Source organism: Chrysoperla carnea, chromosome 2, assembly GCF_905475395.1.
Source record: "Chrysoperla carnea chromosome 2, inChrCarn1.1, whole genome shotgun sequence".
NCBI lineage: Eukaryota > Metazoa > Arthropoda > Insecta > Neuroptera > Chrysopidae > Chrysoperla > Chrysoperla carnea.
Window position 1 is genome coordinate 66,098,772 of NC_058338.1, and position 117,474 is coordinate 66,216,245.

General features: G+C 29.1%; 9 protein-coding genes across 10 annotated transcripts; 4 read left to right on the forward strand and 5 right to left on the reverse strand.

The window, feature by feature from the left end:
• Positions 1-1,698: 1,698 nt before the first annotated feature.
• Positions 1,699-36,315, reverse strand: LOC123292487 (guanine nucleotide-releasing factor 2). The gene is made up of 16 exons (XM_044873190.1): positions 36,144-36,315; positions 26,411-26,688; positions 25,849-26,154; positions 24,475-24,749; positions 23,225-23,556; positions 21,072-21,389; positions 19,773-20,063; positions 18,775-18,921; positions 15,348-15,717; positions 13,986-14,422; positions 13,872-13,886; positions 12,283-12,457; positions 4,192-4,560; positions 3,798-4,076; positions 3,596-3,727; positions 1,699-1,935 (listed from the first exon to the last, which is right to left on the reverse strand). Exons 1-16 carry the CDS (start codon positions 36,181-36,183, stop codon positions 1,800-1,802), a joined length of 3,900 nt encoding a protein of 1,299 aa, XP_044729125.1. The 5' UTR covers positions 36,184-36,315; the 3' UTR covers positions 1,699-1,799.
• A 92-nt stretch (positions 36,316-36,407) lies between these two features.
• On the forward strand, positions 36,408-37,448 carry LOC123292488 (leucine-rich repeat-containing protein 57-like). The gene is made up of 2 exons (XM_044873191.1): positions 36,408-36,513; positions 36,627-37,448. The coding sequence occupies exon 2, from the start codon at positions 36,732-36,734 to the stop codon at positions 37,446-37,448; it is 717 nt and encodes a 238-aa protein (XP_044729126.1). The 5' UTR covers positions 36,408-36,513; positions 36,627-36,731.
• A 6,916-nt stretch (positions 37,449-44,364) lies between these two features.
• LOC123292095 (high affinity copper uptake protein 1) lies at positions 44,365-68,837 on the reverse strand. The gene is made up of 5 exons (XM_044872625.1): positions 68,653-68,837; positions 48,271-48,444; positions 48,045-48,172; positions 46,555-46,653; positions 44,365-44,949 (listed from the first exon to the last, which is right to left on the reverse strand). The coding sequence occupies exons 2-5, from the start codon at positions 48,442-48,444 to the stop codon at positions 44,748-44,750; spliced, it is 603 nt and encodes a 200-aa protein (XP_044728560.1). The 5' UTR covers positions 68,653-68,837; the 3' UTR covers positions 44,365-44,747.
• A 1,281-nt stretch (positions 68,838-70,118) lies between these two features.
• LOC123293759 (anaphase-promoting complex subunit 15) lies at positions 70,119-71,375 on the reverse strand. 2 transcript variants are annotated; one of them, XM_044874663.1, is made up of 4 exons: positions 71,212-71,375; positions 70,944-71,003; positions 70,748-70,879; positions 70,119-70,148 (listed from the first exon to the last, which is right to left on the reverse strand). In XM_044874663.1, the coding sequence occupies exons 1-4, from the start codon at positions 71,332-71,334 to the stop codon at positions 70,137-70,139; spliced, it is 327 nt and encodes a 108-aa protein (XP_044730598.1). In that variant the 5' UTR covers positions 71,335-71,375; the 3' UTR covers positions 70,119-70,136. The 2 variants fall into 2 exon arrangements, with proteins under 2 accessions (XP_044730598.1, XP_044730599.1); XM_044874664.1 differs by having other exon boundaries at positions 70,944-70,999; positions 71,208-71,375.
• A 1,739-nt stretch (positions 71,376-73,114) lies between these two features.
• Positions 73,115-77,942, reverse strand: LOC123292847. The gene is made up of 5 exons (XM_044873559.1): positions 77,808-77,942; positions 77,509-77,641; positions 74,456-74,677; positions 73,868-73,989; positions 73,115-73,322 (listed from the first exon to the last, which is right to left on the reverse strand). Exons 1-5 carry the CDS (start codon positions 77,940-77,942, stop codon positions 73,161-73,163), a joined length of 774 nt encoding a protein of 257 aa, XP_044729494.1. The 3' UTR covers positions 73,115-73,160.
• A 1,487-nt stretch (positions 77,943-79,429) lies between these two features.
• LOC123292848 lies at positions 79,430-81,909 on the forward strand. The gene is made up of 3 exons (XM_044873560.1): positions 79,430-79,465; positions 80,325-80,492; positions 81,760-81,909. Exons 1-3 carry the CDS (start codon positions 79,430-79,432, stop codon positions 81,907-81,909), a joined length of 354 nt encoding a protein of 117 aa, XP_044729495.1.
• A 4,010-nt stretch (positions 81,910-85,919) lies between these two features.
• On the forward strand, positions 85,920-95,859 carry LOC123293297 (nose resistant to fluoxetine protein 6-like). Its single transcript, XM_044874071.1, has 11 exons — positions 85,920-86,366; positions 87,498-88,403; positions 89,425-89,669; positions 89,841-90,067; positions 91,173-91,443; positions 91,507-91,667; positions 92,304-92,472; positions 92,604-92,797; positions 93,964-94,096; positions 94,157-94,489; positions 95,550-95,859. Exons 1-11 carry the CDS (start codon positions 86,075-86,077, stop codon positions 95,835-95,837), a joined length of 3,219 nt encoding a protein of 1,072 aa, XP_044730006.1. The 5' UTR covers positions 85,920-86,074; the 3' UTR covers positions 95,838-95,859.
• Positions 95,860-96,744: 885 nt separating this feature from the next.
• Positions 96,745-102,254, forward strand: LOC123292116 (probable nucleoporin Nup54). The gene is made up of 8 exons (XM_044872670.1): positions 96,745-96,877; positions 96,938-97,321; positions 97,383-97,607; positions 97,800-98,103; positions 99,142-99,443; positions 99,611-99,867; positions 100,164-100,283; positions 101,990-102,254. Exons 1-8 carry the CDS (start codon positions 96,805-96,807, stop codon positions 102,227-102,229), a joined length of 1,905 nt encoding a protein of 634 aa, XP_044728605.1. The 5' UTR covers positions 96,745-96,804; the 3' UTR covers positions 102,230-102,254.
• Positions 102,255-104,778: 2,524 nt separating this feature from the next.
• LOC123291603 (zinc finger protein GLI2-like) lies at positions 104,779-108,224 on the reverse strand. Its single transcript, XM_044871942.1, has 3 exons — positions 107,919-108,224; positions 106,240-106,490; positions 104,779-106,142 (listed from the first exon to the last, which is right to left on the reverse strand). The coding sequence occupies exons 1-3, from the start codon at positions 108,105-108,107 to the stop codon at positions 105,410-105,412; spliced, it is 1,173 nt and encodes a 390-aa protein (XP_044727877.1). The 5' UTR covers positions 108,108-108,224; the 3' UTR covers positions 104,779-105,409.
• Positions 108,225-117,474: the final 9,250 nt, after the last annotated feature.

A 117,474-nucleotide genomic window follows, 5' to 3' on the forward strand; every position in this document is an offset into this window, starting at 1 on the left:
AAGAACTGGTGTTTCTTAAGGCTTCTAATAAAATTACAAGTTCATATGCACATAGATTCGAAAACTCTAGGTTAGGGAGATATAAAATTACTTGAAGATGATGTCTTCGTACAATATTGTAAAAATGTTTTGGACTATATGTACGGTAATATACATGCCTTGTAGTCAAATAATGTGTTATTTTTTACTCCAAGGTACAACGAGACGTATTCTCGTAATGAATATTGTGTATTAAGTCTAATATAAATATCTCGCTTCAACTATCAATATTCTATCTATAGTATTTTCTGTTCAACAATAAAATTTATTAACTTTGAGTTATTATATCTCAATAATGAAACGGTAAATAATTTTGGTTTCTTTTTTTAATCCAGAACAAATACATCAATGTTCAGTTAGTTTTTTTCTAGAATTAAAAAGCTTGTTAAAAACACAACCTCTTATATACTTTCCATGTTAAATATCCGAACTTTAATTAACTTTATCTCGAGTTAAAAACGGTTAATCGATTTCAAATTTTTATTATATTTAGATTATAATATGCTTAATAAGTGTAAAAAAAAGAAGTAGAATTAGTAGAATTTTCTGACCCTAAGCCCATAGCGAGATAACAACCTAAATATTTATAATGCTAAAATTAAACATTAACCAAAAACTTTTAAAATTTCAAAAATTGTTAGAAAGTGACATCGTTCTGCCTCCAGGTATCTTGTGAGCCTACTTTTAATATGTTTTTGAGGACTTTTGTCACTGGCTACAGTATAAAAAGGAAAACAAATTTATCGAAAATTAATTATTTGACAGACATGATAGATAGTCAAATTTCTTACAATGCTGTCGCTATATGACAAATTTTTTTACGAATCATTTAAGACGAACTGTCTACGCCATACATGTTAATAAATTTTAATTATTGTATTAAAAGCAATTTATATCAACTGCTCATAAGCAAGAAAATTGTTTATATTCACCACTAGTTGTTATTCTTTGACATCTCCTTTCAGAAATTTATCTTCTATTCACTACTGAAATTTTGTTTATCCAAGCTTTAGACATTTTACAAAAATCGCAGACGATTACCCTTTTAAAAGAGACTTACAATCAATATAATATTAGTGTATACTTTATTATTTTCTATAACTTCTATCCTTGAATTTATGTCTTTTACCATTTGCTAAAAAATTATTAGATCAAAATTGATACGGTTTCTTTGGGTTATATAACTTTTATAGGGTTAATTTTCGTGTATTTATATTACGCCTCTTCTCTTTTTATATGTTCAAGATTTGAAGGCTAACATACTATTTAACAAAAAAAAAAAAACTACCCCGCCTTTCCAGCAATGGTATTTCGTTTACCATTTTAAACAGATTTAATTCATTGCCTTTTCCATAATTTCTCACAGAAAACTTTGCAAAATTTTTTAATTACACACAATTTTCGATAAATTACGCTTAATAAGTAACTTGTATGCTAAGAAAATTATTTGGAACAAAAATATCCAAACCAATAATTAAAATAATTGAAAATAAAAAACATTTAAAATACTTACAATCTTTGTGTAAGTAAAATTAAAAAATTATTATCTAAATAGAACAGTTTTATAAAAAATAAAATAAAATATTTTAGTTAAAAATTGTGCTAAAAATTAGAAATATTGTCATTAATTATAAAATATTAATTATAAAACTGCTCTATACATATATCTTTGAACAAAGTTTTTAGTTTCTTTAGTTCAAATTATCATCTTTGAACGAAATAAAAATTTGTTTGTTTATTTATTTAACTTTTTTTCCTATTTATGTTGTAGGTGGTTTTCGACCGCCACGTGGTTTTATTGATTCAGATATTTGCCACATTCGATCTTCACACATAAAATCATCGAAATTATTAAAAAACATAATTATTCGTTCTTGTTTTTTAAACGGATATGCTCTGAAACAAATAAATTTTAATTTAGATATGAAAATATATTTAAAATATTTTTATTGAAAAAATGTCTAGATACTGAAGTATCAATATTTGAATTGTTATTAACCACATTATGTAACTAACACACAAGTAATATTTTGCTCAGAAGTGATGATTGTATTTTTAGATATTTGGCCTTAATAAAGAAGTTTTAGAATTTTTTTTTGTCACAAGTTCATATTATATAAATGATAGAATAATTCATCTAAAGTATATTTAAATAATAAAGTAATTGTTTTAAAATTAATAATTATATTTTTTTTATTAATTATTTATAAAATATAGTTATGTTTTTGAATAAAAAAAAACGACTTAACGGCGTATTTACACCCGTTGAGGTTGTGATCCAATCGAAATCACGCTTAATTCACAGAATTTATATCCTCTTCAACACATCTCTGCTTTTTTTACGATCTTTGGGAATTTAAATAAACATCGGACAAGACTTTATTATATAATAAAATTGATATATTATTCCTGTAATATTTTTATTGAATAATAGTTTTTCTCAAGAGTGTGAGTCTTCTCGAATTTTCCCGGATATGTGGCTTATACCAATCCTAAGAACACCTTAAGCTCTAGCCTTGTGCCTAGTTTAATCGAAATCGTTTGAGCCGTTTTTGAGAAAAAAAAAAGAAGTTTTTCCCAATGATGTGGGCCTTCTCGAATTTTCCTTAAGGTCTAGCCTTGTGCCCGGTTTAATCGAAATCGTTAGAGCCGTTTTTGAGAAAACCCCAAAAATCCTGTTTTGGTCTAGAGGGAAGTACCCTTAAAAAAAGGCCTAGGGAAAAAATGAAAAATCGTCTGGAATTATGACCAAACTGAATCTATGTGCCGAGTTTGAGATAAATCGGTTGAAAATTTAAGGCTCCAGCTTGGTAACAGACATACCGATATACTGACATACCGAGGGACGCAATATTTTTTAAAAACCACTTTTTTGGAATCAGGGACCCTCAAAACGTGTATTTCCGTCGAAACCCCGATATCGACTTTTTTTTCGATCACAATACTTTATTATATTTATAATATAATAAAGTAAAAAATACATTCAATTAACACAATATAATTTAAATCAATATAATTAATGTTGATTTAGTGTTGTAGAGGATTTAAATTGTGTTATACGGAAACGGCTTTTGAGAGACAAACCATTTATCATTATTCATATTATTTTATCATTTCTAAGTGCGTCATGAAAGCGATGTGTTGACGTCACTGTCGTTTGAATTTATAGATTAGAAAAGCCATTTTCAATTGTAAAATATACATGAAAAATCAATTTTAAAAAGTTTTTTTTTTAATTTTTCTTAGTAATTTTTAGTAAATTTTAAACTTTAGTTAAAAAAAAAGGTAAAAAACCACAAATTCTCTATTAAAGGATACTATTTGATCGTCTTAAAAAATTGAAGTAATGACAATGATAACAATTATGCAGTAATCTAAGCTAAAATTACCACTTTATGATTATCTACATTGAGTCAATCGAGTACATAAAACAAAAATTAAAATACTAGCGGTTTTATCGAAAAAAACTACTAACGGAAACGGAAAAACAAATATTGATGGTTGAACGAAAATTCTGACAGATTAATACAAACGTCTATATAAATAATAAACTCACCCTTTTTTAAATCGTTTCATATTATCAACAATATTAAATTGTTGCCAACGTTTAGAAAAATTAATATTACCATCTGGTAATAAATCGCTATTACCAATGTGAACAAATGTTAAATCTTGTAAAATTAAACCGCTGTAAACGAAAAAAATTAAATTAATAACCAGAAGTAAAGGGATTTGAACAGAAAGATTTCATTACTTACATGTATGGTATACATGGTGGATTAGTTTCAGAGAGAGCTTGTCGATAAGCGCGAAAACTGGATGAACTGTCAATTAATGCACAATATTCTTTTAAACCTTCTGTAATATGTTTCTGCCATTCTAGACGACGTATTGGAGCTGAATCTAATGCACTTAACAATGCTAAATATGAATTGAAATTATTCATTTTCCGTAAATATTTCATGATTTTTATAAATTTTACTACATAACGTTCCCGTTCTTTTGCTTCATTCTGTTCTAGTATTCGAGTACGTGCCCTGAAAATAAAATAATATATATGAACAACTATTTCTATTAATAAATTGTAAGATGGCAACTGATTAGGAATTTTTTCGAATATAGATATTGAATTTATTCTATTACAATACTTACCAATAAGACATTTTATTAAAATGTTCCGTAAAACAAGTTAAATTTGGACTACGTTCTTCTTTTTGTTCTTGGGCCCATATTAAAACTTCCGGTATTTCAATGCGTAAGAATAGATCAGCATCTAACAATGTCATTTGTTCAGCAATTTGTTCTGATTTAAAATCTAAGAGCTGTGATAATGTTGTACGTGTTGTTATTGATGTTAAATATTGATTTAAAACAGTTGGTATTTGTAACAATTGACGTGCTGAATGTTTTTCTAAAATTTTTACACGTAACGCTTTTGCCATTACCAAATCCCCATTACATACTAATTGATACACAAATTCCATTAGTGTTTGTAATAATTTATCATCTAAGTCCGATACCCTGTAACAAAAAGAATATTGCTGTTATATACGATTTTATTATATAAGTGTAAGGGAACGTTCAAGGATTACGTAACTTGGCTTAAGAGGCGAAAAAAACGATATTTCAATGAGTATTATTAAGTCTTCTAAAATGCAACAAATATTTAATTCGTAAAGCCACAGGCATACAGCGATATTCAACTTAAGTAAATTCAATGTTCTTTGCCATCTTTTATAAACAAGAATGCGCACTTTGAAAGTTATCGTTGTAATGCGAATATAGCCTAGAGAAACTTGAAAAACAAAACTGAAACTGTAATGGCCATTACATTGCCAGTCTTCAAAAAGTTTGTAAAAAGTTGAAGTTTAGTTTATTCCGACACGAATTCTGTTTTGTTTTTGTTTGTCCGTTTAGTGAAATACCGGCATTATTTTTTAAATACAAAATAATTTGTGAAACCTTGAAAATTGCCACAAATGTTCTGTGAAAAACTAAGATATCGTAATTAAAACGTAATCAATATAAGTTGAGCAAAATTTCTCTTACAGGAGGAGTTTGTTGAGACTAAAACATCTTGAAAATCTGATAGAAACGTTCTTTAATAGTTTAAGATATCGCTGGAAAAAACTAAGTAATATAATCCGAACTGGAGCCTCTCTCCCCGATCGTAAAATGGTTTTTGATTAATATCTTGATAAATAGTCTAATTTTTAGTCAATTATTGACAAAGCTACGTGAATTTCATGTTTGCCCTAATCGTATTGTTGTTCAAATTATTTATCAAAATGGATGATGCCCCAAACTTACTCATCGTAGGGAGGCGCTCCTGCCCAAGTTCCGCAAGTAACATTTTAGTTACGTTTGTGTTAAATTTTAATATCTTAATGTGTTAATGTTTAACATTTTTTGTTTATTGTAGTTTTATTACTGTAACTGGGCTTTTATCTAGTTTTGAACTTTAATTTTTAAAGAGAAGTTAAAAAATTTATAAAAATTATCGTAAGTATGTTTACAAAATATTTGAAAAAGAGCGGTTTAGGACGTTTTAAGATTAGTAGAAATCAAATTTTAGTAAAGTACTTCGTGTTTACCATGTAAAATTTAAAAAAAAATTGCTTTTATTTAAAAAGAAAAAAAAAATAGGAAAATTAATTAATTAATTAAAATTATTATTTACAATTATATAAACAAAAGTTTAAATAAAAGAGGTTTAAATTAAAATATATAATTTTAATATATTTTAGACCATAATTAAATAAAAATAATAATATATTACCTACCCCAAACACATTAAACTTTTGTTTATACATTTTATTATCTAATTTATTATATCAATCATTTTTAATGATCATTGTTCACTAAAAATATTTAATATTTAAAACTACTTCCATATATTAAGAAATGTTCACAAACAGTTAGAAAAAAGCTCGAAATTTTCGTCATTGATTTCTATTGAATAGCAAATTATGTGCAAAAACACTTACAATAATTAATATTACAAAATTAAACCAATTTTAGTCCCAAGTTTGTAACGTTTAGTAATATTGATGCTACACACAAAATTTTGGTATATGTGTTCATGAAATCAACTAATTGGTCTATTTTTGTTTTTCCGCCTGTCCGTAAACACAATAACTCAAAAGCGAAAAGAGATATCAAGCAGAAATTTTTATAGCGAACTCAGGACTTAAAAAGTGAGTTTTCGAGTTTCATAAATGAGCAACATAGATCAATTGGGTCTTAAGTCCGTAAATCTCATCTTGTAAACCATTAGAGATAGAACAGAAGTTTAAATGTAAAAAAATGCCCCTACAATTTTTGTTTGAAACATTTTTTCGTAAATATCATAGTTTTCCCGTGACGGCGCAAATTATCACAAAACTTTGGTGGCCATTGCTTAAAAATTATAAAAGCTAGGGAGTTGAAAATTTGCAGGTAGCTTTAACTAGTGGTCTTAAGAAAGGTTCTGGAAAATTCTAGAAAACCGAAACAAATATTAATAAATAATTAAAACAATAATTGTGTTGGTTTGTAAAACTTTTCTAAAATAATCCAAACACTGACATTCGACACTTTCTAACAAGGTATTTCAACAATTAAATCATCATATCCCAAAAGTTCTGAGAAGCGGCTATACATTTTTTTAGTTTTTTTTTTAGGAATAATTTTTAATTCATAATCATAATTTTCTAACGTGACAAAATTTGCTATTTTAACGTTTACATGCTGCCATAATTTCTGAACCATTTTGTAAATTTTTACCATGTAACATGCATAATAAAGTGACTGTGAAAATAACTTTTGTTCTGTTTTACAACTTGTATTCCAATTTTTATCTATGATAAAATGGAAGTAATATAAATTCAATATGTTATTATCCAACTATTATTTTTAATGGTGAAGACTTTAAGAATTAATTATTTATCACTATAAAACGTCTACGTTTCAAGCTCATATTTTTAGTTTCGCCAACATTCTTTTTTTCAATTTCAGATTAAATTAAGCTGTAATTGAACAAAAACAATGAGAATTTTAAAGAATCCATTGCTATATTACTGTGCAAATGGAATGTATTATATGGGTATGTCTTTTCCAGATGCAAATATAAAAGATGATGATAACGAAAAAGCCGAATTAAAAACGTGTACAATTCAAAAATATACGATCTTTCCAATATCTATTTTCCTGTATTCAGCATTATTATTTTTTGTATTTATCGATTTCTTTATACATTTAGACAGTTTAGACAATATGACATACAATGGAATTGTTTCATTCTTTTTTCTGGTAAGAATTAATAATAATATTAATTATATAGATGAAAATCACATTAGAATCCTTCGTAATTAGTATCAAAGCTTCTGTACCCTAGAATATAGGAGGTATTTTGAAGGAAAGGTACCTCCTTGCAAACGGATTTTATTCAAAGTAATCTGTAACAAAATTCTTTATATTTCTCGGGTTTCTATACGGGTATAATAAACCGTGGGACATCACGGGTTTTTTTAATAATAAATACTTACTTGAAACTTCGTGAGTGGCTTGCTTTTGACGAGTCCATCAAACTAACCTCTACGATTTTTTTTCGAAAAGGCTGCGTTTTCGAATGAGCATGATGACGTCATATTTGAGTTATCGTCCTGAAAAAACGCAGCAGGACACAATGATCACTTGATACCATTAATAATTATTAAACAATAAAATATTTTTTCCGACAAACATACTGCACCGATGATATCACCTCGAACATGCTGTACTTAAGTATTTTTGTTTTTGGATAATTATTATGTACTGTACTTATGTTATCAAGTGGTCATAGTGTCCGACAAATTTACTACTGCGTTTTTTGAAAACGATAACTCAAAAATGACATCATCATGCTCATTTGAAAAAGTAGCCTTTTCGAGAAAAAAAATCGTAGAGGAAAGTTTGGTAGACTCCCCAAAAGGAAGTAATTTAAATGGGCTATTGACGTTTCGACCAAATATCGAAACTTATAATTACTTATCATTTTAATTACTTATAACTTTTAAAGGTCAGTATAACCAAATTTCGAATTATTCGACATAAAAACTGCCAACATTTATTCAATGAAATTTATAAAAAGACAACATATGAAAATCAATTGGATCCAAATGAATTGGAAATTATAAAAAATGGTGTTGCTGATTCAAATCGTGCGAATCGCTATCAATGGTCTCTGTATTGTTCGGCATTCACATCAGCAATTTTACCAAATTTCATAAAAATATTTCTAACTGGTGAAGCGAATTTACCAATGAAAATGTGGTTACCTATTAATATTCAAGAACACTATTTAGAATGCATGATTTTCCAATTGGGTATGTACATATACAGGATGAGCCATTTTAATCTATACACCTAAATATTTCGTTTTGTAGTTAACCTATAAAAAAATAACTTGAACAAAAGTTGCAAATCTTGATAGGGGTCATCATGTTTTTTAGGATTTAAATTGGCCATTAAAGAAACCCGAAGAACTAGGTCCAATCTGATATCAAAACATAATGTCCCCCATTAAACTCGTCAACGCTTGTTTAAGTTAGTTTTCGATTGGTTAACCACAAAACTAGATATTCAGGTGTATAGATTATAAGGTGATAAGATAGAAAATGTCAAAAAGCAAAAAGTGTTTAGAATTGTTCAAAATAAAAAGTCATATGGTTTTCAAATCAAATTTTTGACCAGAATTACAAAATAATCTTTATTTTACGTCAATAAAAAATTTTCGGCAATAATTTTTTATTTATTTTTTTTAAACGCTTATATATAGAAAACGGTGAGGTTTAGTAAAAATTTTCACGAGCCAAAAAAAAAACTTAGAATCATCCCAAGCATTATATCTATTATGGTTTTTAAATTAAATTTTTGTCCGTAATCACAAAATAAACTTTATTTTCGTCAATGACGAGTTTTTGGCGAAATCCGCATTTTTTTCAAATGTTTATATCTCGAAAATGGTGAGGCTAGGTAAAAAGTGATAGAAATCAAAATGCTGAGAATTGTCCACAATATAAAATACTATAGTTTTTTTTTTTAAATGTTAAATAAAGAGAATGTGGTGTCCGGAAGAAGAGTATTTCGGTCCTACCTTTTGGGGGTACTGGGTAAATCGAAAAAGCACAAATTCACATGAATATGACTTTGTTAATTGCACTCAGGTAAACATTTTTCACCGGCTCCGATAAAAATCTATTGGCGAGGAGTCGATTCCTCGATCAAATGCTTCATTTCCTACAGTAAATATAATTTTTTCATTATACTATCACTGAATCTGAATATCTTCTACAAAATTTTCCCAGGAGATTAAGCAAAACCTGGAGTTCTATTCTCTGAATTGCCTTTACTTCTTTAAGTTACTCTTGATGGAGTATGAAGTAACATATTAAATTTGTAGTTGTTGGTGTACCATCTACAGTAATTGCAGGATTGTTTGAAGCATTAGTATTAAATTTGATAATTCATGCTATTATTCAACTCCAACTCATACAATATAAATTTCGAGAAGCACTTTTGGAAAGAAATTATAATGAATCAAAAATGTACGCAAAACTTTACAAATGTATTCAATTACATCAAGATGTTTCCAGGTAAGTTTTACTATTTGTACTTTGAAATTACATACAAAACACTTTAAACTAAATTTATTTAGATACGTCAACGAGTTGAATGAGGTGATCAGCCCCTTAATGTTGCTGGTGTTTTTATTTTATCAAATATTATTTTGCCTCACGGGTTTCCAATTATTATTGGTAAATATTTTTCATAAAATATTTATACAATACTGAAATTATTTAATTGTTCACGTAAAAAATTTCAGATAGACTTTGTAACAATTGATTTTGCATGGATTTCTGTATTTTTAATGTCAAAAGTTTTGGAATTATATATTTTATATTATTATGGAGCAAAATTACATTTTGAGGTAAAGTAAACTCTAGTATTAATAGGAATAGATTTTCAATTTCTGCGTTTGTTGGTTTGATTTTCACAGATTTATGAATTTATATAACATGTTATAGATCAAATCGTGAAATATAATAATCAAATAAAAAACTGAGCCTTTCAAAGATGCACATTTCCCTGCTGCGTTTTTTCAAAACGATAACTCAAATATGACGACATCATGCTCATTTGAAAACGCAGCCTTTTCGAAACAAATCGCAAAAGAAAGTTTATAGACTAGTCAAAAGGAAGCCACTCACGAAATTTCAAATTAGTATTCATAATTTTAAAAAAACCATAATGTCCCAATGTCTATGATTTTTTAAATAATTTTATTGTACTATAAAGTCTAATATTTGGCGTAGTATACACAACCAAATCTAATAACTGCATTTTAAATAAATGATTAATAATAAATTTTTTTTGTTAAAATTTTAACTATAGAGTTTAAAAGTAGCAGACCAAGTTTGGGAAACTGATTGGTATTTATTTCCAGCAAAACATAATAAGAAATTACGCTCCATACTTATGTTTGTTATATTTAGATCACAAAAACCTTTACAAATTAAAGTTGGACCATTTTTTCCAATGTCCATGGCAGCGTATACAAAGGTATTTAATTTGAATATAAACATGTTTGATATATTATCTGAAATTTTTTTTTTTTTTTAAATTGTATTTCAGGTAATCAATACATCGTATTCTTTACTGACATTTCTAAGAAATTTTGTTTGAAATTTTCAAAGTTTTCATTATCATAGAACGTTGATTTTAATAAAAACGGAGCTACATGTAAAATTTATTCAGGATATTACCACCAAGTGTAATTTCTATTTAAAATACCACGTTGCATATAAAACAATAAATATTAAGTTGTGGGATTTTAATGCTAAGAAAGACTCTATCTAGAGATAGAAAAAATAAATATAGGTGTTAGCTCGAATAAATATATAATATTTAACGGAAATGTTGTTTATTTTGTTAAAAAATATACAAAACATTAAAATAATTGTTTTTATTTTAATTTGGGTCACTATGTCGTTTAAGTAAAATACTAGGGGAGCAAATACGGCACAGTACATTGAAATGTGTAATGAATTAGGTATCTTTTTCCTTTTCATTCAATGAAAAAATAAGGCGTCTAACAGGTATGATTAACATTTTTTTATTCGTGTCGCTAACATTTCAGCTTTAAAATCGCATAAGTTAGGTAGAAATGCACAATTATTTGAAAAAGGTAATATTTACGATGCGGCCAATATTTTTTTATGCTGTTAGAAGCTAACTGGCCACTCCTTACACTTCGTTTTACAATAAAAAAATTGAATTTAATAAAATATGTTATGTAGAAAAATAAATTATATAAAGTTACATAAAATGATTATGAAAATTGAACCTTTTCTAATTTATTATATCCTAAAATTTGCTCAAATCATATACCATATCTTTTACCTAATACCACATTTCTATCTCAAAACAACTAGAACACACAAATCCTATCGATTGACGTCGGGTAAGTCTGATTTGCATGCGTAGGTGGCGAAAAAACTTGAAAAAAATGAGCGAAAATAGTCGTTTTTAAATTTGTTTATATTGGTGAAGTTATGAGTAATAGGTTCAAAAACCTTGATGACTTTGACCTACAATTATCGATGAACTTGTATTTTCTTTCTATTAAATGCACTATTGACATATTTTTAAGTCGCATTTTCTCCGAAACCTAACATTTTTCGACAAAAATTGTTAGTTTTTTTTAGAGGATTAGAAACCCGAAGAGTTAGGTCCAATCTGATATCAAAACTAGGTCCAATCTAATGACTGAACATGATGTCCATCATCAAATTTTTTTTTAACTTACGTGTAACTTATATAACTAATAGCTTACGTGTAAGGTGTATACTAACATGAGTTACGCTCATGAACCTACCAAGCAGAGCAGGCCAAGACAGCTGCCTTTTTAGATTCGGACTTAACATTGATCTAATTGATCTCTGATTCAAGACCAAAAATTCATGAATCGTGAGATGTGACAAAATAAATTAAAAACGATGTGGAAAATTTAGCCTTTGTAATGTTTTATTCCACTAAAATTATTTAGATCCTATATTAATTAATAACTCATCTTTATTAAAAGATATCTCAATAGATTTCTATTTTAAATCGCCTAAACAAATAAACTGGAAAAAAGGGTTTTGGGAGTATCCGCTTTTAATGGATATTAATTTATATAAAATTTAAAATCGAATTGGAAACTATAAAAATTGTTCTACTTACGTTAGATCACTAACCACACTAACAAGTAATGAAAAAGATTCTCTTGCTGCACGCTGTTTTTGTATATCCGAATGGCAACTAAACCGTTGATGTCGCTGTTGTAACTTATATACTAATTCCAATGGTGTTAAAAACGTTCGATACGTTGTTAAAAATGCATCTTGGTATTTAAATTCTGTAATCGAACAAAAATATTGATTTTAGTTTCAAAATTTTATTACATAAATGCAATTTCTATTTTATGACAAGTTATAATTTGGCTGGTATTTGATATAATTGGGTAAAAATAAGTTTTTGCAAGCTTCTATTGCCAACCGTATTTATAAAAAAATAATTGAGGGTTGTAACTTTTAATTATAAAATTCATTTAGACAAATAGAAGAAATTAAAAAAATCAGACAGAAGCCAGGAATCGAACTCGAAACTTGTAGGTATCCGTCCCAGACGCTTTTACCATCTCAGCTACTACTATTGTTAGGATGTGATTTATTTTTTCTGTATGAAACTTCTGTGTTCTGTATGAAATTCACGCTTTAATCTTAAAAATTAAATGCATTTTATTTCATCATCTACATTTTTTTATATATTTACATATTACGCCATTATATACAGGATGGACCATTTTAATCTATTATGGCTAATAGCTCGATTTATAGTTAGACAAATAAAAAAATAACCTAAAAAATAATTAAAGAGTTTGATGGGGAACATCATGTTCTGACATCAGATTGGACCTAGTTCTTCGGGTTGCTTTAATAGTCAATGCACGGAACTCTAGGAATTAAAATCGGATAACAACTTTTGTGTTTCTTTACATTATTTCCATATGTAGAAGACTCTGTTGAAGTTCGGTGCATTCTTCACATTCTTAAGTTCATCCTCATAAAAAGCTAACATTTCGCAAATCGATAGCTTTCGGAAATATATGGCAATATTGCATTTAATCGAAAAAAACACTCTAGCTACAGAAAAATGCTTTAGTAAAAATTTTTAAATTTAATAACACAGATAAATGACCTTTATTTTGTTGATAACTTTTGTCTAAAACATTTTTCTAAAGCTAGCGTATTTTCTTTTTGGTTAAATGCAATAATGACATAATTTTAAGTCGCATTTTCTCCGAAAGCTAACGATCCAAAAAAATGTTAGTTTTTTTTAGAATCAACTTTCTAATTTAAAGTGTTATTCTATCTCTTATCTTTTAGGATATGAATTGACACTATTAAAGCAATCCGGAGAACTAGGTCCAATCTTATGTCAGAACATGATGTCCCCCCATCAAACTCTTCAACTTTTGTTTAAGTTATTTTTTTATTAGTTAACTACAGAACAAGCTATTAGCCACAATAGATTAAAATGGCCCACCCTGTATATGACCCCGGACATTATTGAACAAAATTTAAAAAACAAGGAATCCTACAGTATGAGACATATTTCATTAAAATTTTGGCACATAAATTCAGTTACAGGAATTTTTTAATGAATAAAAAAAATTGAAAAGGCATGATTAAAGATTATTCATATAAAGCTATTTTCATGAAATTTTTATGTATATTTTAATATTTAGCATGAAGCAATTTTTTACTCACCACTTTGTTTTTCATCTGCAGCGTAAGAAAAAAATATGAATTATTAATATTGAAAAAATTATTTGATGAAAGCGTGATTTTATATTCAAGCACAAATGCATTTAGCACACTTACCATGTTTATTGCTTTTTGTTGCATACACAATTAATGCGTCTGGATGTCCACCTCGTATATCAGGACCTTCTTCGTCAGGCTTCTTAAATATTAAATATTCAGTCACATCAATTAAATCTAATAAATCAATTGTTTCGGCTTCTTCAAATTTTGTACAATCCGCTATATCAGATTTATCTAAATTATTTTCAACATTTACATTCATTTTTTCTTCTAAGTTTATACAATTTATTGAGACTGGATCGTTTGTATGGGAAAATGGAGATGTATTATTCGATGACGTCAAGGAATTGTTATCCGTTAAGGGAGTTGGTGAAACAGGTGGTGATGTCACCCGAGAATTATTACCGCCGCTACGTTTTTTCGGTGGTAACGCTGGAGGTGTTAACGGTATTGAATCGGGTGTATTAATAGCTGGTGAACACGTAACTGGACGTCTGAAAATTAATTAAATTAGTATTAGCTTAAGCGGACACTTGCTTACATCCTTATATATGAATAGGAACCTCCAGATCCAATTCACATTCATTCTTTAAAAAAAATCATATTGTACAAAGTACCTACTCAAGTGTAAACCAGAAGATAAATAAGATGTGTATTAGATCTTTTAAAGCAGTATTCTGTTCTAGAAATTTGAAGAAATCGATTTTTTTTGCATATTTTTAAAGGTTAAACTTTAAAGATTGCTCTGTACTACGAGCATCTGCTGCTTCAAAAGAAGGCAAAACATCTCGGTTAGCAGAAATAACTTTGCAAGATGTATGGATCTGGGATCGCCGATTAATCTAAAGTGAGTAATATTATTATTCGAGTTACGCTGCCGGAATTGTCTCTCAAACTAAAAACACGGTCTTTCTTGAAACTACATTTTTGGAGGTGGTCAACACATCTCAAGCTCAACTCAACCGATTTCTTTGTTTGGTAAAAATTTTCCTTATAAATCTCTCTATCGTCTGAACCTCGGATTTTAAATAAATTTCAATTTTAAGTATTTTTTTTAATAAAATTCGAAAAGATAAAAAAAAGGAGATAAACAGGAGGTTCAGACGATAACTACATCTTTACTAAGTGAGATTTTTTGATTCAGATCATTTACAAGGGCTGGAACTGTATCAACCAGGGTGCCGTGTTTTTTGTAGCCTCCATTTCAACGGCCTGTAATTCGAAGAATTTTTTATTTTTGTTTTTACTATTTTCATTTTGTATTTTTAAAATGTCAATTAAAATCATATGAAAGAATGGCTACATAAATGTTTTTGATTTTCTTATAATCTTAGTTTGAAAAGATCCTACAATTGAGGCTTCTAGACCAGAATACCCCCTTAAATGCACTATTACTCTGAAAATAATTAGAATACTAACCGTTGATTATTGTTTGTTTGTGATGTAGACAATCGTTGTATAACTACAGTGGGTGAGATCGATGAAGATGATGGGTTAGTAGTTGATTCATTATTATACATTAAATTAAACGAACATGATTGTGCCGTAGACATTGTTGTAGTTATATTTGGTTGTCCTAGTGTTGATGTTGCGGTGGTTGTAATTATTGTAGCATCGCCAAAATCAATATTTTCACGTTGAGTGACAGCACCCGATGAAGTTGATGTATCGTCTTGACTTTGCCATTCCGATTGCATTACATTGTATGTATGCACCGAATGCCGCAATAATTCACCATTACTATTTACAGTATGCGAACAATTACCAAACATTTCCATGTATGCCATTACTGTATTTACAAATTACAATGAAATTAATTTTTGAATTAAAAACAAAAACTAAATTTTTTTTTCCCTTATTTAAAAGCGGCATTAAATTTAATAGTTTGTATTTATTTACTGATGAATAGAGTTTACCCTGAGAGTTTAAAACAATATTTTATTCAAAACGAAGTTAGCTTGTTAGCAACGGAAATAGAATAGTTACGGCTGTTCGAGTTTTAAGGATTGTATTTCAGCAGCGTTATCTGCCCTCGTTAACAGATAATGATCTATCTCTCCTATTTATTGCATAACTCTGATAGAAAGCTTATCCAGGACGATTGAATATTACATAGGCCGAGGTCGCTCAATCTGACAATAAATGGCATGCTGTTTGAGTCTATGGATATAGGAATATTTTAAAATATAGTTACTACATCCGTGTTCGAGTTATACCTAAAGCCTGATTACCTGATTAAAATAGCGGAATAAATGTTATATTTTCAAATAAAGTACGTCTAGCTGAACAGCCAGAAATTCTTCACTATCTGGATAAGTTGTCAAATGTTGAATTGGATGTTTAGAGATTTTGAGTAAATAACATATCAAAATATCGAACAAATTATCTTGTAATTATGTTTTCACTTATTTCAATTAATACAGATATTAAAATTTCCTGTTATACAATTTTGGTAACTCATTTTTCTATGAAAAATAATATTGAGAAGCTTTTTTTATTTTAACAAAATTTCTGTGAAAAATAATCAGTTAGAAATTGCTTAAGGCTTTAATTGTTAATAATATATTTGTATGAAAAAAGCCTAATAAATGAAAGCTGTAAAATAAGCAGATATGAAGCTAAATATTAATTTAATTTGAAAACTCAAAAAACCAAAAAATACAACGAAAAATTATCATTAATTAAAAAAAAAAAAATCACGTTTGATTTATATAACATAAAACTCGAAATGAAATGAACATAGAATTCTTATTAAATCTTTTCATATGTATTATTCTTCTTTTATCCATTTTGTTTAATCCGAAATTATCACGAGAAATGCGTAGTTATTGTATGTAAGTTGGAATAAAGGACTTCCTAAAATGGCTTTAAAAAATTTGACAAATTAGCTACTTGTTTCACACGGATGTTTATATCTGAAAAAAATGCATGCTTGGATGGGTTTTACTATAGCTAAAACACTATTTTCAAAAAAAAATGCTAAATTTTGAAAATAAAAAAATTGCTTTTGAAAAAAATAAAAGCGAATTTATACCAAAAATTATTTTACCATTTAAAAATTTACTATTAATTCTCATAGACTCCTTAATATACGTTTTTTATTTTAAACTTTGAAAAATATATCACTAAAAAAAAAAAAATTAGGATAGTCCTCTCAAAAAAATTGCATACCTTTATTTAATTTTAAAAAGAATAACTTATAGTGCAGGCGGTGGATGGAGTTGAGCGTGCAAAAATATGAGCACCGCATTTTATCAATAGATTCTTGTTCAGAAAAGCTTATAGATTAATATTCCAGATATTTAAGAATTAAAAAATGAAGTAACCTGTAATTACTCTCCAGAACTTTATTAATAGTCTAAGATCCCAATTAGGATCGACCTTCACCCATCTGTTTACCGGATGAAAATTATCTTTTATGAAATATAAAATGTTAACAAATATCCCTGCAATGGGTTGCCTATAAAAATGTGGTCCAGACTACTTTTAGTGAAAATATCAAGAGTAAAATTTTTAGAAATTTTTCACTGACTTGCATATCTTACGAATTTTGATCTACTCGAAAGTAAAAGCCATAAAGAATATGCAGCAGCTATGTTGTTTGCCTTTTTTCGTTTACTATTATCGCATTTATACAAGTTGAAAATAGTAATTACGTGCATCTGTTAATTCATTGACTCGCATATCTAAATAAAGATAATTTTGTTACAATTACGGTGGCATATGATTAGCCACAAAATATTGGTCAAAAATAATGTTTACAAGCTTTACAAGTTTTGATATTTATATTAAAAATGGTCTGGACCATATTTTTTAAGGCAACCCGTTACAGGAATATTTGTTAATATTTTACATTTCATAAAAAATAACTTTCATTCGGTAAACAGATGGGTGAAGGTCGACCCTAATTCGGATCTTGTACTATAAAGGATGTTTAAATATTTTTTTAAGGATTTTGATAAACTCAAAAATCCAGTTTTGAGTCCCGTTTTTCAGCTTTTAAAATGTCCTTTTTGAAGTTTTTCCAAACATTAGACTGTTAATATTTCGAAATTGGGGATCTTTACGAAAAAATCACAAAGAGCTTTTTTGACGTTAAATGTCCTAAAAAAACCTAGGATAGCTTATAATTGGTTAAAACTAAAATGGATATAAAGGTGTCTGTGGAGGTCGAGGGGGGATATACAAGAATTGAATCAATGTGATTTCATTTAATCTGTAAGCTTTTCTGAACAAAAATTAATCGACAAATTATCCCTCATATTTTGCACACTCAACTGCAACCTGTGCTCGCTCTATTATTGTAATATTTTAAGAGAACGTTTATTTATCAAATTAATGGTAACACAAATCAGCCTTAGTTATTATGGCTTCTAGAAAATGGATAATAATGAATCTCAAGAAGTGGCTTAGTTTAGCTTGACGAAAGGTAATTTTATTATTTAAATTGGCCTCATTTAAACATTTTTTTTTTAATAAAAAAATTTAGTTGCACGGTAATCCTGTATTTACCGTATTTAAATAAAGACTTTTGAACAATTCAAAATAAAGATTAAATACAAAAATTAAGAATGGTAAAATGACTTTTGAAAAAACAATTTAAAAAAATTAAAACTATTCTATAAAAAAGCTATTTAAAAAAAATTCATCTAAAAGTGGGCTCACTTACCAGAGTAAGCCACTGATTGAAACACTGAGGAAACAAACACAAAAATAGTTAGAATTATCTACAATTTATACTCCCAATATAATATGTGTATGAAAAATTTAAAACTACATTATTTAAAAAATTATCATTTCCCCCAAAAGATAAAATTAAAAAACCGTTTGATAAAACAATACATACTGTGTTTTTTCTTTGGTGGTAATGGCGGCGGATGATTTTCTGGACTTGCTGTACTGTTAGTGCCAGTACCATCAAGTGTTGCCGTACCACTAATGGAACTTATTGTACTTTGTGATTGATGCATGGCACACGTTACCAAATGTTCACCTGTGACAAGAAACGAAAATGTATTTAGGTGGGAAGGGAGGCTGAAGAGTTATACTAACTAACACTCAATTCAAAAGACACTTTCTTAACATTATTTTCAATTCACATACAAATTGTCAGCTCTTTAAATCAAACGCAAAAGCAGACAAAATAGATTAAGTTCCTTGGTTAATCATTCATCGGAGATCAACTTGCCATTTGTTTGGACGAATATTATTGAAACAGCCATAAATCGTATATATTAAAACATAAGAAATAGAAAAACATACAATTCCAATGATTAAAAATGGATACAAGATTTCGTTACAATTAGATCAGCGAGGTTTATGTTCCATTTGTTATGAGATTTTAACGCTAGGATATCAGAGCCACGTGTAAAAAAAATGCAAACCATACCTGTTAGATTCAGCTGATTTTTTCATTGAATGAAAAGACAAAAGATATCTACTTTATTTGACATTTTAATGTGCTGTACCGTATTTGCTCCCCTAGTCTTTTATAATTTTTTTAATTTAAAGTTAACGCTCTATCTCTTACCTTCTAGAATCTAAATTTACTATAAATGCAACCTGGATATACAACATTGTAAACAACATTTCCGTTAAATATTATATATCTATGCGAACAAACACATAAAGTTCTTTTTCTATCGCTAGATCTTTTAAACATTAAAATCCCATAATGATTATAAAATAAACTACAGATTAGTACAAAATTTACACGTATCAATAATACTAGCTTATAAAAAAGAATTCGATGTACTCCGATGAAAATCGCTATGAAATTAAATTTATATTTTCTGCTTTTGAATAATATGTGTAAAAGAGTATGAATCATATTTAAACATTTACCATGTGTGTCAGATGATGTAACATTATCATACTGTGATGGTCGACGATCCCTTGATATTAATTTAGTACGGGTTTTAACAGGTAATTCAGGTGGTTCAACAGTTGGTGTTGATGATATGTTGTTGATGTCATCTGGTGTATTTAACGAATTATTTAATGTATTACATAATTCACTAATATTTGTTACGGTTGTAGTAGATGTCAATGTTTTTGAAAAACTATGCACACTTGTTTCACGTTTTATCACACCACCTTCACGTATCTCTTCAATACTTTTTTGTTGTTGATGCTCTGTAATCAAACAATTACAGAATAATCTTATTCGTTTGTTTTCGAAAAGGAGGAAACCATTTTTTTTCTTCATCTTTTACCCTTATCATGAATAGGATACTTTTGGTAGTGAAAAATAAATTATGGATAGTAAATTAAAATTTATGTAGAAATATACTTAAATATTTTGATTTTGAGTCATAAAAGCACATTATTGTTTTCTTATATAAAAATTAAAAGTCATAATTTTAAACTGTATATAACGTGACCTAAAACACGAGCCGCCATGATGTGACATCAGTTAGGCAAAAATAACATGCATTAATTACTAATTTGTCGATGGCTTTCATAGTAATCTTAGGTTATGTTACCATCAACTTTATTTATACATATAATCATTACATACACGACTGCTGTTTTTACTAATATTACGTTATCAAAATGGTTGACAGCGTGTTTGCCAGAATTTTAAAATTTAATATTATGAAGAGAAAGCGTATTTGTTTTACGTACGTTTTCAAACATAGTATAATACCCTATTGGATGGAAAAGCATATTTACACAAAAAATCTAACATTCTCGACTTTGATAAAATATGAGAACATCGAAACTACTATAATCGAGACGAGGAACAGGAATATCATTTGACAGTTATTTCAGAACGGCACAAAATTTGACAGGTTATTGTAAAAACCGTGTGGAATTAAAAATTTTCTAAGCTAGGCTAGCAAATTTCCAATCTTTTTTATATGACTCTCAAATACTACACATAATATTAGATAATATTAGTAAAATTTGTTTAAGTGTTAGAGGAGGGGGTTGGGAGGATGCTTTCCTTAAGCAAATTTCCAAAAATGATCGAATTTTAATGTAAAAAAAAACGATATAGTCAAAGTAAAAATTATCTTATATAATTGTTTCCCTAGCTTGATTTTCCTCATGGGTCAAGCTAGTACATAATAATTACATAAATTAATTTAGAATATTTAATTTAGAATTATTTTAGAATAAATTTCAGTATAATTTTACCTGCTTTCATATTCATGTTTTGTATAATACTTTCTGATGTATGCATTTCTGATTTTTGATGTGTACTCGAACTTGAACTTGTTTGTTTATACATATTCCATTTTGAACTATTTGAACTTTGTTGAGAGCTACGTTTCGATGCTGTTGTCGAAAAACTTTGTACCGAACTACGCATTGAACCAAAACCAGATTCAGTGTTTGATAAACGATTGTAATCAATACCGATTCCACTTAAATCATTAATATGATTCGTATCCAATGGAAATGGCCTTGTTATTGACGTATCATTCCATTTCACACAATCTACAGAATCTGTACCTAAAACAAAATAATCAAATATTGCGTTATACTAGTTTTCTGTCGAAAATAACGAATATATTCAGAATAAAGTTTCTCAAGTGATTTAAATATTTATAAAGCAATTTTAGCAATAAACAAACAAACTGTTCTATTAAAATTTTCCTAATTAGGCCATAAGTATCACATACCGGTTTGTATGCAATAATTGATATGCAAGCCTTAAACATACCTCTGTAATTGAAGTCTTTGAATCTAAATTAATGGTTTTGAGCTCCATAGAGCATCAAAAACTTTGACCTACCCCTTGAGTTCGTCGCTTTACGTTTACTTAAAAAGGTTGACCGCATTAATTTATCATACTTTTTTTTAGATTTTTTAGAAAGTAATAAAAATTGAAGCCACATTGGAATATAATGTCAGTAGACGGTAGAATTTTTAGCTAAATACTTCAGATTGATTTGAATAAAAACTTAAAATATTGCGAAAAATAAAAATATCTTTGCCTAAGTTTTTAGAATTTCTAGACTTAATACTATTATACATTACTTTTCCTTTTTAAAGAAATGATCTAAAATGGATCCGGAAAATTGTTAGCGTATTTGGTTTTAAATTATATCTGTGAAACTATACATCCAAATATCTAATCATGAAATGGACCCAATTTTTATATTTTTTGGGTCAAAATTACCTTATGCACTGAATTTTTCCTTTTCCCGGTTTTCTGCAATTTTCTTAAGAGGTCGCCATTTTGAATAAAACGAAAAAATTACAAACATTTTTTTGTTTCAGAATTTGATAAACCTCGGTATATAGAGTAATTTTGGCCCAACAAATACAAAAATAGGGTTCATTTGATGATTGGATGAGCAGAGATATCGACTACAACCCTGTTTGAAAGGTTTTTATTTCAGGGCAATTCTGGAAAAATATTCTAGACACATATAAATAGTCATAAATAGTCTAATAAATAGTCAAATGAGATTATTTTTATGTTTTTCGGCTCCTAATTACCTTAAATCCACAGGCACCTAGACCTAGTTGCATTCACGATTTATTAAAAATTTTCTGTGATACCGACTGAGGAAATTTCTTCGTTTACAATTTTAGACGATATCTTAGAAACAAGAAACTATTAGTCCGATCGGCCAAGGGGCACTATTTTTTAGTTTAAGTTACTCTATAAAATGCTTTAATCTAAATCTGTGGTAAACAAATTTTCCCTACTGATAAAATCAAAAAAATCACAAACAACTTTTTATTTGATAAAATTCGGTATCTAAAGTAATTTTAATCCAAAAAATTCAAAATTCTTATGTGAAAAAATACTCAAATGGATATTTATGTTGTTTAGATTTTTTCATCCTAATTGCCTCCAACTGGTAAGGCTCGATAACTAAGCTATAGGTACTCTAAACCTATAGCATATCCGTTTCTTTTATAATTGAAAATCTGATGTATATTGTAATCGTGAAAGTTTGGATTAATGGATGTTTGTTACTCAATCACGGCGGAACGGTTAAACGAAACTGGATGAAAATTGGCACAGAGATAGATTATAGCCTGGAATAGATAGATTATAGTATAATAAATTTGTCTTAATTTTTCATAGATCATGCTTTTTTGCATAGGTAATTGTAGTTTAGGCTATGGGATAACATATCGTGTTTTTTAATGGCTTTTGTAAAAGTTTTTGAAATAGATTTTTAGCACATTTTTCTCAAGAAGGCTTGATTAATTTACACAGTAACGATAAAAACTCTCGCAATCTCTTTTAATCGCAGGTAGCACCACTCTCTTTTAATAGAGGGACACCTCGCGGGCAGATAGTAATAAATAAAACATAAAAAACATACCTTCATTAATTAAATCGGATATATCACTTTGTAACATATTATTCAAACTACTGTCGTCATGTTTTGGATCCATCAACGCTTTCATTTCCTCTTCGTCCCGTGATTGCATTAATACTGAATCTAAACTACCAGCACTAGCTGATAATAGTGAACTAGAATCTTCAGGTGAACGTGAACGTAATGATGTACGATCAAAACTACATCCTAATAATGAATTATCGAAACTACTACAATCATCTAAATGATTATTGTTGGCACCACGTAAACCACGTTTTTTTGGTGGTATTGGCGGTGGTGTTGCACTATTTGAATCTGGTTCTGATAAGCATATTCTAGAAATAATAATGACTTTTGTTTAATTTACCTTAAAAATTTTAGTTCTACTGGAAAAGTGTCCACAAATTAATTTTTTCAACCACATATTATACATATTTTAAAAGAAAACTCATAAGTAGCAGAGCTCCATCTCGAAGGTCATACTTTTCCCTCATTACATACTTTGAAATTGTATTTTATCTTTTCATGTTTTTGAAAATAAGAAATATCTACATAATAAGGCGGGAAAGAGGGCTGCAAATTTGTCACTGGCAAAAGCAATTTTCTTAACTATAATTCAATTCACATACAAACTTTCAATCTACTAGCTCGATTTAGAGAGACTATAGACATGAGCGTCTTAAAAATTTTTAAAAAGCATGATATTTCGATATATAAAGGGTAACGGAGACGGAGAATAAACAAGTAGTTGTAAATTTTCTAACTAATTTCCATACGTAGATTATGTGGTTAAATATTTTAATTAAATTCAAGGACACGGTTGTATTTGGAATACTAAAGATGTAGAAAAAATTTTAAGGGGTATTTGTAATATTTTCGATTATTGATTTAAAGAAATCGATTTTTATTTGTTTTTAGCTTTTCATCTTCCTAAAACAATTGAGAAAAATTGTGAGAATTTTTATATATGAAAATGCAAGTATCAAAAAGACACATGGAATGGTTGGCATATATTGGCAGTATATGAAAATTCCATTGCAAAATATTCGATAACGAACCAAACTATATTTACTCGGTTTTAAAAAAAATTATCTACATATAGATTAACGGCGTAGATTTTTCTAAAAAGGAGCACAAAACTTCAGTTCTCATAATATTAATGAAGCGCGTAATAATATATATAATGTGAAAAATACACCCCTTATATTTTCTTCATTCGTTTAAAATTTTTCTAAATATTTCAAAATACATACCCATCAGGTAATGGTGGTTTCGGTGGAGGTGGACTAGTATCACGTAAAATGGATTCAGAACTATGGCTATTACGTACTAAATTGACTGGTCCACATGTTTGCTCTAATATTTGTCGTTCACGTGGTGTTAACGGTATATCGGGTAATGAATTTCGTTGTCCAGGTATATCTAATGAATTTTGTGCAGTACTATATTTACGTTGTGAATATGTTGGTTTATGATGTGTATCACGATTTGTTGTTGCCATTTTATTTTGTGATAACTCCACCAAATTCTATGTAAAAATATAATATTTTTTAACAATAAAGATTAATCAATCATTCATAAAGGAACTTTTCTAGGTACGTCAGTATTATAGAGGGTAGAGATAAGCAAGTTAATAGCTGTAAATAGCAAGTGATATAATTGATAAGCTGTAGTAAAAGTTTAAGTTTTAAAATAAGTGCTCAAAGTAATAAAAGATAAAGATCTAACCAAGTTGTTATAAAAGGATAGAGAAGTTCTCATCAAACAGAAAGTAATAAGAGTAGGATAAATATCTTAACAAGTTGTTAGAAAAGTTCGAATCAAACTTCCTGTTGCTACACAAGCTACTTCCGTTTGCTTACCGCAGGACAATTTTCCAATTTGGTTCTCCTTATGTCTACCCTCTATAGCCAGAATCAAGTTTATAATTTTCTTGTCGTACAATAAATTCAACACTGGATTCAGAAAATTTTTTTAACGGAACTTATAAACTTTCTTTTAATACGAATCGGGGACAAAAATTTTTTTCGATTTTCTTAAGAAAGCAACACTTGCAAACAAAGCAAAAATTGAGAAAATAATGAATGCGTTAGTAGTTTTTGAGAAATCGATTGAAAATATTGTACGAAAATTTGTTTCGGAACGGATATTTTTCGAGATATCCGTCAAATAATCTGGATTTTAATATTTTATAGGTCACAATTACTCAAAATAATGTATAAGGAAGAAAATTTGGTTGTTTTTTCGATTCAACGACAAGTACGTAAAAAAAAATTGAAAAAAATGCTCAGGGAAAATAAGCCTCGGATGTGATTTTAGTTCATATATAAAAAATTACTTGTTCAATCGTCAAAGTGACCCTATTTTTGTATATTTTTGATCCAGATTACCATAGAAAATAGATTTTATCCAAATCGGAGATAAAAAATTAGATACTTATGCCTAGCTAATAATAATGCATAATGGCTAGAGGCTACAAGTTTTATTTGTTAATTACTGTCGACTTCATTACTTTTAAGAAGGGGACAATTGCCTCGTATGCCGCTCTCTAGATCTGTGCTAATATTAGTATAGACAATTCCCCTCATAGCATATATTAACTTCCTTATCAAAATTATACTACATACCTGTATTGAATTTTCAAAAAATGTAACAACTTCCGTAACATTTTGACTTTCCAATGCAGTTGTTTTAATACCATGCAATAGGACATCATCACAAAGTTCCAATAATCGCGCCAAACTTATATACACTTGATGAGTAGCGGATGTAAGACAGTTATTTTGATTTTCGGCATCATTAGTTAGCAAACAATGTTTTAAAGCGGTATGTATTGCTGTTACTGTTTCCAGGACAATTGTACCATTTCCGGGCAAAATTTCTAATTTATTTTTTGAAATAACATCACGAAAATGTTTTAACGCCACTTGTACCTACAAATAAAAAAGAATTACTTAAAGAGAATTGAAAAAAATACACTCAAACCAGGACTCGAACCCGAACTTCTTGGATTCATTATTTAGATTACGCTCGCTGTATGTATCATATTAAAAATCATCAATTATAATTGAGAGACCATGATGTAAATAAATATCGTATACATGATTAAAATTAAACAAAAATAAAAGTAATAAAAAGAATTACAGTTCAAAATCCACTTAAAAAACGTTTTTAACTTAATATATTTACCTGTCGAAGTTGTAAATCCAGTTCTTTTGTAGTATTTTTTTCAGAATTTGCTTCGACCTTCTCCGATTTACTGTTAATTGTAACAGCAGGTTTTGATTTGGGACTTTGTGAACGAATGCCCGGGGTTCCACCCGGGCTACGCATTTGTGAGAACTTCTCCAGGATGTCCTCTTTAAATGATCGTGCACGGCGAGCCAATTTGGTGGATCTAAATGACGCCTTATGTCCACTAAAACCATGCCCCGTTTGTGGTGAGGAACCAGTACTTTCACAGTCTCCTAAATAAAATAAAAAATTTGTTTTTTTACAAAACCACAACTTTTGTAATAATATGTGAAAAAAATAATATGTATAAATAGTTGAATTGAACAATAGCAAGGTTTTTTTTTTTTTACATTTAATCGAGTTATTATCTTCGTAATAACTCCATGACAATATCCACCAGTTACACCAATAACTTTTTAATTAGAATACAGTACCGTATGAAAATAAATTTCTTAGGTTTTTCTTAGGTAGTTTATAAACTTCTTTCAATCTTAGTATTAAGATTGTTATAAAATTTTTGATTAGCATGAAACCTTATAGCTTTTTTAAGACTCCTCTTAAATATTCATTGGTGGGAAAAAAAATTTATAAAGAAAATCGATTTTCAGATAGAAGTGTTAAAATTACAATTGAATTTCCAGCACTGCGATTATAGGCTTTACTTGATCGATTTGAAATTTGGATATATTATAGGTATTCATATTCTACCTACCCTGGGTACTTTTATTTTTCGATAATTCTGTTAATTTTCCCAATTTTCACACCCAGGTACAATGGAATAAGAACAATAATACTGAAAATTTTGCAAAATAATTTAGGTTTATGTATTTATCATAGAATTGCACAAATTTACGCTCAAAAAAATTAATAAGAAAAATTTCAACAGTACCAGGGCAGGTAAAAAAATACCCTCTCATTAAAATGTTGAAAGAAAAATTGGAAAATTTTCTCGCTAAGTTTAGGCAAAAAACGTAAGAATTAAATTAAAAATGGCTCCTGTACACTCCCAAGTAGTCGACTCACTGTGAGTGCTCGCAACAATTCATAAGCCTTTCTGTCGGCCAAACGTATTTCTAGTTCTTTAGTTGGAATCAATAAGAAATCTAAATAAATAAATAATAACTAACATTTAAAAAAAACGCTTACCAAACTTAATTTAAAAATATTTAATAAACACAATATTATCCCAAAAATTAAAACAGAAATAATAAAGAATTTGAAATATTCTAATAAATATTATTTAAATTAATTAAAATATTTTAAATGAAACTTATTATCTGTTCCGTCAACATTAAAAATGTATATTCTAACAGCATGCATATTTAACAAGTGAAAACAAACAATTAACTGAGTTAATTGTTGAAATACCCTGTATAAAAAATATTGAATATCAGTGCTTGCATTATTTTTTTTAAATTAGAAGAGTTTAGAAAACCAACACCTTTTATAGCCACCTTTCGCCTGCCATTTATTTGGTTTTCGAAAATTTACGAAAGTATTTTCTAGAACTTTTTTTCGTTTTTCGAGAATGTTTTACAAGATCACTAATTGAAGCTACCTGAAAATTTTTAACACCCTATATTTTATAGTTTTGGAGAAAATGGACACCAAAGTTTTGTTCTAATTTGCGTTTTCACCGATAAACAGTGATGTTTACAAAAAAAAAAATGATTCAAACAAAAATTGTTAATTTTTTTATAAAGAACATTTTTTACATTTAAACTTTTGTTCTATCTCTTATAAGATGGGTCCTACGGTCACAAAACCCAATTGACCTATGCTGCTCATTTACGAGTAACACTTTAACTTACTATTTTTGTTCTGAGTACACTATAAAAATTTCAAATTTATATTTATTTTCGTTTTGGAGTTATCGTGTCCACGAACAGACAGCCGGAGATGGATTAATTAATTTTCTGAACAACTATACCAAAAATTTGCTCGTAGCATCAAAATTTTTGAGAGTTACAAGCTTGGGTCTAAATTTAGTATACCTTGATATATGTTTCATGTATACAGGGTATTAAAATGTTACTGTTTACTACAATAATTTATTATTTTAAATTCTGTTATCACAACGCATACTGAAAAACGATTTACATACTATAATAATGACTGTCAGACGCGTGCTGGTTGGACATTAGACAAGACTGTCTTTTAATATTTAAAATAAAATGTTTATCGAATATAAGAATCTTCAAAATTCACCAAGAATTTGGTATCTGCCATTAGTACGGCGCGATTTTGGAGCTCTACCAGATAGAAAGCGATGATGGACTAAATTACGTCCAAATATCATAAATTCCGAGATTTTTAAAAAAAATTTAGGGGCGTATATCCCCTCTGAATTAATATGAGCACACGGAGATGGGGATGTTTTTGAAAATATAACAACCATCTAAAATGACGTAAAAAGACCTATTTTCAGTGTTAAATTAGATTAGAAATAATGTAGATAGACTTTTAGGCGACGGAGTTTTTTTATTGGAAATTTCCACCTCTTTAAGAATCTTTCTTAAATATTAATATTTTATGAAATATTGGTGAAAAACTAAATAACTTTTTTTTTCATCTTTGTTTATAACTTTTTGCAATTTTTTATGTGCTGAAATACGCTTCTGGCACATTTTTCTAGACATCATTCCGAATTCAACGAGCTATCACACGTAATTTTGCGACCATTATTTCTGTATTTACGGGTAGACTAATACGGGTAGTAGTAAAAGATTCTTTATTTCATATTATAAACTACATTGCAGAATTACAAAATTACATATTTGTTTCTGTCTATGGCGACTTTACCAAATGTTTACTAATACGAGTCAAAAATCAAAGAGATAGAAAATCAAATCAGATATATTCGTTGTGTGCGTAGTCATGGTAGGGACAATAAAATCGATACCAGCGCTTCCAGTGAAAATTTTTGGCTTTAAAGGGGGCTGTTATTACTAATTTGCAGTTCTTTACATGTTAATGTTATAGAAATGTCAAATTAAAATTATTGTAAAACACGAATTAATTAAACTTAATGCATTAAAAATTGTGAAAATAAGAAATCAAATTGCACAAATATTATATTTCAAATGTAAATTATCATAATTATTTATTTAAATTTGTGAGACAATGATATTAAATTTTCAATGTAAGTCTTAAATGCAATCCATACAATTATATATGCATCCATACAATTCTATAATTAAAGTAGTGTATCGTTACCATGGAAACGAATAGTAGTGTATCACGCACGGAGCGATATAGAGGCTTAAAAGCATAGGAAACGCAATAAGTGAATTATTGACCGCTTAAGAAGAGACCACGTGCATGTGTGTGTATTTCATAGAGGTAATATAAGACAGACGAAGACAGCTAAACGCGTACTTTTTTTAGGTCTCTCTCTATAACGATCAACCGTTTAGAGGCCACATTACGATTCTATGTTATTAATTCTATGGTCAAAAGGCAGGGGTGAGAATGTCAATATTTTATTGTATGAGTGGCGGAGACCGAAGTGAATGAGTAATGGCCAATAACTTAAAAAAATTATTTAAATACACACCTGTTCTAATATCAATCCGATCAACTAAGTAAGGAAGAACCGCAGAACGGATTTATTGTGGTTATACAATAATTCAAAAAAATTATTTTATTATTACAATAAATGTATTAAAAATAATCTAAGCTGACGGCATTTGAATATCTGTTGCTAATAGCCTGGATCAGGTATTTATTTTTGCTTGTCCAAAAGAAAACCACAAATAACTTTTTGTTTCAGAATTTGATAAAACTTCGTAAATTGATTAATTTTGACCCGAAAAATACAAAAAACTGGTTCATTGGACAATTGTAAAAGCCTTGTTATGGTACCACCAGAATTCTTATAGGAAATCCCGCATTTTGGAGATTTTTTGAGAACTAATCATCTATACCTAGTCTTTAAATAAACTAACATTGTAATTTTTGACAAAATATCTAACTAGATGCCAGATGGTATAATGTTATCTCACGAAAGAAATTAATATTTAGACAAAACTAATCATAACATCAAATCTAAAATTGCAATTAAAAAACTAATATTCTACAATTAAAATATTAATCCAAATTAGCTCAGTTTATAATTGAGCTACTACTTTCTTGGCCGTAAGGTAATAAACATTTGCACGCTATAAATAAAAACCGCTTAACCACCTAAAGGGAAATACAATAATTTTATTTCAATTTAAAAGTAATATTGTCACCACCAGAATCAGATTAATATTTATCATAAAATAGTTAGGATTCCGTAGTTAATAATACATAAGCAAGCAAAAATAGTTTACTCAACCAGCTAATAAAATATTTTGATAAATTTTACAGTGCTATTGTGACGACTTGGTAATTCTTATTTCTTATTGATTGTCATTGTACTCCTCCTAAGCGGATGGACCGATTTTGATGATATTTTTTGTGCATGTGCAAGTGGATCCGATGATTGTTTAGATTCAATTTGGTCCACCACAACACTTTTTAAAGGTTTCACACCAAAAAAATTAAATTTCATTAAATGGTGGGAGCGCATATAAATAATATATTTCATTATTATTATCACAACTTACTATGTACTATGTATTTTTAATAATATTCAGATATTATTTATTATCATTCAAGTATTGTGAATAGGTATTTATTAAAGCTATATGCAAACACAGCGAGCTCCACTGCCGAAGACTTCAGCCAGGCCTATCTGAAGATCAGACCAAGTCTGAAGATCAGACCGTGGACTGTTCAATAGATAGGAGTAAAATTTTTGTTTAGCGGAATGGGTTTAGTGGGATGGGTTTAGCGGGATAGATTAGGCGAGATGAGTTTAGCGAGCAGGCTAAGCATAGTATAGGTATTAATGAATTGGAGTTACGTTTCCACAGGACAACGACTGACCTGTCCGCTAGTTTTTCATAAATTATAAGAGTTTAAAAAACCAAAACAATTGTGGCGGCCGAAAGGCCGCCATTTATTTGAGTATCGAAAATTTTTGGTGCGAAATTTACAATCGCCAATAGCTCGGAAATTATCGACTTTTTAAAATATGCTTCAATGTCACCTTTTTGCTTAAAAATCATCCCTCTATCAAGGCACAAAACTTTTGATCTAGATGGTGCAATAAGCTTAATCTCAAGTTTTCATTGTAATCGACTCACAATTACTCCCAACACGAATATCTCCAAAAGAGAAAAAGAGGTGATTGAAAGTTTCAACAAATTCTTATAAAATTTGCACTACAATCAATAAGTTGAAAGTGTGGGATTTCATCGGTTACCTGCGTCAAGATATCTGTTTTTCTGTGTGTATAATTAGACTTACAGAAAACATGATAAGACGATAAATTATAGTAAAATATTTTCTCTGCAACTTTGCTTATTATAAATATTTTCACTTTTCTAATACTATCCTATAAATTCCAAAATTTATGTAAAATCGTAATGAAATTGGTAAATATTAGAAAAACGGGTCCACATCATTATTTCGCAAATAAACGTACGCCTAAAACGAGAAACACACGCGATACATACATATATTTTTGAAAAAGTGTATGAAACCCTTGTAAATTCTATCAAGATATTAACTAAAAAATTATTCACATTAAAATTAAAATAAAAAACAATTATTATTAGCACAATTACATTGATTTGAGAACAAGAAATAGTCACGCACTAACTAAAAACTGATTCTAAAAATCGTGCTCTCAACTATCTTATTAATATTATATTACCATCAGACTCAGATGAATTATCTGCTGTATTACAAATCAAAAAATTCTTCCCCATATACAAAAATGGAACGATTTCAAAAGTAAAACAAATCGGAAGAATTAACTTAACATTCTAAATCCAATCAATACTAAATAAATAATTGATATATTTACAAGAATTTATAATTTTATCAAAATAATAGTAAAAATAATTTTTTGAAAAAGTTAGGTTGATATGTACTCTGTAATCTATCAATTAAAATATGTATTATAAAATTTTGTTTTTATTTCGAAAATTTATTGTTTTCATCTCGAAAATCGAAATCGTGATTAAGAAAAAAATAATTTTACCCTAAAAAAAGCGTGGGGTGCTAGATTTCAATTATTGTAAATATTTTATAGACAAATATCGATAAATGTAATGTCATTATAAAATATCTTAAAAAGCACCCCACGCTTTTTACTATAAAGTGATTTTTTTTAATGACTTTTTTTTTTGACCTTATAGAAAATTTTTCTACTTTTTAGCCCAGCTAGTTACAAAAGCGTTGTTTTTAGTTATATGCATGTATTTTCATCGGTCCTTTATAAGTGTGTAAAGTTTCAATTCCATCCGATGTTTTGAAGTGGTTGAAAATCACATTTAAAGATTCCGTTAATTGTGGTTCTTTTATTAGCTTGGTACATAGATACCAAGCTAATAAAAGCGAGCTAAAAATTCGTTGAGTATGGTATATCAAATATATTTATCAAAAGCAAAATTGAAGAAATAAATCCAAATAAATTTTGCTATAATTTACTATTAAATAGAGAATACAATAATTTTCTAATTCAGCAAGTTTTTGATCTGGCTCCCAAATGTCATATTCAACATGACTTGTTTGTGTATATATTGCAAAGATAATACATATCATTTTCAAATATAGGGATGACGTCTTTATTTATTTGGCGCTTAATTATCTACTACAATATGTTCCAAATAAATCTATACAGATTGTGTGCAAAAACATTTCTAGCGGAGAAACATATTATAAAACTATACACATACACACATGCACTTCTTGTGGGGCATGTTTGGGTTGGGTCTGTAAAATAAGCCAATGAGAGAATGTTTGTAAGCAATGCAGTAATGCCAACTCAGTAATTTTACTACTAACTAGTAGTTTTCCTACTAACAAAGTTTTCTAGTGGGATAATAATTTAATAATTTAATATCGTTTATGCTAATTATTGAAAGTTTTGTCTTATTTGCACTGCTGCCTAGTAGTTTTGTTTTCTATCATCTGCTTGCAAAACTGAAGGAAATAATATCCCTTTTTCTCTCCCATTCATTGATGTTCTTTTAGTAATGATTTACAACACAATTTGTACAATAAACCGAATTAAAAAATTGCTTGGCAAGTGAATTTTTTCTGTGAGGATATGTCAAGCACAATATTTATAGCACAAGGCAAGATACAATCAACAGGTGTTGAAAATAAATGTCTCCAAAAACGAATTGTTTTAGAGTAGGAAAGTTTTGCATTTTATCGGTCAGTTTTATAAGCTGTGGCTGTACCACAATGTGCCATAATCTGAGTACTTTCGATAAATGGCCGTTTAGATTTGTTGGCTTTATTTTTTCTATTTTGAGGAGTGTGCCCATGTTTTGGAACACTCTGTATTGTAATATTTGTATTGCAATTAATTATAATTTATTTTGATATCAAAATAATAGAAAATACTATCCCATTTTTATGATTGTTAAGGAAGTTATTATATATGTGATTCATTATTATTAAATATTCGTTTGAGGTGATAAGATGATAAAACTATCAATTTTCAACTATTAAAATATTTATTTATTTGGCTCAAATTTTTTTGTAGGTCTGCAATATCTAACATTATTCGACCTGGACATTATAAATCTTAAAATTGATTCGAGTTTGTTTCGAAAAAAGTTTTTCTTTTAAACCGCAATAATAAAAAGAAAAAGTGAAAACAAACAATTGACTGAGTTAATTGTTGAAATACCATGTATAGACAGTGTTGATTACTCTGTCACATTACACATACATACATGTCACACAAATATAACTGATATACCCATATAATACATAATACATACTATACAATTTGCGCTCTCACGGGTAAACAGTGATGTTTACGAAAAAATGTTTCAAACAAAAGTTTTTATAAGGAACATTTTTTACATTTAAACTTTTGTTCTATCTCTAACGGTTTACAATATGTGCCCTACGGACCCAAGACCCAATTGACCTATGTTGCTACGTTGCTAATTTTCGAACTCGACCTTACTTTTTACGTCCTCTGCACGCTATAAAAATTTTAGCTTGATATCTCTTTTCGTTTTTGAGTAATCGTGATGACAGACGGGCAGGCAGACCGACGACACGCGACAGACAGACAAACAGACAACCGGAAATGGACTAATTAGGTGATTTTATGAATATACCAAAATTTTGTTCATAGCATCAATATTTTTAAGTGTTACAAACTTAAGACCTAAACTTAGTATACCTTGATATATTTCATATACATGGTATAAAAGTTTAGAAACAAGCAAATTAAAGTTAAGTAGGAATTAGTGCTATGTGTCTCTATTTGGATCAGCTGCCTATATACGTTCAAAATTTCGAAATTTTCCTTCAATTATAAACCGAAAAAATAGGCTGTGATAGATCAATCGCCAGTTCACAAAACATTTCTAATAAACGGTTCCGCTGTTCATCGGATGGCGAGACATAATATACCGGGTGAAACAAAATTATTATACGTATACTTCTTTTAACATACAAATAGAAATTTTAGTTTTGAATATCGTACCGATTGTCAGTATTCTGGAAGTGAATCCAATTGTTTTATTTGAAATGGACACTTGCCAAATCTTAAAACCATCTGTTGTAATAATTTTTTAACATAATTGTTTTAAAAATTGATTCGATAATTTTCCAACAATAGATATGGAAATGTTCTTTGCTAGATTTAGAACTATGAAATAAGCAAAAATATTAAAATGGCAAGGATAGATATTTAGAAGGACCTTTTGAAAGAAAAAATTCAAAATCAGAAATTTTTCACATAGTCAAACTAAGTATGCCAAAGGTAAAGCTGCTGCAATAAAGTGACTTCGGCTGTTTTACTTATTTCTCAATTTCAATCTGGAGTCTATTTTTGGAAAAATGATCTTATAAGAATACCACTAACAACTTATAATAATTAATACTAAACTATTTGTTAGAAAACTGGTATTAATTAAAATTTCATTAGTGGAAACCCGCCAATTTTCCAACAATATTTTTTTTTACAATTTATTTAAAAATATTTTTTTTTTTAATCATTTGAAAAATAAAAAAACATTGACAAAAATGCCAAGGTAATATTTTTAAATAAATTAAAATATTTAAATTTCTTTTAAAATCGAAATGCTTAAATCAACTTAAGTCAACAATTATAAATAAATGTAATTCAACTTACGTGCGCTGATTTAATAAAACAAAACTTAAAAACTTTTCGTCAATCACAACAAATTTTATAAACAAACAAAATAAACAAAAATATTTTTGAAAATTTGATTTAATAATAATTTTGTTGATTATTCTAAGTAAAATGAATCATCTTATAAGGTCACAAAATTTGAATAAGAGAGTATTTATTCAGTGTGGATGATTACTCATTACTCATACACAATTAACAGTTCACATAACTAATTAAATAAATATAAAAAACAAACGTCTAAATAACTCCTTATACGACGCTTTAAAAGAAACACAAAAAAAAACAAGAATCTCTCCCTATAAGATATTCTTCTCGATAAAAACATCTGTTTAAAAATAGTTACAACTTCTAAAATTAGCTACATTTTAAGCATAACGAAAAATGTAAATCTTTATAAAGATATTCATACAGAATATTAAATGTTTCGTTTTGATTTTTTTTGTATTTAATAATAGTAGGAATTACCTTGAGCATGATACTTTTCAGATTTGGGCGTTGAAATCATTTTAAAAAACAAAAACTCTTAAATTAACTGCCTCATAACGATGGGTTTATTTAATTCAGTTAAATTGAACTACATTATGTGAAATTTTTATACAAAATTATTTTAATGACTTGTAACATGAAATGTCAATAATATTTTATCCAGACATTTTCAACAGCTATCAAAAAAGGGTACACACATGTCAATCGAATTACTAGTGCTGCACTCTGCAAATGAATATTTCATATACAACCTGTGTAGGGCTTGTGATGAACCCTTTTTAAGTGGTGATTTTGTTACTAGTTTTACTGTACTAACTGTCAAAAATAATTACGAAATAAACATAATATAGTGAGAAAAATTGAAAATAATTTTATTAATCTAGAATAAAAGAAATTTGAATAGTTTTTATTTATTTTCATATGGGCGTGGTGCTGCTCTTGTGATATTTCATCGTCAATCAGCTGTAATGTCAATTTTCTTATAACATCGATCTGAAATTAACTTCAAAGTGTTTACAATAGAGTGCAGTGTGTGTATTAAAATTACAACGGCGGATAATTTAAACAATGGGAAATTCAGGATTAAAACAACATTTTGAAACCTCAAAAAAAACTGGTGTATTAACATTATCTAATGAAAAATTAACTGAATTTCCACCACAGTTAAAACAGTTACATGGAAATTTACGTAGTTTAGATATTTCCAATAATAAATTTATTATTTTACCCGATGAAATCAAAAATTTTAATCAATTAAAGCATTTTAATTTCAGTAATAATAAATTAAAAACTTTGCCCGAAACTATTGGTGATGTGCAAAAATTGGAAACTCTTAATGGTAATTCAAACGTTTTATTTAAATTACCAAAATCCTTATCGAATTTACGAAACTTGAAACAAGTTAGTTTATCTAATAATAATTTTCAAGAATTTCCATTAGTATTTGGTGGATTAAAACATTTGGATTTGTTAGATTTATCACAAAATAAAATAACAACTATTCCAGACGAAGTAAAATTATTGTATGTGATTGAATTAAATGTGAATCAGAACCAAATATCAACGATATCAAAGTCGATTGCCTCAGCACCCCGATTAAAAACATTACGATTAGAAGAAAATTGTTTACCAATTGCAGAAATACACACGGAGATTTTAAAAAATTCAGAAATTTCAACATTGTCATTAGAAGGAAATTTATTTGACACGAAACAATTTATGGAAACTGATGGTTATGAAGATTACATGATTCGGTTTACGGCAGTCAAGAAAAAAATGTTTTAATTTTATCGTAGATTTTTTTTTGTTATTTAAAAAATAGTATAAATTTATTTAGTTTTTAAGATTATTTAAAATAACTTATTTAATAAATATTTTGTATTTTATTATTGTTTCATTATTTTGAGGAAATAATACCAAAGAAATTAGTCCATAGTTTTGAGATTAAACTCGTTAGTTTCAAAATACAGCCATTCTGTTGGGGTGATGAGGGCTTTTCTTTTGAAATTTATTGTTTGGGTATTAAAAATCAACTAACTATTCAAGTAATTAAATACCTACCAAGTATGTATACAAATTTTAAAAAGAATTTTGTAATTATTGCTGTTTAGAAGTATGCTGAATTTAAATACAGTGGAACCTCGATGCACACGAATCTCAAACAAATGCAAAAAATTTAAAGTTTTCGACTTGACACGTACGCCGTCATTGTATTTTACAAACTACGAATTACAGAGTCTGCTTTTGAAATTCGAATTATAGAATATAAATATGCACTCTTAATACCTGACAAAGATAAATAATATTTTGTTCGAGTTACAAAGTCTAAATAATTCGTTATACGGCGTATTTAGGAGTTCAGCGGAATGGAACGGCATTTTTTTTACTAATTGATTGCGATTTAACGAGGTTCCACTGTATTCTAGAAACATTCTAAATATATGTAATAGAAATTAATAGTTCCTATGCCCCATCATCCAGAAAACTTAAGACAGAACAAGACGTGAGAAAATCGAACACGGAAATGTCAGTCGCAGAAAAGGTATATTTTAAATCTTCCGGAACTATTTTTGAAGCCATAAAAGATTGATATTTTTAATAAGAAGAGCGAACTAAAACTAAATTGAAAGATTTTCCTCTAACGAAATTTTAAATTTTTTTCTTTAATTATTTATGTTAATTAAAAGGCGTGAACATGGAATTATATCTAAACGTTTATTTAAAAACTTAATAATGAGTTCTCATAACTATTTATGGTTTTACTTTATTTTTCATAACATATTTAAGAAATACCTTTGTTTAATTACACAAATTTTAAAAGTTTTCCATTTCACAAACAACACATAAATGTTTGTAAATTTTAATACTAGTACTACGAAAAAAACATACGCACAATAATATTTAATAATTAAACGGAAATGAATGTAATTTCCGCTGTGTGTTATTTACATAATGTATAAAAAATGGGGCCTACTTTTTGTATATAAAGATAATAAAGTTAAATTTGTAGAAATTATCAAATTAACGAAAATTGATAAAATTTGAAAATTACTTTTAATAGTTTTTCGATCTTCAACAAAGCGTCAATATGGTTTTATTATGTAAATGAAACCTTACACACGTTTTTTGTACATAAGTGGATTTTATATACAGGATGTAATTACTTATATTACGAAAAAATTTAATACGAAACTCCTTTCACAGAAATGAGAAGAAAAGTTCATATTAATAATTCTCTATTTAAGCTGATTTGGAAAACTGTTATCTGTCTAATAAAATGTGAAATTTTTGCGGGTTATCACTCCCAAAGGACTAATATTTAAAAGGCGTCTGAACTATTGCAAATATTCTTTAGAAAATACTAAATATTTGAAAATTGAGTGTTTAATTTCAATAATCATTTCCGCATAGAGAAAAAACGGAGCGCCATATAGGGCGGCATCGAACCTAAATCCGCCATCAACAATCAACCACATTATCAACTTAAATACTCAATTATTTTTATTTATTTATTTCTAATTTCTATAAAGAGAATTTCACATTAATTTTTTTTTGCAATATAAATAAAAATTAGGTTCAAAATAAGCAACTTGTTTAAAATATTGTCGTTTTTTTATTCAAAAACAATGTTTTTGTGTTTTTATGATTAAAAATATACAATATGTACACTTAATAATTATTATAACATAAAATAATTTTTGTAATCTATCTATGTGACACGAAATTTAATCGTATATTATTTATACGTGTGTATTTTTTAAAGATGTCCCACAAACGATTTACAACTGTATGTTCTACGTTAAGAGATACATTTGACGATCATGTTATAATTTGTAATAAATACCTCAAACACTTCTTTTTTAAAAATTTTTCTGGTCTGACCTATTTTCTTTTATTTCCAAATATATTTAGGAGTGTAACTTATATTACCCTCCTTTTTTTGGTTTGTGGATTAAAAAAATACTATTAAGTACTTTTGATTTTCAAGTTTCTTACAAAAAATGGCTCTCTTAACGTAAAATTATCCAACATAACACCAAATAACTTTAACAGTAACAAAGCTCATGATATAAACTGCTGGTATTTAGTAGATTTTAAAGCTGTGACCAGGCCTGGATTTACATATTGGGCCACATGGGCCATGGCTCAAGGCGAAAAATTTTAAGGGTGGCAAATTGATCAAAACTTCAAAATATTTCGTACATGTTAATTTGATCTTAGGCATGACGAAAAATGTTGAAAAATTTTATAATTTGAATTTCACAAACATATTCTTAGACAAACGTATAATTTTTAAATCAGCATAATTTAAGCATACAGCATCGATTAAAAAGATTTGTGGGTAATTTGTCTCTTATTTTGACATTGCCCAAGGGCGTCGCTTTGTGTAAATCCGGCTCTGGTTGCAGTGGCATATTTTTGCCCTTTCTTCAAAATTTTGTTAACCTAAAATATGAGCTCAGCTAAACACCAGTGGTATTTTTCGTTTTTATAAAACAATTTGTATAATAAAATTATATTCACTTCAAAATTGTAATGTTATTTGAATAAAATTATTTTTTTATATTTCTTTTTATTATTTTTTATTTAAAAAATCGATACCTAAACCTAATAACAATTTATAATTTATCTCTTTCCCGATCTAATTTTTTTATCACCTCTAATAAACGCCCAAAATATTAATAGAAAATAAAAGGCCGATAAGTTACAATTTGAAAATCAATAAGTAAGGAGTAGTTATTAATTTTCTAATTCAGCTCGCTAATTTGTTTGCATAGATATACCTAATCAAAAAAGTACAAAAATTTAGTTTTATTTTGAAATTGAGTACGTTTTCTTTTGGCCATTTAAAACGGCCCGTCACAAAACCAAAGTAAAACAAGTGAAAAGAAACAATTGACTGAGTTAATTGTTGAAATACCATGCATAGTCAGTGTTGATTTCTGTATCACATAACAGATACAAAAATGTATAGACAGTGTTGATGCGCAATCGTTTGTTTTTTTGACGTCACGTAAATAACAAAAGATATTCACTTTTAAATAGACACACACACAACTGATATTCCTATATTAATACATACTATAAAATTTGCACCTAATTAACGCCCTCGTGGGTAAACAGTGATGTTTACAAAAAAATGTTTCAAACAAAAGTTTTTTATTTTTTTATAAAGAACATTTTTTACATTTAAACTTTTGTTCTATCTTTAACGGTTTACAAGATGGGTCCTACGGACCCAAGACCCAATTGACCTATGATGCTCATTTACGAACTTGACCTTACTTTTTACGTTTTTGAGTTATCGTGTCCACAGACGGACGGACGGACGGACGGACAACCGGAAATGGACTAATTAGGTGATTTTATGAACAGCTATGACAAAATTTTTTTCCTAGCATCATTATTTTTAAGCGTTACAAACTTGGGACTAAACTTAATATACTATGTATATTTCATATATGCATGGTATAAAAATACTGTCAATTGATCTGATAATTTTTAAAATACCAAATAGAATTTACTATAAGCCAACGAAAAATAATGATAGGTTTTTCAATTATTCAACTTTAACGATGTGATAATTTTTTCTACAATTTTGTACCATTTACCATTTATGTAAGGTGTTTTGCCTATGTGGATTGATATTTAAAAATGCGAGCATGCTTTGATTCAATGCATTTTTCTTGTTATTTGTTTGCCAAAATAAATACGTGATATTAAGAATATATACTGACCTGTCACAAAATGAGTGTTGCAACTATACGTTTCTACCTTTGAAATTAAATGAATTTATAAACTTCTTTTACAGAAATTTCAGTATATTTTAAAAGTAATCTTAAAATAGCACCTTTTCTGTCAACATCTTAACGGACACAGTGTAAATTACTTTATCGATTTGACTTCTTAAAAATTAGATTTTACTAAATAATAATAGACATATACTGCATGAGAATATATTAAAAAGGCACAAACAACATTATATATCATATATTTGTTCCTAAATACAAGCCATCATGCTGTCCATTACGGTTTTGTCTTTTTCATTTCAAACTAAAATTTTTATAAAGCTTCAATTTAAATAAAAAAATTATTAATTCGATTGAAGTTATTTTACGGCAGTAGAAACCAATATGGATTATATTTTAGGCCATTTACAGGTTAAAAATTATTTCTGTCTTGGTATTCAAATTGCAATGGCTGTTTACATTATGAATAGCCTGAAAATATGCATCTACATCTGGATTAGATGAAATATGAGTACGAAGACGTTTCGAGATAGTGGATACTCAAGAAATTAGTTACTGCATTGAGTAAGTGTTATTACTGAGGCTCTCTTCGTTAACTTAAATGAGTCGTTTGAAATAAATCAAATTAATCATTCGTGACTCGCGGGGTCACGGTCACAATTTGACGCCATCTGACTGAGGCCGAGGTAAATACCTAATTATTAATAAGTTTAATGAATCATATATGTTATGTTTATGTTTCAATGCTTTAGATTTAAAAAAAAAAAAAAAAAAAAAAAAAAATATATATATATATATATATATATATATATATTCAGAAGACAAAGTTCATATAACAGTCATAAATATGCACTCAGCTTTCAAGAATTAGTTTTGAGCTGTTTGTCATCATGATGAAGCAATCGTCGTATCCGACAATATCGAACTGCTTTAAATTTTCGGAATATAGAAATAAAGTACCTAAAAATAATTAATCGTCGGGCTTGTTAATAGGGTTGTCTCATGAAATGTATATCTCGGATACATTTCATGAGACAGACTAACAAGTCGATATAAAGGTCTCATATCTATTTTCAACGTATGTAAAAAGGTATTTAATTAATCATTCTGAAATAGTACAGACGCGTGCAATTTTTGTTCGATGTCTATGTAACCCAAACTAAGCGCATACTACTAACCGATATAATTTTCATTTAATGTTGATGCGCTGATTTGGCACAACAATTATATCAGCTTTTCACCACATTTTAAAGAATGATACATTTTTATTTAATAAACACATATCTATTTTGCTTTTAAAATCAAAAACGTCCAACGAATCGGGCGGGTAACTGCTATTTTTATAAATTATAGCCTATGTGTTATTCTGATGTATGAAGCATATAATTTTAAAGTTTTATTAAAATCTATTCAGTTTAAGAAATCGTCCAGAGAAGCGGCTGGATAACTGCTATCGCGTCATGTCATATAGCCTACAGCCTTCCTCGATAAATGAGCTACCCAACACTAAAAGAATTATTCAATTTGAACCAGTAGTTCCTGAGATTACCACATTCAACCAACCAACCAAACAAAGAAACAAACTTTTAAACTTTATAATATTAGTTAAGATAAGACAGTATGTAATAATCACTTTTGTGATACACAGGCGAGGTTTGTATAGACCAACATACTTTGAATAGTTTTAGTGATAAGCCGATAAGAACATGACAAAATTCAAAACATAATATGTACATATAATAAAATAGTAAGTATTTTTTCCTATCTCAATTTAGTTTTTGTCACGCTTTTAATGACACTTGTTATATAAACGTGAACTGACGATTTATTCAAGATTTTATGAATCCGTTTCGAATATAAGTAATGTATTCAGCGTCAATAAATGCCCCATAATTTGAAAACCGTTTCCAATTTTAGAAACCTTTCTATTTTAATACTGTAATTATTTAAATAAATTTTAGAAACATGAAATTTCCATTTCGATGAGGTAATTGAACTCGAATAGTACCTAAACCCATTCTGTTTAGAAATCGCATAACATTTGTCTGGTCCGGTTAAGCCTAAACCTTATCTTTGCATTTAACATGAGATAAATTTTATCACTTAACTGCCCATCATTAACCTAAAGCAGGATTTAAATTCACGACAGGACGGAGATCAAAAGATGTGACGTTAAATCGACAATATGTATGATTACTGAAATGTTTTCGAATCTTTAAACAAAAATATTAGTGGCTAGGAACGGATTAACCATTAGGCAGAGTAGGCAACTGCCTATGCGGCCCACGTGGAAAAGTCAAAAGAGTAAAAGATATATTTGTACGAGAAGAGCGCGGTGTTGATTTACGAAAAAAAAAATAGGGAGGTAAGACAAATTTTTATGAGAAGGGTTCAAAAAGCTGATTAACGAAAACTAAAAAAAGAAGAGTCCAGATTGATTTACGAAGGATAAAAAAAAGGCGCCGTCTAATTTTCACATTGCATAGGGTTCCCGACATGAATTAATTCGACACTGCACCTCACGTAATCTCACCAAATTAAATCTCATCTTGCGACTGATCATAACTCATAACTCTTGTCAGCATTAATTCGTCTTAGTGCATAAATCTCTCCAAACTCCTTCGGGAATTATTAATCAAATTGGTTTATTCACAATAATTGTTCATTAACCTCTATGAAAATAAAAAATTTGTACTTACAGTAAAAAAAATATCCAAAGTCAGCAAAAATAAAAAACAACAGAAAAAAAAAAAAAAAACGTAACACAAAAGTTAAAAAATAAATTACATATATTTTTTAAATGAAATTTTTCAAATAAATGTTCCCTATTTTAAATAATATTTCAACACTGTACAACATAATTCTGGAACTAGCCCAGAATCGGTATAGTATACATAGATTTGATACTAGAACAGTTTCTTTCTTAGCTCCTTCAAAAAGTAACCATCACAAAGAGAAGAACAAAATAACGTATAATACAAAAGAAAAAATTACAAATACACAAAGTAGTTTACAACAAAAATAAGTATAAAAAAAATCAAAGTGTCTTTTTGATTTGCATGAAGACAACAAATTACTTTTAATACTCAGCTCAAAAAACAAAACAAACAAAACCACCCATTATTTCTTCGTCATCAATATATTGTCCACTGGAATGGAGGTTTTTCTTATCCGATATCATAACCATGTATAAGTGTTTGTGCATGCGTCATTTCTTGTAAAGTTTATCGATAAAATAATATTTTATTAATCATATAAGTTATATATCTTTTTGTCTATATAATAAAAATTCAGTTCGTTTTTCTGTTGGATAATATTATTGTTGCGCTAAGTGTTAATGACAATGTTCTGTAACATCAACAATGACTGATTTTTTCCATCCAAACAGGAAGTAACCAACAGCTGCCCCTATTACAACGGCTGCACATAACCATATATTGTAAGTCATGAAGATTAACATTAGGAAATACGATAACACTATTTGTACCACATGTAATACCGTTTGAAATGCATGGATCCAACTGATCATTGATGGTCTGTAAAAGTAAAGACAAAAATATTTTTTATGATTTCAAAAATTGCGTCTTAGTTTGTAATATTTTTGGCAAAATATTATATTTTATGGATCATTATAAACATGTAATGTAATGCCGCTTTCCCATTAAACGGATAAACAAAAACAAAACTCAAGCTTAAATAATAACTTAACTTTTGGCAAAATTTTTTGAAGACGGGAGTGGTTTGCGACAGCTGAAAAACCGATATTTGATTATTATTATTATTATTATCCAACTTTCGCAAAACATGCCAGTCTTCAAAAAGTTTGCGAAAAGTTAAGTTATAGTTTGAGCTTTGTTCTTGTTTGTCTGTTTAGTGGAAAATCGGCATTATGCTGATAATGCTATCATTAGCATAAGTTGTCTTTCATATATGCACCTTTAGAAATTCTTATGTCTTAGTTAGTGAAACGTCCTCTTTTGTGAGGCCCAGAAAATTTTCTTTGTGTGGACAAGCTTAAAATTGACAACTATTTGCTTTTTTGTCCAAAACCAGATGCTTCTGTTGCCCAACTCTCTGGTTTATCGAGTGTCTGCCCAAATGATTTTACACTTTCAATTTATTTTATATGGATTTAGAGATCGTAAATTGGGAAGTTTTATGAATTACGCCATCTTTTCGATTTCGAAAATATCATTGATCACATTATTTCTATTGGTAAACACAAAATTACTAGAGGACAGACATTACTAGAGGTTAAATTCGACTGTGCTCGCCTAAAAATCACTAGAGGACAGTTGAGAAGGGTAGTGAACTTCCAGCTTAATAATACGGGGATCTCTGATGATCCAACTTGGCCTACATGGAAGCGCTGCAACTTTGGATCCATAAATCTTGGGAAAATAAATCGCGGCGGAGAAGCTGTGTGCTTTCTGCGTGGCGTCAGGTCTCGGCAGAATATATCGGCTATAGCTTTTTTCTGTTAAAAATAGCATCTCTTATCGGGAAATGTCTCGCCTTCGCGGTATGCCTAGAGTAGCGGGTTCGATTCCCGTCGCCACAACAAAAATTAATTTAATTAATAGTTGTGACGGGCTGGTGTGGTGCATAGTATATGCACGAAGAAGGTACACTCAGCCTCTACAAATAATTGAGGAACTGCTAAATGAAATTATCGGCGGAAAAGGTGGTAAAACACATATATGGTATTACAATGGGATCTACAGCCTAAGTGTGTCTTTCGTGGACAGTCAATATAACCTAACCTAACCTACATAAAGCGACAAAAGGTTATATTATTTATGTCGCTACCTCTATTCTGCACCAAATAAATTTTTAAATAATTATCAAACATTCAATTCCAGATTTCTAGATCTCCAATACTAAATTAGATATCGAATAAATTTCATCGAATTCAAACATAATACACAATAAAAAATTCACCCAATGTGTACATAAACATAGTATTATTAATCGTATAATATTATCTAACTCTTCTATATTCGGAAAATTGATGTTTATATAAAAAATATCGCTTTATTTTATTGATATTTTGAACTTGACTCATTTATGATATTTTGATTATAAAAAAAATAGTTTTTGAATCATTATTTCTTAAAATTTAAATAAGAATAAACACTTACTGAGCAATAACTGTGTCATCTGCAACAGCTTTCTTATCAGATGGGAATGTTACTGAACGATATTGTAAGGCATTGTATGTTTTCCAAAATAAATATTCTCTGTAACAAAAATCCGATAAAAATTTATTGCATTCATTAAAGCAAGGAATTTGAGGAATTGAAAAGAATGAAAAATTGTTAAAAATATGTGTAAAAGATACTGAGAGAGTTTCGAATGGGGCGCCAGTGTATAGCTCTATAAAAATTTGCATGGAGTCAAAATCTAACTTTGATATTTGAAACATGGTCGGTCCTACGAGACAAAAAGAGAATGCGCTATGAGCTTGGTAGCGGCTAATACGCCGCGCCCGCCACGTTACATATACTCCAATCCGTTGGACTACATAATATTAATCAAGCACAACTCCAACGTGAGCCGCTCTCATTATGATGTATTTATTTTTGTTAGGTTTTTATTTTTAGATGCGTTATCTAATTCAACTATTTGGTTGACAAAACCAAGATATTTATTAAAATATAAAAAATTTGTAAAAGAGGCAACTATGTCAATGATTCTTACAAAAAAAAGGCTTAATTTAGTATTCAGTAGTTGTTTAATGTACATTCAATTAGACATTTATTTTGTGCCCAGAATATAAAATACGATGTATTATTTTTATATACTTAAATTCTATTTAAGCAGATCTCTGACTGACTGACTGATTTTGTACGTCTTTTTTGTAACCATAGTAATATTTTTAAACTGATGTAAAAACAAGTGACTGAGTTAATTGTTGAAATACCCTGCTTAGACAGGGTCGAATACCAGACCCTGTATTATTTTATAAATTAGAAAAGTTTAAAAAAAGGTGACTTTCTGGTCGGTCTTTCGAAATTTATAAAAAATTTTTCAAACTTGTATAGTTTTGGAGAAAATGGAAACTTATACTACAAACTCAAACTCACTTTTTACGACCTGAAAGCCCTACAAAAATTTCAACTCGATGTCTGTTTTCGTTTTTGAGTAATTGTGTAGACGGATGGACGGACGTATGTGTTACAAACTTGGGGTTACATCAATTAATTATTGCATTATTGTAAAAGAAAATACAACAAAAATTAATTATTAACATAGTTAAAAGTTTTTTAATTATTAAAATCTTCCATTGAAAATTGAAATTAAATAAATCTGCCAGCTACAATTCATGACGATTTGAGGATATATCTTTTAAAAGTTGTGAGTAAATTATACGAAGTTATCAGAAATCTTAGTCGGTAATATAAGTAAAACAAAATGTTTGAATGAAACGAATAGATAATTTTGTGAGTAAAAATAAATATGTATATGTTATAAAAACTTTTTTGGACCTTTTTTTTAAACATTTTTTAACTTTAAACTAAAATATAAAAATTTCGAAACTTGAGAATTTTTTCCTTTCTTCTTTTTACCGATAATTGTAGGGTCAAAAAATTTTTTATTTACAATAAGATACAAGCAAAAGCAAGATTACCTGTAATATTTAAGACCTTCATATAAGGCTGCCATAAAAAATATACCAATCATTGATCCAATAAGTCCACCTTGTGATGTAATTTTCCAACTTTCAAATAATACAGTTTCACAATACCCAGTATGAAACTAAAGAAAATTTAAAGTAAAACATCAAAAATAGTTTCGTAATCCCTGCCCACTTAACACTTTTTGTTTCGAGCTTTTCCGAATAAACTTCGACTTACCCACATCATCATATTATGTCCAGAACATCCATCACCATCTCCACCACTTCCAGGATGTTCATGGAGGCCAACATGGGCATGGGCATGTGAATCATGATCCATATGGTCGTGAACCATCATTGGTGGCGCTGCTGTTGTACTTTCTGACATCATATGATGATGACTGTGGTCCATCTAGAAATTTAAAAAATATGTATTTTTAATAATATTTGGTGAGTGAGGAAAATAAAAAAATCGAACTAAATACTCTTAGATATCTGCCTTTGAAGACATTTTAGTCTACGTAGTTATCTTTGGATTTCTTTAAAAAAAAATCAAGGAAAATTATTATTTAAAGCCAATTTCCAAAATAATAAAATATAAATGTTCCACCAAATTTTATTATCTTAATTTCATCCGGGAAGGGAACGGTTGTATGGACCTTGTTTATGAAATGTTTGAATTTCAAAATATGCGTACGACATAAATAATTTAGAGCTAGACCTAGTAGAAAATTTGCATAGCCGGTGATTTCTTTTTCAAGAGATCTAGAAAATTTTTCCACGCAACAAACTTAAAATTGATGAATATTGAGGACGATATGCAGATTATTAAAAATGAAAAGTTTGCTGTACAGTAGGGCGCCATTCTAAAAATAATTCATTAATATTAGGGAGAAAGACTTGACTGCCGATCAAATGTATAACAAAGTCAAGGAGATATTTCAATTTTAGGCTAATAGGTCGTTTTGTAGTTAACCAATCAAAAAATAATTTGAACAAAAGTTGCAGAGTTTGATGGTGGACATCATGTTTAGAAATCAGATTGGATTTAGTTCTTCGGGTTTCTTTAATAACCATTTTAGATTTTAAACGGTAAGAGATAGAATAACAATTTAAATTAGAAAGTTGATCCTCATAAAAAACTAACATGTTTCATTTAAACCATTTTTCGAAAATCGTTAGTTTTCGGAGGAAATGTGACTTAAAAATATGTCATTATTGCATTTAATCGAACAAAAACACGCTAACTACGGAAAATGCTTTAGTCAAAAAATGTCAAGGGCAATGGAGGACATTCGCCTGTGTCCATGACTTCGACCTACATTTATCAAAAAACTTTAAGCGTATTTTTTTCGATTAAATGCAATAATAACATATTTTTAAGTCGCATTTCCTCCAAAAGCTAACGTTTTTCGAAAAAATGTTTTGGACAAAAATTGTTAGTTTTTTATGAGGTTAAATTTTTGAACTTAAAGTGTTATTCTATCTCTTACCGTTTAGAATCTAAAGAAGCCCGAAGAATTAGGTGTCCCCCATCAAGCTCCGCAACTTTTGCTCAAGTTATTTTTGGATTGTTTAACTACAAAACGAGCTATTAGCCATTATAGATTAAAATGACCCATCCTGTATTGTTTTCTTTAAACCTTTTAAAATTTATACATACTATAATCCGAACACTTCATTAATCCAAACACGGTGAAAATTTGAGTGCTCGGATTATCGAGGCGACGAGGCCCTACTGAATTAGGCAGTTTTAGCTTTTTTGGTAGTGTAGAAACTTCAATTTCTGACCTTAATGTTCTCTTAATCTGTAAATACCTTTGAACACTCTTATGTTATCTTTCGAACAACAATAAAACTTATCAAACAATGAAATAATTTTTTGAATTTTTTGTATAAAGTTTCACTATTTCTATGAAATTTGTTAAACAACTACCTGAAACTAAATTTAACAATTGACTAATCTGTTTTTATTCACCGCGAAAATTAAAAAAAATTTTTGCCCTAGTAACATTGAATTTAATCATTTTTATCAAATCGACACCGCCATTGTATGGATTTGATAATGTTATAGAAAGATAATTATGATAAAATATTTCGTCTAATAAAAATTACACAAATAAATAAACCCAACCACAAGAGAATGTCAATAAAAAAAAAAAAACAAAAACGGATGTGGTTTTTTTATGTAAATATCCTTTACATGCCGTCACAAAATTAATTTTCCAAAAATAAATATTATTGTAGTTTAAAAGTGTTTTTTTTTAACTTGACATTTACTTGAAACTCGAAAAGTAAGTTTTATCGAGGAAAGTACTTCGAACGAAAAATGTTAGTTTCAAAGGCACAACACAGGATATAGGTATTCAATACAGGTATTGAATTCGATATAAGTATTTAGGTTCAAGTAAAACGTCATTCTGATTTATAACTGGCAACAGTAGATGAATACTTTAAATAAGAAAGATGTTCTTTATAAAAACATTAACATTTTTCGTTTGAAACATTTTTTTATAAACCGACTACTTTAGACAGTATTGGATAACAAAAATTTAGCTTTTTGTGGATTTCTTCATTTAATTTGAAAAAAATGATTTTTTTAGAAAAAAAAAACTTTTCTTGGAAAATTTTTCTCGAAGAGTGTCTAGATTTCACAGAAAAAATTAGAAATAATAATTTCGATAGGGTTTTGGTAAAACTTTTCAGTTCGTTTTTGACTAAACTGTACGGTTTGTGGAAAAATGTTTCGAAAAAAAAAGTTAGCTTTTTAATCAACAACAACTTTCTAAAGTGTCTATCTATTATCGGTTGCCAACTTAAAAAAACAACACTCTGTATATGAAATAATTACACTAACTAATTTGTCACTAAAAAAGAATCATTGAAATAGGTAAACGTGGTATTGAGTTATTCGTCCTCTTGTCGCATACTTAATGCAAATTTAAAATTTTTATGGTTTTCGTATTTATGCCGTTGTAAGAATCGGACAAAACCTCCTCTTTTTTGGTTGAAGTCGGTTAAAAAACGAAGAAATATCAAGTGAAATTATTAAGCGTGTTCCGGATCATAAATCAATTGGCATAAGGAAAAACTTTAGTTTACATTTTCTCCAAAACTTTAACAGATAGCGATTTGAAAATTTTCAAGTGGTTTCAAATAGTTAAAAACACGTTTCATAGCATGTAGGTTTCAAAAACAGAAAAAAAAATTTTGTAGAAAATGCTTTGTACTAATGATAGAAAGCTATTTCAATTTTAGATGCTGATAATAAATTTATTCAAATATTTTTGTGGTTCGCTGTACTTTTTTTCATAAAAATAGATACGACAAATTTGATTATCTGAACATTTGATTAATCCAATATTCAAATATGTATAATCTTATCAATAAAAAAAAAAACTATTTAGCAATAACTGCTAATTAACATCTGTTGAAAGGTAAGTATCAGGCTTAAATAACAAAAGCAATGCTATTTTTTTTTCAAAAAAATTTCTTCTATTTACAAATTTTTTTTCTGTGGATAGGTATACTATTTCTCAAATTATTATTGATTAGAAAAAATATTTAGTAATTTTATCATTACTTGGAAATAATTGAAAATCAATAGGGTATTATCGTTAGTCAAAAATAAATTATGAAATTTGAAAAAAGTTAAAATTTATGTAAAAATATATTCAAATATTCTGATTTCGAGTCATAAAAGCACATTTTTCTTTTAAAATATTATAATTAAAAATCGTAATTTTTAAACTTTATATCACGTGACCTAAAACACGGACCAGCCTTGCTGTGATGTCATATCGGTATGGGCCATAGACTATCAATTAGTTCAGTGTAGACAGCTGGGTATAATATATCCATAGATAATAAGTATTTATATTTATTATAATCAAATGTCTATGAATATATTTGTCAAACTTATTTGTGTTATTTCGTATAATGATACCGATATTACGTCATCAAATTGGATTCCCGCGTTTTGACTGTTTAAAATTTAATTTAAGTTTTTGGCAAGAAAGCGTGTGCATTTGTACGAAATAAATTTTTGGTAGTTTTTTATTAGCAAAATCAATATTTTGAAGTACTTTTTCAAAAATCGTAGAATACCCTATTATTTTTAACACATTTTTAATTGAGATATAACAAATTTTTAATGCCATTATTTACCTCTTGTTGTCGTTGTAAATGTTTAATACACATTTTGAAAAACAATTACTTTTTTTTTTTTTTTTTTTTTTTAACTACATGCGTGCTAAAATATGGATCAGTTACCACTAAGCTAAAATTTTGCAATTTATTGGCTTTATATTTGCTATGAGTAGTGGTATCAGTAATAATAAAATTTAATTTGCCATAATCACATGACTTACATAATATATTTTCAATTTAATTAATCTTGAATTAGATTCTTTTCTAAAATCTATACTTGGTTTCTAATGTAATAAAATAATTAATACCGAATTTAATTTGAATTTCTTGTGTTTAATCATAATAGGTCTGGTATGGATGTATCCTGTTTTTATTAGCCCAAGAACTAAATCTATGAAGGAAGTCTATCATGTCTAGGGAAGACAGCTTATCCTGACTAGTCTCTCAGTACGCCCATAGGGGAAGGATACATCAATACGAATATTTTAGTAGGAAAGCGAGGGGCATGGTGTAACAGGGCTTTGTAACTAGGAATTTCAACTTTGTGAACATTTCATTGACTCAATCTTACCGACTTATATAGCATCGCTTGAAACCTTTTATAGCTAGGTTAATTTTGATTATAAATTTGATAAGTATGGCTCAAATTTAATTGGATTACATACTTGATTTATCAAAATTGGATAAAATTTGGATGTGATAGAGAAAAATTAAATTTTTTGGATTCTGATAACGTCATAAAGTTAAAAAATTCGATTTTTTTTTTGATAACACAGGTTAATTTGATCCGATCTTATTGGACTTTTTTTTAAACCCACTAATTTTGGGTCATTCTTTTCAGCTGTGATGTCAGTTTTTCGCTAGCTATCACTTATGTGCTTAATTCCGGGACAAGGCTCTACATTCTTAAAACCTATTAGAAGTAGGTTGATTTTGATCACAAATTTGAAAAGTTTGACCCAAATTTAGTTGGATTACATACTTGGTTTATCAAAATTGGCGAAAATTTGGATGTGATAGAGCAAAATTAAACTTTTTGGATTCTGATGACGTCATAAAGTTAAAAAATTCGATTTTTTTGATAACTCAGACAAATTTGATCCGATCTTATTGGAATTTTTTTTAAACCAACTAATTTTGGGAAAAGAATTCAGCGGTATGTCTAACTATTGCATAATTTGATACTTCTCAGATTTCCTTAATTTCTTACTTATTTTTGAATTTCTCAATTTGTAACCATTTCGTTGATTCATTTAACGAAATCATATTGTGTTACTATTTAAATATATTTTTGAGTTCCTCTTATATTCAAAATGAAAATTACATGAAAGTTAAAAATTTAAACTAAATATAATAATAATTATAGGTTATAAATAAAAATAAAGTTTTTTTTATTTAATTTAAACAAAATGCTTTTAAAAATTATATTAAAATAAATTTTAATTGGTAATTAAAATTGAATTTTCATCACGTTTTTCATTACTGTTAGTTTTTTTTTTAAATAATCCAAACTTAATTAATATAGAAAAATTCGAAATATTTTAATAGATATTATTCTTAATTAAATATAATAAATTGTTAATTTAATTATTTTCTGTTGAAACGTTTAGTCAACTTTTATTATTTTGCTCGCGAGTATCTTGAAAATAATGCAGTTTTCAAAACACAAAATAAGAACGTCGGTCATGAGAAATCAAATAATGATAAAAAGTTATAAATTATGCTTTATAAAAATAAAAAACAAAATAAACAAGTGAAAACAAACAATCGACAGAGTTAATTGTTGAAATATCATGTGTTATGGATCGTGTTTTTTTACGCAATCGTTTTTTTTACGCCATGTAAGTAAAAAGAGGATAGCCACTCTTAGGAGAGAGAGAAACCACCCATAAAAATTGTAAAAGTTCTTATTTTGAAAAATTGAGTTCACCTAATTGGTAATTTCACGTGTTCTATCAATTGAACATAAAATCGATCCCCTGTTCCTAGAGGAAAGGAGGCTTTGGTCAAGGAAAATGTTTTATCTATCTTTACTTACAGTATCTTACTCCAATAAATTAAATTAATAATAACTAATCAAATCAATGGTGTTACCCGGGAAAATTTACTTGAACGATCACCTTTTTTCTAATTATTACTTCCAGGCAGGTAATGTAATACGGCGATTTTGAAAAACTCCAGTTTTACATATTTCCGCTATTTCAAGGCCTTAATACTCGATTAAACCTTTTCAATGTGATGTTTGTGTGTGCGTCTGTACGTATGTTCGTTCGGATTATTTCGCCTCGATTATCTCGCGAACCAATTATGAAATTAACACGTGGGCTTATTCGACGCGTAATCGCGTATTTAAGAACTAAAAGAGTTTTCAGCAGAATTGGTTGAGCCGTTTTTTAATGGTAATAAAAGAACTGGAAAAAAATGGATAAGCAGAATCTGAAAAGTGGAAGAAACTCATCATTTATCTACGGAGATAATAGCATAAGCTGCATGTTCGAAACATGATCTATAAATGTTAACAAGATCTTTTTTTAAGTAATTGGCATTTTTCAACCTCTGGGAAGTTAATCGTGTGTACTACAGGGGTCGCACTCACACGACTTCAGTACTACACCAACTGCCAATTTATTACACCATATATATGAAATATACTAAGGTATACTAAGTTTAGCCCCAAGTTTGTAACGCTTAAAAATATTGAGACTATGAACAAAATTTTGGCATAGGAGTTCATAAAATCACCTAATTACTAAATTTCCGACTGACTTGTCTGTCTATCGTCTGTCTGTGCGTCTGTCATCACGATTACACACGAAGTGAGGTCAAGTTCGTGAATGAGCAACATAGATCAATTAGGTGTTGGGTCCGTAGGACCCATCTTGTAAACCGTTAGAGATAGAAAAAAGTTTAAATATAAAAACTGTTCCTTATAAAAAAAGAAACAACTTTTGTCGGAAACACTTTTTCGTAAACATCACTATTTACCCGTGAGAGCGCAAATTGTATAGTATGTATTATATGGGAATATCAGTTATATGTGTGACATGTATAGGTATATGTGTAATGTGATGTGAGTAACCAACACAGTCTATACATGGTATTTCAACAATTAACTCAGTTAATTGTTTGTTTTCACTTGTTTATATACGATTTTAATTCCATTTTGGTACTATTTTAGATAAATATTTGGTTTATTTATTTTTCACTGTCGTAACTATAATAAGATCATGTGATCTTACTTATTTAGATTATGTACTTCTTTAAAATATAATTTGAAAGTTATTTATGTTTTATATTCTAATAAATTTACTCTATAAATTATACAAAAAATAAAATAATAATAAAAAAATAGTGAAAGTTCTGGGTACATAACAATATAATAATAGGTATTTACAAAAGTATGCCGATTATCAAGGGAAATGTATTATTACTTTACTGTTAATTAAATAAATTTAAAAAATATAACGTAATCATGTTAAATAATGAAGGTAAGACACAAAATAAAAATTTAGTTATGTTCTAATAAATTATTGTTTTACAAAATAAATCAGAGGTCTTTCGATAAAAAACTGTGAATTGCGTTAAAAATATTGGAAAATGACATATTCTTATGATGCATACATATTTTCGTTTCTATTTTCATTACTAGATGGCTAGGCCAGGCCGTTCAAAGTAACTGAAAATAAGCGATTTTATGAGTTTATTCAAAGAAAAAAAAAAAAATCTAAGAAAAGGAAGTTTTTGGCATCTAGTTTAAGACCCTTCTATCGCACAAACTCAGAAGTGCTAGGGTTGCGTTAATTAACGCTTTGTATACATAAAATCCGATTTTTGGTCAATATCTCGGAAACCATCAACTCTATGAAAAATAATTCTTATAAGCGACGTCGATTCCAGCGCGCACCAACGTCCAGGTGAACTCCGAATGTTTTTTACCGTCATATTCGCAATCAGGGACCTAAAAAAGCCCCCAGTAACAAAATTCAGGAATTTTTACACATATATCGAGGACAATGATTGGATAGTTAACGAGAAATATACTAATCGTTCAGTTTACATCTAGGCATACAAATATTACGAGTGTGACAGACAACATGCGGTAAGCAATGCATCTAAGTAAGAGGTATTATTATAGATGTTATATGAAATTGTTAATGTATGTCTTATAACATTTCTTACTTAGATACATTGCTTAACGCATGTACTCTGTCATACTCGCGGTATGCGTATGCCTAGATGTAAACTAAACACTAGGTATATAAAATCGATTGTTTTGAAAACAGCTAAAAATATCGAAATTGTTCACTCTACATTTTTTTTAGGAAAAAAATTTTCCAACAACTTTCATTTGAAAATTTTTTTATAAAATCAATTTTAAAATATTGTTAATTAGCATATAAATATGCATATTTGGACGTTTTTCCCAATTTTTGGAAAAATGGCTGAAGATATCAAAACTTTTGATTCTACAATTTTTTTAGGGAAAAAAATTTCCGACAATTTTTGTTTGAAACTATTTTTCATAAAGTTGATGGTCTCCGAGATATTTTCAAAAAATATATCTTTTTTTTTTTTTTTGTATACATAGCGTTAATTAACGCAATTTTAGCACTTAAGAGACTGCGCGTTAGTAGAGTTTTAAATAAGATGCCCAAAGCTTCCTTTTTTTTAAAGGTTTTTTTGCCTTTGATCAAATTTACTTTTATTATTTTGAGCGGACCATAATATGAAATAATGAAATTCTTAATTAGAATGTCAAAATAAGTTGATATGTTTTTAAAAAAAATATCGAATAAACTAGTGTAGTGAAAATAAAAACGAAAATGTGTATGCGTTTAAGAATGTAAAATAACATTCAAACAAATAACAACAGGAACAAATCAAGAAGAAAAGTCCTTGTTTTTGTTCTGACACACCCTAATTACAAACAATAGTTTTCAAAAAACTTGGTTCCTAGTGGCTGTGTAATTTTATTCCATAGATTGATTATGAAGTATTTGACTTCATTATTAAATAATTTAACTTTTAAGGATGTACGAGCGTCACGCGCAATTTTGGGTAAAAGATTTGTTTTTTTTTTTATATGAAGTTGGACTAAGTGGGAATTGCCCGATTATTTAAATAAAAATGACTTCAAAAGTAGGCATATTTAACATTGGTTTTATGGGAAAATGATGGATGGATGATTTGTTTAAATAGATTTCTCAAAAAATATTCAGTTGAAATTATAAAAAAACTATTTAAATTTAAGGTAAAACCTTAATAAATTATTAGAAAAAAAACTCGTTGTGTCTGATTAAGATGACCCAAAACTAGTCGGAGGAAATTAAAAAAAAAACTATTTAAAGTTAAAACATTAATAAATTATTGAAAATAAAAAAATAAAAACTCTTTGTGCCCTTTCTAATTAAGGATGTATGAGTACTGTAGTGAGGACACAAATTTAAAAAAAAAAATACTTTTTCAATTTTGATGGTATTTTATAAGAAGAAAATTTTTCGATATCTGGAGTACTTTTCAAAATATCGAAAATTTTTTAAAATTATTTAGCTTTCGATATTTCGAAAACCAAGGCCAATATCGAAAAATTTTATTCATATTTTTCGCCTACATTCATGAAGTTATAACACAATTCATCATCGAAGTTGAATATAAGGTACAAATAATTTCAACCACAACTTGCCTTGGCGCTCGTACTACCTTAAGATATATTTTAAAAAGTAAAATATTATCATATAATGTAATAATAATAATAATAAGGACGACGCTAATTATTTGGTTTTCAATAAAATTTGAAAGTATTTTTTATTATTTTTGACGGTCATTTTTAGAATTATTATTATAATTATGATCAGTAAATTTTAATTTAATTCTGAAGATCATTTATATCGTGTACAAATATTGACGTTTCAAAATAAAAAAAACGTAAAAATTCCAACATTTTATTCTTTTCCTGATTCTTATTCATTCAAATTTAATACTCCAATGATGAGGTCAACATTTTAAAATACTAAATTCCAATATTTACTTCTTTATTATTTGGGTAAATTTTTATTTCAAAACTCATTTCAAAACAATTTAGATCCCAAAAAAATTATACAACCAATAAAGGAAAATTTAACGAAAAAGTTTGTAAACTTTATTTTTCAGTCTAGCGGCTAGTAAAATTTTTCTCAGGAAAAACTTTTTAAAACCAAAAATCTTTATGTAATTAATGAAATTTTCAGGTTTGTTTTTTATTCGCACCATGCATGAGTTTTATTTCAGGAGTTTCCATGGTAATGACAGACTATTTTATTAATATATTTGTATGATTTACATTGATTTTAAATATTTTATTATGTTCTAAAGAATTTAAATAAGTAATCATGCTTATTTACATTTAAAAAATATTATTTATGCAATTTCGTATTTTATTTTCACAATTTATAATGCAACAAGTTTAATTAATTGTTATTATTCAATAATTTTTTTACTATACTAATTACGTATAAACAATTAAAAAATAGCCATATTTTAAATAATACGTATGATTTATAAGAGAAATAGGATCGATTCTGTTGTCCTCTCCATCTACTTTGCATACAATGATACAGACTTGCAATATCCATCCATTCAATGTAGAGAATGAAGATTACATAATATATGAGAAATTTATATTTAGTTGAATAAAAAACCGTTTTGGAGTCGTTAGCAGCATTTTAGATCAGTCCTTATCCCGAAAATGGATGGGAAATCCGATCTGGACTCTATTCACATAAATGATTATAATTTTCCCAAAAAAATATTTATGCCCTCACTCTGTCACAATTCCTTCAAAAAATAACGATTTAAAGATTACTATTTTTCTTTCACAATTTGGATCTTGACGTTGACTATCGATAAAAGATGCAAAACCAGAATTTTCACATATTTTATAGCCAGATAAGTATTATTTTTAGCTAAGTATATCACATTCTCGCCCCTTTTTCGAATTGGTTTTAAATTTAAGTTAAGTAACTAACCTAAATGCGATTAATCAAGTACTTTCAGATTTTGGATTGGCATAAATAATCTGTTTATTTCTCTTTATTGAAAATTAACGAAAGTACATATACAGACTGTTCGATTTACATCTAGGCATATAAATATCACGCGTATGACAGTTTACATGCGTTAAGCAATGTATCTAAGTGAGAGGTATTATATACATGTGTTAAAGTTTCGATATGCATTGAGATAGTTGTAAGACGCTTGGAGAGTGGGAATTTCTTAGTTGAATAGATGAAATACAACATATAAGCCACGATACAAGTCACTTTTGCAATTTCATATAACACCTATAATACCTCTTACTTAGATGCATTGCTTAACGTATGTACTTCATACTCGTGATATTTATATGCCTAGAAGTAAATCGAACATTCTGTATATCAACCTAAGTAAAATAGACTACAACTACAGTTTTTTCAGATAAGAAATTGTACTACAAGGAGACAGAACCTAGTTAACCAGTACCATGAAATTGAAAAAACTTGATGACAAAACACAATTTAAATAAAAATGAATAATTCTCAATAATTATAAGATAATTTATTTATTATCGCCGACAAACACAACATTTTATAAATAAAAAATCTTTAATTAATACAAAAAAATTAATTATTCAATAATTATTAATACATTTTTCACACAACTGTGCTAACTTGCAAAAGTATTGCAGATGAATGCACTCTTGAGTTCATCTGTAATACTAAGATTTGCAAAACAATTTTTTATCAATTAAATTAGTAATAAGACACCTGAAGAGCTCTTGAACGAAAAAGTCTAGATAAAGCATCAAACATATTAGATAAAGATTTGGTTTCATCAACCAAAATTTATTTCTAAAATGATTTTTTTCTTCACTAAACTCTTTACAGTTTTAAAGAAAAACAAGTGAAAAAAAATTGTCTGAGTTAATTGTTGAAATATCATGTATAGACAGTGTTGATGACGCAATCGTTTGTTTTTTGAAGTCACGTAAATAAAGAAAGATATCCACTCTTAAATAACAACACACACATAACTGATATTCCCATATTAATACCCACTATAAAATTCGCAACCTAATTCGCGCCTTCGTGGGCAAACAGTGATGTTTACAAAAAATACTTCAAACAAAAGTTTTTTATTTTTTTATAAGGAAAATTTTTTGCATTTAAACTTTCGTAGCATCAATATTTTTAAGCGTTACAAATGGGACTAAACTTAATAAACTACGTATATTTCATATACATGGTATAATAATATATGACTTTTTTTGAATGTTTGTTGAATTTTGTAAAATTTTCTTAATATGTAATTAATTTATCCAATAATATACTCACATTAAATTAATTATCACAAGACAATAAAAGCACTATAGACAACAAAAATATTAATTATAAATTATTTATAGGATATATATTTTCACAATACGCGATCGTAGCACCATTTAATGGAAAAATATTTTACAAAAATGATTTTATATGAATAAAATTTTTTTTTATACTAATCAATAAAATTAATAAATTATTGTATTATTTTACAAATAAAAATAAGCTATCTAATTGATATAAATTTAAAGCTAACACCACTAAATTCCAACTCAGCTAAAATATTAAAATAATCAAATATTTAAGTAACTAGTAAAACAAATAACACATATTTTAAAGTCAAACTGTTTCAATTTTAAAATACCTTTATAATAATCATTTGTTATTAATTTAATAAATATTTTAAGTTTGTTCACAGAAATTTAATGCATATATTGAAAAAGGTGTTATCGCGATCATAATACTCTTTCATGCGCGGATTCAGAGGGGAGAAATCGTGGTAATTGCCCCTCCAAAATGTAAGAAGTAAGTTTTTTAATTATTACCTATATTTAAAAATTAATAACTCAAAAACATAAGAGAAATAAACAAAAACATAAGCGAATAAAATGTATTAAGGCGCTCGTAAAGCCAGGGCAACGTTGCATAAAAGTGATGAGTTTTATGTGTATGTAGTTGGACTAAGTCTAAATCAATCTTGAAAATTTGGGGGGGGGGTTGCCTTATTATTTAAATAAATGACTCCAAAAGTAGGCATATTCTTAGTAGAATTGGCATATTTAACATTGCTCTTATGGGAAAACGATAGATGGATGGTATGTTTTTATAGATTTCTCCAAAACTAGTCTGTAGAAATTTTAAAAATTTTAACTATTCAAATTAAAACCCTAATATATTAATTTAAAACAAAATAAACCCGTTGTGCCCGAATAATTAAGGATGTATAGCACGGTAGTGGAGACACGAATAAAAAAAAATATATTTTTCAATTTGGATGGTGAATTCTGTTATAATTTGACAATATAAGACGAAAAGTAAGAATGCAATTTTTCGATACCTGGAGTAATTTTCAAAATATCAAAAAATGAAAATTTTGTTTAAATATTAAAAATTTTATTCTTATTTTTCGTCTACCTTTATGAAGTTATAACAAAATTCATAATCAAAGTTGAAAATAAGGTACAAATAATTTCAACTACAAGTCTAAACTTGCCTGGCGTTCGTACTACCTTAATATAAGTTATAATTAATAAAAAATTTGAATCCATGCCTCTAATTTGCGGGTTTATAACGGGAATCGGTGAAATGTAAACATCGCATTCTGATATATTCTAGTACACAAGTTAATATTTAGTTTAGTATCTTGATCGTGAGTAGCTACATATCTAGGCCCTTCCCCAGGGCCCCACGATAGACGGGAGCCCCTACCTGCCCTCAAAAAAAGCATTCTTTGCACCCATCGTTTCATTCTACACAATTCAATGACAAAATAATTGATTTCCAATGCGATTTTCAAAGTTTCTAATCCCAATCTAATGAATTATTAGTATTATATTTCTTTTATTGGTTTTATTTAATTTAATTAGATACAATTTAACAAAAAAGCATAAAAAACGAAAAATAATGCATTTATTGTTAACTTTTTTTAACTGTTTGATATGCACCCCACAATATAAATTCAATCTGATAGGTTTAACCAATTTTCATCTATAATAAGAATAATGTGAGGCCTTGAATATTGTAAATTTCAAATTTGCTAAATCTTTGTTTATGAAGCATAATATAATTGTGTTGATAAATTTAATCATTTGTGTTAAAATTTAATTTCTTGAAGGTTTGAGTAAACATTAATGGTATGAATTACAGTAAAGGTAATAAAGTAATAAACTTTAAAATTTCAAATTACATACCTATTGGAGTTTTTAGTCAGTTAAAATGTTTTGTCTTAACATTTTTTAAAATTTCGTAGTACTTTTTATTGATAAAACTTGGTTTTAAAATGTAACATACAGGGTGGGTCTTTTTAATCTATACAAAATAAAAAATCACGTTTTGTAGTTAGCCAATCAAAAGTAACTTTAACAAAAGTTATAGAGTTTGATGGGGTACACGTACTGATATCGGATAAAGAAAATTTTACAAAACTGTTTACAAAATTTCAAAAAAATCGAATTCAATCGAAATTAATGTTAGTTCAATAAATTTACCATAGATGGCGCCACCATCGAAATAAATGTTAGTTCAATATGTTTACTATAGATGGCACCACCACCGAAACCCAACCCAGCTATCAAGTCCCACGGGACTGCTGTCGAACGGGATATCCTATGCCCTTCTCCTGGCTCTAAACTACCTCCCTGCCAATTTTCAGCTAAATCGGTTCAGCCGTTCTTTAGTTATAAGTAGTGTAACTAACACGACTTTGTTTTATATATATAGAGATAATGCAGGAACTGGCATGTAACATTTCAACAATAGAGTACTTTCGGTATATTAAAAAATAAATTATGAAATATGAAAAAAGTTAAAATTTATGTAAAAATATACTTAAATATTCTGATTTCGAGTCATAAAAGCACATTTTTCTTTTATAATATTAAAATTAAAAATCGTAATTTTTAAACTGTATATCACGTGACCTAAAACGCGGACAAGCCCAAATGTGATGCCATATCGGTATGAACCATAGACCATCAATTAGTTCAATGTAGACAGCTGGGATAATATATCCATAGATAATAAATTAGGTAGGAAAGAAATCAGAAATTTTCTCTGGAGAAGATTTGTAAACAAGAAAATTCCTTACAGATTCTAGAAAAATTGGAATACGATAAATTTATGAGTTGGTTGAATTTTTTCAATTTAATTTTAAATGCATGCACGCTATAAATAAAACATTGAGAATAATGTAAGATCCATATTGCTTTTTAATTAATAAATAAATTGCATTTGTAATACGTCATCTTAATTAAAATAATATTTATCATTCAAAAATACTAATGGGTGTCCAGAAAACAAAAGTATTTGTTGTAATTCGAGCGTGGATTAAGATATTTTTCTTGAAAAATCTATAACTTTTCAATCGTAGTTGATTTTTGTCGATATTCTAGAAATTAATCATTTAACAAAGCACCTTTTCTGTCGCACGGTCTACTTGTTAAATTAGTGCTAATTTTGATATTTCCAGGTTGAATATAATCTCCTGATAATTCCTGGTTTCCCAGGTCTGGCAATAACTACCACTAATGCAAGAACTATCATACAATATTTAGACGATTGTTTTTGGACTCTCTGTATTTTATCAATACAAACTTCCAAAATAAATTAATTAATTACAAGATAAGCAATCTATTTTCATAAAATATTGAAGTAGTTTCATAATATGAATAAGATAATTGAATCAATCATTATTGAAAAGGGTATTAAAAAAGAATTATAAATTAACGACCTTAATTTTCAAGAGAATTGGTTTAATGAGTTTGTCCATCAAATTATTTCTAAAATTTATGCGTTGATAAAGTAAATTTAACAAGTGAAAACAAACAATTGACTGAGTTAATTGTTGAAATACAATGTATAGACTGTGCTGATTACACTATCACAATACACATACATACTAGTCACACATATATAACTAATATACTCATTTAATACATACTATATAATTTGCGCTCTCAGGGGTAAACAGTGAAGTTTACGAAAAAATGTTTCAAACAAAAGTTGTTAATTTTTTTATAAGGAACATTTTTACATTTAAACTTTTGTTCTATCTCTTATCACGGTTTACAATATGCAGACCCAAGACCTCACTTTTTACGTCCTGAGCACGCTGTAAAAATTTCAGCTTGATATCATTTTTTGTTTTTGAGTTATCGTGTTGACAGACGGGCGGACAATCGAAAATGGACTAATTGGGTGATCTTATGAACACCTATACCAAAATTTTGTTCGTAGCATCAATATTTTTAACCGTTACAAACTTGGGACTAAACTTAGTATACCTTGTACATTACATATATACATGGTATACAAATTAGTTGAGTAAATTTAAAATATCAAAGCTGTCGATTTAGCTTTGAGGATATGCTGATTTTTAGGCATGAGAATAACTTCCTGTTAAATCTAATTATTATAATTACTCCGAAACACTTAAACACTAAAGAATTAAACATCTATCGCTTCATTCAATAGTAGTAATCCAAAAATTGTTTTGAACGCTTCCTTGAGTAGACGTATGTAGTTATATTTTTCTTCAGATCCCAAACAAAATGACAAATTTGTTTTTCTTGCCTTCTAATCACATCGCAAAATTTTTAACAAGAATGTAGAGTCATAAAAATTTCGACGTTTATTTTACTTATAAACACATAGAAAGAAGCAACAATATCATAGACTGGTAGTTTAGTGTGCAAAATATGAGGACCGCATTTTGTCCATTGATTCTTGTCCAGAAAAGCTTATTGATTAATATTCCGGATGTCGCCAGATCCTATCCGATATTGGTTCAATTTTGAATATAAATGATGTTTTAACAAGTTATTTTACTCGACTGCCAATGTTTGTAAATTACTTTATTACCTCGCATCTTCCAAACGTCTCAATAGATTTCAACATCTAAGGTATCATTATATTTGTCACAGAAAACCCACGGGTTCTTAGATGGGTGTTTGAAAATACAAAACAAAATGACGGATTTTTGGATCGAAATAGTAATCCGTTAATAAAAAAAAAATTAACAAAATCTATCAAGTAGGGTATCAAAATAAAGGAAATTAAAAGGGGATTACAAAAATATATATAAGTTATATGTTTAAATTTATTTAGGAATAATAAATTGATTTAAAAGTTTTAGTATATTATAATAGGTGAGTTTTTTTAGTGCTGGGAAACTAAAAAGTTTAAAATAAAATAAATAATAAAAATAACTCGACTGCGTTAAATAAAATTTGAAAGGAAAGAAACAAATTCAGTACTTTACATAGCGTCTTTAACAGTCGGGGACTCAAATTTTCTCATTAATGGGCCCCGACTTTTAAAGTCGCTATGTAAAGTACCGAACTTGTTTTTTTCCTTTCAAATTTTATTTAACGCAGTCGGGTTTTTTATTTCTTTTATTGTATAGTAACACTTAAGAAATAAATACGTTTTGTTTAAAATAAAAGTGAAATAAACGTATTTTAAAATGTGTTAATTTGAATGAACGAGTCCCTTAATTGAATAAAAATATTAATTGATATGAAAAACGATTTACCATTGTGTATATATTTAAAATAAAAAAACACTTATTAATTTAAACTTATTTAGATCAATTTATTTCTATGTTGCCAATAAAAAAACTGCTATCAAACAATGTGATATAATAATTATATTGTTATAGTCATTAAGCATAAATAAATACAGTCTATGGTCATAAACAATAGATAAAAGGTCCAAAAAAAGAAACTAACCACATAGACCGAGAGATGGGTCAAATTCGATGCCGTCTTTTACCTTGCGTTTTCGTATGATTCAAATAAACTTTTGTTTTCATCAACAACAAAAAGTTTAACTCAATTAAATTAAAAATTGGACATTGCATCAAATAAGATTTTTTGTGATATGTTTTGAGATACATCTTTTCCAAGTTTGTCTATTTTTTCAAGTTATACGATTATTCGAAAAATTTCATCTTGTAAACCGTTAGAGATAGAACAAAAATTTAAATGTTAAAAACGTTCCTTATAAAAAAAATTAACAACTTTTGTTTGAAACATTTTTTTGTAAACATCTCCAAAACTATAAAAGATAGGAAGTTGAAAATTTGAAGGTAGCTTCTAGTACCTAGTATCTAGTAACTAGTGGTCTTGTGGAACATTCTGGAAAACAAATTCTAGAAAATAATTTTTCGAAAAATTTCAAAAACCAGTGATGTTTACGAAAAAATGTTAAAAACTTAAGTTGTTTATTTTTTTATAAAAAACAATTTTTACATTTAAACTTTTGTTCTATCTTTAACGGTTTACAAGATGAAATTTTGCGTAAAATCGTGTAACTTGACAAAATAGACAAATTTTGAAAAGCTGTATCTCCGAAACTATCGGTCCTATAAAACCCGGTCTTATCTCAAATTGTTGCAAATTTAACCTGCTTTAAAAATTCTTTTCGTGTCAAAACTGGCAAAAACTGAAATAATCCGGTCGTTTGCCGAGGTCGAAAACGTGGATTTAACATTGCCTTTACATTGCAAACAACGTATCAAAAATACCTGATTTGATGCAAAGTTGATCCCCGTTTCATGTATAATATGACTGAATCAGTTGGAAGAAAAATGTTCCTTTTTTGACAATTGAAAATATTCTTAAGGACTCTCTGTCTACTTTCTTCGAAAATTCGAGAAAAACACAAAAAATGTTTTGTTTCAAAATTTGAAGAAAATATGTATATAGTTTTCTTCGTCTCTCTTATACGTGCTCTTAACAGAGTCTATATATATATATATAACAGAGTCTATATATATATATATATATATATATATATATATATATATATATATATATATATATATATATATATGAACCCCTATTTCTCCTAATTCTTTTCGCTAATTTTTTTTTTTTGTTGCGTTAATTATTGTCAGGAGAAGGTTTTTATAAAAGAAAAAATTAAGGAAGTGTCAAATATCATTAGTAAGGTATGAGTTAGTGGTAAAAATGTTTCTATTTGTTAATAAACAATAAATTTTTAATTCAATGAAACAATCAATGTAAAAGTTCACTTAAAAAATTAGTAAATAGACAACTTGTATGACGTAAAAGTGTTTGTCAAATAATCGAAAACTATTATACATGTATAACGTATACGTAATTCGAGTTGCCTATTTAGTATTTAATTTTTTTTAAGTCAACTTTAAATAGAAACATTTGCACCACTAAGTCATGCCTTGCTAATGATATTTGACACCTAGAAAACACATTTCATGGTTTTGGCAAAATGCTAGCGGTTTCTTTCATATTCCTTTATTTGTAACATCTTTTACTGTACTATAAAGGCAATAAATGGTGGAAACGCATATAAATAATGCATTATATTACCTTACTATGTACTTATGTATTTATTTGCGCTTCCACCATATTTATCTAGAATTGTGAACAGGTATTTGAATAGTATTTATTATTATTCATGTATTATAAATTTGTAAATAGCTATTTATCAGAGCTAGCATAAATTTGGAATACTCGCTAAATATATTTATTTGTAAGCGTCGTATTGTTCATCGACCGCTATGGAAATTCCTGTCAAAATATTTTATTTCGGAATTTTTTTCCCAAACGAACCAAACCCGTTTTACATCGGTCCCCTGAACGACAAACCTTTTCCTAAAATCTAAACGAGATCTGAAAAAAAAATTATTATGCATCTTCCAAGCTCTTTAAGAACTCAGCGTTATCGTTTATACACACACGTGTTATTTATCGACTGATAGCGATTATTTTATCGCGCGTTTTGAGTTATTCTCTCCTATTAATATTAATTATTAAAATTAAATAAAGAAATTTTTTTTTAATTATCATTATCATAACAAGATTAATACAATCAATATGTAAATTGAGAATTATGTGGATTATTAGAATCGCTTTTAATTGGATTTCACTTTTAGTACCATACTTATTAAAATAATTAATTTTTACTATATGAATAACACGGATTTAAAATTTTCTTAAACATTACAACGACATTTTTATAGAATATGATGCATTATAAAATTCCCCATATTTATTTATAATTAACATTAAGTAAGGAATAATTAATAGTTAACAGTAAAATTAATAAAAAATGTTCTTGTTTTATAACATAAAAAATTGTATTATTTCTTTCTTTAGAAAGTGATATCATGACGCAACAATCAGATCAAAATAAACAACTTTTAAAAAAATCATAGAAACTTGCAAAAAAATTCGTACGGATATAGCAAGAAATTTTTGAAATTCAACAAGTTCTGTACAAAATTTTAATAATCATACCTAATTACTCTTTGTACTTAATATTAATATTATGTAAGATAATTATATACCTTCTCTTAAATAAGCGAAACATATTTTATATAACTTCGTAATCACTTTAAAAAAATTATAGGTAATTAAAAAATTGAAACTAACCTTTAAAATATATAAATAATTTTCTTGAGTAATACAAAAAAAAAAACACTAAAAGGAAAATTGAATAAAACGATATAAGAGTTTTAACAACACGTCATTTGACAGTTTCAATAACAATAAAAATATTTATTTCACAAAGTAAATTTTCATTAGAACCTTTCACTTGTACTGACTGAGCAGGCAACACATATCGATAACAACATCCATAATATTTTATGAAAGATCTTCAAATTATCACACAATGGTTCGAAACTTGGATATGAAGTTTATTTTTATTTTTTACGATTTTTCACTACATACTTTTTGGGAAAAAATAAAATTTTGTCATTTTACACCATTCATGATGTTGACCAATTCGAAAATATACAATTTTTTATTTCAAAATACGTTTTTTTTTTCAGTTTTGTGTGACATCTATTGATGTGGATGTTAACTTTGATTAATTTTAATTCATATTTGTGCAAACGATTTAAAATTTTTATACGAACAAAAAAATGATGGAAATTGATAAAATAAATATTTTTTACACATCTAATAATTTGATGTTTGGATATTACCATGCCAACAATATTTATAATTTGAATAATACATTAAAAAATTCGACTGCAAGAAATATCTACTGAAAATATAGAAACTTATGGTAAAGCGCCTCGAATGTTCAATTCAATCGAAAGTTTTCAATCTCTTGTCTCTAACTGTAAAAAACATATAAGTTTTCAATTCTATTAAGGATTGACTATTCGAAGATAGGTACTTGTTTTTATATGGTTTTTATCTTTTCATTGCATATTTTATGCAGTCGGATACTGTATGTGGCATATGTCACAAAGGATGTTTAATATGTTGAGGGCTTCCTGGTATACTCAAATTTTGTATAATCTAATGACTATTGTTGTGTTAAAATCCATCAAGAATAACTTTATAAATGAAATAGATAACTTTATGGTATAGGCACAACTAGTGGATAAGCGCAGAGTGTTTACAACTTGACCGTTCCGTTTAGAGAATTCTCTGCAAATTACCACTTGCGCTTTTAGGGTATTATCGTTAAAAAAGTTAAAATTTATGTAAAAATATACTTAAATATTCTGATTTCGCATCATAAAAACACATATTTCTTTTAAAATATTAAAATTAAAAATCGTAATTTTTAAACTGTATATCACGTGACCTAAAACGCGGGTAAGCCCTGCTGTGATATCAGTTCAGTGTAGACAGCTGGGTATAATATATACATAGATAATATGTATTTATATTTATTATAATCAGATGTCTATGAATATATCTGTCAAACTTATTTGTGTATAAAAAAATAGTAGAATACCCTTGAGGAACTGAAGTCTGCAATAAACGGCCATAAATTTTTTGATGTAGATGTAAGGTTTAATTTTGAAGAAATAAAATTTTAAATATTTATAAATTTATTCTTAAATCATACTTATAAAATAAATAATAATTTTCTAAACGATAGTTGTAAAAATATATTACGATGTATTCTGTAAAACAAAAAAAGCAATAAATTAGGTATTTGTGGTACATAATATTAAGATTTTTTAATTTTGAGTAGCTTTATTATTAAAGGAATCAGAATCAGATATTCTTTCACTGGTTGTGTCCAGCTGAACTGAGCGCACCGAAACCCCAATTATCGATCATGTACTTTTACTTTATAGTACATTAATTACCGATTCTTACTGAGCACCTTCGAGCGCTCAGTTTAAATAAACTCAACCATTCTCTGAACGCTCGGTACCGCTCAGTTAGTATCGACACTTATCTTAAAGAAAAAATTATATTATAACGAAATTTGGAATGTCGGTACTAACTAAGTGATACAGAGCGCTCAGTTCTGCTAGAGACGCAGCCCTTAACTTAAAATTGCTAAGTCAAACGATATTTTCCTTTTTTTTTTTTAAATCCGGATAAAAACTAAAATTCAAAAATGGGATCCGGTTTTATTACTAGCCTTATTTAAAAAAAAATTAAGGCTTGATTATATATTTTTCAATGCAGGAAAATTTATTATGAAAATTATACAAAAAAAAGTTTAATGTTGTAAGGCTGAAATATTTGAAATAACACGTATTATACTAACATCTACTGGTCCTGTTTGTTCGTAAGATATTTCCATGTCAATTTCATCTTCATCTTCTTCATCGCGACTGTCACTTTCTTCATCATCATCGTTATCGTCATCTTCATCGTCTTCGTCCTCTTCCTCTAAGTTCTAGATATAAACAAAATTTATTTGAAATAAGATTCATTGATAAAATCGTACTTCTAATAATTACCTCAGATGCTGGTTTTCCAATTGGTACCAAATCAATATTTTTCTGTGAAATGGAATCTCGCTGTAATAGAAAAAAAACGTTTCAAAAGATAGCCGAACTCTTGTCTATAGCCTAATATAGGTATTTGTCGAGAGCATTGTTTTAAACATTCGAAGTTTTATATCATTCATAGAAACTATCAGATGAAACATCAAATATCAAAGAAGAATTTGAATATATTTTCGATTTCAAAATTTAAGTTAACCTACAAATAAAATTTAATACTTACAAAAGCTTTATGAGCAACTTCTAATTCTTGTAATTCACTGTCTTCATCGACTGGACTGTCTACATTAAACCATAATGAATCAATTGCTTTTGGCATTAATGATGGAAATAAAGGAAAAGCCATTTTTCTTGATTAATAAAATAATGTTTACAAATAATAATTGTTTCCAAATTTAAATGTCAAATTCAAATATGACAACAAAACATAGCAGGATTGGCGGGAATTATAATTTTTTGGATGTAAGTAGTTCATAAAAATAAAGAATTCTTAATCTTACAAAATTAATTATTTAATTAAATGCAAATTTTAATAATACTCTCTAAAATAATTTGTATTAAACAACAAACATTCGTGAAAATGTTTTTCAAAGTAAATTTCATACAAAGTATTCAAAATTTTAATTTGAAACGATTTTCAACCTTTTTTGCATAATAAACAAGTGAAAACAAACAATTGACTGAGTTAATTGTTGAAATACCATGCATAGTCAGTGTTGATTTCTTTATCATATAACACATACAAACATGTGACACATACATACTAATAAAGTATAGTATGTACATATGTAAATGACTTTATAGGTTTCTGCATTACCGACCAACATTTAGTGTATAGTTTGTACACATATTATAAAATTTCCGCCTAATTGGCGCCCTCACGGGTAAACAGTGATGTTTATGAAAAAATGTTTCAAACAAAAGTTGTTTAATTTTTGATAAGGAACATTTTTTACATTTAAACTTTTGTTCTATCTCTAACGGTTTATAAGATGGGTCCTACGGACCCAAGACCCAATTGACCTATGATGCTCGTTTACGAACTTGACCTCACTTTTTACGTCCTGAGTACGCTGTAAAAATTTCAGCTCGATATCTTTTTTCGTTTTTGAGTTATCGTGACCACAGACGGACGGGCGGACGGACGGACGGACGGACAACCGGAAATGGACTAATTAGGTGATTCTATGAACACCTATCACAAAATTTTTTTCCTAGCGTCATTATTTTTAAGCGTTACAAACTTTGGACTAAACTTAATATACTATGTATATTTCATATATGCATGGTATAAAAAGATAAATATTTTGAAAACTAAATTTTATAATTTGAAGAAATTCCAAATTCATTCGAGTTCCTGTTGTGCTCGAGTATATTTATAATTTTACAAGTTTTAATTAATTTTTCTTTCTGATTTGAAATCTTTTTGGAAAGTGGTTCGATTATTCTAAAAAATATTTATTTGGTTATTTGGTTTGGTTTATATAAAATTAAGTACTAATTTATTTATAGTACCCAAATTTTTATTAAAATCAAGTACAGAAAGTATTGTATGTTAGTGCTTGCATTATTTTAAATAAATTAGCTAAAAGTTTAAAAAACTAATAATGGTGGCCTTTCGGCCGCTATCTGTTTTGGTTTCAAACAAAAAAATTTATTTTATAAGGAACATTTTTCACATATTTAAACTTTTGTTTTATCGCCAACGCTTTACACGAATTATCCTATTTTGCTCATTTTCGAACTGAAACTCACTTTTTACGTCATGAGCACTACATAAATTTCAGCTTGATATATATTTTCGTTTTTGAATTGTTTTGTTGACGGACAGCCGGACGGGCAAACAGAAATGGGCTATAATCAGATGTATATTTTTATCGTTACAAACTTGGGACTAAAATTAATAGTGTACCTTGATATATATTTCATATATACAGGATATTAAGACGATTTAATTTTTACAATTAACAATAATATTATTAACTTTTTATTACAGAACTGCAGAACTACTTATTCGTGGAAATTTTCTTAAGGGACTTATCGCTTTCTTTAAAGGAAAATAATCCAAAATTTTTATTTCGGAAAAATTTTGAGAATATTTTGCATATTTTTAATTTTTAACATTTATATAAAAAAAAAAATATAGTGTTGTTTTTATATGGTGTGGCATTTTCAAGTTTTTGGTATTTCAGCTTCGTCTGCTTCAACATCCACCGTCTCCGTGGGTTCAACTCGTCGTGCCATTAAAGCAATTGTATAATTACCAGCACCTGGGTCATCAAACACCATTTCACCGTCAATTATATAATCAATATAGAATATTTCAGCAAGAATCTAAAACAAATTTTTACAGCTTAGGCTAACTTAATTAAAGAGAATTGAAAAAATACACATATATCAGAAATCGAATTCGGGTTTTTTGGACTCAATGCAAATCGTTGAAATTATTTCATGTAACATGTTTGCTAGCGTTTAATTAAATTTGATATCCTTTGAAGTTGTGAAAATTTCATCAAACTAACATTTTACATGTATCTACTGGTGTTGGCCACACGGCTTTATCCTTTATCCATAATCCATGTGGAAATATACACTGTACAAAATTTTGGTCAGGACGTCATATATTTTGTAAACATCTCCTTTATAGCTGTGGCTATACAATCTTTTTTAAGGTCAGAATCCGCGCCTGAATGTATGGGTATTATGACTTAACAATATGAAATAATTTTTTTTGTTAGAATGTATTAATTTTGAGCACCTTAGGCCCCTATATGAACAAATTTGCGAATCTCAGTTTTTGTACCAGATGTGTGTCCCATATAAAATTATTTAAAATACACGTTGTTTAAAAGGTTAGCGTTATATAAATAAATACTAACTTCCATTCCTAAACTTTTGCCCATTTGTTGCAATGCACCTGTTGTATATATTCCCATAACAGCACCCATTTCTAAGCTTGCAGCTAATTCAAAAGAAGTTAGCATTAATTGGCGACCAATACCTAAAAAATAAAGTTTTTTTTATATATTTTAATATTTGTAAGGATTGTGAGTATAAATTTCAAAAATTAAATGGTTTGAATGGATGACTGTTCGTTAGTCTACAAGATTTGAATGCCAAAATTACCCAAAAAATTGATTGAATTGTTATAGAAAACATCAGGACGGAGAAAAATTTGAAATACTTTTTCCTAATTTATTCTATTCTACAATACGATTTTCTTTTGATTTTTGAGATTCACTCAGAATGGATTATTTAAGGTAATTAGGATCCGAAAACACTAAAAATTAAATTATTTTGAATATTATGTAAATAATTTTCGAGATGTCTTCAGAATAGGTTTTCGTACACGATTTTAAGAGATCCTACTCTCCCAAACAAAAACTTATCCCTACCCCCGATAGTTAAATCAAGTGAAACGACTGTTAAAAATATCAAATTATTATAGTAGAAAAATAATGATTTACCTTTCCTACGGAATCTTGGCTTGACACATAAAATATAATTTCGTAGAACACAATCCGTATCGAAATATTGAAAGACATTTGAACGTGCTATAATTAAACTCCAAATTTTGATAATTTTTCGTACACTATCACCTTCCAAAAATCGTACTCGACTTTGTGTTTTTGAATGCTCACTAAAACGCATCACACGATTAATTAAGACTCCAATTATTTTTTCTGATACTATAAAAATTAAAAACTAAATGTTATTTATTGAAATTAAAAAAAAAAACTCACCTTTCGTATATTAAAAGTTAATTATTATATTAATTACAAATTAGTCAACATATGAAATATACAATTCCTATCCCTACTAATGAAAAATAAATAATAATAATTTTAGTCTGGTAAATAAAGAATACGAACTTTATATTAAACAACTAGAGTGATACTCACCCGCTTCGCTGGGTTTAAAAGTAAAGATTGATAAAGATTGCTCTCGCTTACCCCCTTTCTATAACACTCGAAATAATGGTAAGGCGTGTTTTACGCAGGTAAAATATATGTATGGTTTTCTATTTTTTTAAATGTATAATAGTCGTAATTATTCATTGAGTATATCAACAAAAAAAAGCCCCGAAATATTTTATATTGACCATTTTTACAGAAATCTGTAATTTATGATAATGTCAAATTAAATTAATTTTTAAATTTTTTTATTAATATATCTTTATAAATTATATCTCATGTGTTATTCTGATATATCAGCTATATTGCTGTACAGTTTCATTAAAAAGCAGTCGCTAGTTTTAGCGTGAAAGCGTAACAAACAAACAAACAAATAAACATGCTTAATTTCGCATTTATAATACAGTAGAATCTCGATAACTTAAACCTCGGTAACATAAAAACCTCTGTTACTTCAAAAAATACTATGTTCCCTTCCCATCAGAGCCCAAAACCTCTATGACTTAAAAGACGCAACCTCTATAACTTAAATAAATAATCTCTGTATAGGCCCTCAGTAACTACATAGAAACATGTACATACCTCTATATTAACTAGGGTACATAGAAACATGTACATACCTCTATATTAACCTTTACCTAACATAGACACTTGATAACTTAAAACCTCTATAACTTAAAATATTTTGTGTTTCCCTTGGACTTTAACTTATCGAGATTCTACTGTATATAGAAATAGAGATTAACAGTTGAAACCTAATTGAATTATTAATAATTAAATCATATATAATGTCATTATGTGTCTCTATTATAGATTACGGTTTACAAGATGGGTCCTACAGACCCAATTGACCTATGTTGCTATTTACGAACTCAACCTTACTTTTTTCGTCTTAAGCACTAAACTTAATATAAATTGATATATTTCATATGCATGGTATAAAAAAAAACATGAAAATTCAATTCGTTTGATCCCATCCATCCGTTTATTGTTTAATTTAGTTATTTAGCTCTATATTGACTCGACTATGAGATGTAAAAAATATATCTATTTAATAGAAAATAATATAAAATGTATTTATTTATTATTATAAATGCATATGTTGTCGTCTCAAAGAACTGGTTTGGATTTTTTTTTAATATTACTATTTATTTGTTACATTTAAATGTGGAAAAGGATAAATGTATATGCATTTATAATTAAGGTGGGAAGCCATTCAATGAGACAGGTCATCAGAGGGCATAGCGTTACGTTATCGAAAAGTTACCTATAAACATATAAATGTGTTGAAATTTTTTATTTGTTTATTATAACTCTTTATTACACTGGGAAGTTATTCGTGTGGTCCTAAAGGGTAGTACCAGAATCACCTCACGGCTAGTTTTTTTATTAGTTCACTTAAAAACGAGCTATTAGTCATAATAGATTAAAATGGTCGATTCTGTATACTAGCTATTAGGATATAGATGATTCTCTTTATGCCACGTAAATCACCATACTTCTATCTTCCAATGACGATTGAGTAAAATACAGCTTTGCTGCCACATAAATGTAATACTCTAAGAGCTGAGTGGCTTTCTTGAGTAAATATTTGAGGCACATTGAAAATATTAAAGTTGATAACTTGCGAATGTGGGGATGGTGAAATCGACAACCTGGCTGGGAGGTTGGAGGGTGTTAGTGAGCTATGAAATTTTTAATTTGCAATTTTTCCTATGTAAAAAATGTTCTTGAGGCACTTTGAAACCTACACCATTTTAAAGTCTAATATTCAATCATACGAAATATCATCGCCTGGCATGATTTGGTGGGGGCTTAAATAGCCTGGCAGATGATCTAAGTTTTTCGATAATTAACCGATTTTGATCTAACATGGATCATTTTGTTCGTAATTGCACCTAAGAAAAGCTCCTAAAATTAGTTGGTGACTCGTCCTTACTCCCTTTTTCGGGAATCCGACTTATATTTCCCAAAAGTCCCGAAACGTTTTAAAAAAAATAAATGACAATGAAAATACCAACCTGGGGGCTTATGGGATCGCGGAATTCGAATCTGGCCATAAAAAATGTGAAAATTCCAAATGGCGGCCGGAAAATTAAATTTTCAGCTGCTAAATTAAAACAGTCACATCGAGAAAATGTTATTATTGTGGAGGTTTTTGAAGTCGCAGAATACTAGCCTGGACTTAAAAAGTTTGAAACTAACAATAGTGGTCGGAAAATTCTGATTTTAGACAAAATACCCATGTTTGCCGATAATGCAAAAAAATACAAAGTGAATATATCACATATATCAGGTTATATATCACAAAGAATGCTACCTTGGGGGTTACCGTGATCGCTAAATCAAAATATGTACTTAAAAAAAGTGAAAATTCAAACCCCGGCTCTGGCTCTCCGGCTATAAGGAATAAGTTAATATTGTTAGTTGAATCGAATGGGACACTACACAAGTTTCATGTTTTCTTTTGGAATAAATCGATTTCTACCTTGGTTCCGAACTACTTGAATATTTATTATTATTGTAACAATAAAATGTTTTATTTTCTGGTTTATATTTAAATTGAAAAATGTTTATAAAATAACTACTTATCTATTATAACAAACCATTATCGACAGCAATGAGACTTGTATAATCTTGCATATTAAATAACATTCGTTCTAAAAATGTTTGAATTTGGTCTGGATCATCAGCTAATCCACCACATCTGGATAGAATATCATGTGGTACAAAATGTACCTAAAATTTATCAAAGTAAAGCTCGTTGAAGGAGTAAACTTTCAATTTTTCAGATTTTTAGACTTTAATTAAATATAGTAAAAGTCTCTTTTAAATTAAGACGGATAATTTTTAAAAATGTATACATGATTAAGAAAGTAGGAAATATTATAAAATAACTCTTAACCTTAATAAATTTCATGGCTTCCTCAAATCGTGAGTCTTCTAAATCTTCAATACGAACATTATACTCTTCTAGTGTATGCCAAACAATTGGTACGCTTAATCGAGCTAAAATATCTAAATCGTTTTCTCCCTCCATTTTATTTTTGAATTTTTTTGAACATTTCGCCTAAATATTCGAGAACGAACTATCAAAAAAGCATGAATACACTTTAGGTTTCTATAGATACGTATTATTTTCATTGTAATTCTATCTTCAAAAGTCGTGGTGCGCATGGCTTTTGCCGATCAATTCAATAGCTTTCTGATTCGGTAAATTATTAAAAATAATAAGTAAAATTTGTATTGGAAATGCAATAAACATTTCTGTAAACTGTAAAATACAGTTAAGGTAGTACCTACTATCGGTAATAGACTTTGCATTCAGAATTTAATGAAACTTGGCATAGTTGTCCATTATTATATCATAATTAACCAGTTAAATTTTTAGGGGCCTTCAGAGAAATGAAAAAAGATATTTTAACATTGATCCTTATGGGAAATTACAGATTTTATTTTATTTCACAAAATTGGACGTTCAGATTTTCAGAGAAGGCCCCTAAAAATTAAACTGGTTAATTATGATATAATAATGGACAACTATGCCAAGTTTCATTAAATTCTGAATGCAAAGTCTATTACCGATAGTACTACCTTAAGATAAAATAAATATAAATAAACAAGTGACGAAAGTTACAAAAGTAATTGAGACCTGGCTAGCGAAATATTTATGATTCTTTATTCTTGTACATTTTGAAGGCTACTAATATTTATTTTCTACAATTTTTCTTTATTTATGATCAATACCTACTAACTGAGAATTAAAGTCTTGAAGTAAAATTTATTTTTTACAATTTATAGTAAGAATAAAGATTTCGATTTCTATGTTCATATTCGACTTAAAGGAAAAGATGATCAGAAGTTAAATATGCTATAAAAATCTGAGCAAACGTTAGTTTCTCTATTTTGATATTCTGTAAATATTCTGAAAAGTGCCTCAAATTTAACGTTTATTTTTAAGGAATGAAAAAGGTTTAAAAGTGATTTTTATGTGCAAAACCTCTGTCGTCAAATATTAATTTGTAGTTTAAACATTTAATTTTTGCTTTTATTTATTAAAAATGTTGATATTTTCAATTTATAAACATTGAAATGCATAATTAATAATCGTGTTCGCTTTATTATAATAAAATATTCAATAGTAATTATTAGTTTGTAATTAATAGTAATTTTTAGGAATTTTACGACCGTAAATATTCGCTACACAATTTAAAAATGAAATTTTATAGAATAATTATTTCTTGGCTAATATCAAATATTTTCTCAACCTTTGGACAATCGATATTTACACATACAACCACCGAAAAATTGTTACCGCCAACTACCCTTAAACCACCAGTAAAAATAATTATTACATTTAAATTTACAATTGGATTAATTATTTTAATTTTATTTTTCTTTTAATTATAGAAATTAATTGTTCTGAAACTAGATAAATGTAAGGAGAAATTCCATTCAAGAAATTTTATTAATTTTACAAATTTCCATACTAAATATTATGACGAATATAATGAAATTAATTTTGATATGGATGTGCGCGAAATTATTCCTTCAAATTTTACGGTAAGTCAGGAATTTATTATTTATCTTTTGAACATTGAAAATTACCGTAAAACATCTAATGCATTTTCTACGCTTGGAAACGAAATGCAGTTCTTAAGAAAGGTTAATTTCCTCGAAAATATTACATGACTATTATTCCTATACTAAAATCTATGTAATATAGATATCTAATGTATCTATTTATATAATCGATATACCTACTAACGTAATTTTCTAAAAGAATGAGAACTCTAGGATATGTCGAAATAAATTTCGATTTTTGCCTCAATTTCCTAAATCAGTTTTTTGTATTTTATAAATACGTATTTCGACTACCAAGTAGTCATCATCAGTATGAATTACCTAGTCGTGATTACTCTTATTATGAATGTTACTCTTTGCTAATTTGCTCATGCAGTCCGCCACCAAATTAGCAAAGAGTAACATTCATAATAAGAGTAATCAGTCGTACGACTAGCTAATTCTTACTGATGATGACTACTTGGTAGTCGAAATACGTATTTATAAAATACAAAAAACTGATCTAGTAAATTGGGGCAAAAATCGAAATTTATTTGTAAACAATATTTGTAATGGTGGAAGCGACGAAAAATTAAATGGGATATTATGATTGGGATACATAGCCTTGAGTGCCCAGCGCTTCTTTTATTGTTGATGTTACAATGTATTTAAAGTATAATAAGAAAGTTAGTCTGTCAATTTCTGGACCCTTGCTATTTCTGTTTTTAAATATCACATTAATGTTATACGTCGTTATGAACATATCGCCAATTACCATTAAAATACAAAAAGAGTGGCGTTCTATTCCGATTGATTTGTATAAAAGAAAATCTTTTTCAAATTTAGAATTTTTTTACAGCTTGTATTTCATGCCCATAAATGTTTAGGCATGAATGATCTTGGATGCTCTGAATTTTATATGGATGTTGCTGGAAAAGTATGTTCACATTTACAGGAAGAAACAAGCATTTGGTATAAATTTGCTCAACATTTTTCGGTTCCAATTGAATCCTGTCCACTAAATAGTGTAAGATAACAATTAAAGAGTGTCCGAAAAACAAGTTTTTTTTGTTGTAATTTTTGCGAGTTGAAGGCCATGAAAAACCTGGCAGAATTCTAAAATGGCCAAGATTTAGGGCAGCCAAATTTACATTTGGATAATCTAAATAATTGTTTATATATCTTATATATGAAATATATCAGAGGATATTAAGTTTAGTCCTAGGTTTGAAACGGTTAAAAAATATGGATGCTACAAACATAATTTTGGCATATAATAGGTTGGCTGATAAGTCCCCGGTCTGACACATAGATGGCGTCGCTAGTATTAAATGCATATTATTTTTATATAGTACCAACCTTCAAATGATTCGTGTCAAAATTTGACGTCTGTAAGTCAATTAGTTTGTGAGATAGAGCGTCTTTTGTGAAGCAACTTTTGTTATTGTGAAAAAAATGGAAAAAATGGAATTTCGTGTTTTGATAAAATACTGTTTTCTGAAGGGAAAAAATACAGTGGAAGCAAAAACTTGGCTTGATAATGAGTTTCCGGACTCTGTATTTTTTCCCTTCAGAAAACAGTATTTTATCAAAACACGAAATTCCATTTTTTCCATTTTTTTCACAATAACAAAAGTTGCTTCACAAAAGACGCTCTATCTCACAAACTAATTGACTTACAGACGTCAAATTTTGACACGAATCATTTGAAGGTTGGTACTATATAAAAATAATATGCATTTAATACTAGCGACGCCATCTATGTGTCAGACCGGGGACTTATCAGCCTGTTATGTTCCTAAAATCACCTGATTAGTTCATTTTCGGTTGTCTGTCTTCTGTCTGTCCGTCTATCCGTTTATGGACACGATAACTCATAAAAAGAAAAACATATTAAACTGAAATATTATAGCGTGCTCAGGTCGTAATAAGTAAGGTCGAGTAAATGAGCATTATAGGTCAATTAAGTCTTGGGTCCGTAGGACTCATCTATATTAAACAGATAGATATTAAATTACAATAAATATTAAACAGTGTCTATATTTGCTATTTCAGTTAACTCAGTCAATTGTTTATTTTCACTTGTTTTTGATAAATAATACATAATCTTATATTTTTGTAACCTAAACATCCACGAATGCAAATTTTCCGAAAATTTTTATCAGCATAGCTCGGCCGAATTATTACCATTTAGAATTACCGTCAGTTTACTTAATAATAATTTCGGCAACAATTCATATTTGCAGGTGCTAAAATAACATGGTAACTTAATTGATTTTAAAATTGATTTTTAGGGAATCTATTATTTACGTCATCTAAAGTTATCCTTAAATGATTTGAATACGATTCCAATGGATGAAGGATATCATGTAATCAAAGCGTATGGATATGTTCGACCGGAGATCGTTATGTGTTTGTATTCAGAAGTATTAGTTACTTATTGATAAAGTAATGTATTTGGTTTTGTGGGAGTATCTAATTCGGTATTCGAATAAGTATTTCTAACAGTTAGGTTAAAAAATGTACGAAATCCATTGTAATAATGATAAAAAATAATAACAAAAATAAATATATAGTCAATTATTTCAACTTTATCCCATCTTTTATACATTGCCAAACAACCAGGAAAAGTCCGCAAGCCCTTATCCTTATAGGATATAATAATTGGTTTAAGCCTGGGTATGAATTGTTGGGGATTGAAACAGTTTATACCCAGCTTGTAAATCGCTGTCAGTTGTAAAACTGACCCAATTTTTATGAATGTTTGATACTCGTCAAAATCTGACACATAAGTCAGATTTTGGCCAAAGTTTAGTTTCCTAATATTTGGCCAAGCTCAGGTGTAAGTAAAAATCATCCTTAATTCTTAGAAGAATCGATTTCTTTGTTAATTTGCTTACTACTATACAGGGCCGTAGCTAGGCTGAATAACCAGGGCATCAAACTTAATTTTTGCCCATATTTTAATGATTGTTGTAAATACATAACTAGTAAAGCTGTTATCTATTCCGGTTCTTCTTCTGATTAAATTTTCTCAATAGTAGATCAATTTAAAGCTTTTGTTGGTTTTTTTTGCATGTCCAAGAAATATCAAATTGGGTATTTGTTGATGGCACATAAAAAGTCTCGGTGGGTGGTTAATTCTCATCAATAGCCAGAAAGTTTACTCACAAGTCACTACTCTACAGCCAAATACTCGCCGGTTGTCGCCAGTAAATAATACGTTTCGGCGAATGTAGCTCGATGTTGAAAAATTATATCGAAGACATATAAATTATGGCTTCCTCTCCATAAACTGCATTAAAAAGATTGCTCTAGTAAATAATGTTATAATACTAAGTTTCGTTATTATTAAAAACTTGAAATTTCAAAATCCTTAGCAAGCGCTGACTATTGGCTAGAGCATGCTCTAGATTTGCCAGCATAGACTAAGCTTGCCCTGGCGTACTTCTGGCCACGGGCCTGCTGGTACTGAACGCTGTACGTAAGCCTTAGCAATAAACTGAATTAATCATAGAGATTAGCTTGCTCACCCTCGATTTAGAGGTTTGAGACAGAAATATCCAATGAACCGAAAAATTGATCATCTATGTTACAATTTGAAGCTAAACTAGTCTATATACTCGATCCCCGGTATTTAATAGCCCATCAGTCTTACACTATATTCTTTGTAAAAGTTTTGAACATATATAAGTAAATTTTCTTTCTTATTTTCACCTTTCTTTCGCGGCGTTCTTTAAAGCGTGTCTTTAAGCAACTGGGATTAGAGAAGGGACATTTTTCTCTTACAAGGTCCCTAAAGATAGGATCTTCAACTCGTGGGGGGCTGTTTTTTAATAACAGAGGCAATTTTCAACTCTTGATGATTTTTTTTTTCTTTTTGGTAAGTATGACTAATGAGTTAATAAGTGCTCTTTTTATACCATGTATATATGAAATATACATAGTATATTAAGTTTAGTCCCAAGTTTGTAACGCTTAAAAATAATGATGCTAGGAAAAAAATTTTGTCGTAGGTGTTCACTAAATCATCTAATTAGTCCATTTCCGGTTGTCCGTCCGTCCGTCCGTCCGACCGTCCGTCCGTCCGTCTGTGGACACGATAACTCAAAAACGAAAAAAGATATCGAGCTGAAATTTTTACAGCGTACTCAGGACGTAAAAAGTGAGGTCAAGTTCGTAAATGAGCATCATAGGCCAATTGGATCCTGGGTCCGTAGGACCCATCTTGTAAACCGTTAGAGATAGAACAAAAGTTAAATGTAAAAAATGTTCCTTATCAAAAATTAAACAACTTTTGTACTGCAAATTAAACAACAATTACGCGGAAATTTTATAATATGTACTGTACTTGATTATCAGTTATGTATGTGTCACATGTTTGTATGTGTAATGTGATAAAGAAATCAACACTGACTATGCATGGTATTTCAACAATTAACTCAGTCAATTGTTTGTTTTCACTTGTATATTCATTATCTCCTTTAATTTGAGGAATTCATAGATCACAGGGCTCGGAGCACATGCCCATAAAACCTAGTGGGAAAGTGAGGCGCGATTGTAAGGATCGCATATACCTACATTGAGCCTGCGGTGAATCTATTATTAGCACATCGATTAATTTTTTAGATCAAGTTTTAAAACAGCCTTAGTCAAATATGTGCCTCACTTAAAAATTCACAGTATTGTCCCTATTATTTGTCCATAGTAGTTGTATATATTATCTATATTTAATTGAAAATTGAAATGTTATTTAATGTATAATAAAACGAAAAAAAATCTTTTTGTTGTGATATTATTTTGGCAAAAGGCCATATTGATCTGTATCCAAAAAGTGTTTCAACTTTTCAACTTTATAATATTATCATACATTGACTAGGAGTGTGGCCCATTATAAATAAAATGGTTAATTTGTTCTACATTAAATATAAAATAGAAAAAAATTTCATTATACTAATTTATTTTATTTTAAATTCGTTTCAAGTTCATAAACTTTTAATATTGTTGAATCTTTCAAAAAACTTACCTACTTAAACAAAACAAAAAATAATAAAAACTAGTATAATTCTCTGCTACATACTTAACGTATCTCTAAGAGCCTAAAGTGCGTTAAATTAGACTAATAAATAAAGAAAGAAAAAATAGAAAACGGTCGCAGAAATTAAAAGAAGACGGAAAATAAATTTCATTCACCGAAAAAATACTATTTACATTTTTGAGTCATATTGAAGAAAAGATAAAATATGTTGAAATTCTAACTTGTCCTTACCGTAAACATTTTTCTTGACGCCAACACTTAAATTTTGCAAGGTCTAGTAGCCAGCACAATAATTTTAGCATACACAAAATCGAACAGTGTATTATTAAATTCAAGCAAAAGTGCTCATTTAGTACATCTTCTAGTACAAAAAATCTTTAAAATATGAGTAGGTATGTGTGCTAGCTTAATATTAAACTAGCAACTAGGCGAGTCAAAAATGGACTTCCTAATGCCCGTAATTATGTAAATGAAGTTCGAGTGTCTTTGTTTATGTTTGATAGAGCTAGCCTAAAGCGCACAATGACTTAGTGGCACTCATTCAGTTGTGTGAATTACCCCTATCGCAGGGGTAATGTGAGCCAGCGGGAAATAGGAAAAAATATGACGGTAATATGTGCCATGAGTGATCCAGAAATGTTTATCCCACATATTTTTATTTTACCTCGCCAACGCCACTCGCCTCAGCTTGAAAAAGATGTACCACCGAGAGCTATCTACACTTCCTCCCATAATTGTTGGACAAACGAATCTATTTTGTCATCAAATGTTCCTTTTGTTATTTAATTCTTTGATATAAAAGATTAGATTTATTTTAGACTGACTGAAATCAAAGATGAGATTACTCTAGACTGATTAAACTTTTAATGTCTCCCATTCTTCTAATGGGACATTTATTGGTTCCTATTTCCCAAACGTGCGGGTAATTGGAGCAAAAGACACAATCCAAATTTATTTTAATTTTCGCCAAATGTTACTTAGGTTCAAGATTTTTCTATGATTTTCTGATAACCAGATAAATACAACTTACGTTCATACCAAATAGAAATTATGAGTTTTATTAACAATATTGCTTAGCTGGTGCCAATTACCTCACGCTCCCCTATACTCAACAATAGATAATAATAAGCATCAACTAGTAATTCTTGAAAAGAGCACAAAATAAACATTCGTTTGCATAATAAAAATAAATAAAAATTATTCAAATAAATGATTAATAAACTTTTAGACGCATTAATTAAGAAAAAAGTGTGTACGGTCAAGACGCTTGATAATATTCTTTGATATTTATATTTGTATTAAAACATAAATCCGCATCTCAACATTTCATTTTAATGTATCTGTTATGAAAATTTAAAAATAACCCATCACAGGCAGTTAATTTCAAACGAAACAGTTCACAACGAAATCAAAATTAGTTTACAGATATAAAAATTTTTCACAGATGTGAGACAACCAAGTACGCACGCACGTAGTGTGTAGAGGAATGCTTTGTGAATGGCGTTAAGAACGGCATGTTAATTTAGAAAGGAAAATTTTTAAAATAAAAAAAAAAAAAAAGCACAAAAAAAATGAAAAATATTTTAATTAGTTTAATTGTTATAATTATTTGTATTAATCATATTGATTGTTTTAAAATATCACGAAGTAGTCAAAGACATTCCGAAGATGATATAACCACCTCATCCAGTACATCGTTACCATTTATTCATCGTGTTGGTGGAGGTCCTTCCTCATCTATTTATAAAAGTGATGTGTCGTCATCGATGAAACAACGAATTTTTGATAAAAAATCATGTGAAAGTGGTAAATTCGTGAATAATCAGTGTGTTGAAACAAAATCAGGAATTGATAAGAGTCAAGGTAAGAATATTTATTATTGAAAAATTGTATACCCACGATTTTATACCAACACAGAAACGTTTCTATCGCTCATGGTCAATTTATGAAATTTTCTTCGTGAGTGAGTAATGGCTTTTAGGAGATTTAGGAGATACAAAATACTTTTATAATTTTATAGTAAAAACTATTTGGAGGTCACTTTCGTTTATTAGACCACCTGTATGCCTGGGAGCTCGACAGCTCAAAAACGAATAAAAATCGAGCTGAATGAAATGTTAACAATATGTAGGTAGGTAATACAATTGCATTTCAATTCATCAAAAAAAAAAAATCGGTCCATTAGTTTGGCCATTAAAAATCTATCTTTTAAACCACAAAAAAGATAAAGGAAAAACACTTTCGAAAAAAACTTTTTTCGTAAAGCTTTAGATTTCAATATGTGTAGGATATTTAAACAATTATATCTTTCAATTATATATCTTCATTTCAAAGCCAAAGTCTACATTAAAATCGCAAAGCGCGGTATAAAGCTTCTATCTTAGTATATTCTTTTGTATCCCTTAGGGGAGTGTGAAACTACGTTTTGCAAGCAAAAGAAAATTGTGTTCCTAATTTTCGGACTTTTTACCTATTACACAAGTAGCACAATTCGTTTTTGCTTGCAAAACGTAGTTACACACTCCCCTAAGGAGTTCAAATAACATATTACAAAAAAAGCAGCTTTACTTCGCGTTTTGCGATTTTAGTTGATTTTTTTGTAAGATTTTACTAGCGTATTCTGTCTGTTACACAGAATATATCATAAACAATTTTTGTCATCTTGAACGAAATAGAAAAGTCTATGGCCAAGTGTTTATTTTGTATTATTTTTGGCCCGAAATTTTATTATCGGATAAATTAATTACAATACTTAATAACAATAAAAATAGGTGAATTTTCTTACCCTAAACCACCCTAAAAAAATTTCATTGGAGCACAGACGCAGACAGATTGAATTCATCAATACGCTTTTCTCTAAACCACTAAAAAGGTAAATTTTTAAAAAACCACTAAACCACTAAAAAGATAAATTTGCCTTTTCCACCATAAATATGAAAAAGATTTGAACTTATAAACTAAAATTTTAAAAATTTTAATCTTAATTATGCTTAGACAAAATAAAGGAATTTTCAAAACTTACACCAATCGCTCCAATTAAGTTCGATGAAGAATCTGAAGAACCAATTTCGGAAGAAGGCGATTCGGAAGAAGTACCTCAAAAGCCCATTGAAAAAGTTAAAGTTCCTACAAAAGTTGAAAAACATGGAAAAGAAAAACCCATTTCAGATGAAGAATCCAAAGAAATTGAAGAATCCGAGGAAATAAAATCCAAACCAAAAGAAAAAGTTATAAAAGATGATAAAAAAGATACAACATCGCCTAAAAAACTTTCAGAAAAAGTTCCAGAAAAACCACAGACTAGAAAAAAGGGAGAAGTTGAATCGCCACCAAAATCTAAACCTATGGAAACGAAGGTGGGGACTAAATCAGAGAAAGATGAAAAACCTGTTAAAGTAAAAGAGGAAAAAGCAGAGCCAAAAGAGGAAAAGGTAAAAGAAAAGAAAGTTGAAACAAAGACAAAAGAGGGAACAATAACGGATAAGGCAAAAGAGAAAGTAGAGAAGGCTGCACCGAAAGAAGACGCTAAAAAACCTAGCAAACCCAAACCAGAAGAAAAGGTAACCAAACCAGAAATTAAAAAACAAGAAAAAGTTAAACCACCTGTAGCAGATAAGAAACCTAGTAAGCCAAAAGTTGATGAAAAGCCGAAGAAATCAGATGACGCGAAAACTAAATCAGAAAAAAAGGTTACTAATAAAAGTGACCAAAAAGACAAAAAATCGAAAAAATCCAAAAAGTCTACATATACTCCAATTACACAACGCCATTTTGATAGATTATATTATTCATTCCCTTCATTTGCACCAAATTATACACGAATTTCAAATACAGATTGTAAAATTCAAGGTCAAGTATTGATACGGCAATTAAAAGCTGCAAAATTATGGTCCATGAAAAGTAAGTAAACTTCACTTATTGTAGATAAAACGCGTTATGCTTTATAAACCAATTTTATTTCTTTCCCTTTTTGAATAAATTATTTTAGGGGAAGGTTTCCTATATAATGATTACCTTAAGATAACCAAACTATTCGAGATATGTACAACGTTGAAATATTTTTTGTTTCTTTATTCAAGTGTTGCAATATTGTTATCTCAATTTTTTTGGATTTGTTCAAATTTTTAGAACTATTTACTATTTCTCAAAAGGTGTCGTTTTACTGACCTTGTAAGAATAGGTGGATAAAATGATCCCATTGCATTTTTACCAAAAAGCTCACATAAAATATTAATTGTTCTTTTACATTGCATCAACGATTAGTATGAAAACAAAAATCACTGATCATTTTACAATATCATTTTACCGATTACAATATTACACACAGAATAGGGATCATTTTAACGTTAATAAAAGGGATCATTTTACCCATAACGTCATTAGAATATCGTAACAAAAATTATCTAAAATTTATTATACGCCTATCAAAATATGTTGTATGGGTTGTGGATTTTATATGGGTTGTAATACGTATTTCCCATTTTATTAATTGACCAAGAAAACTGGTCTCATTTGAACTCAAACTCAAGTTTTTGAGAAATTTTTTCGCGTTTTTTAATTTTAACAACTTTTTTTGTGGAAGATATTTTATGAACATTTTTTTTATAAATTAAATATTTTCAGTGTTAGATTCAACTGGAAAAGTTAATAAAAGGGATCATTTTACCCATAACGTCATTAGAATATCGTAACAAAAATTATCTAAAATTTATTATACGCCTATCAAAATATGTTGTATGGGTTGTGGATTTTATATGGGTTGTAATACGTATTTCCCATTTTATTAATTGACCAAGAAAACTGGTCTCATTTGAACTCAAACTCAAGTTTTTGAGAAATTTTTTCGCGTTTTTTAATTTTAACAACTTTTTTTGTGGAAGATATTTTATGAACATTTTTTTTATAAATTAAATATTTTCAGTGTTAGATTCAACTGGAAAAGTTCCTTCTGGAATATTACATGGTAATTTAAATCAATTTGGAGATTACGATCAATGTACGGGTATAAGTACGAAAATCAAATTGGGTAATAATCAAAAAAATCTACTAAACATCCAAGGAAAATATTGTTTAATTCATCTCGATATTGAATCAACTTCATCCGATATGGACATTCCATTAAATATGGCACAAGGTCGTACATTAATTAAAAGTACTTATAACGATGTATGTATTCAAAAATTAAAAAAAAAGAAAAAGAAAAACGTTTGAGTATTACAGTTATTCAAAAAAAGTGAGAAAATTGAGCACATTTTCCCTCCTGAACCCATTCTCGTAATACTCGAACGCCACAAAAAATTTAGTTTATGAATCCAAAATTAAGCATATTTGTTTCAGCCAGGTCACTTTATACCACGATTTTCTACAATAAATTGGGGCTTATGTATACCTGATTCATGTTCGGCTAAGGATGCCAAGCAAATAATGAGTGAATCGTTACGGCCATATAATCATTCTGAAATTACTGGTTTACGATTTCACGTTTATTCTTCGGAAGAAAATTGTTTTATAAAAGAAAAAACTAAAACTATTTTCGATTATAGTATTCCTACATTGGTCACTATGTAAGTTTTAAAAATTATGGTCATACTTTACCGATAACACAAGGGTATTACAATATTAGGTTGTGTACCTATTTAGTAGAAAAAGCAATACATTCCCGGGCGACTATAGAAATCACTGGCTGAAGTGGCAGCCGACCATAAGAGTCCAGAAGTGTGTCTTCTTTAAAAAATTAAATGTGGTGAAACGGTACGGGAAAATTACTTATTTTCTCCTCCGGGCGGAAAATGTCAACTTTCGTACCGCTTTGATAAACGAAATGGTCTCTTTCCGTCCCCGTTGAGTAAAAAAATAGTATACACACCACTAGAGCAAGTAAAGAATGTCTCAGATCTCATGTTTGCCACCCACGGCTTCGCCTCGGCGAAAATAAACATAAGATCTGAAGCATTCTTTACTTTTGCTCTTTAGATGTGTATTATACTATTTCTCCACTTCGGGCGTAAACTTTCGCCCCGCTGTGCTACACGAATTTGCCGCTTTCAGCCTCCGTTGCGCAGAAAAATAGTATACATACCACGGGAGTAAGTAAAGAATGAAACGAAGTCGCGGGTGACAAACATCTGAGAGATTCTTTACTTTTGCTCCCTAGATGTGTAATATACTATTCTGTTCTAGGACAGGAAATTTTTTTCCCGTACTGTTATTTGTTTCATTAGCCGGCCATTAAAAGAAAAATCATTTTCATTAGCCGGGCTAGAAAAACGGGTCAAAACGATACGGAAGCTTGGACCAGACCGAGTAAAATTTTGAACCTATACATTAACTAAAGCAAAAATACATAAATTGACAACATGCAAATCAGAAAATTTCCTTACGATTAACTTTATTCAAAGTTTCTCTTAAGAAGGTCAAATATGTATTTATAACTATGTTGTTTTTAAGAGTGGTAATTTCGATCAGAAATGCGTCTCTTTATGTCTCCTTGTGGCTTCTAAAGGCTTCCACAGAACCTACTACTGTAACCAAATCGAGATAGAAGCGTTATCATCTCATAGTTAAAACTAAATTTAGATAAAGGTTTAATTCTAGAAAAACTTTGGTAGCAGCGAAAATATTACCAAAAGTTTATCTTTGTAAAATTAAAAATAAAATTTTCTTTTTCAGTGTGGCCCTTCTTACTATAGGATTTATAGTAATCGTAGCTACTTTACGTGACACAATAGTAAATAAAGAAAATCCAAGTCTCTCTGAACAAATATTACACAGTTTTTCGATGCGTCGAACAACAACTGTTTTACTAGAAGACAAACATGCACCAGGTGAAATTACATGCATTCATGGTATTCGAAGTATATGCACTTTAATGTTATACGTTGCACATAAATTAATACCACTAGGAAGTTTACCATTTTCCAATCGAACTGATTTAACTGAAGTAAATTGATTTTGAGGAAATTTAATTCAAAATATGTACTTATTATAGAAATTATTTTTTTAGTTAGCAAATGCTGAATGGAGTACTCTATTTCGAGGATCGTTAATGTATACTGATTCATTTTTATTGATTAGTGGTGTCCTGTCAGCGTATAATATGAGTCAGGATATGGAGAAAAAGGATACTGTAAAATGGAAGGATCGTTTACTTGCACGATACATGCGGTAAGATATTGTCTAGGAGAAATCTACAGGGCTGCAGATTCAGAATGTTCGGATTCAAAATCTTGGATCCATCAACCCTGGGAGAGATCCTGTGGGCTTACTGCGTGGCACCTGACCTCACAGAATCCTATAACTTCATCCGATTTCTATTGCGTCTCTTACCCGAAGGCGTCATGACAAGTTATTCGCTCCAGGAGGGCACAGAGGATTCTTGGTCTAGGTGCTAGGAATCCACTTGCGGTACCCCTCTTATGTTTTATTATTATTTTTATTATTATTATCATGCTCTTCATGGTACTTTGCAAGAGTTTGGAGAAGCTCTCAGGCTCATTTCTCTTGACCTGGAATTACCATTGGTTTAGTTTGCTAAGTATACGTGTTTATGCCCAAATACTATTTATTTTATTCAATTATTAAGCCAAAAATTTCTGATATACTCCTCTAAATCAAAAATTCCTGTTTTGCCACCTTAGGTTCAAAAGCTGGGCATGTGTATGATAAAATATTATTCAAATAAGATTAAGAGAACAAGAAGTTAATCTTACTAGGCCTCCAAAAACGCTTCGATTTCAATTTGAAGCGCTAAATTATTTTATATTAACCGATTTTTCTTAATGAGATAATTTTTTTTGACAGATTAACGCCAGCCTTAGCTGCAGTAATATTATTTTATGCATATATATTTGAATTAATCGGCGAAGGGCCGTTATGGAACGAAATTGTCATTAAGAATGCCAATATATGTAAAGAAAATTTTTGGAAAAATTTATTATACATTCAAAATTTTTTCCCATTTGAGGAAATTGTGAGTATTTCTTTAATACAATGTGTTTTTGCCTTCCTTGAGTCAAAAGTTGAGTACGCCCATAACATCCAAAAACTGGGATTTGACTATAACGAGTGCATTACCTGAAAATTGTTTTTTGTTTGTTTTAGTGCAGTACGCATACACATCAATTAGCATTAGATATGCAACTATCATTACTTTCACCAATTTTAGTCTGGTTTTGGTATAAAAAACCAATGTTTGCATTGTTACTTGTAATTAATTTACATATTTTATCATTTGGAGTGCGTTTTTATTTTACAACGCATCATCATTTATCACTTTATGTTTTTCATGGGATATCGTAAGTGAGATTTTTCATTCATGAATACAGAATGTACCAAATATGCTAATGAACAAATAGTTTTAAAATACATACAGTGTGCTCATTTCAAAAGTACCCATCCTTAATAACTCTTGACCTGATGTGATTTTTTTTTAATGAAAACACGTCGATTTAGATATTGGGGGGGAAAGTTTAAAAATGGTACCTAGAGAATTTTAGGTTTCATTCCTTCAACCCTTGCCACCCCAACTTTGAAATTTCAAATGGCACCTCCTACCTTGTTATACATCATTTGAAAGGACTTTCTCTATTCAACCGTACTAAAAAAATGAAGTATGCCCTTTAAAATGGCACAAGGTCGGGGTGAAGGGATTAACATAAAATTCTCTAGGTACCATTTTTTAATTTACCTATCGATATCTAAATTGACGTGTTTTCACTCAAAAGAATAATTACATTGGGTCAAGAGTTATTAAGGGTGGATACTTTTAAAATGAACACGCTGTATAGGCAAATCTGTAGTCCGAAAAATGTATCTGCGCGCCAATCACTTCAATAGTTAGTATTCCTCCAAAAAAACATGGCTAGTCAGTCAAGTTCACTAATTTTCAATCACGTTTACTTCGAAATATAACGATTTAAAATTTATTTGTCTTAATTTTGAGCACACCATTAGGAGGGATTAGTTCCCACACATTTTTCGGCCTAGAGACTGGTGTAATAAGAAAGCACAATTTAATTTAAATTGTGTTGAATGGAAAATAATATTTTCCAAATTGAAAATTAGTTTTTACTTTTTCACGGATCTAAGGCTTAATTTTGCACTACTCGAAATCACACGTCTTTATAACCCCTTTCCCTTTTGTTTTGTGACCTTTCTTTATTAAATAAGAACTGCAAAAATCATTTCATCCAACATTCAACAAACCAAGGTATCCGTCGTTCAACATCTAGAAAAATTTTTAAGATGTTGGACAACGAACATATCGTTGATCTCTTTCGAATGTCCGACATAATCCATTTTGCATTTTTTATTAAATTATCTTTATATCGAATTCAATTAAAATTCACAAATTTTAAGCTTGCCGAGCAATTAAAAATTTTCCAGGCTAGCTGATAGTGAAATTCCCCGCTGAGAAAAATTTCACAAAGATAAAAGTTATATAAACACATTTTAATTTTAGGATTACCCAACTCTATCGATCTGCGAATAAATCTTACGGTCAAACATTGAATAGAGCCACGTCATACATAGCTGGAGTATGTCTTGGTATATTATTAAAAGATGTCTCAAAACGAAAATTCGAATTGCCTAAGGTATAAAAATTCTCTAATCAATTTCGAAAAAATAAGTTGATTTTCAATAAATATTTGCAGGTTTTATCGATTGCTGGTTGGTTAACAACTACATATTTTGCTGGTTGGATTTTAGTAACACCTGCACATATGGCAAAACGCAATTACGTGTATAATGTACCTGAAGCGGCACAATATGCAGCCTTAACACCAGTAGCATTATCGTTAGCATTATCGTGGGTGATATTTTATTGTTTTGTTGAATCATCCAGTCTAGTGAATCAAATTTTAAGTCACCGATATATGGTGTTATTTAGTCGAATATCGTATCCGATTTATCTTGTACAATTTATTGTATTTTTTTATAATGTTGGTGTGACAAGAAATTCATCAGAATTTGATCTATTTTCAGGCGTAAGTATTCCACTACTCAAAATTAAAAATCCTTTTTTTAAACCCTCGAACCAAAAAGGGGTGTTATAAGTTTGACCGTTATGTGGGTCTGTCTTTGGCATCATAGCCAAATGAGGAGTGTTCTTAGCTATGTTTCAAGTGCGAGTTTAGTGTTTCGTATCCGGAACAACTAAAAAATAGACGATGATCTTCAAAATCGGTTCAGTTTCGAGAAGGCTCTAAGGGAAAAAGGTAATTTAATGGAGAGTGTTCTTAAATACGTTTCAAGAGCGAGTTTAGGGTTCCGTACACGAAAAATTTCTCGGGGGTTTTTTAAATTTTGTAAATTTCACTTGTTATCCTTTAAGAACTACCAAGAGAGATAACAGATAATCCTGAGTGAAATTTTACTCAGGATCGGATTTACTCTTAAACCGTAGTCATTTCGACCTACGACCGACAAATTTACCTTTGCCAAATCGCCTCCAGTCATTTTACTTCCTGTTGTATATTAAATATGCAAAATTCTTCGTTCTGTAATATTTGTGCAAAAAATGCATTCTACGTGTTGACCGTGCCTATAATAGGATCGAGCTAACTCCCTTTGCGTTAAACGGGTGATTAAAATACCAGGGTTTTATACTCTTTTGGGATCGAGGTAGGCCTGTAAATTCTTTGCCCCCTGCATAGGCGTTCTACCGGTGATGAAATACTCAGGCATTCTAGTTTGCCATTAACGTTTTACATCAATGGATGTGGGTGAATTTTTTGGGAGGATGGTTTGTTTACTCAAGAAAAAAACAATTGAAGGGTAAATTTGCTAGAAGGAAATGACCGGAGGATGAATTTCCGAGGACGAAATTTCTGAAGCATGGAATGTCGAGGTCTAAATGACCGGGATGGAATTTAGACGAGAATTGATCGACATAGCAACCTTGTGCAAATACTTTACAGTTTCGTCATAAGTAGCGTGTCTATTGCGCCTCTCAGGATTTATATCTGAACTATAACCCAATCGGATAGGATTGGATGTACAGCTGTTAAATCCCAGGTATCCCCCTAAATTTTTATATTTTTACAGATTAACGTAGCAGAGTTATTAATTGTTATTGGAATTGCGACAGTGTTAACATTAACATTAGATTTACCGATGCAAGATCTTAAAAAAGTATTATTTAGTGCCAGTAATAATGATAAAAATAATGTAGCATCATCATCTCCAGATCTAGAAGTTCATGCTCCTGTAGAAGATGACGATGTTGATAGTAATCATCATATTGATGAACCAATCAGTGAAGAACATGATGATCTTTTTGAAGATGAATCGGATGATGCAGAATTTTACAATCTTGTACGCCGAAAAAATTAATAAAGAATATTTGAAAACCAACGAAACAGAACAAATTATTTGATTTCAAACCTATAACTTTAATTTATTCTTCCATTTTCTGATGTTTACGAAAAATTCTTCAAACAAATTTTAAAATATTTTTTCATAGGAAAGTTTTTTACATTTAAACTTTTGTTTGCTATCTCTTACGGTTTACAAGATCGGGCGCATTTACGAACGCTTTACCCTATGTTGCTCATTTACTATTGAGCTGACAGACAGATAGATCATCAATATTTCTGAGCGACAAACTTGGGTCTAAAATTAATATACCTTGATTTGTATTTCATGCATACAGAGTATAAAAATATTTTTAAAAGTGAGCTAGCGATAGTAAACGAGAAACTAAGCAATAAGATAAAATACCTTAAAAAAATTCTTAGCTTTTCGATCGTTCTAATAGAAAAAATTAAAGATTTCAAAAAGAAAAAATTTTTCCTTAGTTGTTTTAATCATTATTTAGGTATGCAAGACTTTTTTTCTACTCTCCAAAGAAGTGATTTTTCTTTTCCAAGCGCAATTTGGTCATTAATAATTCGATTGATACACTATACTGGCCAGTATGGTTGGCGTCTTTCAAGTTTCAACCTTTGTAGCCTTAAGAATTAATAGTCTCTGCGAAAAATATTTGTGACTATGGCATGAAATACATTAGAAAATTATGGCATCTCGTGTTCGCAAATTGGTTATAATTCTTAAAATGTAAAGGTAATTAGGAAAAGTATGTGAATGTAATGTTAAATATGCATTAAAAGTTGCATAACGTTTGATGATGACTTTTGGTTCGAGTTTAAGACAATATAGTTTGGATCTTTGATACTTCATTATGTGCTGCTATCTAGTGTTTTGTTTAATAGTATTTATTTTAAACCAATTTTTAAAAGTTTCTTACAAGCTGTCAAAAACGCGGTGCATGTTTAAAATTTCTTTATAAAGTTTAAGTAACATGGCATTTAATTTTGGATCATCACAAACTCAACCAGGTTTAAATTTTGGAGCAAATACTCAACAAAATAAACGTATGCCTTAGTATTTATAAAAATTGGATTTTTTTTACTAACCTCTCTATGTATATATAGCGGCCTTTGGGGCCACTGGTAGTACTGGATTTTCATTTGGTCAATCTACACAACAACAAACTCCATCTTTTGGATTTGGGGCAACAACAGCTACTACGTCAGCTGCTCCGAATTTTGGTTTTGGTTCTAATTTTGGAGCACCTGCATCTACAGCCACATCCGGATTTGGTTCGTTAGGAGCTCCTACAAGTACATCAACTGGTTTTGGAGGATTTGGCACCACAGCTACATCAACACCCGGTACTGGGTTTAGTTTTGGGGGAACTCCAGCTACTACAGCTACGAGTGGTTTCAATTTTGGTGGTACAGCTACTACAACAGCATCTACAGGGTTTGGAGGATTTGGTGGTTTATCAACCCAAGGAACTCAACAACAATCAACAGGTTTTTGTTTTATATATATTATAATTTAAAAAAGCCTCTTAACGTTTTAATAAAAATACAGGATTATTCAGTGGATTTGGAACTACCACTCCAGCCACACAATCTGGATCTTTATTTGGGGGCTTAGGGACCACCACGAACACAGGATCAACATTTGGAGGAGGTTTAGGTACATCGTTTGGTCAAAAACCAGGCACTTCATTTAGTTTTGGAAGTACACTAGGAGGTGGCACAAGTACTTTAGGCGGTGGATTTGGAGCAGGAACTACTTTTGGAAGTACTTTAGGTACTAATTTAGCAATTATGCAGAATCATGGCCATAACCATAGACAATCAAATCTCTTTCTGTGGGTTGGACCATCAGAAAATCTAAAAATTTTTTTAATCTTATACGCTTAAATAAAATTGGCCACGATTTTGAACAAAACCAATTTCGATATTTTGCTTTTTTTTAATCTTACATACGTATAATTTTTAGGGCAACCTCAACAACAGCAACAACAACAACCCTCACCTGATCCCAACCAAACACTTATAAATGCTGTTTTAAATGTTCGAATATTTGGAGATGAACGTGATACCATAATTGCTAAATGGAATTTACTACAAGCTTCATGGGGTGTTGGCAAAGGCTATTATAGTACAAATCAACCTCCCGTCGAATTTACACCAGAGAATCCATTTTGTCGCTTTCAAGCTATTGCCTACAGTGCGATGCCGGGTAAAGATAACAAAGATGGTGAAGTAGTTATGGTTTTTAACAAAAAAGAAAATGATGTAAAGTAAGTTAGGATAAGAGATTATTCTATTTGCATAAAAGCGTGAAATAGAAAAAATAAACTTTAAATGGGTGTTCATTGTCCTTTCAAACCATTAAAACAAAATAATAATTTTTCAATATTGAAATTATTCTTCCAAAATAGTACGTAAGACGAAATAGTCGAATTTGTAGTCATAGTACCCTGGTGGAAAAATTGTTTGAAGAAAGAATAAGTCTTAATAAGTCTCAGGAGCTCTGAATTTCTCAACGTTTTTGGGCTGTCTAATTCAGAGATATTCAAACTTATTAAGTTTGAATTAGACAGTCCAAAAATGTTGAAAAATTTGGAGTTATTCAGATTTCCTAAGACTTTTTCAAAGTTTCTAAAACTTATTAAAACTAATTCTTTCTTCAAATATTTTTTCCACCGGGGTAGCCGAATTTTTATACAACTTTCTAAGTAAGAATTCTCTTGAATATTAGTCCAACAATTTGAACATTTTTTCTAGATCAATTATTTGCATTATAAATTGTATTTCGTTCGGGAACCGTACCATCACCTTTTTCAGAACTTGAATGTTTGAATGCTGTTAACGTGGTGATAAATGTTTCTGTAGAAAATGGTTCAATAATAAAAAAAACTAGCTCGACCAGAAATTCCATAGCGCGATACTCGTGCCTAAAATAGGAGGGAATAAGTGATAAAAAATATCAAAATTAGTTTGCTTTCTTTTTATTTATAAGCAATTTTATTACAGATATAATATACAAATTACATATTATTATTTCTCTAATCTGTTTTTTCCTAAGAGGCCGTTAATTATCAGGCCGTGAGTCGATTTTTCGTCATTAGCTAACACGATAAGCTTTAAAATGATATCATGGAATTTGATATAGGAATAAGAAAGATATTGCGTGGATAGGAAAAAACTGAATAGAGAAATGATATATAAGATTTAACTCGAAGATTCCTATTAATAGTTTTGCTCACGTTTTCCTGCACTTAGAAACTTTCAAACTTTAAGAAATACTTAAGTATATTTATTTGAAATTAATTTAGAGCACAATTATCACAAATTCAGCAACAAATAACACAGCAAGTATTAGGCAACAAACCTGAGTTAAAAATTACTGTGGATGAAATTAAAGCATTAAATGAAAATACTACACAAGTGTGTCTTTATGTTGAAGAAAAAAATAATTTAGGCACCATACGAAAAATACCAGCAAATGAATTTGCAAATTTCTTAAATCAAAATATGCAAAAACAAATGCTAACAAATATCGGAGTAATTAAATTATTTGCAAATGTTAAGCCTGATGCAGAACAAATTCAAGAATATTTAAAAAGCCCACCAAACGGTAAAGTATAAATTAATTCTAAGAACTCAAGTTTTCTTCGATTATAGAACTACTTTAAAATCATAAATTTTTTCTTAAAATTTATTGAATTTGATCGGATTGTTCAATAATGGAAGAAAATTGATAGAAAAAGTAGATTTTTGGTAAACTTTTTTTCTGTTTTAAAGGAATTGATCCAAGAATATGGAAACAAGCACAAGAGGATAATCCAAATTCAACAAAATATATACCAGTACCAATAATCGGTTTTAATAATTTAAAATGGCGTTTACAAACACAAGAGAATGAAACAGCCTTGCATCGTGCATATTTAAATCAAGTTACAGATGATATTGCCCAATTAAAACAAAAACAAGCAGCATCTATTGCACAAATTACTGAATATAAACGTAAATTTTCAGATTTACAACACCGTGTTTTAAAAGTTAGTATAAATTTTTATTGACGATTTCTTCTTTAAAGCAGGTATTATATCGGACGCCACAAAAGTAATGAGACGGTCTAAAAACTTGCCATAAAAACATTTTTTTTTTAATTTTTCAAACAAAATGGTTTAAATAAATATTTTTAGTCATCATATTTTGTCACCTTACATAAGATAGATAATCCAGCAGAAAGAACATTTTTAAACTTAGTAATTCTAGTTTTCCGAAATTAGTCCAAAAATTATTTTTTAATATTTGCAAACCTAAAATCCATAATATTGTATTTTTTTTACAGATTTTAGTAAAACAAGAAATGTATAGAAAAGTTGGAATGGCTTTACAACCAGAAGAAGAACATTTACGTATTCAGTTAGAAAATATGCAAGCACAAATATCAGTTCCTACACAATTTCGTGTAAGTATTTTTTAATTTGAATTTAAGGTTATTCGATCATTTAAGGTAGTATAAACTTTGGCACCATTAATAGTTCGGAAAATTTTAACAGATAAAAAGGAATGGTAGAATAATACTTTATCCGACAGTTTTTAAAACTATAATAAATTTTTTGTTTAATACTTGTGTTATTTGTCGCTCACAGTAGCTACGACCGTCGAAATCTTTAAGCGTATTAGCTACTCGCTGCGGCTACAGCAGAAATTGCACGCAGTGCCCTATCTACCTATTTAGCCGCTCGTGTGAAAAATAATATATGTCGCCCCTTACACTCATACCATTTACAGGCTGTCTTTTTTATGTTGGCATATGCTTCAAAATGCTTCAATCGAAAAATATTAGTTTCAAAGGGATACGTCTTATACCGGCATCGAATTCGATCTAAGTTTTCAGGTTCAATTAAACCCTCACACTGATTCATAACTGACAAAAATTAAATGAACGCTTTAAGAAAATTGTTCTTTATAAATACGCAAACATTTTTTGTTTGAAACATTTTTTTGTAAACCGAATAGTTTAGGCAGAAATTGATAGCAAAAATCTAGATTTTTGTGCGTTTGTTCATTCAATTAAACTAAAATGGTTTTTGTAGAAAAACGAACCACTATTTATTTTTTTGAAGAGTGCCTAGATTTCGCAGAAACAATTATACGAAATAACAATTTTGAAACGAAAAAACAATTTTGGGTAAAACTTTTCAGTCCGTTTTTGCCTAAACTGTACGGTTTGCTGGAAAAATGTTTCGATAAAAAAATTTTACTTTTTGAATCAATAACAACTTTCTAATTTAAAGTGTTCATATGGTGTTCATCTATCGATTACCAGTTATGAAGTAGAGTGAGTTTGAAATGCTAGGCCACGTTTAATGTCTGCGTAAGTTGTGAGCCTACACAACCTTGGTTTTATTGAGTCCCGATTATCAAGGTTTACTGTATATCATATTTTAAGGATTTGTCACCTCACATTTTTGCCGCTCCGCCCCCCCCCCTCCTATTATACCAACAAGAACCGCGTATCATTATGTATATAACGTTTTTATTGTTTATTGAAGAATATTCTTTTTCACAATTTTACGAAAGTATTAAACGTATTAACTATTCTATTTAGTGTCGCTTCGGCACCATCGGAGTTGGAGAGCACGTCTCTCGTGTATGAACACCGTGCGAGTAAGTTATACCCAGCCACACAGGCCACGTAACATTTATATAAACAGTTTAGTATTTTCAAGTTTTGATGATTATATGCCCATTTTGTAATAAATATATATTTAATTTTCATAATTTCCCTAATATAGAAAACTTATATTGACATAAGATTGATTCCATGGACAATAGTGTATACTTGCGGACACACATTAAATAATGTGTATTTTTCAACTACCAAATAAATCTGATATATAGATTGTGTTGCAATTTTACTGTCCTTAAGAACCATGGATAAGATATACCCGCGGCCACAACGGCTATGTTCTGTTTGGTCGTCACAATGACGCCGGGTTAATGCGGAACTTTACATAATATATGAGGCTAAATAATACTTCATGTTCAATGATTGTTTTTGTATCTATGTTAACCAAGCGTGAGTAACTACCCATCACGGATCGAATAACCTATATAATTTTGTGTTATATAATAAGTACTAATATTTAAAAAAAAAAAAAAAAACAGGGTCGCTTAACCGAATTACTTGCACATATACGTATATTACGTTGTGGTGATGAACCAATAACTGGTACTGGAGCACAAGAACGTTATACAATCAGCCCCTTGGTACAAGAAGATATTAAACAATTTTTAAGTTTAGAGCATATTGGTATTAATCATTTAATTGAAACAATACATAAAGATCAACATACATTGAATGAAATTAAAAAAGAAATGTTAAATATTTTACAACAATCTTCCTAGTGTAAGTTACGTTTTATAAGTTATATTTTGTCATTTATTATTATTTTTTTATTAATATTTTAAATAAAAAAGAAAAAAAATAGGAATTTTTTTCAATGCACCGAATTTAGTCAGTTTTTTTTCTACGTTTATTATTACACCGTGCGTTACAAAAATATAGATTATCTAATATGCTAAGGTTGTCGATGTTTACAGAGTTTTGGAAAAGTTTTGTCTGTAGCTCACAGAATTGGCTTATTGAAAAATTGTGGCAATAAGTTAATTCTGCGAGGTACAGATAAAAACTTTTTGACATAATAAAATGTTAACTTATTCGAAAAAAAGATTTGCTTCTTTTAATTGACTTTATGGCCTAACATGATGAACAAAGGTTTGAACCCCCCTTTGAGTGATTCTTTTTCACGATTCTGACTATCAAACATCCAGGCCAATGGCCAATCTATCCAGAAAAGGTACATATTACTGTTCTATAAATATCTTCTTATAGGAAATTTCTACAGTCGATAAACAAAAAGACGATTAAAAGTGGGACATTTTGTTAAATATGGCGTCATATAAATATTTTTTATTTCTAATGATAACATAGAAGCTAATAGTTCATGTATACAAATGAATAAGTTTTTTTAAATTTTCAATATTGTGGGGCATATTGGGGGGTAAAATATAATACAGTTGACTCTTAGTAACTTGACCCGGGAACCCCATTAATTCGATTTATTTCAAATGATTTTCATTTTACCATAGATTTCTTTCCTCTATTGTCATTTTTTACTTCCATGAATATTTCAAAATCAAAATTCATAAAATTCAAAGTTAAATTTTCAATTAAATGAATTTTTATTTGTTTTGGAAAGCTGTGAAAAACTTGTATATGCAGAAGTCGCGATTCCATTACTTCCGTGGTTCATAGATATCTGCGTGTAGCCAATGTAATACACTTTTCAAATTTTTTCTCTTGTAATACTTCTTAATAATGTAGCTTTCTTTTTTAAGTTTAACTAAGTTGTTTATTTTTGAATTTGACAACCCGAATTTGTCGAAAAACTCCTTGTTTTTCCTTCGAAAACTTCAGACATTGCTTTTGAAAACTTAATTATATTCCTTCCACTGACCTATGTACATACGTTACCGATTTTGACGAATCTTGTAAAAGATTCTACCGGTTCCTAAATTAGTAAAACTCAAAAAAATTTTGTGATTGCCAGAGTGAATACTTTGAGATGGTTCTAAACTATTGTTTGTTTTCGTAATTATAGAATAAAATTTTATTGAGGCGAGGTCTAGGTGATCACTTCATTAACAAAATACTGTCTAGAATTAAATAAAAGTAAAAAAGATCCTGTTTATAATTTTTATTGAATAGTCAAAACAATTTCAATTTTTCATTTTTTTTTATATATAAAATTTATAAATATTTAAAGAAACAGATAGGCTAGTTTATAGAAATTTTAAATAATTGAAGTACGGAAGAGTGTTTAGAATTATATAAAAATCAAATCAATTTTTTTTCATAATTATTGATTAATATTTAAGTATTATTAATAAGACGGGGGGGAGGAGTTTTTTTGATAGAGTTATCATATTTATACATTGAATTATTATCAGTGTCTAGAATTAAATAGATGCCAAAACAATTTTGTCTTTTTTTTCTATACAAAGTATATTGTTAACAAATTATCAGACTTATTTTTTTTTTACCTTGAAATGTTGGAGGAGTGTCTAGAACCAAACAAAATTCAAAACAATTTTGTTTAATTCGAGTGTGCCATTATTTAATATGTATAAAAAAAATAGTGTCTGAAATTACTAGAAGTCATAATTTAAAAAATTAGTCAACAGTTTTATTTCGAATTTTTGACTGATTTAACTACATGATTATTTATTAATTATAATTTTTATTGGTAATGGTACAAAGAAACAATTTAAATATTAAACCGTAGGTTGTGAAATTTGTCTTTAATATAAACCTTGGTATAACCACGGTTTTTTTTTTAAATTGATGAATACATCACTTAAATATTATGTCATCATGCCCATTTGCAAACGCAGCCTTTTCGAAAATAATCGTAGAGAAAAGTTTGGTAGACTCGTCAAAAGTAAGCCACTCACGATGTTTCAATTATGTATATATTTATCATTAAAAAAACCCGTGGTGACCCGGGTCTATGCTAAAGGCAAATTTCACAACATAAGCATGTGATTTTCACTCATGTAACACTTCACAGCCTAGGAAATAATCTGTCAAGGTAATTACTTATTTAAATTCTGAAACTTTTGTTCAAAGTATTAAAAATGATCTCACAAAACTAGAAACATATGGCTTAGTTGATCTTAAAATCAGTTTCCGGGTTTATTTTTTGATAACATACTGACCTCTACAACGCTAATCACTTATTAGCCATATTTCCAATCTTTTATTTTTGGTCCGGAAGATTTTAGTTTGATTTTCAATCCAGATTATTAAAATCATATTCTAGAATTAGTTTTATTTAAAAAAAAAGATTGGTAACTCTGCCTCATGGTCATAAATGATAATAAAATTAATAAAATTTAATTATAAAATTGATTATTATTATTTATCTAATTAATTCAAAAATACATAGATAAAACATAATTTCATTGCCCCCTTTCCCCCGACCGTCTAGAAACAACAGCATATCACAAACAAACATGAAATTAATTATTATCTTTCAAACTACACAAAGTTTTATTTGAATAACAAAACAACAAAAAGCTTAAAAATCTACAACTTAATCTCTATTTTATACAAAGTGATGCAAAAGTCATATACCACTCACAGAGAGCATGCTCGTATATCAAAGTCGACACAAAAATCAGTAAAACTATTTTTAGTTTGACAAATATGTATAATACATCCACGTGGTGTTTAAATATACTTAAATTTCGAGTTAATTCTATAGCGGCCTGAAAATTTAGGTGTAGATGTCTGAACTTAAAAATCAGTATTTAACCATCCAAAAATATTTTAAACTGCTCTAGAATTAGTTCGATGTAAACAATCAAATAACTCGTGACACTTTGACCACTTTGTATGTAAATGGCATATCTAAATCCATAATTGGATTAATAAAATATGAAATTATTTATCTCCCAAACTTTACAAAGTTTGTTTGAATAACAAAAGAAAAACAATAAAAAGCTTAAAAATCTAAAGAAACCTTAATCTCTACTTATACTTAAGTCTAATGGCATATCTAAATCCATAATTGGATTTGTATAAAATACTTGATGGCCATTATCTTTTTGGGTAATGGTTGGCACCCAAAATCGGTCCCATGATTTTACTTCAGAAGCATCATTCAAACTTAACAATGTACTAATAAAATGCTTTTCGCTTGAATTGTTTTTAGCTAAATTGCAAGTATGGCGGCAGTTACATTGAGCGTTATTTTTCGTTTTAAATTCTTTCTTTATGTTTTCATCGTTTTTCGGTGGGAAATCATCATTGTATTCAGTTTCAGTCATTACAGGAATTGCCGTCATTGGTGTTGGAATCTCATCATCCATTTCCTTTTCAAACATCATGACGCTTCCAACTTCCTCTTTAGTTTGTACAATAGCCATATTGGGATCAACAGCAACGGTCACGAAATGACGATAAGTTTTCACATGTTTCCGTAAACTTGATGGATCAGTGTAGCGTTTTAAACATCCAGGTACCTTACACATATACGGCTTATCTACTTGATGTGTGCGCGTATGCTTAAAACGATCACTTGAATTCGAATACGCCTTGTTACAACCAGGCACAGGACAAACATACGGCTTTTCTCCACTATGCGAACGAAAATGAATTTTCAAGTTTTCCGCTCGAGAAAATGATTTTTCACATACAGTACACTGATGTGGTTTCTCATTCGTATGGGTCCGTACATGCACCAACATCTTGTACCTGTGAACAATTCAAGAAGTTGCTGTAGCAGGGGTTAAGTGTATTCTTAAGGATGTATGTTAAAATGGATTAGGGTCTACGTCTTCCTAAAACTTACCTAGCATTAAAACCTCGCATGTTTCGTACACACCCCTCCCAACCGCAAAAGAATAATCCTCCAGGTCCACTTGCCGCATGACTTTTCGTTATATGATTGGCTAATTTATCAAGGGTTGGAAACCACAAGCCACAATTTTTCCAACAACATTTTACATCGTTAACACTCTTCTTTTGAATTAACCCAATATCAATGGTAGTGATTGACTCATAACTTGATCGTCTTGATGACACAGATCCGTCGCTATCCGACTGTAAAATTAAGGAGAAAAAATTAAACTCGATTCCTCTTATAAAAGATTCGGGATTTGATTTTGATTTCTTTAGTACCTATGAAGAATCTTTGAGGTAGTTTCAGGTATTCAGACTCCGAGGGACGGATTGCTTTCTTTTATGGTTAACACAGAGAATTGCAGGTCTGTTTATTGGGGAAAAAAGAGACTGGATATGTCCGCCTTGAAAATGATATCTTCGAAAAGCTTATTATATATTTGCAACCGGATGTACATTATTTTGAAAGACAGCATCCTTATGGTATAAACTTATTTCCCACTTTATCATCTGTTTTTTTAAATTTCAATTGACGTATTTTTGATAGCAGAAGTTCACTAAAAGTCTACAAAAATCACATTTTTAGTTCGTGTTCATAAAATCTTGTGAGGTACAGAATGTCTCGAAATTAGTGTACAATTTTTTGAAAAAGGATAAAGCAGCAAAAAATTTTCCTCTTATGTAACACCACAACATTTTCTCAAAATTTTTTGTGATTTTTTATTTTTGATAATTTTTAAGTTGTTTTTTTATCATCGTAAAAAGATAAAATTCAAGTGATTTTTTACTTATTTTTTGAAAATTTGAGATGATTTTTGAATTTGGAATAATCTTACGAGCTTGCAATAGAAAAGAAAAGTTTCAAAAAATTTGTACAGGAATATAAAGATAACTGAGCTACCGAAAAAATTAACTTTTTTAAATTCTACGATTTTAGTATTTCTATGGTTTGATTAAAAAAAATTGTTTTTAGTATTTTGTCAAGAAAATTCATAGCTAACAATAAACCAATAGATGGAAAATTTTTGTAAATTTATAAGTTTTGGGAAAACCGTCTTGTTCAAGGCAGAAAATGATTCTACTTTGTTGTGTATCAATGGGCTAACATATGCAACACCGATATATAATATTCGAGGAAATAAATTGAAAGAGACCACCAGAGGGCTCGTAGCGTCCAAAGTGATGATTAAACCAAAATATTTTTCCACTTTTAAAAATTAATATAATCAATATGGATCAAATTAATAAAAAAGATTCATAAATAACATTCATTTTGCGCCACCCTGTATATAAAGATAAGTGATATTTTTCGTAGAAATAGTTAAATTTTACAAATTTAACTTAATAATATTACAAATATGATATTTTTCTAGATGTCCAAAAGATTCTTCATTTATTTCTAGCCACCCAATATATATTTTTTTTCTATTTTTTCTTAATTAAAATTTATGTTAAACCTATTACGTCACAATACAAAGTGCATTAAATCAACCATTAATATAAATATATTGACCCCAGATGATTGATGATATAAAAAATCTTCCGCTTGTCTATATTCTTCTAGAATTACTGCACTCATAAGTCACCACATTTCGAATGAGAGGGGATAATTAAATTGAAGGTAAGTACCTGAGTATCAAACGAAGCGGATGTTTGCGCCATTAGTTTAGTATCCTCAAATTGATCGGATGTTCCATAATAAGCGTACTTGTTCCAATAGTACGGATGGTAATTCGCAGTCCATAAATGCGGTGCATACGAATACTGGAAAGGATTAAATCCATGGATTAAATCATTCGATTGATGAATTGAAACCATTTTAACACAATAGAATTCACTTTTCACAATCAAAATAGAAAAACAACAATAAAAATTGTTTGCAAAAAAAAATTTGCGAGAGCAGTAGAAGACAGACTTTCGTCCAAAAAGCTTATTAAATGCAATATTTAATAATGATAAAAGTTTTAATAGAACACTTGCTCTTAAAGGAAATTATAGAATTGTAATGCGACGTACGTCCTCAATATGGAATCGTCTTTATCATATAAATTAAAATAGTTTAAGTATATTTGTCTCATATAATACTTCATAAATTACATTTTTAAGACGATTATCTTTATGAAAAAAAATTGTCTCAGCTATATGTATCTTTATTCAACTTGACTTGTTGAAACCCGTTCGTCTAAAAAACGATACAATCACGCTCGCTCTAAAATTTGGTTATACCTTAATCCAAAACAATTAAAATAATACCAAAATTTGAAAAATTAAATGCAGTCTTAAAAATCAGATCAGCGATTGTGCGACCACTATGTACTTACAAAACCCTATTCTGGTAGAATAAATCTTGAAAAAATAAATTAATAAAAATGGCCTCCATCTTATAATAAAAGCTGGCCTGTCCTTAGAATCTTGAGAATAATATATCACATGCCGGACTGGAACTTTTAGAAGCAAATAAATAAGAATATGCAAAGATATTGGAAGTAATCGAGAACCTAGGGGGCAAGTTCAAAATTACCAATGCAACTACAATTGTCTGGTCTCCAAAAAATTTAAGAAAAAATATCACAAATTTGATTTTTTTGTCACATTGATGCGATAAAACAATTCTTATAGTTTTTGGGGCGCTGAATTCGAATTTAGCTTCAGAATTTTTCTAATACATAATGTTTTCGAAATATTTTTACCATAAAAAGTGAAAAATCCGTGTATTGAGTACCTTTACACCTCTAAGAGAAAGAAACTCAGCAGTAAAAGGAATGCAACATTTATATTCATTGTTGGGTGGGCCGGTTAATGATACGAGCGTGAATGACAATAATTCAAACGCCTACCAAAATCCTAGCAACCAAAGAAGAAGCTGGTCTAATAACTGAAAGTGCCAAACCTGGCGGAAAAAGAAGGTATTACGACAATCCAGATGTTTCCAAGTGTAAAAAATGTTGTTTAAGTGACATTATCCTTAAACCTGACCTAACCTAATGCTTTTAGTTGACCAGAAGGCATAGAACATACACGACAATGCGATTATAGCCCATAATAATGTTATCCTTTTCTGACTTAACAAAATATATAACAATTTTGATAACTTATTTGAACTATCTCTATACTGTTAAAAGTATCTGTTTTTGAGAGATAAGTTTTTATATTGACTAGTAATATCCAGATATTGAGTAAATATGGTCACTATAGGTCATACGATAATTTCAAAACAGAGTTTGACCCTACAAATAAAGTGGATAATTCCAGTTAATTTATTTACTGGTGTGCGTTGGGTATTTCATTTATTTTGTCTTGAATTATTAAAAACATCTTCATGTGTTGAAAATTTCTTCATGGGAGGTATTTTTTACAGAAAAAAAACACAATACTGAACATGGGTTTGCATTGTTATAAATAAATGTTAAGATGCTTGCTCGATTTTATTTTTTTTTCTATTAATTACATGTACAGAGTGATCCGTAAATATATTCTGATAACCAGAATATTCTAATAAGTAGAATCAAAATTATATTGTTATAGTTGCGATTTTTAAAATATTATTCTTTTAGCACAATGCAAAATTGAAAAACGCTGTCATTGCGAACGTATACATTATCAGATTCGTTTGAGAGAACCTTCGGTCTTATCGGTGACAAACCTGTAAACATTTTTAACTAATTCTAAACAAAATGTGATTTCTTTTAAAACTCATTCTAGAAACACTCTGTAACAAAAAAACTAATAGATAATATAAAGTATAAAATATAAAAAACCCAATTGATATGAACATTGCAAGTGGCACACTTTAAGAAATTAAATTTTTTCTTTCAAATTGCAATTACTATAAAAATTATGTCAAATTGCAATTGCTTTTCAAGTAAACGTATGTTTTTATTGAATAGCAAAGGTTAAAATTTGTTTCCCTTCTGCATGCTTCTTGATTAACAACTTAAACGTTTCAGTTTTTTAGGCAAAAAACGACGTTTTTCTGAATTTTTTTTTTTTGGAGAGACTTTATTATTTGTGGCAAACAAAAATTGCATAATATTACGCAAGTATTAAATAGAATAATAAAATTTTTGTTGTTCGATTAAAAAAACATGTTTAAAACACGTTGAGAGCGATAGCTCTAAAATAAGGTGCGAATTGGTTCCTATACCCATTCTAGCATCGCTTTCAGTGGTCTAAAACAGAAACAAAACTAAATAATATTTGGTTGGTAATATCGTCTTCTAAGCATCGATTCTTGGACCATTTAATGAGCAAAATAATTTCTCATCAGTTTCTTTCGGTTATTGACGTTGCTATTTTTCAGCTTTTAGTTTTATAGAAGTCATTGTCATTCACACGTCAGAGAATATTTTTTACTGATATAGTCTCTGCACACGTTAAATAACAGACTTAAATTGGTATTTTTGACTTATAAACTTATTTTATTTATAACTTCAAAAATAATACGAATTTTGCTTTATACTTTTTGGAGTAAATCAAGCTTTTTATTAAATTTGTTTTTGATTCACGAAAGGCAGATTTTGATACATGAATCACATTACATAAAATTACGAAATTGTAATTCCTGTAAAAAATGCAAAACTTTCTTTTTTAAGAAATTTTACGTTATTTCGTGCTTAGCACACTTTCAGGGATATCTGCAAAACTTTTTTGAATAGCTGAGATCCAAAAGAATTATGAAATGCCAAGTTTAGAAGGTACGTTGAAATTAATTCGAGACCGGTAAAAATAAGGGGTGGCAAAATTGAGAGTGTCGGGTGATTCCTCGGAGCCCTCCATTTTTTCTCTTGAAGAGAAAAATCATATTACATTATCATGCTTACCAACTCAAAAAAAAAGTGTTTTTTTGTTTTTTTTTTTAATGATACTTTTGCATCTTGAAATCCTTGGACAGACCAACATATTTTAAAATGGTTTCATGTCTTATTGATAAATGTAAGTTTTGAAAGGTATTTTAAATTGGAACTATTGAAAACGGATCCACTTCTTTTTTTAATTAGTACGAATTATTATCGTCTGTTGGCGGGATTTATCTGATTTGAATTTAAATATTTTGATTGACCTTTAAAAATGGTAAGTACAATCATTCCCATCTGGTAGTCTAAACTGGAACTACTGAAAACGGGCCCACTTCATTAATAAGTACGAATTATTCTCGCTAGTTGGCATGTTGCAACTCTCAAGTCAATAAAAAATAATAAATACCTAAAATTAAAGAAGGAACTAACTATTTCAATATGTATAAGTTTTAATTTGAGAACACACAAAAATTATCCCGAATTTTTTCAATTTTACACTTCTGATCGCCATAACCGTTATACAAGCTAATAAGGACTAAAATCAGAGACTATATTTTTACCGATATATTCTTTGACTAAAATACAGTAAACAAGGTTCGAAATGTAATTTATTGATTCAAAATAGTATTGATAAAGCTGTTTTGTTGATCTAAATATTATGTATATGTTATAAAATTCTGCGTTGGTCGTTATAGCCGATATGCCTACTTACAATTTCAATGAATAGTTCCAAGTTGTTATACCCGATATATTGCTATAGCCAATACTTTCGTTTACCGGTTTTATAGAGATTTGGTTCGAATGTTTTAATTTCGTCGTTATATCCGGTTTTCTCTCTATGCATCTTTTTATCTTTTTTGTGATATTGTTTTCTAATGGCTATTACAATATATTTCGCGAATGAATGATATATTGCATAAGTTCTTTTTACAATTATTTGTAAAACGTAAAAACCTTTTCTTATTGAACCGAATTATAGGAAAATAATCCTCTTTGAATGAAAAATAGCGGAATACATAAAGAATGATTTATCTTTAAGCAGATAATAATTTTCCGCAGTTAAAAGAAATCCCAAGCATTGCATAAAATTGGTAATAACATTTCCAGCAGATATGACACTAGTTTAGTGAAAACATGCATACTGAACATGATAAGGAAAATTATAATTAGTTGGAGTGTATGTTAGTTAAAAAGAGAAGCCCCCCTAAGTTGAATCAGAGAATGTACTTTGACACAATTAATATTAATCTTCTTAAATATAACATTTAAGATTAATTTCTTATATAAATATTTTATATTTAATTTTTAGGATGTCGTATACAATAATCGTTTAAATTATTTTTAAACAAAAGAAAACAAACAATTGACTAAGTTAATTGTTGAAATACCCTTTATAGAAAGTGTTGAATGTCAGTACTTGCATTATTGAATAGTTTTAAAAACCAACACAATTATGGGTGCCTTTCGGCTGCATTTGTTTTTGTTTACGAAAATTTTCTAGATTTTTTTTCCTTTTTACATGAATTTTTCACAAGATCACCAGTTGAAGTTACCTGCAATTTTTCAACTCGAAGCAAGTTTCGGAGAAATTTGACACCAAAATTTTGTCCCAGTTTGCGTCCTCGCGGTTTAAGGAACATTTTTTAATTTAAACTTTTGTTTTACCTCTAACGATTTACAAGATAGTTTGTATGGACCCAAGACCCAATTGACCTATTTTGCTCATTTACGAACTCAAACTCACTTTTTATGTCTTGAGCACGCTATAAAAATTGAAGCTCGATATCTCCTTTCGTTTTTGAATTATCGTGATGCCGGGCGGACAGGAGAATAATTGAAAATGGACTAATTAGGTGATTTTATGAACACCTCTACCAAAATTTTGTTCGTATCATCAATATTTCTAAGCGTTTCAAACTTGGGACTAAAATTAGTATACTTTGATGTATACATATATACAGGGTTTGGCATGAAAATTATGTAGCCTTTTTTCCCAATTTCGAAAATATTCAATTTCTAATTCACCTCATCTATTCTCAGGTGAATCACAATTTCCATTCTTGTTACATCCAATGTTATAATTCATGTATTTGGATTATATGAGGATAGGTTAGGACTCGAAAAATAAATACATCTAGTTCGTTAGACGATTAGATATGAGTATTTTTCGAAATTTATGAAAAATGCCTTCGAAATAAAAACTGCTTTGAAGAATTTAGGCGATATCTCAAAAACTACTCACCTTATCGTTAATAGACTCAATTTTTGTATTTTTTGGGTGAAAATTGCCATATATACCTATAGAGCTTATTTTCAAATAAAAAAATCATTTTCAATGGGGCCCATTTGATGGTTGGCAATGTCTCCAGGGATGGTATCCTGGATGAATAATTAATTAGATTATCGTGTCTTTGGATTAAATAGGGGAATTAGGACCCAAAAATTCAAAAATCGGGGGAATATTTTTTGTTTCTGATTTGGATAAAATTGATATTTTCTAAATTGAATTTACTGACCCAGAAAATAAAAAATACGCCTATTTGATGTATAGTTTTTGAGATATCAACTAAAATCGTTTACAGGGGTGATATTCCGGAGCGGTTTCTTCAACCAATAACTCAAATGCTTGTCATTTCGCAAAATGAACCAGATTTTCGTACATTTGGATAATATAGAGTAATAAGGATCCAAAAACGCGTAACAGAAAAACCATAATGTCCTCATGTATATTATAAGTAGATTATTCAATCTCAGATAGTGGCTAGTGCATCAGATTACTCTCCTTTTCCAATATATTCGATTGTCTTTTTGTATCATAAAATGATTCACTACGTTTGACCGTTGTTCAATAATCAAATTATTTTATTTATTTCACAAAAATATTCCCTTCTCTGCAATATGAAGAGAGTTTGGACTGAGTTTGGTCTACAAGAATTATTTTATTAAAATATTATTGATATAATTAAAATAATAATATTATAGAATGAATATTCAAAACATTTGCATAAACTAGTTTTTCATTTTGACCCCCATATTTGAACTTATATTTAATGGACTAAGAGCCAGCGCCTGCCAGACACACATTAAAGTATAAAAGCTGAATTTTTTTTTGCGTATTCTCACTGGTGTAGGGACCAATCTTTGGGGGCTACAAACCTTGACTAACGGTTCCTTCGGTAGGTAGCAGGTAATCAGGGGCGCAGTACCCGAGCTCTCTCACGTTAAAGTATAAAAGCTGAAATTCACACAGAGTGTTCAAATGACCATTTTAAGTCAATATTGAAAAAGACAGATCAATCCGAAGGGGTTAACACTCCCCCAGACGTGGTAGAAGGTCAAATGCAAAAATACACAATTCTTCCATGATTATGAACTTATTTCACTGCAAGAGTTATTTTATTATTTAAATATGTTCAGTATCACGTACTGAATGTATAAGCACAAAATCCTTACAAAAATAAGCGGGGGAAGTGCCTCCATTTTAAGAAAAACCGTTTTAGGCTATATCTCCATAACCGTGCGCTTTAGACCAAAAATGGTAATAACTTTTATTGTAGATAATTAAATTACCTACTTTTTTGTAAACTAATTTTTTTTGTATCACTAACCGTTTATGGCTTATACAACTATGACGATTTACTTATTGAATATTTGACCGATATGTCTTCTAATGTTAGTTGGATGGATTGATATGTCTTTTTCAATATTGACTTAAAATGGTCATTTGAACACTCTGTGTGAATTTCAGCTTTTATACTTTAACGTGAGCGAGCTCGGGTACTGCGCCCCTGATTACCTGCTACCTACCGAAGGAACCGTTAGTCAAGGTTTGTAGCCCCCAAAGATTGGTCCCTACACCAGTGAGAATACGCAAAAAAAATTTCAGCTTTTATACTTTAATGTGTGTCTGGCAGGCGCTGGCTCTTACTCTATAATTATCAGTAATTTTATAATTTTTTGATAATATTTTATTTTAATAAAATTGATAGTCATATTTCCCCGTATAATATAGACTTAAGCATTGTATCGAAGGTCAACGGGGAAGGTTTTGACTGTATTATAAATCCGTTTTATGACACCCAGAAACAATTTGTGTTATTTTGAAGGAGTCTAACACATATTTGCTTCTCGCTAATTTTAGGCAGCTCCGACAACAAATTCGTAATCTACGTAAAAAATGCTTTAATTTGGTTTTTCTTCTAGAAGCATTTTTAAAAAAGTCGCTAAAGTACAAATTTAATTGTTTTTCTTAAATCATTTTAAATTTTATATTGTGAACTCCGTGAACGTACGTCCTTAAATAGTTTGCATTTCAAGATGAAGACATTTCAGGTTTTCGACAAAATACAAAGATCGGAAAAATCCCATTTCAATAAAAAGGATAACAGTGAGTATCATTAAACGGGGGGAGATATGACTTTAGTCATAGAGCTCTTCTGTTCACGAGTTTTTTTTTAATATTTTGCTCTTTGCTTGTGTTCAATCAATAACAAGTTTTACATTGAAATTTTCTTGAAATAAATGAGTCTTCATTTTATTTTAATTGATATTATTGTTGTGTCAAATGTCCGTTACGTCAATATGACTAAAACACGTGTCTAGTTACACGTTCGGCTGATTCTGTATTTTTATCACGTGAATGACCCTTTATGAAAAGGACTCACATGCACTCAAGGTCGAATTTCATCACTAAACACACTCAGAAAAGGACCCCTATATGGGTCAATTTTTATGTAGGTTAAATGTCGTAAGATTAACTGTTGTGGATCTATCATTCTTTGATCGTAGCTTCGATTTCTATTCAAAGAAAGTCGAAATTTAAAACCAATTATCAATATCTCAAAAATTAAGCGAAGGCTCGAAAAATTTTATTTTTAAAAAATGAATTTGTATTTGATTATGGCAATACTGATATTTTAGTCTCTTGATACAACCTAATCCAAATTCCATCCTCCAAAGGTTAAAAATAGATAAAAATAATCCTTGAAGCTGGTTGTATACCTTTCAACCCCTATTTCAACCGCTTACTCTACTATATTTATTTATATATTTAACATTAAAAACCTTCCTCTTGAATCACTCTATCTACTAAAAAACCGCATCAAAATCCGTTTTGTATTTTTGAAGATCTAAGCATAAATAGGGATTAAGAACAGACAGATGGAAGCGATTTTGTTTTATACTATGTTTTGATTTGACTCATAACATGCAAAATGAGTATAATCGCCCCAATTCATGTATATACAAGAAAAGTTCTCGTATCTCTAGCGTTTGACTGGCCATCATAATATAAATCACATCTCAGTTAAGTGTTTGATATAATTTTTAAATTGCCCAGTCATTTTGAATATCATAAAATTACCCTGAGAGGAAAAGTGAAAGTCTAAAATACTATAAGAATCCTTTCAAATGACTGGCAGTTATTGTACGTTTACAAAAACATGAATATTAAATGGATATTTACATTCTAACGCGCGTTCTAAGTTTTTTTAAACGTTAGACGGTATTATACTGCCTTAAGGAGAGGAAGTCTATTCGGGTCAAAGTGAGGCTTAAACTTTTACGGTGGGTTGTTCACAAAGTAGTATATTCAAAATATTGGATAATATAGCCACTTATAACACCCCTGTTTTTGGAGGTTTAAAATAATAAGAAAAATTATTTTATTCATTTTATATTTTAAAGAATGTTATTAAGCTATTTTTATTTTTTCAAGAGTCTCAAGCAAAGTACCAAATTTTGATCGTGAGCTGGACTTCTTGTATTACCTAATAATACATACCAATAGGTCGGCCAATTAACGTCTGCAAATGGTGGCTTGAAGAGGTATGCCATCTTTCATATAAATAAAATCTGACCGTGCAATGTTCAAGCTACCCAAAAAGTTATCAGAGGTGAATTAAAATTTTAGGTATTTTGGGGGCGGTAAATTGATCAAAAAGTAAATATATTTTTCCGTATACGCGAATTTGATTTTAGACATGACGAAAAATGTTGAAGATGTTGAAAAAATTTTGAATTATCTTGCTGATAGACGGAAATGGAGTGATAAGGTGATTTTAAGAACAAAATTTTGTTCGTATCATCAATATTTCTAACCTTTACAAACTTGGGACTAAAATAAGTATAAATACCTTGATATATATTTCAGGATATAAAAAGTAAATTAATCTTGCTGCCTAGGCGCCAAATTTTGGGGCGGCATATTGATCGAAAGGTCAAAATATATGTGAATTTGATCTTAGACATGACGACAATTGTTAAAGATGTTGAAAAAATTTTATACTTTTGAATTTCACAAATAATGACGAATTGTTAAGCATATAGCACCGATAAAACAGATTTGCGTGTAATTATACCATGCTTATATTTAATATGCAAAGTATACT

Bases quoted from the DNA above. Each gene is read 5' to 3' on its own strand.
- LOC123292487 (XM_044873190.1), bottom strand. From the start codon at position 36,183: ATGATTTCAACGCCCAAATCTGAAAAGTATCATGCTCAAG. The intron at 23,557-24,474 runs GTATGTATTTTG...TATTATTTCTAG, and splicing joins AAACCACCATTACCTGATGG to AATATGCTTATCAGAACCAG. The intron at 21,390-23,224 runs GTATGTTTTTTA...ATTTTGTTTTAG, and splicing joins ATCCGATTTAATTAATGAAG to GTACAGATTCTGTAGATTGT.
- LOC123292488 (XM_044873191.1), top strand. From the start codon at position 36,732: ATGGGAAATTCAGGATTAAAACAACATTTTGAAACCTCAAAAAAAACT.
- LOC123292095 (XM_044872625.1), bottom strand. From the start codon at position 48,444: ATGGACCACAGTCATCATCATATGATGTCAGAAAGTACAACAGCAGCG. The intron at 46,654-48,044 runs GTAATCTTGCTT...TTTTTGTTACAG, and splicing joins GAAGGTCTTAAATATTACAG to AGAATATTTATTTTGGAAAA. The intron at 44,950-46,554 runs GTAAGTGTTTAT...TTACTTTTACAG, and splicing joins GATGACACAGTTATTGCTCA to ACCATCAATGATCAGTTGGA.
- LOC123293759 (XM_044874663.1), bottom strand. From the start codon at position 71,334: ATGGCTTTTCCTTTATTTCCATCATTAATGCCAAAAGCAATTGATTCA. The intron at 71,004-71,211 runs GTAAGTATTAAA...TTTCTATTACAG, and splicing joins AAGTTGCTCATAAAGCTTTT to CGAGATTCCATTTCACAGAA. The intron at 70,880-70,943 runs GTAATTATTAGA...GTTTATATCTAG, and splicing joins TTGGAAAACCAGCATCTGAG to AACTTAGAGGAAGAGGACGA.
- LOC123292847 (XM_044873559.1), bottom strand. From the start codon at position 77,942: ATGGAGGGAGAAAACGATTTAGATATTTTAGCTCGATTAAGCGTACCA. The intron at 77,642-77,807 runs GTTAAGAGTTAT...GATAAATTTTAG, and splicing joins AAGCCATGAAATTTATTAAG to GTACATTTTGTACCACATGA. The intron at 74,678-77,508 runs GTTTGTTATAAT...TAATTTTTATAG, and splicing joins TCTCATTGCTGTCGATAATG to TATCAGAAAAAATAATTGGA.
- LOC123292848 (XM_044873560.1), top strand. From the start codon at position 79,430: ATGGATGTGCGCGAAATTATTCCTTCAAATTTTACG. The intron at 79,466-80,324 runs GTAAGTCAGGAA...ATTTTTTTACAG, and splicing joins TTATTCCTTCAAATTTTACG to CTTGTATTTCATGCCCATAA. The intron at 80,493-81,759 runs GTAAGATAACAA...ATTGATTTTTAG, and splicing joins AATCCTGTCCACTAAATAGT to GGAATCTATTATTTACGTCA.
- LOC123293297 (XM_044874071.1), top strand. From the start codon at position 86,075: ATGAAAAATATTTTAATTAGTTTAATTGTTATAATTATTTGTATTAAT. The intron at 92,798-93,963 runs GTAAGTGAGATT...TTTTAATTTTAG, and splicing joins TATGTTTTTCATGGGATATC to GATTACCCAACTCTATCGAT. The intron at 94,097-94,156 runs GTATAAAAATTC...AAATATTTGCAG, and splicing joins GAAAATTCGAATTGCCTAAG to GTTTTATCGATTGCTGGTTG.
- LOC123292116 (XM_044872670.1), top strand. From the start codon at position 96,805: ATGGCATTTAATTTTGGATCATCACAAACTCAACCAGGTTTAAATTTT. The intron at 96,878-96,937 runs GTATGCCTTAGT...ATGTATATATAG, and splicing joins AAATACTCAACAAAATAAAC to CGGCCTTTGGGGCCACTGGT. The intron at 99,868-100,163 runs GTTAGTATAAAT...TTTTTTTTACAG, and splicing joins TACAACACCGTGTTTTAAAA to ATTTTAGTAAAACAAGAAAT.
- LOC123291603 (XM_044871942.1), bottom strand. From the start codon at position 108,107: ATGGTTTCAATTCATCAATCGAATGATTTAATCCATGGATTTAATCCT. The intron at 106,491-107,918 runs GTACTTACCTTC...TTAATTTTACAG, and splicing joins CCGCTTCGTTTGATACTCAG to TCGGATAGCGACGGATCTGT. The intron at 106,143-106,239 runs GTAAGTTTTAGG...AATTGTTCACAG, and splicing joins ATGCGAGGTTTTAATGCTAG to GTACAAGATGTTGGTGCATG.